Source organism: Tinamus guttatus, unplaced genomic scaffold, assembly GCF_059628265.1.
Source record: "Tinamus guttatus ecotype Peru unplaced genomic scaffold, ASM5962826v1 Tinamus_guttatus_pri_ptg000182l, whole genome shotgun sequence".
NCBI classification, from domain to species: Eukaryota; Metazoa; Chordata; class Aves; order Tinamiformes; family Tinamidae; genus Tinamus; species Tinamus guttatus.
In genome coordinates this window covers 788038-932216 of record NW_028288716.1, presented here as the reverse complement: position 1 = coordinate 932216, position 144179 = coordinate 788038, and the positions used below count along the sequence as shown (strand labels likewise).

At 41.0% G+C, this 144179-nt stretch overlaps 2 protein-coding genes and 1 pseudogene across 3 annotated transcripts; all 3 read right to left on the bottom strand.

Annotated features, from left to right (window-relative positions):
- Nucleotides 1-22928: 22928 nt before the first annotated feature.
- LOC104565636 (potassium voltage-gated channel subfamily A member 5) lies at nucleotides 22929-24806 on the bottom strand. Its single transcript, XM_010212331.2, has one exon. It carries the CDS (start codon nucleotides 24804-24806, stop codon nucleotides 22956-22958), a length of 1851 nt encoding a protein of 616 aa, XP_010210633.2. The 3' UTR covers nucleotides 22929-22955.
- Nucleotides 24807-32830: 8024 nt separating this feature from the next.
- On the bottom strand, nucleotides 32831-123446 carry LOC104565637 (very long chain fatty acid elongase 4-like; annotated as a pseudogene).
- A 10773-nt stretch (nucleotides 123447-134219) lies between these two features.
- Nucleotides 134220-135899, bottom strand: LOC104565635 (potassium voltage-gated channel subfamily A member 1). Of its 2 annotated transcripts, XM_088523353.1 has the most exons (2): nucleotides 135394-135899; nucleotides 134220-135297 (listed from the first exon to the last, which is right to left on the bottom strand). In XM_088523353.1, exons 1-2 carry the CDS (start codon nucleotides 135789-135791, stop codon nucleotides 134316-134318), a joined length of 1380 nt encoding a protein of 459 aa, XP_088379479.1. In that variant the 5' UTR covers nucleotides 135792-135899; the 3' UTR covers nucleotides 134220-134315. The 2 variants fall into 2 exon arrangements, with proteins under 2 accessions (XP_088379479.1, XP_010210631.1); XM_010212329.2 differs by having other exon boundaries at nucleotides 134220-135899.
- Between the last annotated feature and the right edge of the window lie 8280 nt (nucleotides 135900-144179).

The following is a 144179-nucleotide window of genomic DNA, read 5'->3' as shown; positions in this document are numbered from 1 at the left end:
GTTTATGCTAGCTGAGAATCTATCTGAAAGAATCCAAAGGCTCAGCTGAGCCAGATCGTGCAACACTCAATTCAAAAAGTAGCACAGAAAAAGATTGTCCTCACACAAATTTGTCAGAGACTTCTTAAAAAAGACAGTCACTCAAAAGAGTGACCTTCTTCAAAGAGTGAAGCAAAACAAACTTCATCCCTTGGGACTGATGCTTTGGTGCTCACTGGGCCTGAGCTCTGCCTCAAAAGTAGGGTCCATGAGCAAGTCAGTAGGATGCAGATTGTCACATATATTTTATGCACCCTACAGTACGTAACGGTTCGCTTCTAGTGGGAGTCATGTGCTTGGATCTCATCTACGACAAATGCTTACTCTCGGAAAGAAAACACATGGCAGGCTGTTCAGTGTAACCCAGGTCTTTGCAAGTAGTCTATCTACCAAGTTACTTTCTTCATTTTATAAAGCCTGGAGCTCCAATGGGTTATGCTGACATTCCTCAAAAAATTCTACATTCCGTGACTAAGGATATACTGCAATCGTTTATTTATCCCCAAACTGCACAGAGCAGACATGCAGGCCGATGAAATAGGTATTACTTCATTGATTCACATCATTAATACCAATTCTAAACTTTGCCCATGGTGTAAAGTATAAACATAAGTATTTAGGGAGCTGGGAAGTCTACTTTTCAAGTGCAAAATTGCCTTATGGGGACATATTCCTGAACTGATGTTTACTGGTCACTGGTCTATTTTCACCATTTTAAACACCACATCAGGAGACTTTCAGGCTGCGACAGATAGTTATAGATATACATACAGATGTAACTATAGATGTAGATTAAGACATTTATAATTATCATTGTTATTCAAAAACTTATATCGCTATTACGCACATGCAATGTTGTTCTGCAGGAAGGGGGGATTTTATTGATATATAGACAGGGCAAAAGGCATAAAGAATACAGCTAATGCACATTTTTCAAACAGCAATATAAACAGAGAAAGAAATGTTCAAGTCAAAGTCACATGAAAACTTAGACTAATCTTCAGAGGCATTCCAGACTTGTATGTACAGCATTTTTATGCTAAAAGTTGAATACTAACTCCAGAGTTGCAACACATCTCATGATACAAAATAAAGATGAGCGCCAAAAACCCCAGAAATACTTGAATTTTCTTCCAGAAGGATGAGAAATTTGAATATGAGAAATACATTTCCAAACAAAATCTCAAGTAGTAAATTCTCCTTGTGCCTGAGAGTGTATTGAAAGGAGGTTTAAAATTTTTATGGAGCCTAAGCATACTCCTTTTTGTGGTGCTGAACAATTTTCATTCAAAAGAAAACTCCAAGCAGAACAGATTTTCAACGGTTTGAATAATGAAATCAAATTCACTGAGAGTGTATTCTTGATGGAGACATCATGGTTACTTATCCAGCTGAAATTTTTTGAACGATGTCTCCCATGTAAGGATGATTTGAAACATGGAATAAACCAAATTGCTTTCAGTCTCTGCAGGAATTTCTTCCTAAGGGTCAGCATCTACAGGAGAAAAGCAGCAAGCCTTTTGTAATGTGAAAAGTTATACTCGATATCAAGAGCAAGTTGGGATCCACATCAGATATAGAATTATGGCTTGGGTCTGAATGAAAGATACACCAATATTTCGTTTCCTTTACAAGAGAGTTAATATTGTCTGTTACCAAGCACCATTAGCAAGTTTCCTGCTGGAAAACTCTCTTCACCAGTTTGTTTGTATAACCAAATATCCTACAGAAAAGCTTTATTTTTCATCTCTTAGAGTTCTTGCAAGTCAGATTTTTACAGCATTTTTTTTTTCAAAAAAAAAATAGATCAGTCTCCCTGCAGTAATACATACAAATGGAGGCCAATATTTCTGCTTGCCAGTGAATACAACCATCCTTTCAAGCTGAATATTTGCACACGATTACTGATTCAGGATATTTAAGGATTTTTTCTACTAAAAATATGGACCACAGATATCTTCTCCCAGGAAGTTAGCTGTGCAACTTTATTGGACCTAAATTTATGATCAAATGATGTCCTAATAAAAACAGTGACTACTGAATAGTAAATAAAGTGTGTTCCAGATTACGACGCCTATCATTTTATGTATAATTAAGGAAAAAAAATCTTTGTCTTTTGGAACATAAAAACACAGGAATATGTTAGGTAGATGGGAATATAAATGTAAAAAAACAAAACAAAACAAAACAAAAAAAAACAGAATATTGAGATTCATTAAAACCAATATATAAAGCAATATATATTTATGTAACATATAGATACACACACATGCATATATATAAAGATATTCCCAAAGAGCTTCCTAGGTGACCTCTTTAAGACAAAATATATTTTAAAAAAATCTATTGCTGATTTTACTCATTCTGTTTTTCCCACCTACTGATTCATGTTAGCTAGAATCAAATTCGAATATTTAGACATGTTTTCAGGGCGTTTTTATACTTTTTTTTCTTTCACCCTGTAAAGGAAAGCAGGAAGTAATACAATATGAAAGTGGGAAAAGGAGAAGTACTCTAAAAGAGAAATAATTCCAAATTCATTTCCAAATTCATTTAATTGATGTTAAATTAATTTGAACCTTTTATTTTTATATGAAATACAGAAATCCTGAATGTTGCAGAAGTAACATTTTGATACTCTAATTATATTTTTTCTGCTGTAACATCTTCTTGATTAAGAATTTTCAGACAGTTTAAAGGCACAATTATTAAAATCCCCAGCAATCTGGTAACTTGACCCATTATCTTTCAGGGCAGCATACAGAAAGATATGTTTTGGCCAGCAGACCATCCATGGTGTGTCATAGGAATATATGTAGTGCAAGCAAGGATAACACGGGGTAAGAGATTAATATTCTGCATCATACTATGCTCTGTTATTTTTATCCTGCTGTTTCCTTCTCTCACTATCCCATGACTCATACCCTACCCACATTGGAATTTCTAATTCAGTCTTGTGGCTCACTAGTACACTATGGAAGATGATGCCACAGAAAACTGTCTGAAGACATGCACAACAGAATGAGCCTCATGGCACTCTAAAAAACAAAGAGGCAACATAACTTACTGCTGTCCCATAGCTGTTTTTATCTGCAATATCTTTAGCAAGATGTATTCAGTATTTGTGGAAGTTGCTGCTTGTCTTGTATTTCTGCCTTGGTGATCTCCCTGGATAGGAAGGTAGTAGAAATGTCCAATTTACATATGTCATATGGGCAACTGACACCGTAAAAGTCTTTAGAAAGCTTACAGGACTCTGCCTGTGAGGTGATGAACCTCTTGCAAGACAGGTTAATGAAATTCAATATCAATAAATCATCAGGAATAAAAGTAAAATGCTCCTTTACACATTAACTGTGCATATTAACTCTGTCATCTCAAGACATGATCTTGAATTCCATTCTAGACAGACCATTGAGGATCTATAATTCATGACGCAACACAGTTACTTGATATAGGAAGGAAGCACTAGCTAATAAAAAAAATGTACTAATTGCATATATCGGCACCATAATCCAAAGTGTAAGGACTCCCATATACTTAATGGAGCAGCAAGCTCTCCAAGTACAATTTGGTGACATAACTGAAGTAATTCTGCTGAAATTATAAGATTGGCTTATTTAGGATCATAGAACCATTATGGTTGGAAAACAACTTTGAGATCATCGAGTCCAAACGTAAGCCCCTCAACACCATACCTGTTAAATCAGACGGGAATCACCTTACTTCTGGAGTAGGGGGAGCAGAGGGATCATTTGTGCTTCTGTGTTTTATTCCAGCTTTCAAGTGAACTTCACCTGAAGGTCTTTACTGGCTTTTCACCTCATTCTTTTAGATTGTCTGGCCTCTTGCTTTTCCATTCTCTCAAAGTTATCAGGCAACACTAAAGAAGACAAAGCATATTGTACTATTATGTCTGTTTTGTTCTGTAAATTAGCCTTGAGGCAAACATATCCTGCCGTCACCAAGTCACTCATGTGGATTTCTGATGGTAAGCCATGGAGCAATCAATTAGTCCTTTGCTGGCGAAGCGGCCCAATGCAGCAAAAACACTTGGCTGTTCAGTGTCCAGATTCCAGCTCAAACCAGTCATCACATTCTCTGCTCTCTTCTATTGTCCATTCCCAGGGTGAATGGCTATGTGGAGGGCAATGAATATATATGAGAGAGAAGGAAGACTGAAGGCTTGTACATCCTCACCACATTCAAACGTCAGATCTTCACTGAACAACAAAGGCAGAAGATTCCCTTGCTTCACCCTCAATCTAGAAATGTGACCTCAGCACATCAATCACCTCGTTTCTCCCAGACAATTTCTCCAGCTGGAGGAAACCCACAGCAAGAGCCAGAGGAGAATGGGACTAGTGGCCTGAAGTAAAACCTGAGTAAATTGCATTAGAAGCTTCAAGCAGAATCTCTTTTGCTAGACTCAGCACCTCAGGACAACAAATGCAATTTGAAAAATGATCATGAAAATGAACAACCAACCAAAAAAAATAAGGGGAGTTGGAGCACTCAGAGGAAAGCTTGATAAAGCAGCAGTGTCCTGAGGTGAGCAGCTGTGAGATTTCTGCTCCATAGTATCCCAGGCTCCTTAGTAGTACTGTTTCAAACTACAAGTTTTTGCTTGTCAAACCCATACTAGTCCTTAAGAGTTGTTTGTCCTGCATTGCAGTCTGTTCTAAGCTATGAAATAAATAGGACTTTGACAATATATTACTTTCCAGTCATGTCTTACCATCTGAGAGGCTTGGAAGGCCAGGAAAGCAATACCTCAGAACAGCTGGGGAACCACTTGCAAAGAGGAACATTCCATTCATACCAGATTTCTAGTGGGTTTCTGCACTTCCTCACCCTCATCTCTTCCAGGTAAAGAGACAAACAACAAGAAGAAAGGATGCAGAGGCACAGTCCAGGGAGCGCTTTTGTAGTCAGCTGTTATATGGAAAAAGTCATGGACAGTGACTTTTTAAATTTAATCATCTTCTTTGGATGGTGGTAGGCCCCAGAAAAAAAGCATTTTTCAGGGAAACTGTTGCAATTCAGTGTTCCCTGGGAAAGTTTTTTTTTCTCAGTTAGATAGGAACAGTGGTCCGCAGACCCAGTCATTAGCTCCTCTAATAGATCATATCTTGCAATCCCCCCAGCTTAAACTGGTCATATGACATCTCTTTGTGATACTTACTTATACCTATGTAGTTGAAAAAATTTCCCCAATGACACTTCAGGCTGAAAGACTACCTTTTCTGGACAGCAGCTTTGTGATTGCTCCTGGTCAGTCTAAACATGTTGCTAACTGAAATAGCAAAAAGAGTTGTCTCATTCAATACGACTTCATGTCACATTGTGACATATGACATTTCATGTGTCACATTTCATGTGACAGTCATGAAACCACCAAACATGCAGTAGAGAATGACAAAAGAGAAGTTTAAAGGGAGGATTTCTATGTCTTGTCACATTGCCAGATGCATTGTTCAGGTGGACAGATAAAACCTAATCTATATCCTCTTCTATGTTATGTGTCAAGCACTGGGTGGGATTTGTGTGAAAAGGAGAGCATCAAATGTATAAACCCACTCCTATAGCGGATATCTGCTTGGGATGTTAAAAAAACAGTTCAAACCTCAAGTTGTCAATATTCTGAAGAGGGACTTGAACCAGAATTTTTCACATTGACTAGATATTCTCTTCTTTCAGTTCACAAGAAATATTGAGTGGTTAAAGGTTATACAGAAAGCAAGCCAGAAATACGGGGTGGGAAGTACAGTATACCTAGTCAACTTTAAATTTGATGATTCATAAAGGGCTTCAGTCAACTGGCTGAATAGGGTTGCCCATAGTGTTTTCTCACTGCTACCAGCCTCTGCGAGGGATCATTCATCTCTGACACCTTGGAAAGCTAATATCATCCATTCGTATTCTCATCCCCTTCTCGCTCTTTCAATAGGAAGGTCATCAAAGCTCTGATTCTTTGACTCATGGTTGGTATCATTACAGGCTTCTAGCTTGGATATTTACATCCTTACCTAACAAAATATATTTCAGCATTACAGAATCACAGAATGGTTGAGGCTGGAAGGGACCTCTAGAGATCATCTACTCCAATCCCCCTGCTCAAGCAGGGACACCTAGATTATGTTGCACAGGACCACATCCAGGTAGTTTTTGGATATCTCCAGAGAAGGAAACTCCACAAACTTTCTGGGCAGCCTGTTCCAGTGCTCTGTCACAGTAACAGTAAATAAGATCTTCCTCATATGGAGTTGTTAAGTGTGGAGTCATTGGAGTCAAGCAATAAAGACACAAAAGCAACTTTTCTTGCATGCATGAATGCATCCCATTTTATGCCTACACCCAGCAAGCATCATCCTAATCTGCTAGCAAATATTCCTTATTTATTTTAAACAAGTTTTTAGTGGAGAAAAAGAAAAGGCAGGAAAAAGCAGGAAAAGAAAACTAGTATGATTTTATTTTAGTGATTCAGGAGGAGTTGTGACCTAGAAGTTCAACTAAATCCTAAATTATATACAATGACTATTTCTGGACAGCCCTGATCAAATCACCTGATGCCTGTACACTGCATTCCCTGTAATCACAGCTTCATGGTAAATGGATGCCCACCATTGGATGTAAATGTTTTGAGGCATGGAAAGCAATACAGAAACATACTAATTGCTTGCTAAGTGCATCACTGGAAAGCACTTAAAGTAACAGATGCAAGCTTAAGGATAGAACTGAATTTTTAAAGTCAAAGAACTCTGCCTCATATATGAAATATAACTCATTTTATGCAAGTATTACAGTCCTATATTTGGAAGAAAAGTTAACAGGAGAGGTATCTGAAAATAAAAATAAAAAGCAAGCATCACTACTTGATATTGCAGTAGCAGAATTGTGTTTCACCTTACAAAGAGCTCTTGTCCTAAGATGAAAGGTTCTACAGGTATATTTTGGACTTCTCACTAGTAACAGATTTATGCAACTTTTATACTTATTCTGTACATGAATGAACTAACAGCCAATCTCACTGTAATTTAAGATCTGCACCAGGTGGAGAGCAGACTTCCTTCCTTATTAAGGGATTTTATCAAAAGAATAATTCAGTACACACTTTGAAACCCAATAGTGGTACTGAAGATTGTAACAGGGTTGCCTAAGAAATTAGCTGATGGTAATTGGATTCATTATTACGTTATTGACTTCATAGAAGTTATCTCTTTCATTTCAATGTATTCAATTTAATAAAATCAGACCTGGTATGTTCAGCAATATGAGATCCATCATTCTGTGGCTTCTTTTTTCCTCTGTCCCTGTTTTGCATAGGCTTTATGAGGGCAGACTTTTTCATCTGTGAGCTGGGAAAGGAGATCAGAAACGCAGTATCTTAAGAATAAAACAGAGACTACTGAAACAACGCCATCCCTCACAATATAGAGTAATATCAGGTCATGTTTCTAGTCCTACAGCTGCCAGCTAGCTATTAAGAAGGCTAGTGAGGCAATGCTGGAAGTGACAGAACACAAATTCAGCAGGTGTTGGTAGAACCCATAGGTGGTGATGTCTCTCTAAGACTCAAAGAAGCTGTCAAAACTGGAATGATATCTTAATAAGTCACTCACCCACTTCTTTTTTTTTTATTGGTAGTTGTTCAAAGAACCAGGCCATTCACAAATTGAAAATGAGGAAAAAGATGTTTCAGTTGAGTCCAACATATCCACAGCCAAGAGAGACATAGTGAAAGTAGAACTGTCTTTCTTGTTTCTGAGGAGATAATCTTGTTTCTGAGGAGATGTTCAAGTGTTATAGTGAAATTAGAACTAACACTTGAACATCTCCTCAGAAACAAGATTGTTGACACCAGAATGGACCCAGTCAGTGCCCTACGGTTTCCTTAATCATTCATTGTCATTCCTCCTAACTTATATCACGTGCCAGCATTAGCGCAGTTTCTTATAAACTACAGACTCCCCAAATCTAATATCCCCAAATCTAAAGAACATCACAGTAGATCATAACATCCCATTCTATATTCAAATGGTGGCCTTCTTCCTGAGAAGTCTGCACCTGCTTTAAGTCAACTATCACTGACACTTCAGCTGCCTTCATTGGGGAAGACTAGCCAAAGGTCCTCAGTGGCCTTGTTTCTCTGAATATACATAATTTCTCTGGAAAGGTAGAGGTGAGTTAGAAAAGATGGAAATTGATTTACAGTTGTCAGGACAAACTGGAATATTGAAAACCCAGAGAAAGAAGAAAGAAATAGATGAATTCAAAACAAAATGGCCAATGACATTTGCAGTTATATAATTTGGAAAGGAAAAATGCTTATATGCATTACAGGGATCTAAATGCTTATATACATGTTGAAATATGTATATGAATGCATGCAAATGTATGTGAAAACAACAATACAAAAACAAAACACAGCAAAGCAGCCTAACCCTTGTCATGATGAACATCCAGAGGACTTGGCAGTAAGTCCTCTGGATTTCAGGCCTATGTTCCACTTCAGCACCTTCAGTCACAGATAGAATGAGTGTTTTTCCTCTGATAGCAAATCCCAGATACAGTCAATAGAATATATGCCACAAAATTTAAAAACAGAAAAAAAACCCCACTTTTCTACACAGCATATAGTAAAACTGTGGAACTTCGTGCCAAAACAAAAATTTTCCAGACAAGAACTTAACCAGATTTAAAAGGAATAGGACACATATGAGACATGGGAACATTCAGATTATGCTGACTTTTTTTTTCTTTTTTGAATAATCATAGAATAAATTGCTACCTTCCTAAATACTCATCCCCAGGTACCAGTCCAGCATGTTGTGAAGTTAGAGACACCCTTTCAATATCAGATTGTCCTATGTAACCCTTCAGACAAATTTTCTTGAAGGAAAGTTCAAAGTCCCATTTGCCTCAAACTCTATCTACCTTTTTTGCCCAGATTAAGAAGGTTAAGCATTATACTATGACATCCAGCTTTATATAATACTATGTGACGCCTTTCTAGGGAGCCCAGAAACAGGCTGAACCACAATTTAGGTTCAAGGTTGACAGTGCATAATTTTGTCATCCCCAAATTTTTTTCAAAATGCTTTCACTGTGATTTTGTTTTCACTAGTCCAGAGCAAAGCTCAGATACATTCCTCCTCTCTCCAGCAGTCCCTGGAAAAGTTTTCTGACAGTAGCAGGAGTAGCTCTGGATCCCACATCTGTTGAAACTTGTAGCAAAATCCCCATTCAGTTCTATATCAGAGGATGAGCACTCTGGTGTCCAAACACAACTTAAAGATTTGTGCAAGCTTTTCAGTGGCCCAAGTTCTAGCCATGGATGAGTTTTTCAGGTAAGAATGGTAATTAATTATTCATGTCTTACAAGATTAAACTACTCTCTATTCATTACCCATGAAATGTGAGGAGAGCTATGGTGTTATTTGCCCATGAGGCAACACAAGTCATTCTCAATGCTTCTTTAGGTCTCATTTTTCAAGATACTGAACTCATCCTGAGAGATACCGATTATCTTCAACATGGATAGGTAAAAAAAGCAACTCTGAACCTAAAGAATAAATTGTTCAGCATCTTAAAAAATACACTCTTTGCAGCAAATTAATGATGGCATGTCTCCCTATCAATGACTTCCAATATCTCTCCTGAGTGATCAGATGACTTCTAAAATTGGCTCTTCTTATGGAAAACCCATGTTTACTCTAGTTAGTTCAACAAAATTATCTCATTGCCTAGTCATTATATTTGAAATTATATAGTTGTAATTTCTTTTCTTAGTCCAAAGTAGGCTAAGTTATGGACTAAGTTAGACTGAGCCAGGCCTACCTTTGTTCCAGGTAAGACTATTCATAAAGGAGTTTGCTCCATTTGAGCATCATTACACTTCAAATCCAGCCTTTTGTTTATTCAAATTAAGCTGCTCCAGTGTTCCCACCTTATAGCTTTATTTTTCTTAAAAAACACCCCCAATGCCTGATCTTTCTCTACAGCAGTAAAACTGTTGTAACATCCTGATTGTAAGGTCTGAAGGGTCAGAGGAAAGTCACAGACATTGCCTTTTCCCCAAACAAATATAGTTGTCACCAAAATATACAAAACTGTGCCATATAGACTTAGAGATGATTCTTGGAACATACACATTTTGTGGCAAAGATTGAGATACATTTCTGTCCCCAAATATCCTATTTATCACCTTGCAGAAAAGCAAAACAGTAAAGCCAAATTATGCACGGATTTAGGTTTTTTTATTATTATTTCTGTAAAAGATGCTTTTCTAAGACAGTCCTGGTCTGTGGGCTTATAGTATTATTTCAAAAAACCACTAAGCTTTGTCCTCAAGTGGGAATTAATAACATGTAGGTAGTTTGGGGGGAAGCTTTCTGAAAGTTCTCATGTAAAATTATTTCACAAACTGTCTGTGTGCCATTTTGGGGATACTGTAGCAGCTACTTCAAAATGTACAAGAGAAAGTAGTAGGTTCTGCTCTACTTGGTTTGTAGCAGACTCTATTCTATTTATTCTGTAAGAAAGAAATATAAAGTGAAACAAAATAATGCACAAACTTTTACCAAAGTTTTTCTAGAAACTGGAAAAAGACAGGACATTGGACACAAAGACAGGTATTTTGGGCCTCTCCCCCTCTTCTGCAGTCCTTCTGCCGCAGTTCCTACCATTCAGAATAAGGATGTTTTTTCATCCTTTTCATCCTAGATTAGGCTGAATATTCAATAGTAATGAGTCAGACTCCAGAACATCATCTGACTAACTTAAAAATAAGATTTTAAATATGGTGATTTTTATGTTTACCTTCTGATTATTATAGACTCTGTCTTCTTTGCAAGACAAAAAGCTAGAATTGTTGCTAGTATCTGATCTGGATTCCTTTTTTAACATATATCTGAAGAAATGCTGAAGGAACTACATTTATGACAAGTTGCAGCAGCCTTCTTTTAACAATATCAGGAGATCAAACATGCCTTTTAAATCCCACACGGATTTTTTCCATATACGAAGCTGTAAAGTTTTAGGGCTCTGCTCTCAGGATGATCAGTAACTTCGGCCCAAGGTATTCAAGAAAATCAACCAGTCAGTGAACATCTTCCTCATTCACAGCAAAATCTCCTGTCATAAAAGGTCAGGAAATAGCACTTCCTCCTGGACTGGGCCAAAGTTTGGGGGATAAAGAATAAACTTCAAGATACACTTTCTGATCTGTGTTCTCAGACATCACATCATTAATATATGTGTATCTATACATCTTTGTATCTTTTAAATGTATCTTTTAAATGTATCTTTTAAATGTATCTTTTAAAAAATCTAAAATTCTGCACTCCTTACACCTCTCACTGTCAGGACAGGATTTGAAGAGATGTAAAAAAAAACAGAATTCGAAGGATGTAAAACACAAGGGAAAAATATGTGACCACATGATTCTTAAGATTAAAGTATCTTCCCAGTCAGGAAATGTGTCCTCTGTTCCACATACAGGCACTGTGTGATCCTGGGCAAGTAATTTAAGGCTGAAATGTATTTTTAGATTCAGTCTTCGGCATACCACAATAGTCTGTTCCACTTTTCTTCTCCGACGTACTCCAAGAAGGTCCTATAGCAAATGCCACAAGTGAACATTATAAATATGGATAGTTGGATAGTCAGTCAGGAGGAATCTACTAACTTTTTGTAGACTGCTTTATGCTTAGAAAAGCAAAATGCTGAAAAAAGCAAAAAGCAATAATTCAGTTACAGGAAATAAAGAATCTGCGGGTGGTACTACACTACTGTAGTATCTACCTAAATTCACCCTATTTAAAGTGCAATAGTAAAGAGTTCCCTATTTAAAGTGCAATAGTAAAGAGTTGGTCTTCCTTTAAACTATCCCCTCAATTCCTTCAACCCCTCCAATCACTCCCCTTCAGTGCAGCAGAAATGAACATGAGTCTTAAGTTGCTCACTTTACTTCAGGTTGTAAAACACTAGGATGGCATGAAATGGACTTTGATGAACATGAATCCAACCTCATTGAAGCCAAAGAGAAGGAACTCTTTATATATCTAACTATGCAAGCCATTAACTGTCATATTTCTAAACACAAGGCTACTTGTCTTTGTTATTCTGCAAACCTCATCTAATCAGTATTTGCTACACTTCAGAGAGGAAGTCTATGAATACAACCCAGTTTATAATGCATTTCATTCCTTATGTCTTAGTCCTGTAGATTGAGTTTAGAGGAGCTAATGTCATAACTTGTACATAAGAAAAGGGATATTAATTTAGGTCTTTCTTTCCACTATGCAGCTTCTACCCTTACAAAAGTTGTAAGAAATATTTTTATCAAGTCTGAATTCTTTTTTGGCAAATTAGATTGAAATTGGAGAACTAGTGCAAAAGTTATTGATGAACAAAATAGAATGATTGAAAAAAAGCCAACTTTGCCTCCCAAGGAAACCATCAAATACTTCTACCAAAAGATTCAGAGCAAAGCCAGTTCAGTTCATCACCCTGTTTTGTACAAAAACCAGCATAATTTTTCTGCAATGTCCTGCACAACAGTTACAGACCACCACCACCACCAAATAATATGCCCAATAGCTGCATCTATGCTTCCTTTTAGGGCCATCATTAAGCCACCGTGTATCCATGACATCAGTCTGCCTGGAGCTTGTCTGTCGAAGCCAGACCATGCACACCACAGCAGAGGCCAACATGCAGCACCAAAAACAGCCATGGCCACATATGCTTGTCCACATGCAAGCCTAAGTTAGGCAGAAGAGAGGTGATGCTGAAAAAGAACATTCTGGATGCAGCAAGACACTGCTTGTCAGCAGCTTATGTTGAGCACAGAGTACAGCTGGAACAGCAAGGCTGTGCTATTCACTGAGAACTGTTTGCCTTCTACCAGCTTCAGGTTCTCACTGAGATCCAAACGCAGTGGAGCCAATAGCTCAACAGGAGCTAGCCAAACTTTTTTTTCAGAGAGCATTGATATTGTTCTCATGTCCAGCAGTTTCACCCATGTGCGACTCTCTTCATTTAAGGCGGGTGCTTCACTACAATGCTGAAATGCAGGTGATGGTGCAGTGTTAATCTCTGTGACCTGCACAGCATGAAATATAACCATTTGTTAACAAGATATTTGCTCTGATGACACAGTTAAAATGAGTGCATTGCAAAGCCTATAAAAGTCATTTACTTGCATAGCATTATTAAATCAGCTATATTCATTCTCCAAACTCTACCATCTCCCTCTGAAATGGGAATCTGCAGGCTTGATTCTCGGCATGTTAGCCCAGCTCTGTGTCCTTTTTGTTGCTGTCATGTCAGCATCTAACTGGAAGGAACAGGCATGAATTAGGGAAAGAGATTTGTCTGAAGGGCTTTATTTACTTATTTATTTATTTATTTCGCTTCTATTACAGTCAAACCTTGGAAAATCCTCTTTTGCCAGGGTCTATTGCTGTAGCTGTTCCTCTGGGAAGGAGACACAAAATTGGCTGCTTATCATGTCGTCAGAATGGGGAACTGGATGCACTCCTGGATGAGTCAGAAGCTGCTGGAATTCTCTCCTGTCCTTTTCTTAAATTTAAAAGGCCTTAAGAAGACCTGAGTGGATACACATTGTGAGTAAACCTTCTTTTCAGTATATGTATCTGGCTCATGTTTCCTATTCAACAGAGACTTTAAAACTTCTTAGAACCAGCCATTGGCAGCACTCCCAGGGTATTTTTCCATTTGCACATATTTCTAAAAATGTCAATGTCAGTCTAATCGCTGTCATCTGGGAAGCCTGATGTATATTAGTTAACATGGGGAAAAAAAAGATCCAAAAAGCAAACTTCTTCTGAAAAGGAAAATAAATTCAAAGTATGTTTCACAGGCTTCTGCCTCTAGACATTATGCAAATAACATAAGGCAACTGTACACTGTGATTTAACCCCAAAACAATTGAACTAGAAAAGTCAGACAAGATAATGGTATGGGTGTGGGTGATGGATGTGGATGGTATGTGAAGTTTTCATTCAGGTGTGATTCATATATACTGGATTCAATAACAGACAAAAGAAGTCATAAGTAGGGTCTTAAGAGCCATGCTTACATTGCAATCCTGGAATTAAAACCAGACAGCTAAACAAGAGTACATCTGGCTGTGGTAGAGTTCCCACAAAGAGGAAGCATTTTGGCTTGAGCATTTTGTTTTTGTCATCAGCCTCAAATTACTTTCCTCTTACAAATTTGGACCCCTCACACACCTGTCCAGAATCACCTGTATTGCCTGGGAAACAAGTGTAGACATACAAGACGTTACCCTGCCATTCTACAAAGTGAGTTTGGTTTCAGCATTTTATCTTCGTACTCTCTTCACCTGTCTTCTGAATGCTATCACTATAAGAGAGTTCCCTATGTAATCAAGTCTGATAAGACTCAAGTGAAAAACTCAGGTGAATTCAAATGGAATTGTCGAGTCTGAGGAAGACTGTAACTACATCACTGCTTCTAGTGCTGTAGGAGGATTCCTGACTTCAGCAAGATTAATCCATAAATACAGGGTGAACAGAGAGGAGGACCAGCTCCTGTTTTTTTTTAAACATGTATTTCACTGTCCATGTCCACTGCAATAATAAGAGGACAATGCACTAATAAAAGGTTTCATCAAACTTTCCAATTTGTTCTTGTTCAGCTTGATCTAGTGATGGATCTGAGCTTTCCACATCCCAAATTCTGATTTTTTTTTTTTACTTTTAAAATTTATTTATTTTTGCTGCAGTCACATAGGACATGACTCCCATCCTAAGCAATCTTGCCAAGTCATCTGCTGGAGATAACCCTCCTCTGGAATAGAAACTTCTCAGTTAGTAAATTCCACTGCTCAGAATGTTTGTTTAATTTGCCAGCATCAAAAACGACTTCCATACTCAAAAGTCTTGTCCATACCATCCTTTCCTAGAATGATGCAAATCTCTGACAGATGAAGGAGACAAAGAACAGAACTGAGTCATTGAGAGAAGTAGATCGTATGAAAACTCTGTCTCCTCAAACCCTAAAAAATAATTAAAAAATCCCTAGATATATTTACCTTTTCTTAGTGTTTCCTTCAGATGGACTTATTTCTTGTCCACTTGTTGGGATTGCTGAGGGCATTCGATTCAGAAATTATTGCTGTTAATCTTGCTGAGATCTCTGAATTACAGTGTCAAACAGGATTTCAAGTGGGAATTTACTTCTGGACGTTTACTAACTTCTCAATCTGGCAAAACTGAAAAGAGCAACTGTTGGAAGTAGATTTCCCTTTAAATTGCAGAAAAGCTCTAGTGATGGTCCACTTTCTCCCCTTACCGTGTGGCTCACAGTTCCTTCAGCACTAGAAGCAGTGACACAGTTATATGGTCTCACAATAATTCTGCTTCCAGTATTATGTCCAAAATCCCAATGCATTGCAAGGGAAACTTAGTAATGTTTTCATTAGTCCTTACTTGACATTTCTATGTGTTTATTTCACATGATTTTAGAAAAGACCAAGTCATTTGGAAGCTAACAATGCCTTAAAAGTACATATTTGTTTTGACCCTTCTTTAGTCCCTTCTCAAGCTGCAATTAATTTAGGACCAAATCATCCTCTTAACATATAAGCAAAGGGAAACAAATCTAAGCCTTTGTGTAAACACAATAGTCTAACATAGAAAAGCTTTCCCAATATCAGGCCACACAAACATCTGCAGAAAATCACTTAGGTGTGATTGATTGACTATCTCTTTGGAAAGAAAATGGATGATGCTGGAATCTTGCCAGGTCTCATTCTGCCTGAATTTCTTTGTATGTAGGCAGGTAGGAGCGTATCCCCCTCCCTATCTCCTGCTCTCTCTCTTTTTTTTTTTTTCATCTTAATCTTCAATTATTTTCCCGTGCAACACACTTGAGAGCAAGAACAGAGGAAGTACTTGGTCATCGGGACTTTGATTATATCACAATCCACAAAATACTGTTACTGAAACACAATGTATAGCCAATGATAAGGCTGTGCAAACAGGTGGGTGACAGACCAAATCCTGCTCTCAGTGTCAGATTTGCCAGTGCCCTTCCACTTTCACTCAGAAAGTTGGGGGCTTTCTATGGTGATTTTTGGTAGAGTTGCATATATATGAGTATAGGTGGATACAGAATTTGATCATTGCTTTATTAAATCATTATTTCATTACTGGATCATTATTTTGCTACTTACTGGGATTTACTGAGGGTTGTGTGAAGATGCCCATGTCATTGCAGAAATAATTCCACTCAATCAATGAGAATCAATTATTGTGTAAGGTCAGAAGGTACCAGGACAGGTAATATATAAAGCTTCTAGAATTCCCCAATAAATTGTTCTTATCTCCGTCTTTTTCGCTAGGAGCCTGAAAGCAAGAGGCCAGGTAGCAACTGAGCAAGGCAGCCTCATTGCCAATGTACAAAGCACAATCCTCAGCCCTCGAGGAGAATAGCTATGGCTGAGAGAAACTGAAACTGGGGAGAGAAACTGAAGCTGTATCTACTCTTCTTAATTAAAAAGTTCAATGGGAACATTCCTGAGCAATTAATTATAATCATTTTAGGGCCCTGAGAATGCTTGCAGCCTATACTAGATGATAGCTCTCTACCTAGGCATAATCTGGGAATAGGCAGAGGCCAGGATCTGTGTCTATTAATCTACTTTCTTAAGGGAAAGAGTATGAACACAGGCTAGGTGCTCTCAGTACCACAGAATGGTCCTGGGGACATTTCTTTTGCCAATACGGATGTAGTCAGGATGTCTAGAAGAATTCCTGCCTCCTTCTCAGTGGAATATCCAGCTTCCTTGTTAAGAACAGGACCTACCCCCCTTTCCATTCACAGGAAGTCTGAGAAATTGTCTGAAAACAAAGGATGTTTGGTCTCTTTCAGAACAATGGGAAAAAGATCACAGACAGAACCAGTGGTTCTGAGCGCTGTTACTTTGAGTTCAGCCAGGCACAATCAAAAATAGAACTCAAGTCCTTAGGATAATGCTCTGAAAGAAAATCCCCCTGGGCATTTCTGGGAATGCAAAGCTAATAGAAAGTTGGACTAGCTATCTATCTTCATTGTGCCCTAGGAATGCGTTTTAGAGATCAAAATTGAAAACTTTTTGCGGAGTCAGGTTTGACACACTGGCAATAAGATGTAATTACCTTATAGAGGCCAGCTGAGCTGCAAATTCAAAAAAGAAGAGGAAAGTGGCACACAAGCTGGTACAAATACAGAATCAGGACTCATGCATTTCCAACAGTGGGGAATGTACAAAGATAGGGGTGTTGATACTGTGCTGAGAATCTGCAATTGGAATTACTGGTTTGAATCCACAGGGAAGTTCAAAGAAGTTACACTAACTATGCAAATATGCATACTTGCAATAAAAATTCTCTCTTTATAAAGAGAGAATATGTAAAGAAATCATCTCCAAGTCACTACTTACTAACAGCTGAGGGACTGTCCTGGTTTACTCTAGAGAATCTCTGTGTATATTTTAAAATAAGCTGACACACAAACATCAAATAGAATGACCAGGTTTCGCTGGTCCCAGATTAAGACAGTAACAACAAAAATTCAAAAAGATGACATGGAGGACCAGTGAGAGGTTAAAATATACAGTAAAAAAGGGAAGAAGAAAAACTTACTAATGGTATAATAAATAGCATGTTTTTAAAATACTTTGTGGTGCTGAGTAATATATATGTCTTTATTTTGAAGATTTTTCAGGCTATAGTATTATATATACCTTTTCTATTTTGTTTTGTAGATGTTTGTAGCTAATTTAGCTGAATTTGTAGCTAATTTAGCTGGAGGTGAAGCTGGTGGTCACACAGAAACAGCTAAAGCAGTACCAAGGCAAGAATATCCTGTTACAGATTTAGCTCACAGTTTCCCTGCTGCATCTCAGCCCCAAACACGATCAACCTTAAAATTAAAGAGAAAAGTCTTTCCAACATCTTGACTGTCATGCAACATACTGACCCCATCACTTAGACAAGCTGCAATGCTGAAGTCTTGATTAGCTCTTTAAAGCTCTCCCTTCATTACTGCTAAAATACAGCAGCAGGTCCTCGTCAGATTTCATTATTGGTCATGACATGTTTCTGAAATACCCAAGCAGTCATTCTTCACTACATTGAAGAAGCACTGCTGCAGTTTTAAATAGTTTCCATATCTTTGGAACAGACCACACCGATGTGTTTCAAAGGAATATAGCTGTTTGCATGCATACATGTGATAAGGGAGGTAGAGAAAGAGACATCATACTCCTTCCTTTACCTAATTTGAGGCAAACAGCAACACACAGAAAAGGGAAGCTTTTTCAGAGCAGTGCTCAATGTACTGCAAGACAACAGCCCCTCTTCACCACCACCACCAAGGGGACAGCCAGAGGGAGCCATGTTTACAGCACAAGGAGCCAAAGAACAGCCAGGGAAAGTGCCATTTTCCTTTGACACAGTGCAAATAAAAAGAGCACACAAAAGAAGGATTTATTCATGCAGCTTGAAGCAGCATTAACTGTCCCTCTCTGCTCAGTGACCTCACCAGATGGGTTTCCTTGCATGGGGGATGACTTACAGTCTGTGCCTGCAGAGCTGCCAAGAGTTGTACTACCAAGGGAGGGTGGCAGAAGAGCAAAAAGGAAATTAAGGGGGTACAGCTCTGCTCCCTTGCTTCCCACCTTCTCTCGTTTTGATGGCCCTTCACTTCAGATGGTCTGCCAGCTAAGCCCACTCACGGTTGTGCCTCATCCTAGCTCACTCCCCTTGAAAAATGCACAATGCTGTTTTCCACAGTGTTTCCTCTTACTTTATCTGTGTATAAAAGATTATTGTAGCATTGTTTATAAAGTACTTGGAGATGAATGGTGTTATATAACTGGTAGTTACTGTCATATCATTTTCAGAATGATGGATAACTACCCTGTGAATGTGAATGCAGTCTCCCCTTGAGGCCTGGCAGTGCAAAATAAACTCAGTGACCCAAAATAATATTCAGCTCAGTTCTCCTAAGGAGGAAGGTATCGTCCATTAGTAGATAGCTGCTAAGTTGTAAGTGCAGTTGTAAGTGTAAGTGCAGTTACATTCTTATTTAGGCCAAAGCTGCAATTCTTTGCAAGCTCCTGCAGACACTGTCGTTAACTGCTTGGAATGGGTCGTACCAAGAGGACTGTCCTCATGCAGTAATACACTCCTTTGGCTAAAAGAATCTGGTACTCTGATTCCAGTGTCCTGCAGCATCACTTATTTTTAGGCTCACAAAACATTTCAGGCACTTAATTCTTTCCACCAAAGTCCAGTGGGAACTGATGGGTCTAAGTTTTCAATAGAGCACATAGTTCATCTTTAAGCACCACTCTCAAACAACAATGCATCTAAAACACATGCTGCATAATGCTTCATTTCAGGATATGCTGAGGCTATAAGAACATGTTAAGTGCTTTGCTGAACTGTGATCTAACCATGCTTCTGGTTCTATTACTCAGTGTCTGGCAGCAAACTCTCTCATTAGGAAGAAAATCCTTTACTACCTTATAAGCCAACAGAAATTATAAATCCTTGTAAAGAAGTTGTCAGAGCTGAGTTCAAACTGCACTTGACAACTCTTAAGAAAGCCAAGCCAAACAACTGTATTTAATCATATTTGAGAATAATTTGTTTTCTTTCTACTGCAAAGCTATTTTGTGTATTATGGAACAACAAAAAAAAAGTTCAAATGGAAGGCTGAGGAATGATTTGACAAGCTTGAATGCAATCCTGTGCAGAAATATTTTGCTCTCACAGAGTTTGACCTTGATTGAGCAGAGATCTCATTTCTCCTACTCGAACAAATCTTCACCCCAGTTTCAGCTAAGTGCTAACAGGGCTGAACTTTGGAACCAAGAACTGACTTTTGCCAACTAGTTCCAGTAGAAGGTTAAGGGCCCCCAGCACCTCTCAAGACCTAGTCTTGCAGTATGTCCACAAATACAGAATAAAGTTCAACAAGCAGATATGACCATTTAACAGTTCACTGACAGTGAAAGCAGAAGATTTCTTGTCTCCACTGCTTGCTCACCTCCCTGCACCACAGACCTTTTCCCCCATCATCCTTGCACTGACACTTTCTTGCTTTCTGTGAGACAATTATTCAACCTACAAATATGATAGAAAACTCTCTACCTTGTTGTCGCTCTTGGGGTAGTTTTCTACCAGATTAGTGAGCTCAAGCCCCTCCTGAAAGGAGAGTCAGTACCTGCATACTTACACAAGGACAGACCAATCCAAGGTAAGCAACAGAAGGAAACGTAGTGGAAGGAAGAAGACCAAAAGGGAATGAGATAGACTAGACCTTCCCTCTCCATTCCCAATGGGCTTTTAAGATCAGCTCCACCCACTCTCCATAAGACCCAACTTTTCCCCTCTACATTAGTTTTACGCCAGTGTTACTCCACTGGCTGTAATAATTACTACTGCATTCCATTTTCACTGTGTTTCATCTTCAGAGGCCCTGGCCATGTGCAAGTTTCCACTGCTCTGGTTCCTGCTGTGAAGCACTGGCAGTCTAATTCAGCACACTGCACAACTGGGAGAGCAGTAGGTGATCAATGGTCGTGAAGAGGGAAAGGTAATACTTACACCACACCTAGACAAAGCTAGATCCTGCAAGCCTCATTGAATCATTTAGGACTGATTCAGCTGTTGGATGGGTTTAATCAGCTAAAGTCAATTAAACTAAATTGCCTGATTTTTTTCTAAAAAAAGTCACTCTAATTCTATCGATCTGGATTTTTAAATCTGCACATTGCACCAGTTCTTGTCTTCTTTCGACATTTATTCTCACCAAATAGCTAATTCTGCACTTCATCCTGAGGCAAAATCTCACCCTAAACCAAAGAGGAGGTTGCCTATGTCTAGAGTGCAGCAAGACTTGGACTTTAGTCCTGTTGCGGTCTTTGTTTGCTTACTTAGATAGGGACTGGTGTAGCAATATGCTGAAACCGCAACAGGACTAAAGTAGCCATGGAAATCAACATCTTCAAGTAATGTGAGGAATTCTGCACTCTGTTGTCCCTTTCTCTTCCCCCAAGCTTTAGACTGAGCTCTGTGTCGATGCATCTTTATGCATCTGCATAGATGCATAAAAAATCTATTTGTCCAGCACTTACTATGATGTTTTACTGAATAGGAAGGCAAAATATCTTTCATTCTTCCATTATTATTATTGAAAGCCATGGTAAAGAACAGGTAAGCAGGATTTGTGTCTGGGCTGTAGAACGTTACAGGAGTATTTTGCAAGGCTGATTTAAATTTATCACAGTGCATCTATAGCTCATGTTTTGTCTATATTTCATCTCATCTCTTGCATAAATTATAATTTAAATTGTAAATTATAAATTATAATTTACTTAAGGATATTAGAAAGATTGATAAAAACAAACCTTGAGTGTTGACAAACAAGACCACTTTCTAGCAGAACATTCTTGCTGTGCCACAGTACTCAGTAAAGGCAGGAAGCAACGTTTGACAATACAAAGTTTAAGGAAAACAAAAAAAATGAGAGAGATGTCCTTTGGAAAAAAAAAAAAGATAATAAAGCTTTTTTCATTTTTTAGAAGCAACTTGGTGTTACTGTTCACTTGGAAGCGGCACAGTTTTGTGTTATCATGATGAAGATGATTTGGCATTTATCTTTCTGAAACATTTTAGCTATAAAATCCACAGCAATGAAAAGGTTTTGTTTGGAAATAAAAAAAAAAAAAAAAAAAACAAGGTCATGTAACAATGAGAGGTGATGTTTTCCATCTCAGTAAAATATATAAGCCACAGCACGCCATGTTAGACTTTTAAAGTGCCATCGATTCCCAGTCTATAATAATTAAAAACTGTGAACTGTGTAAACAAATGGCATGATTTCAAAGAGGTGCCTAATACATATGCCAAAAAAATCTGAAGTGTACAACAACAACCAAAAATTGCAGATACTGCCCTCATAATTAGCTTTCAGGTTATATCTATCCACCCCCTGATTTTTTTTTAATCTGTTGTGCACTTGGATCAAAATTAGTGTTGTAAGACAAGAACCTTTTTCTTTCAGTCTCAAAATTTTACTGAAGGTATAAAACTGCAAATCTGAAAAAAAGAAAAACCTGTAATTAAAAAAGCTGCACATACTTTTCTCAGAGAGAAACTACGAGACTGAATTATTTAGAAATTTTGAAATAGTAACATGATAAAATTGTTTTAACATATGTATATTTACAATATTTAATAATTTAAGTAATAATTTAATAAGTATATTTACAATATTTAATAATTTAAGGCTCACAAGAAACTAACATCTCATTGACAACTAAGGTTTTCTACTATACAGTTAAAAGCACCAAATTCACTTCACATACTAGATAACCAGATCTCTACTGATCACAAGTGGAAAATTCTGAAAGTGCAGATAGGCTAATGCTCCTAATGTTTTAGTGAAGTCCTATTTCACAGGAATAAGAAATCCTCTTTCACACATAAATACAGTTATACAAATATCCTCCTACCCTTAAGTCCATTCACTCTCCACACATACATCCCCTCAGATCTTTAATACTAAACTTGGAGCAAATAAATTGGTTATAAATGACTCATTTAAAATTAAACATTGGCTAAAATAAGTGACTACAAATTAGGTTTGCATTGCCATAACTTACCAGCTCTAATAATGTAGATTATTATTAGTCTAATTTATAATTAGCTGACCCTTTGTGTCATTGAATAAGAATATAAAAACATTTATTCCTGGAGGTCTGCTCAGGACAGTGATCAATTTATTAAATACAGCCTGATTTAAAATACTAAGTAGTAAGGTTTGACACCAGCAAATCCTTCTGCATCTCTCAACTCACTCTCCTTTCCTTACAGCTTTGTTTCCCTATTGGTGTCCAGACAGAGAGTATAGAGAGATTTTCTGAGATTCACATTACTTTTAGCTTTGATACTGGTTTTCTCTAAAGAATTGGTACCGTTGTTGAACCCCTCACTGTTTTCCAAGTGCATAACAGATTTGTTCAATGAGTTTTTACTGGATCTTCTTTTTGCATCTCCCCCAGCTGTGCTACCCTGAGCACTGTTGTGTTCATCTTTGAGAATAGCTTGCTCTTCATGATCAGTTTCACGGTGGTAGAAGTAGTTGAAGTTGGATACAATGACAGGGACAGGCAGGGCGATGGTGAGCACGCCAGCGATGGCACACAAAGAACCTACAATCTTGCCCCCCACAGTGACAGGTCGCATGTCCCCATAGCCCACAGTGGTCATGGTCACTACTGCCCACCAAAAAGCATCAGGGATGCTGGAGAAATGAGACTCAGGGTCATCGGCCTCAGCAAAATAGACAGCGCTGGAAAACAGAATCACCCCAATGAAGAGGAAGAAGATGAGGAGGCCCAGCTCCCTCATGCTGGCTTTCAAAGTCTGTCCCAAGATCTGCAGCCCCTTGGAGTGCCTGGAGAGCTTGAAGATCCTGAAGACTCTGACAAGACGGATGACTCTGAGAATGGCCAAAGACATGGCTTGCTGCTGGCCACTGCCTCCATTGCTACTGCTAGTCCCAGGTTGCTGCTGCTCATGTGCAAGCTCAGTGCCCAGGGTGATGAAGTAGGGGATGATTGCCACAATGTCAATGATGTTCATGATATTGCGGGAAAACTCAGGCTTGCTGGGGCAGGCGAAGAAGCGAACGAGTAGTTCAAAGGTAAACCAGATCACGCAGGTAGTCTCAATGATGAAGAAGGGGTCAGAGAGACTGCTGGATGACTGCATGGGTGGAGAGTCCCTGATTGTGCCATTCAAGTCTCCGTTTTGTGGAGGCAGTGGCATGGGCATCTCCCTCTCATCTCTGAATTCAGGCAGGGTCTCCAGACAGAAGGTGATGATGGAAATGAGGATCACCAGCACAGAGACGATGGCAATGGCCCGGGCTGAGCTGGAGCTCTCAGGGTACTCAAAGATGAGCCAGACCTGGCGCTGGAACTCATTGCAGGGCAGGGGCTTCTCCTTCTCCTTGATGAAGCCCTCGTCCTCCCGAAACCGTTCCATGGCCTCCTCGCCCAGCTGGTAGAAGCGGATCTCGTCAGCAAAGACATCAATGGAGACATTGACAGGCCGTCGGAGCTTGCCCCCAGACTGGTAGAAGTAAAGGATTCCATCAAAGCTGGGCCGGTTCCGGTCAAAGAAATACTCATTGCGAAGCGGGTCAAAGTAGTGCATGCGCTTATCCGGATCACCCAGAAGCGTGTCAGGGAACTGGTTGAGGGTGCCTAGCTGTGTTTCAAAGCGCAGCCCGGAGATGTTGATCAGCACCCGCTGGTGATGCATGACACCCCTGCTCGCCGCTCCCTCTTCCTCTTGCTCGTCCTCCTCCTCCTCCTCCTCGCCAGCCACCGCCATGGCCATGCCCAGACGATGTCCACCTTCCTGCGGGCAGCCCATCTGCCGCGGAAGGGGAGGCGGTGGCGAGATACCGCGCGGTGCCCGCCTATCGGGGTCGTCTCCGCGGGGTGCGGACGGCGGTCGATGCCGCTCCTCGTCGGCCGGCGGCGGCGACGAGGCGCCCTCCTTGCTGTCGCTCAGGCGCGGTGGGGTGGCGCTGGCGATGAGGAGCAAGTCGCCCCGGCGGCGAGCCCGGGCACTGCCGGCCGCAGCATCCTCGCCGGCCGCGATGGCCGTGGCGCCGCCGTTCTCCAGACTCACCAGCGCGATTTCCATGGGCAGTGGAGGCGACAGCGGGAGATGGCGGCGGGCATGCTGCACTGCCCTGTGCTACCCGCCCCGCCGCCGCGAGCGCCTCAGGCCGGGGGGCGTCTTCCCCGCTGCGACGCGCCCCGAGCCACCTCCCCAATCGGCGCACGGCGGCGCGCGGCCGAGCGGAGCGCAGGGGAGCCATGCTGGAACCCGGATATAGACGAGCGGGCATTTATTAGCGCTTGACGTCAAGGAGGATCCCGGCTCCTCCGCGCCCCCGCTACTAGCTGGCCGAATTCCCCCTTCTCCCTCCCTCTGCCAGGCTGCGGCATCCCACCCCGCCGGAAGACCCCCGCAGGGGCTCCGCGCAAACAGTCTCTTGGCAGCGGAGCTCCCATGAGCACCGGGCAGCCCAGCCCGCCAGGGGAGCCGCGGCGCATCCTCAGAGGTGCCGCGGAGGGGCTGCACTAGGAAGGGGGGCGGCCAAGCCCCGCCGCGATGCGCGGTGACGACGCCGGATGGGCACGGGCATCACCGCAGACGCGCGCTGCCGCCACCCCTCTGCCTTCCCCAGCTTCCGCGCCGCAGCCGGGGATCACCGCGCGACCCCACACATGGTTAAAGGGAATGGGCGAGCGCAGGGAGGACTCTGGAGATAACCCCCACTTACCGGTAATGATAATGAGTCATAATCGGTGCAGTGAAAGCTCCGGGAATTCACTGGGCCTCTTCGTTCCTCCTCCCCCGCCCCGCGTAATCGGAACAAATAAAGGGTTGGGGTGAGGAGAGGAAGTTTGCTTTGCTTTGCTTTTCCTTGCATGCTTGTTGTGATTTTGTTGAAGCTCCAAAAGAAGCTTCTTAAGACAGGGAAAGACACAACCTTTCTGTCATGCTACCTGCCTGCCTAACGTTTTAGCATATCAACTCAGAAGCATGCTTTTCTTCCAGTGCGTTCTTAAACCCATATCCAAAGCTGATAAATTCAGTAGGTGTGCATTTTATTAAATAAAAGGGCTTGAACCAGCTTTGCATGATCACTTTAGTGTTCCTGTAAAGTGTTCAGTAATACAATGAATGCTAAGATTATTTTAATTTATGTTCTATATTCAGATCCTAAGTTTCTCTGTTTTGTTGAAGGTCTGCAGGGAAATATGTGTACATATACAAATACTAGATTTGTATATGAGATTAAAACCTATAGACATATGTGCTTCCTTGAAATATCTAAGTTTCTAAACAGAAACTATTGTAAAATATATTAAATTAACTGGAAAAGCATTTTTCTTTCTGGTTTGCATCACAGAAAGTGATGCAGTTGTACTCCTAGTTGCGTCAGATTGTCTAGATTCATAGGGTTCTCACCTAATGGAAAATATTAGATCTGCATGTGAATATGGTCACATATATTAAAAACACTGCCAAACTACTTCCCATAATTATATGACATATGTATTGATGGGGAAATCATCATAAGGGAGGGTTTCCCAGTGATACAGTCATATTCTGTAATTTACCTCTGAGAGCTGAGCACAGAATCACTGGCTTGTTATGTAGCTGTGCAGGTGAGTACAGGATCCATTTTACTCACATGAGCAATTCCTAGATACAAAATTGCAGGCGTATTTTCTAGAGCAGCCCTTTGAAAACAGTGATGGTGTGATTTACAAGAGCAGTTATTTATCAGGGTAACATATCATACCTGCAAAATGTAGTATAACTAGCCATTGTCATGTTTATGACAATAAACATGGACACCTATGCACTCCAAACAATAACAACTGCTCTGTTATCAGTGCATCTCAGGGATAATAACCTGAGGAAGAGCTTTCATGCTAGAAAATTAGTCTTTCTTTTTTTTTCTCCAGCTCTGTCAGCCGTTCTGAAGTAAGATGCTTTCCCTCCAAACCTTTCCTTGAATAATCATTTATTTCAAGAGGAAACTTCTCTAGGCATGTCCACAAAAAACTCCTAGAGGCCATGCCAGTCCAGAATTAACAAATTGCACCCCAGGAACCATGGTGTCCTGTCAAGCACTGTGTACACAATTAGAGCCTACTCAGTGAGCATTTCCTCTTTCTTACTTCAGACATGCAACTGTGTTCCCATTTGCGCATTAATATAGCCAATAACACAACATTAAATATGCTAACACCCGTGCCTGCTCCGTCCTGCTCCATCATCCCTCGTCTGCCCTAGCTTCTTAGCCAGCATCAAGATGCTGCCTGAATTTGATTTTTCTGAGATTCCCTGTTTTACCAACAAGTGTCTGTGAGAGGAGCACACAAGAGTAATACTTTGCAGAAGAGGAAATTCTGTCTAAATTCCATGAAGGTAGACAACACGATACAACACAAACTTACCAACCTCTCCCTCAAGAGGAAAGAACCACCATATCCTCATGTCAGAGACATGAATAATGCAGCCTCATGCTCAGAACTGTAAAATCATATGCACCACATATGAAACTTCTGCAGGTCTTTCCCTTCTTCTGCTCCCTCAGCAGCAGCCTACCTGTGATGCATTTCCAGCATTGCATGGTGGCCTCTCTCAGCACTAAGGTACTGGAACAGATGCAATTGGTTGATCCAGGCCATCATGCATAAGCATGCATGCTGCATAAGCCACAGGCCATCATGCATAAGCAGCATGCAGTGGATGGTGTTGTGCAGCAGAAGTGGTGATGGTGTGTGTGGCTGCCATTCAGTGGGGCATACTCCCACACATCAAACCATGACCTCTTACCAAATAAGTGACACATTCTATATTCAGGTCTTTGATGTCATGGAAGTCTGCAGAGACTTTGTATTCATCTACCCATACTCGTACACATTACCTGTGCTGTGGTATACCCGACTAAGGGCACCTTTGGGACAGCTCATCTTTTCACAAATACTGCCTACTGTGCCTATCCAGTCACTGAGAGCTGCTGTGGAGTTGCAGCATCACAAAAATAAATATATAATGCTGAGATGTGGAGAGACACACCAGCCTTTAGGGGCTTGCTCTACTCCTCAGTGATATTAAGACTAGAAGGTTGTGGGGACAGGGATCCCACAAATGTACATCCTGGAAGTTTATGTGTCATGCCTCTCTGTCTTCTCTACACACCGGTAAAACAGCATCCCCACTTTGGCAGAGGGTGAGAAAGCCATTTGAATACAAAAAGAACCTGAAGAGGTTAAAGGCAGATGTGTTCCCCTTCCACATTATTAATTCCCCAGCAGCCTGATCTTATATTGTGATGATTCAGACCAGAGTATGAGCATGCCACGGTCCCCCAGGGAGACCCTGGAGCAAAGACTCTTATTTCCTGTTCAGGAGGATTAAGTACAAGGCCATTGACAAATCACAGCAAACATCTGAATGCGAGCACTCCATCTATGAAGGCCTAATCCATGAAGTGATTCATTAATGAACTCAGTGAATTCACACTGTTCTATTTATACTTTAGGCTTTTCTATTTTAATGTTTGGTTTGGAGGTGTTTTAACATCTGTATCAACAGATTTTTGTTTATTTTACATAACAATTGACTGCTTTCTGTTTCTGCTTTAAATAATTGTTTAGAGTCATTCTGCCTTTTTAAAATCTGTGCCATATTTTCTGATAGTATCCAAGAAAATCCAAATAGTCAAACCCAACCATGTTCCAGTATTTGCAATTATAAGCCTAAATTCCTCTGGAATTTTCCATCAGAAACTGATGGGGAAAAAAGTAATACTTGATTTTATTTACTGTGTTTTGTTTCGGTTAAAATAAAAATCTCTTTCGTGTCTTAAAAAAGAAAGTATTTAGTCAATGTTCTGGCTTATTTAAAGTAATTCAAGCAAAACATACATAACTAACACTGACTTGAACAGTAGGAAAAATGCTGAGCACTACCAGAAATCAAGCCTATTCATTCAAATAGACTACTTATATTATGCATCACATCCTGTGAATGTAAAGTGCTCTAACAAGGCCCACATTTTATAAGGGGGAGGCTATCACACAACTTTGTCTTTAAAAGTCTTCCATTGAGCTTGACAAACACACAATTCTTCTGTCACACAAACCAAGCTATGTAGGTGATACTTTTTTTTTTTTTTTTTTGCATACAGCTGTGTCACCTTGTTGCCAGTAAAATCTGAAGGCTTTGTCATTGATATTGGTGAGATCAGCATTTGGCCCAGAGTTTTTTATAAATCCAGCTGCCACAGGGTATTTTCAATTCACCCTCAAAGCTTTGGTCTGTGCCAAATAGCATGAATCATTCGATCTCACAGTTCATCATTTCCAGTCCTTTTGACTTACAGTACATTACTGTGGGGAAATCTGTAATTGTAGGGACTTGGTCTTAAAGAGGAAATCTCATTCCTACCCTTTGCCTGTGCCTTTCCCTTTCCCTTTGCCTTTCCTTCTCAGAGCATATACCTCTAATATCCATTTTTTGCTCTTGACACATCAGGATGCCCCAGACAGACAATACCAACTCTGTAAATTAGCAAAATGAAGATAGAAGATTCAAGATATGCAGAACCACTTAGCTGTACTTGTGCAATTTTATCTTCACTGTTGATGCAAGCACTTCCGTAAATTGATTTTGTTTGCACTGGATGCTTTTGCAGTGGTTGTGCTTTATATGAATATCTATCTATGTATTTGTATACATAGCAGGATGCCTGTAGTCAAGCTTAATCCTTCCTTATCACCCAGGTGAAAATTCCCTTTCATCCTATGCAGACTGAGCTCAGAGCAAAAAGCTCCTAGCAATTCAGAAGTTCAAGATCAGGCCACTACCCCAGGCTTCAAGGAAGAGGGACAAGAATAGGATACCGAGGATTACATGACTAGGACAAATAGTAATTGTCATATGATTTAAGTGACTGATCACTTACTGTAAGTTGTGAAGTGGCAATCTGAAACTTTCATATTTCGTTACAAGTTGTGTGGCCAGTCTTGACTCAGAACTCATTGCAGTTATTTCTTTCTCATAGAGATAAAATTTAGCCAGATGAGCTGCTTAAAAAAGCTAGTCGTCATATTTAAAAATTTAAATAAAAAGATATACAAAGATAGTCAGTAATCTCAATGAAATTTCCAATTCAGTTCTGTTTTTAAGCTGTCTTGATTTATGAACAAGTTAATGACAATCAAAATGCTTGAGTATCACTCTGGTATAAAATCATTAGTGAAGTCTTTGAAATTGGTAGCTACATACTGAGAAACCTCATGTGAGGGGAAATTCAAGTCAGGAGCTGTTTAGGATCATCTCACATATGGGAAAATGAGCTGAAATCATTACATTTGTTTTTAAGCACAGATAATTTAGCCAGCTGCAGGAAGAGTTTTGATGATAAAATCAGGGTGGGAAATAAATGCATTGATGATTTAAGCATCAGAGGAGCATAAATGAATCATTAAGTGGATAGTAATAAAAGTAATAAACAGCTTTACTTGGACTATGTTTACAATGCTGGAGAGGTCTTGGGGCCTAAGTACAGTGTATTTGATACACAGCAGATTCTTTTCACACCTCACCAAACAAAGGGAAAGAATTAGGGATTCACCCAGGGGTTTATTGTTCAAAGTTCTAAAAATAGTAGCATTCTAGTATGCAAAAGCTGCACAACTTATTTAATAAGTAGGATGGAGAGATACTGTATTGGAGATGAAAATTTCTGTAATCTGTAGAGTCATAAAAATCTCCTGTGAGAAGAAGAGGCCTGACCTTGGGAAAGAAGATGTTTGTCTGCCTAGGCTGAACGATAAGGAGCAGGGATGCAGCTGCTCAGCCTGGTTGACAGGCAGCCCCCGCTGGAAACCTGTTGAAGCCGGCCGCTTGGCTGGGCTTCTAGCCAACTTAACCGCAGATGTCCTCCAAACTAGCTTTGGAGGTCACACATCCAGAAATGAGGAAGAAGAGGAGGAAGGCAGGACCCTTGAATTGAGGGCTGGGACCCCCGACTGGTGTGTGCGCCTGCACCCCCGGGGGGGAGAGTTGCGCAACTCGAGGCGGGGTTCATCTGCCCCCCGGGCTGCCTCCTGGGTTGTACTGACCCTACGTGCCAGGATGCACCGAGTATAGAGAGGACAGTGCAGAGAGAGCTGGCAGGGGAGAGGAGAAATTTCTAACTCTGAGGCCTACGTTGTCTCCATGGGAGCCAGTCAGCAACTCTCTCTCTGATCTGCCAGCTCGAGAGGGTGTTCGGGCCCAGATCGGCAGGTATCACCTTGTGAGTAGTTATCCATACTTTGCTCCTTTTATGTGCTTTCACCTGAATAAATGCTTGATGTAGTCACCTCGTTCTGGCTGATTATTGCCGAATCCCGAGCCCATCCAGAACAGATACTTGGTAAGAAGGAAAAAAAAAACAGCTAGCAAAGAGATGTAAAATTAGCTGCGTATCTCTTTTCATATTAATGAATGAAAAAAAAAGTCCTATAAATCAGTGGAATGCCATTCATAATGTATTACCGTAGTAGCATAAACAAATCCTTTCTCTATGTGTTTTGAGGGCAGGAGGGCAAGTAATGGAAGAGTTTATCTTAGTATGTAGTATCTGGCATGTAGTAACTAAAGATAGGTACAGCATATGTATTCAGTGATGCACAAGTTGCATTTATTTTGCATAGCTGTTGAATTCCAAATTGGTATAAAGCACTTTTATTTTTCAAAAACATGATTTTCTAGGTACAGGCTAATATGTCTAGTATGCAACCTTTACAGAGGAGTAAGGCCTGTTTACATTTGAGGTAAATTTGTCTTGGCAAAAAGTGTCACAAAGTTACTAATTTAAAGCTAAAATTCTTCTTCAGAGGTTTTCTGTAAAAAAAAAAAAAAACACCACTGCCTAGTGGTATTTTTTAAAACAGAATGCAGAATGATATCAATACTATTTTATGGTTCAAAATTTAAATTTAGGATTTCCAAAAGTGCTACTAGATTAAAACTAAAGTGGTATTTCAGTGATGGTAGGTGAATACAGGGTCCAGATTCTAGCTCAGTTTAGGAGTCAAAAGGTGCCAATAACTGATTTGATGAAGTCAATGCAGCTATGCAGCTTTACGCTAGTCAGGGATCTGACTCAGTTAATTTTGTACTATTATGAGTACAATTCAGTGATGAAGGTGATATTTTTACGATGATGTGAATCTTTTTTACCTTTAATGATGGATGAAAATAATAAAAGTAATTACAATTTGGAGAAAGAATGCAGAACCTCAATCCATTCTGGTTATTCAAAAATGTGACATCTCTAAAAAGTATTTACAAGATCATCATGCATAAAATTTTTCACTCTGGTGTTATAAGAGCAATCAAAGAAAAATAAGTGTTCCAAAAAATGGTTCATGATGGCTCTCACCATATGCTAACAGTGAAAATGCTTGAATAACAGACCAAAGACCAGTAATATCTCTTTAGTTTCAGACAGTGAAAGAATAAAGGCAACTTTTCATATACAATATCAAATTTCCATCTTATTTTCACTAAAGAGAAATAATGAGGCCTATATAGCTGTAACTCACTCTGGTCCTGGTGGGAGCATTTTTATTAGGAAAGACTGGGATGCAGCAAACAGGAGAGTGCAAGAGAGTGCATCCTGCAGTTTCCGTGAGTTTCTGGCTTCTCCTGTTAGCTGGCCACCAGTCTCAGGCTGGAGGAATGTGTACCTTCCTGATGAAGGAAGATAAACTGGTTTAGGATTAGGAATGAAACAATCCCTTTGCAGCCTGAGAAATGAGCCAGGGAGTCATGGCGGGATGCTAGACCTTGCAAACTGAGCTGATGGAGGGGCAGGAGTGGATCCTCTTAGGCCAGTTTCATAAAGTTTGCTTTGTTAATGATTATTTGGCTTGGATTTGCATCAGCATCAAATGCTGCTCAATATTCTAATCCCTGCTTATAGGTATTTCCTTTTCTCTCCCTAATTAGAATTACTTTAATGTACCCAAGAGTATACACATAAAACTCTCCCACACGCTCTCTAACTAAATACATTTTCTTCACAAAATCAGCAGAGAATGTGCAATTCATCTAAGAGTACTTGCTCTCCTCTTTGGTTTTCTTCAGGTTAGCTTTTTCTGCATCCCGCTAATGTAGGTTTGACAGTAGAAGCGTATCAAGAGAGTGCTAAGTCTGAGAATGTAGAGGAAGGCTGCAGTGTTGAAGCTCTTGGGGAATGGACATTCTGTGAAGACGTTGTAGGAAGAATGAGTGGAATGGCTACAAATTGGCACTGAAAGACGGGGAGGAAAGATGCAGACAGATTATGGATCCTACCTAAGTCATACCAGACCCACCATTTAACCCAAAGTACTCCTACTAATCATATCCTCAACTCAGAGTACTACCTGCATGCCTTGAAAAGCTTATATTTCAAGCCCAACAGTGTCTGGCATAATATGGAAGGATAGCACATCGAATCTTGCCTATTGCTACAAGGAGTCAATAGGAAGTTCATCCTCTCCCATTCAGGAAAAGACTTGGATCCCTTCTCTGCCACTGTCCAGTAATTCTATTTTGGGATATGGAAAATAAATGTGTGAGATTCCTCTTCTCATAATCACTATGATTTCTATCTTAGCTTATAGAAAGGAACTATAAAGGCTACTTTAGATGCCACTTCATTTGAACTTGCCTCAATCCTCTGAATTAATGAGTTCTACATACTGAGAATATGTTATATAGAAAATGATGTCCTGTACTATATTTTGTATGACAAATATCTTTTCATTTTGTGCTGCTGCTTCTTATTCTGATTTATCCTGATTTATTCTGATTTATCCAGGATAAATAAGAGCTCTGGGTCAGTCTTGTACCCATGACTATTTCACATCTACTTGCCTTTTTGAAAAAACACGGAGTGGAATCAAGATGAGGGAAAGAAGATCCAAGGGGATTCTCAATAAAGGAAGAAAAATTCACATATTTAATTTGTTTAACTCCTCTCTGTTTGCCTGCAGCTAGACATGCCCTTCATTTTTGAAGAAACAGAATGAAAGCTGCCCTGTTTTCTGCCTTATCAACAATCCCAAGCTCTACTACGTTATTGCCCAATACCTTGAAATCAAATCTCCAAAGGAGAAAAAACTAATCCATACAACAGAAGAGAGAAAAGTCTATTTTTATTTTTTCTTTCTTTTATTTCCATTATGAAAATGGAGTTCATTAGTTGAAAGTTGATATGGTCACTGAAGGCCTCTTGGTATTTTCCCGAAAGTAGCATTCAGCACACATTACTGATCCATTCACCTCTTATCACAGGATATTAGGACACCTAAGAACATGATTGTTTCCTTCAGAAACAAACAGAAAGAGGTAAGCACCCATGAAGGGGACAGAAACAGAAACAGAAAGCAAGGCCATCAAGGGCAGGAATAACCCAGACACCAGTACACATTAGGCGTTGACCTGCTGGAAAGCAGTGCCATGGAGAGGGATTTGGGAGTCCTGGTTGACAACAGTTTAACTGTGAGGCAGCAATGTGCCCTCGTGGCCAAGAAGGCCAATGGGATCCTGATCTGAATCAGGAAGAGTGTTGACAGCAGGTCAAAGGAAGTGATCCTGTCCCTCTACTCAGCTCTGGTGAGACCACACCTGGAGTATAGTTTGCAGTTCTGGGCTCCCCAGTACAAGAGGGACATGGCGCTTCTAGAGAAGGTCCAGCGTAGGGCCACAAAGATGATTAAAGGACTGCAGCATCTATCGTATGAGGAAAGAATAAGTGAGCTGGGCCTGTTTAGCCTGTAGAAGAGAAGACTGAGAGGGGATCTGATCTATTTGCACAAATACCTCAGAAGTGAATGCAGGGAGGATGGGGCCAAACTCTTCTCAGTGGTGGCCATTGATAGGACAAGGGGTAATGGGTACAAGTTGAAACACAGGATGTTCCACCTTCATGTGAGGAAGAACTGCTTTCCTGTGAGGCTGACAGAGCCCTGGAACAGACTGCCCATAGAGATTGTGGAGTCTCCTTCTCTGGAGATCTTCAAAACCCGTCAGGATGCGACCCTGTGCCACATGTTCTAGGTGCCCCTGCTTGACCGGGAGGTTGGACTAGATGATCGCTAGAGGTCCCTTCCAACCTTAACCATTCTGTGATTCTGTGATCAGTGCAGAGAGTGAAGTGAAGTGAAAGTGCAGAGAGGAATACATGGAATTCATTACCACCTGCATGATGGGTAGATAATGCTTCCATGACAAGTAACACTGCATCTGTGGTCCCAGGCTTGCCAGGGTATAATACACATGAAGATGTGTGTGAAAGAATTCAACATCCCCCTAAAAAAGGCTGAGGAGTAAAGAATTCAGGATGAACAAGACACATAAACCCTTCAAGATTACCTTGCAATGAGCTGATACGCACAGTGATAATGCAATCCAAATACATCATGTGATCCATTTATGTGAATCTTCAGTCTCTGCATTGGAAGTATTTCATTCTCTCTCTGTTCTCTCCAGTGTATGTCTATCTCATATCTTATTTTCAGAGAACTTCAAAGGCAGAGGAGAGAGTTGTTTAACTGGCCTAAGAATTTCATACCGTTCTGATGTCAAGGCCATTTAGCCAAAGTGACCAGTAATCCAGCTTTTTCTCTAAAACCTCCCTATAATGGCCTAGTACTCTGTCAACTTTGCATGCTTCTGTGCAGATGGAGCCAACAGAAGCAGCAGTCTGGGTACAGACTAGAAAGAAAAATAAGCTGGATACGCTCAGGTCAAGAAAGGTACAGTCAGGTCAAGAAACGTACAGTCAGAATCAGGCTGTTGTATCTGGCCCTGCTGACTGCTAAATAAAGGTCTGAGTCAGGTACAAACAGACCTTCTTTATGATACTGTTTTTTCTGTTTGGACAGTGAATGGTTGGCGCATTCTTGTTTTGGATGTGTCAGTGAATATGGCAGTCTAAATAGTCTTAAGGACTGAGCAGATGGTATCCAGCAAAACTCATGTTTTTCACACCTATGGAAATAGGTGAGATTCCTGTCTATCAGTCACCCTATCTACACTGTTTAGGTTATCTCCAAAGCACAGGAAAAACTGAAACACACAGTGCCCATAGAAACTTGCCTTGTTCCCCTGACACATATTTGACCCCTGGCCACCAGTTGAACAGCATTGTGCCATGGTGATATACATGTAGGAAAGTCACTTGTTCTTGTTTCTTGTTCAGAGTAAAGAAAATCTGAAAGAAAAGAAAGTTTTGAGCTGATATGTTGGGACAGCGATATTACAGAAGGTGTTAAGAATAGTTAATGGTGATTCTGGATCTCCCTAACCTCATTTTCTCTGATATTGAAAAAAAAAAAAAAGAAAAAAAGGAGGGGGAGGTGTGTTGAACCCAGTGACAATAGGTCTAGATGGGCTGCACATGCTGATTTGCTCTGCAATACGTTGTCAACTTTCCCCCCCCCAAGGAGTACTAGACCATGGAGTCCTAGACAGGCCAGAATAGAGCCTTCCTGGGCTGACTGAGTTGAGAAATGAGTTTCCCTACTTAGCTCAAGCAAGTATTTAAAATAGAACAGAGCACCTAACATGCAAGGTATATAATGGTTCTGCCTTCATGTGGACTTTTGATTTCACATGGTATACAAACCTTTAACTCACATCTTGGGAATAATCTGTGGTAGTAGAAATACCAGGACACACGTATTTTTGCAGTTCCTTTTCTGCATAACTAACCACTATCATACATCCAGATGAGCAGTGAGCTGCTGTCTGGAAGTGGATATTTCATCTGCCTTATTCAACTAGTAACAAAGAATTTGGTAGAGCTCTGGGAATAGGTAAGCTTAAAGCTTTTCCCTTGGGGACTGTGATTTAAAGGGATTGTCCACCTACAGAAAGGGTGCTGAGGAGTAAAGCATGTATAAAGTCGTGATAATTGAGGCTGTCAAATTGATTGAACATAGGTTCAGGATTTTTGTTTGTTTGCTTGGAAAAAAAAGCGTTTGAGGATGCCTATCAGTATGATATCCAGTGACAGTGTGGGATTCCTGCAGGCAGGAAGTCTCTATGTAACTACTCTGAAGCTGTGCCCTCTTTTGGCGGTGTCAGTTGTATTACCACAAACATGCAGAACAGAACACATGTAAAAAGCATTCACTGAAGAATAGCAACCAAATCAACATAGGATCAGCCCAGGATATTAGCTTTGGACACTCTGCCCTTTCCTGACAAGTGAATGATTTATTTCAGAGTGCCAGTTCTGTTATGGAGTAGAGCTCCTTCTTACCATATGCAGTAGCTCTATGACTTTGGAGAGGAACCACCAATGCACTCTTGTCATCTGCCGGGCAGCACAAAGAAACACTATTAGGCTCAGTTTTACTACCTTAGATTTTTTATCACTGTTCCATGCAGTATGTGAAAGCTGCCCACCAGGGATCAACAGCTTAAGGGGAAAAACTAAGATGGCCTTTTAAGGTTGTTTCTTTCCCCAGCGTGTGCACTTTTTGTCCTGTACAAATCAGACTTGATTTGGGAAGAGGAGAAACATACAGCTTTGGCTGGTTAGATGTTTTTTTATTAAGTTGTTTGTTCTTTAACAAGACAGACTAACTGAGCTGTTTGATAACAGTTTCTAGCCTTATGGCAAATACTTGGAGAGCTGAAAAGCTAACATCCATGGTTTAATCTGTTTGAAGTATCATTTTATCCGCAGGAAAAATAGTTCCTAATTCAGGTGGAGAGCTAAAAAAATCACAGAATGAAATTTTTTGGAAAAGTCATGTTTTGAAAAGAGTGGTGGGGCCTCAATCCCTCTGTAATGGCCAAAGTAGAAAGAGTTTTAGCCAAATCCCCCAGTTCACAGGAATTCTGAGTGAGATTTATGTCATGCAAATTGCTATTTACCAGCAAAACAATCTGCATGCCCAGAAATGGAGCAGGGTCTAAAGCAAACTTTGTACAGAACTGTGCCTTCATTCCTAGTTCACTTTGGCTGTAATCGACTGGCTGGCATACGCAGCTGTAGTTAGACTGAAGTTATCAGAAACTGAAACTGATAAAAATTATACCAAGTAACCAATATAACTGAACAACTATGTAAAAGCAATCAATTTTCACACCTATCATCAGATCTATTAGTATTGCAGTTTGGTTTAACTAAACTTAAGAATAATGCCATAAACTTAATTGACAAATTTATTAACATCAAGATGTCTATCAAACATATTCAGCCCTTCCTATTTGAAGGGTATTCAGCAGTGTATATGAAATGTCAGTGGTTCTCATCTGAGAACATTGTACAAATGATCACACATTAAAACCTAGCAGAAAGCAATGCCATCAACAGTCATGAGAGCAGGAAGCTACAGTGCTCTTGATACTCTTGGAGAGGATTGTGCAAATCTGAAAAAGAAGTTCCCTCATTTTCAAAGATAAGCCCCTGATCTGCTTGGTCTGAGGCAAAATAAGAAATGCTCTGTATGCTCTGTGACTACCTGTGAGATTCTAACTTTTAAGCTTGTTCCCGAAGCACCTTTTAACCATTATTTTTTGAATAAGGGGAACATTGAGAACTGAGGGGAAATGAAGTATGCATTTATAACAGTTCATCACTTTAGAAAAGGGTAGTACTACTGCTCTTGAGGCAAAACGAGGGTATGTCCAGGCTGGCTGTCCCTCCCGCCATTAGAGTTCATCAGCAAAGCTGTTGAAAATGCTCTGGCTTTCAAACACTTCCCATATATTTAGCTGGAAAGGGGATAATCCAGGCTGCTAACCCCATAAAACATATATATTGATAATGTCATGAAGTGAGGTTGTAAGTAAAGAGCAGGCCTTTCAGTTTCAGTGGCTGCTGCAAATGCATGAGGCATGGCCTCAGTGTCACAACAAAGAGGTGGAAGGCAAAGAGAAGGATGTCTGAAAGTGGGGCTAGAGGGCATGGGTTTGTCCTCAGATCTAAAAAGCAAAACATATAGCTGAACTTGGCATGTCTTAGATGGCAGACATATTTCATTGCTTCCCTCCCATATATCCTCTGGCAGTAAGCTGATATTTCACACATTTCATTTACAAAGGAGATCCACTACTTTTCTTCCAGCCTGAGATTCCATGTGCCAGCTGCTGCTAAAACTCATTGATACTACCCTAGGGCTGGGACTTCAGAATCTTGAAGAGTCCTCTCCTGAGTGGCAGTCTTTGGCAGAACTGTAGTTAACAGGTTTTCCTGTCACAAGCTGGGCTGCTCATGACAAGCTGCAATATTGTCCCTCACAGGAGAAAAGAAGTAGCTCAAGACAAGTTCATTAGGGAAGTATAGAACAAACAAGACAATTGGAGGGTCTGTGAGAGCTCGAGTTCAGGCTCAAGTGTGGTAATACATTGTTTCAGCCACAGAGGCTACTTCCTTTTTGTCCCATAATGTGCAGGCCATCAGAAATTCTCCATATCTTTCTTTTTATATTTACTCATATAGTTGGCTCCCTTGAAAGCATACAGTTTAATTGGAAAATGACTAAACACATGCGTGTCCCTCATAACTGCTCTTCAGCCCTTTAGGAAAAGGAAGTTCAGCTGAATTTCTATCCTGCCACATCTCCCAAATCCTCAGGGGAAAATACGTTAGTTCCCAGTCACACGTACTTCACCTACTCCCAGCGGTCATGTCTCTGTTAAATTCTCTCAACATCTCCTTTCACTTCCTGTTGTGCAATTGCAAGCCCTAGATCCCCTCTCACTATTCTGGCCTTTGGACCTCACAGAAGTTCTCTACTGAAAATCAGTCCTTGGCTCCCTGGTAAATTACACTACACTAACTAAGGCACATACATTAACTCTGCTTTTCCATACTGTGTTCTTTACACTTTTTTTTTTTTTTCAGTGAGCCTCAGGCTTCTCTAAAGATGTGATTCTTGTCCACACAACTCTGTTAATCCCCATTCCTTCTAAACTTGTAAATCCTTTACTATTCATGCTATGGACTCTCTGTCAAGAGCTCTTTGACATTCCCTTTCTGAATTTGACAGCCTGTCAAAAGTCCTTAATGCCAAGTTAGACTCTCTTCTGAAATTCAAGTCCTGAAATATTAACAACCTACACACATACCCGTATGTCCTTCCCCTATCAGGGTCACAGGCCTGCCATTTCAGCTCCATGCCCATTTGTGGTATGGCCTTATATTTAACTCTGTGGATGCCACAGGATTCTGCTAAACTGGAACTGCAGAAACTCTAGCTATCGAAGTTCTGATGTCTCCTAACTGAAAAGAGAAAAGCTCTCAGACACTGAGCAGTGACTTCTGTCAGTATTTCATCAGATATCAGATCTTACTGGCATCTTTATGAGTTTAAACCTCAAAATACTAACTCATTGTTCTAGTAAGGTTTCCCATGATGCATCAATATGCATTTAAAAATGACCTTTTATAATATTCAGATTTGACAGGTAGTCCTGAGTATGTCTTGCTGGTCAGCCAGTCAGCCTGAGACAGAAAGTTGCAAAGTGTTTCCCACTATGGACAGGAAAATCCCCCACCCCTTCAATCCTTACTGTGATCATGCTGGAATTTTGCTCATACAAGTTTCAAGACTTAAAGGAAATTCATGATCATGGGAAAGGAAAGGTGAAAATCTGCCAAGCAAAAAAATGTGCACTCATATGTGCATACAAGGATCAATTTCCTTTTAAGTTTACTCTTGGTGACCACATTATTGATGTATAAATTCCTGTTCATGGCACCTACCTTCACTTTCAAGGACCCAGTTGTAGCACTCCTGAGTTTTCTGACAGTTGAAGCCATCACAGTCCCTGGAAATAAATCAAAATGAGCATTTGTAGTCAGTGCAACTCTGTTTATCCTAGTTTTGACCGAATTCTGAGAAAGGAGCTCCTTAGATAAAAGCTCATGACTACTGCTAATGAAAAACAAACATTATGTTCTCTGTAGAAACTGAAATTCTGGACCAGGATTAGAGTCATGTTTAAAAGAGGAGAAAAACAATCCTCCTGTGATGATTAGCTTTCTTTTTGTAACTTGTATTTTTCAGAATTCAAAATCTTGTTGATGTTTCATTGCTAGGAATATTATGGCTAGCTGCACTCAAAATACCAGAGCCAGGAACTCTGTGGGAAAATCAGCTGAGTGATATCCCAGAACAGTATCAGCACAACAGTCATGCTGGGACAGATAGCAGGTGCGGTAATGGTATTTTCATGAAGTCATTCAGAGAGATTTGTAGTGCTGACAGGTAATCTGGGACTAATTCATCAATATTCAATTCCGTACATGTTAACTGAGCTATTTCAGTTGCTTGGTTTTCTGATACCCTGTTTACACATTAAATATGTTTTGTTTAGTGAATATGTATATCATAATATATTGTAATACAGTATAATAGTCTTATATACTTCGTCCTTGTCCTCCCATCTCCTTAGCAGGCATTTGGAAGGGACAAAACTCACCTAGAAAGCTCCCTAATGCAGTTGCTGACAACATCCTGTGTTATCTGTGTTGATCTTTTATTAGAAAATACACAGGGCAAGGATCCTCCCATTTTTTTCTGCACCTGATACTGACAAAAACATGTTTTCTCTTTTGACTTCCTTCTGACTGCCAAGAGGATAGGGCCCTATATCATGGCACAAGTGTATTAAAGGTGCCTTACTAGTGTAAGTAGCTTTTTAATCCACAGATCACATACTTCTGCTAGAATTACAAATGTTTAAAGACTATCTGACACTACTGTCCAAATGTTTTGCAAATCTGAAACAAAACTCTTGTAATGAACACAGTTGACTGTATCATGATTGTCTACAGATTTATTTTGTTGAAATGTAACAAAATTTGGCTATTTGGCTATACCCTTCTGCCTGCTTATCCCCCCCAGGCTGATATGTAGTTGCACACATAGCGGTTATGGTGGCACAAGCATACACACACATATTTCTCTTCTGCAGTCAAAACACTTTTTGGTCTGTTTCTCTAGTGTATGCATCGAGAACCTCACTGTAAATACCTTTCATAGACACCCTGGCACAGAGATACACAGATGTGTAATCTGGGTAGAATCTGCCAGCAGAGGAATTAGTCAACTGGCTCAGAGTCAATCCAGCCAGAATTTCAGATGGTTACGTACACTCAGACACTTCACACACATCCTACTTTAATCAACTTCCTTTGGTTCCCAAACCACAAGCTTAAACCTCAAATGAGGCAGAAAAGTCGAGGTAGAAGAAACAAACTTACCCCACAAGTATAGCTAGCTTTGCTTCTCCCTTTTTCCAGGAGCATCCACAAAAGACAACCAATCCTTCTGTCACTCTGGGTACATGCAGCAGACAGCAAGTCAAGAAGTTGCAAGAGTGTGCACTGTTAAGCACACAGTTTTCTTCACCGCAAGTGAAGCGAGCACATAATCAGCTGGATCTCACTCAGGCACGATCCATCTTCGCTCGTTTTTAGCAGGATTCAGGGTCTCTTCATGGAACCTTAAGTTACTGAAAGTTGCAGGCACCATATAGTTGAATGCAATCTCTCAACTTTTCTGGAGCTGAGGTTACATCATGCTCCCCTCTCCCACCCTCCTCTCTTTATATGATTTATCAGATTAAGGAATTGGAAAAAGAAGGAAAATGAATGCTGCCCAGGCCTGGGATTCCGCAGCAATGAGCTACTGACCTCTGGCCTTATGTATGAGAACCTAGCCAAATTCTGCAGAAACAAGGACAGCATTTCTTCTGCAGATTTCTTCAGGACGTACCAGGGCAGCTCTTCAAATGATAAAAAGATGAAGAAACATGCCTGGACAGGCCCTAGAAAACAGTCTATTTGAAACACTTCTTCAGAGGCTGTCATTTTGCCTTTGGCATGCTCAAATTTGAATAAGCCTGAGCTAGAGAATGAGAGTGGAGAATGCTGGCAACACCCACCACTCACTTAGAAAAGGTAGAGATACCCCAGCTGGAATCACCCCCTCATATCCAGTCTCCATCCCTGAAGGAATAACATTTACCATTTTTAAAAATATGGGAAAATTCTTGTAAGAATTTAACAGTGAGGCCAAGTTTCCCCCTCTGTGATCTCCAGTGGCCATATCAGGAAACTATAGAGAGACCCATCTTGCACTTGAGCACAGGCTCAAGTCAATAGTTGCAATGTATGGGATTCCATGCTGTATGGATGTACTGGCTCCGCTGCGGCATATTAGTCTCGTCACATCAAGAGACAATACAACATCAAGAATTAGAGTTCTGCTTAGGCAACTGGGCTGTACCTGCACCTTCAGTGATGTCTCATTATTTTCCCAGGGGACACTGTTTATTAGAAGAAGTCTGAAAAAGAAATTAGCATCATACCTTGTACCACTTCGTTGTGTCTGTCACCAAGCACATAACAAACCCTTCTGAAAGAGAATTAGACATTGTATGTGCTGATAGTTTTTGCTTGAAACATATTATTATTTCGATTCTCCTGGATAACTAGTATCTGTGAAACTATAGGAGAAATTAAAGAGATATTCTTGGAAAAAGTGGTTTATGGTGTGGATTTTCAGTTCAGGGGCAGGCACCAGGAGGGCAGTAGAGCAGCCAAGCTTTGGAGAAGGTTTGACTGAACTTTGGTATAATATTGCTAATTGGTTTCAGGGAGAGAATGACAAAATTCTTCTAAAAGTTTTTAATCTGCTCCTTAATTGACAGAATTCTCTTCTCAAGCTTTGATTACCTAAGTTCTTAGGGAGACTGGGCGATTTATCTTTGTGAATCACTGAAAGTAATTGGATCAGCTTTTTCTATCTGTCCATTATGTGTAGACGAGGCTGCATACTGTATTCTATTACTCCTATCTGGTAATTTTAAGTAATGTATATCGAGTTATTAATATTCACATATCAGACTCAAACACAGACACAAACTTTTTTTTTTTTTTTAACCCTAGGGGAAAAAGAAAAAAAATGAAATGAATTTTCACAAACATATTACATATAAGCAGAATATTTTATTGTTGATGTAAACTGACAGGAGTTTTTTAAAAAGATCAATAAAGTATATTTCGTTTTTTAAAACCTGCCTTATTCCTAGAGTACTCCTGATGGTACTGTTGCAGCTGTTCATCAGCATCGCTGGCTGATGGACAGATCATATCACTAACATATCACTAACTTTGTTCACTCATGAAGAGGTGTCCTCAGATGGGTTTCAGTGCAACTTGAGCGCAAAACAACATAAAGAAAAGTTCTTGAGGATTTCAGTTTCTGCAGAACCTCAGTAGAAGAGATAATACTTCCTCCCCAGAAATAGTATTTAGGATTCCCTGCATGACAAAGTTAATGCATGACTCTGCATGAGAAAGATAATTGTTTTTTATTCAGGCGTTTGTCAAGAAAAGCAGGTATTGCAGGAACATAGATTGCAGCCATAGTTGCAGCCATAAGCAATTCAAATATGCACAAAACATGACAGTGAGCTTACGTAAGTCAGTCAGGGAAAATTGGAAAGATTCCATGCTCAAAATTTATTCCAAAACCTGGATATCTTCCATGCATTACTTGGGTACTTACTATGAAATAATTATTAGTAACAAAGACCTACAATAAAATAATTTTGAGTGCTTTTTCACAATACAGTGTTTGTCATTTGGTCCTTCAACTGCTGTTCCTTCTGACCAAAACTGTCCAGGAAATACATATTACCAAAACAGACATCTTTAATACTTGGAAAGATAGAGAGCTGTGGATCATTTTAATCTAGACACTTAGCCTTCTTCCTGATGATTCTGTCAGCATCACAGTGGGAATTTATCAGAGATGATAGGCCTATGCACTTTATGTGAGCCTACTACACTTTTTATGAAATAAATATACTTCAGTACACATACAAAGTTGAAAATCTAGACAGTTCTAACTTCATCTCTTGTAGTACTTTGTAGCGGTGAGCAATTTAGCTGACTTTCTTGCAAAGTAAGGTCTAAATTATTCACCCACCTCACAACTTTATTTTATACATTTATTTGCTTAAAAAACGTTTCTTAGTATTAAGAAAGCTATAACATTAAATCTAAGTTCTTTTTTTTACTTTTCTAAACTTTAAAACATGATTATATCATAATTTCAACTATCCACTGAATCTAGATGAAGAACTACAGGGTGAGAAAGTCTCAGATGCAATATCTCATTTTAGCTCATTTCCCCAGTATTACAAAGTTCTAAGCCATTCTTTAATTTCAGACAGTGCCAATAAACAACAATAAATCTATCTGAAAAATGTGGTTGATATGATAAGTTTGCCCAACAAACAAGCTGTCCTTCAGCTCCTAGACTGCAGAGAATCAATGACTGATATAGCAAAAAAATGAAAGACTACACCAGTCCCTTCCTGATGAAGAAGTATGCATTACATGAGAACATTAAGCAGTCACAGTAGTTTTTAAGATGGTCAAATCATATCTAGCCAATTAAGGCACTCCAATGTTGACTAGAACACCCATTTAATTTATCTGAATCCTCATGTTTTTTATGTATATATTAAATACATGCAGATATTTTAAATTACTTCCAACTTATGTATGAAACTTATGCTTCCGGCCACCTGACAAGGGATGAAGTCAAAGGAGGATTTACAGCACTATTTTGTAGCATGCAATCCAAGTGGCCATGCAGCATGGCTCCTTCTTTACTGACAAGTTACATCTGGTGTGGAGGATCCTGGAGTAGGAGAGGGGCTTCGATCAGATGCTGGTGTGAGAGATACAGGTGCCGCAGTATAGGAACTAATGCCTCCCCTCTCTGCACCCCACTTCTGCTCCACTCCCTCTCTGCCCCGCCCCCCCCCACAAAAAAAAGTCCAAATCTGTCATATCTGCACTCTTGCTAGAAAAGGTCTACAGATGCTTAAGGATAACATATCTCCTAGGATGAGTGTACCAAAGTCATGAGAAGTTCATGGATGACAAGATCCATGATTATCAGCACTATTAGTGGATGAAGTTCCTGTTTCTTCCTCACTGCCACTGTTCACTGGCAAGTCTGTGCGCCAAACAAAGCTCTGAACTTCGGAAATGGCATCATAATGAGCATATCTGTGAAGGGAGTTCAATGCAATCTCATTCTACGTCACTGTGTTAATAATCACTAGCATTTCTGCTAATGACAGAAATAAATAACAGCTGCATTTCTGAGTATTCTCTCAATAATGGGTAACCTAATAATAGCATTTTTACAGCAGCAGAATTTCCTACAGAATAAAAATTGAATCATTCAGTTAATGTGCAATCACCAATTCATACAAGTCTCTGGAGAAATACAATGATGTGAAATTTTCTGAGCAGATTTAAAGTTACAATCAGCAATGATCAACAGACTCTGAAAATACAGAATCACAGAATGGTTGAGGTTAGGACCTCTAGAGAACATGAAGTCCAACCACCCCTGCTCAACAGGGGCACCTAGAGCACGTGCCCCAGGAACATATCCAGGCAGTTTTGGAATATCTCCAAGGAAGGAGACTCCCTAACCTCTCTGGGTAGTCTTTTCCAGTGCTCTGTCACCCTAGCAAGTAAAGAAGTTCTTCCTCATATGGAGATGGAAGATCCTGTTTTTGAATTTGTACCCATTACCCCTTATTCTGCCACTGGCCGCCACCAAGAAGAGTTTGGCCCCGTCTTCTTTACATTCTCCCTTTAGGTATTTGTAGATATCCCCTCCCAATTTTCTCTTCTCCAGTCTAAACAGGCCCAGGATACTTAGTCTTTCCTGATATGACAGGTGCTCCTGATATGACAGGTGCTCCATATGTTCACGGCTCTACGCTGGAGCTTCTCTATGTCTTAAAATCTTTCTCTCTAATAAAGCATGCACATCAATGATTTGTAATGGTCAACAGGCAACTGGCAAACCAGGAAGTCTCCATAACTCTAAACACTTTATTTCCTGGTCTCCTTTTGCCTACTCCTTCCTTTATTCTGCCCATGTCTATGAGGGCTTTGATCAAGTCTAGCATGAACACTGCAGGCTCTGCAGGGTCCACTGCAGAGGACACAGCATTTATTAAAGAAGTTATTGTAGTAGTAAAAACTGAAGATACAAAATTCTCTTTCTCCTTTCAATGATAATCTCATATATATACTCGCAGTATTCTGGAAGCCAGATACTGCAGATATTTGTAGGAGTCCTTAAAAGAACAGTTCAACTTTCCGATGTCGAGTGGTAAACTGCATGGCTAATAGGTAATACATAGTGTTCTGATCTCTGTCCTTTAGACGCAATCACAGTTTGGGAAACAACAGACCTCTTTCTAAAATGACCATTGAATTTTTAATTGCAAGAGGTATTTAGTTTTGTTATGACCCGTCCTTAATTTATATCTGTGCATGGCCTGTGTGAAACAGAAGGCTTTAATGTAGTCCATAATGAAAGGCATGGTGTTGTGAAACTACTTGCTAGGGCCAACACATCTTCCTTCAAGGTGAAAGTGAATATTTGCTTACTGGGAAGGACTTCAGCTGGATTTTATATACTACCATCATAAAAATGAAAGTAGGATAGAGGAAAATAAGATTAATGCACATAGATTAAGGTGTATTTACATATAAATATATAGGTGTATACATACATTTATATATTTAATTTACCTCAGAAAGAGGCTGCAGTTCTGATTCCAGTCCTGGCACACTCTCCAAGTTCATGGTGAATCTGCAGTAAGTAGCTTGGAACTTCATAGAGGTCCACTGATTTGTCTGGGACTGAACAAGGTCCTGCGCTTGCAGGTTTGCCCTGGTTGCCCTTCAGTGATTTGGAAGATACTTTTCTATATACCAGTGTAAGAAAACCACTCTTAACAATAGTGTACATTCCTAACTGGAAGTTGACACACTACTCTGGAGAGAAAAAAATGCTGAATAAAATGATTATTTTGAGTGTGCAGATCACATACCACTGTCTTGCTTGTCTGCTAAAAAAATTGGATGGTGTACAACTCGTTCCCTTAATGTCTAACATACCTAGGAAGCCTTTCAAATGACATTTTGAAAGTAATGATGTAAAGAAAACAGAAGGAGCCAGAAAGGCCTTATTTTTACCAAAGGATCTATATTGTTCTTAGGTTTGCTTAGGCTGAGAATAGCATTGACAAGACAAGAGGATACCTTAATAAAGTAGAACAGGACCAAAAGTACAATGAACTCATAAGACTTGTTCAAGGTTGCCTAGGAGCAAGATCATAGCCCTAGGTCTTTTCAGTTCTAGCTCTTTCAGTAAGTTTTCTTTGTGTACTCAATCTCAGAGAATATGCTGAGCCCCAGGTTGCCAATTTCCTCAAACAGGTAAGGCAAAGTTTAAAGCACACAAAAGCATATCCAGAACTGCATTTATGGCTCTGATAAGCAAAAGTGTGTTGCCAGACTAACTAACATCATGTAAACCTCCAGTTAAAGTTTGTTCTGTGTGAGCTACCTGGAAGGTAGCCATGGTGAGAGGCTAGCACTCACTTGTGGACTAGGGACTGATGCCAGTTATTTTATTTCATGAGCATAGCCATGAGCCTTTATTTATGCCTCAGACATTACAATCTCTCTTTCTCTACTTGGGAACATCATTAAGCAGTTGCAACTACCATAAAAAAATGAACTGTTTTAAAAGTTACTGTAGGTTGGTTTAGCAACAGTGGCAGGATGTCATGAAACCATGATTACTGTGCTAAATGAAGCAAATTTCATAGCATATCTGGGCACTATGGCAAGATTTTTCCCTCATGTATGAAATTACCTGAAAAGGAAGAGATTTTCAGTAGGCCACAGGATTCCGTCTAAATGGACAGCAACTGAATTAATTGACCTGGTCTATAAACTTCATTATAAGCAGATAAACTTCAGTGTGAGCAGGTGTGGGACTAAAAGTGACAAAAAGTAAATGAAGAATAGTGTTTTACAAATATGTGACTACAGAACTGGGAGGGTTGTGAGTAGGAATGTTTGAGAAATGTTGGTGCTCTGAGAAACTAAAATGGTATAGCTCACATATGACATGGGAAGGATACACTGTAACAAACAAAGCTAAAAGAAAGCAGTAAAAGAATATATGAACAAAAGAGCAAGTTCTTTTTTAATCTACCTGACAAACCTTACTTCTTATCTCTCTGGTGAGCAGAAGAAGGATCTTAAGTCTAAGCACAAGAGGATGGTGTACCACATTCACTTTCAAATGTGTTATTCTGACCTGAATGACCTCAACAAAAGTTTTATCTTTTTCTGCTGCCACTTGTTCCATTGTTCATACTGTTCCTAGGGTTCAAAGTCCAAATGTCACATGGGTACATGTGGCCAACCAAATAGGTGGCCACAAAACCAAAGGAATTACTACAGCTGAGTTGCAGTTGCGCTCACTAGCATTGATGGGAAAAATGGCCACAGATTTTTAGACAACCTTTAACTAAACTTGTTCTACCACTTCTACAGTTATCTATCTCTGGGTAAATAAAATATAAAATGGTATCAAATCAACTTGGCACTGTATTATGCCTCATTTCAGGAGATTAAAAGAGGGTGAGGAGGGACAACCAATCATCCAAAAACTTGCTGGGGATGATGATACCTAGCATGCAACAGTCAGGATTTGAAATGTACTGTTATGGCCTCGTACACACACAGAACTGGCAGAAAAGGGGTGATGGGACTTTAGATTTGCTACGACGTGGCATGATTGTAACCTGTTAGTCCCACAAAGAAAGTTTGACTTGTGTTTCTTTCTCCTGGCTAGTGCAAACAACCTATGAAGTTGAGTAGGACTGGAGCTATTCATGATGTACTTCCTTTTTCAAGTTAGATTACTTTTCCGTTGTATTTTACAGATCATCAGAAAAATGTTCTTGACATCTCAGGGCTCTTCAGAATTTCTATTTCTCTCAAGTGAGCAAACTAGCAATATAAATCTATAAACAGAGAGCATTTTGCATTTTTTAAGGCTAAAATAAGAGCCATTGGGCAGTGTTAGGTAGATAGCATCATTATGTATGTGTATGTTCCTTACTTCTACCACTAGAGGCCTGTGATGTGCTGCATATGTGGCAAAATCCACATTATCTGTCAATGTAGCAACACTTTGAGTACAAATCTGCTTACATTTTTAAAGGAAATCTCCACATATTTCAATTTATTTTCATAAGACAGCTCTCTTCTTATGAGATAAAAAGTCAGATAAACAACTATTTGATATTTGAGCATAAGACTGTAAGAGAGGACCATTAACAATCAAATCAAGATTTTTGCACTTTAATAACTTCACACAGATGAGGAACCCTCTTTAAAACTAATGGGTCAAACAGTTATATAATACTGCACAGACTGAAATCTACCTAACCAGTTCACAGAGTCACAGAACAGTTAAGGTTGGAAGAGACCTCTAGTGGTCTTCTAGTTTAACCCCCCTGCTCAAGCAGGGGCACCTAGAGCATATGGCACAGGGTTGCATCCAGGCGGGTTTTGAAGATCTCCAGAGGAGACTCCACAACTTCTCTGGGCAGCCTGTTCCAGGGCTCTGTCACCCTAATGGGAAAGAAGTTCTTCCTCATATGGAGATGGAACATCCTCTGTTTTAATTTATAGACATTACCCCTTGTCCTGTCACTGCCCACCACCAAGAAGACTTTAGCCCCATCATGCTTGCATTCTACCCTCAGGTATTGGCACATATTGATAAGATCTCCTCCCAGTTTTCTCTTCTCCAGTCTAAACAGACCCAATAGGCTTAGTTTTCCCTCATACAGCAGATGCTCCAGTCCTTTAATCATCTTCGTGGCTCTATGCTGGACCTTCTCTAGAAGTTCCACGTCCCTGGGAACCCTGAGGGAGCCAGGAACTGCACACAATATTCCAGATATGGCCTCACCAGAGCTGAGTAGAGGGACAAGATCAGCTCCTTCAACTTGCTGGCAACACTATTCCTAATTCACGCCAGGATCACATTGGCCTTCTTAGCCACGAGGGCACACTGCTGCCTCATGGTTAACTTTTTGTCAACCAGGACTCCCAAATCCCTCTCTGCGGAGCTGCTTTCCAGCAGGCCAACCCCTAATCTGTGCTGGTGCCTCGGGTTATTCCTCCCCATGTGCTGGACCCTGCACTTGTCCTTGTTGAACCTCATGAGGTTCCTCTCTGCCCAACTCTCCAACCTGTCTAGGTCCCTCTGAATGGCTGCACAGCCCTCTGAAGTGTCAGCCACTCCACCCAGTTTTCTATCATCTGCAGATTTGCTCAAGCTCTGTCCCCTAGTCCAAGTCATTGATAAACAAGCTGAACATCACTGGGCCCCATACTGACCTCGGGGGAACACTGATGGCCATCAACCTCCAGCTAAACTCGGCCACATTTATCACTACCCTCTGAGCTCTGCCATCCAGCCAGTTCTCAATCCATCTCACTGTCCGCTCATCCAACCCAGACTTCCTCAGCTTTCCCATGAGAATGTTATGGGAGACGGTGTCAACAGCCTTGCTGAAGTCAAGGTAGACAAGATCCTCAGCTCTGCCACTGTCTAACCAGCCAATCACCCCACTGTCAAAGGCTATCAGGTTGGTCAAACATGACTTCCCCTTGATGAATCCATGCTTACTCCTCCTGATCATCTGCTTTTCCTTCAGGTGCCTAGAATGGCCTCTAGGATGAGCTGCTCCATCACCTTTTCAGGGACGGAGATGAGGCTCACCGGTCTGTAGTTTCCCAGAACTTTTTGAAGATTGAAGTGACGTTGGCTTTCCTCCAGTTTCGGGCACCTCCGCTGCCCTCCATGACCTCTCAAAGATGAATGGAGAGTGGCTGAGCAATAACCCCCGCCAGCTGTCTCAGCACTCTTGGGCGCATCCCATCCAGGCCCATAGATTTATGGGTGTCCAGGTTGCCTAAATAATCCCTAACCCAATCCTCCTCGACCAGTGGAAGGTCTTCCTTTCTCTCAATTTTCTCTCTTGTGGCCAAGATCTGTAGTTCATGGGGACTAGCCTGAGCAGTAAAGGCAGAAGCAAAAAAGGCATTTAGTAACTGCCTCCTCTGCATCCTCCAGAGGACGTAACCACCCTGTACAGCAGTGGACCAGTGTCTTCCCTAGTCTTCCTCTTGCTGCTGATCTATTTATAGAAGCCCTCCAGTTGTCCCTGTCATCTCTTGCTAACTCTAATTCCAAATGGGCCTTGGTCTTCCTTGTTGCATCCCTGCATTCCTTGACAATATTCCTATATTGTTGCCATGTGGTCTGGCCCTTCTTCCACATTACGCATGCTCTCTTTTTCTCATTCAGTTCACCCAACAGCTCCTTGTCCAACCACACAGGTCTCTTGCCCCTGTTGCTCAACTTCTTTCTTGTAGGAATGCACCAATCCAGAGCTTGGAGAAAGTGGTGCTTGAGTATTAGCCAACTCTCCTGGACTCCTATCGGAATTCACCTGCGACAATTATACTGAATCAGTTCAAACATTTTTCAATTGGCGTGGGGCCAATTTTTGTTTTACTCAATTTAAGATCCTGAACACAAACCAGGAGTACTGAATGTTTTCTTGTGAATATTTTCTTACAAATCTACCATTAAAAGTTACAAAGCAGAAAAGACATTGGAAGGTACGTCCTGCTCTATGGGATTTTAGTGTCTCTAAATGCTAAGTTCTTCCTCACAAGGAGATGGAACTTCCTGTGTTTCAACTGACAACCCATAGAGGTTTCACAAATTCAGTCTAAAATCAAAGTCTCTTTCCAGACACATAAAAATCTCTCACTAAAGCCACAGTCATTCAGCTATTTGTGCTTCTGTGTAGCATGTTCACATCAACTAGGGTTAATCTTAGGCATAGAATTGAACACCTTGGTATATCTACCACTAAAAAGAGAAGCACAGGGAATCAAGGGGGTGGGAAAGAAGTTGAACATCCGCCTGATGAGGGTGCAGGCCGACCAGTGAAAGAAGTAAGGCTCGCATCAGCCCACAGATTCCCCAGATCAAATTATGCTTCTATTTTTTTTTCTTGCTAGAGAAGACTAAGTTAAATTCAAATTCCTTTAAAAGCTTGTGTTTTATATATGCAAGTTTCACTTAAATGCACTTTCAAGACTTTCAAGTCTTCAGTGGAAAAAAAAAAAGTTCCACCAGTGTCCAAGAAATTAGGCCAGTTTATGCTAGCTGAGAATCTATCTGAAAGAATCCAAAGGCTCAGCTGAGCCAGATCGTGCAACACTCAATTCAAAAAGTAGCACAGAAAAAGATTGTCCTCACACAAATTTGTCAGAGACTTCTTAAAAAAGACAGTCACTCAAAAGAGTGACCTTCTTCAAAGAGTGAAGCAAAACAAACTTCATCCCTTGGGACTGATGCTTTGGTGCTCACTGGGCCTGAGCTCTGCCTCAAAAGTAGGGTCCATGAGCAAGTCAGTAGGATGCAGATTGTCACATATATTTTATGCACCCTACAGTACGTAACGGTTCGCTTCTAGTGGGAGTCATGTGCTTGGATCTCATCTACGACAAATGCTTACTCTCGGAAAGAAAACACATGGCAGGCTGTTCAGTGTAACCCAGGTCTTTGCAAGTAGTCTATCTACCAAGTTACTTTCTTCATTTTATAAAGCCTGGAGCTCCAATGGGTTATGCTGACATTCCTCAAAAAATTCTACATTCCGTGACTAAGGATATACTGCAATCGTTTATTTATCCCCAAACTGCACAGAGCAGACATGCAGGCCGATGAAATAGGTATTACTTCATTGATTCACATCATTAATACCAATTCTAAACTTTGCCCATGGTGTAAAGTATAAACATAAGTATTTAGGGAGCTGGGAAGTCTACTTTTCAAGTGCAAAATTGCCTTATGGGGACATATTCCTGAACTGATGTTTACTGGTCACTGGTCTATTTTCACCATTTTAAACACCACATCAGGAGACTTTCAGGCTGCGACAGATAGTTATAGATATACATACAGATGTAACTATAGATGTAGATTAAGACATTTATAATTATCATTGTTATTCAAAAACTTATATCGCTATTACGCACATGCAATGTTGTTCTGCAGGAAGGGGGGATTTTATTGATATATAGACAGGGCAAAAGGCATAAAGAATACAGCTAATGCACATTTTTCAAACAGCAATATAAACAGAGAAAGAAATGTTCAAGTCAAAGTCACATGAAAACTTAGACTAATCTTCAGAGGCATTCCAGACTTGTATGTACAGCATTTTTATGCTAAAAGTTGAATACTAACTCCAGAGTTGCAACACATCTCATGATACAAAATAAAGATGAGCGCCAAAAACCCCAGAAATACTTGAATTTTCTTCCAGAAGGATGAGAAATTTGAATATGAGAAATACATTTCCAAACAAAATCTCAAGTAGTAAATTCTCCTTGTGCCTGAGAGTGTATTGAAAGGAGGTTTAAAATTTTTATGGAGCCTAAGCATACTCCTTTTTGTGGTGCTGAACAATTTTCATTCAAAAGAAAACTCCAAGCAGAACAGATTTTCAACGGTTTGAATAATGAAATCAAATTCACTGAGAGTGTATTCTTGATGGAGACATCATGGTTACTTATCCAGCTGAAATTTTTTGAACGATGTCTCCCATGTAAGGATGATTTGAAACATGGAATAAACCAAATTGCTTTCAGTCTCTGCAGGAATTTCTTCCTAAGGGTCAGCATCTACAGGAGAAAAGCAGCAAGCCTTTTGTAATGTGAAAAGTTATACTCGATATCAAGAGCAAGTTGGGATCCACATCAGATATAGAATTATGGCTTGGGTCTGAATGAAAGATACACCAATATTTCATTTCCTTTACAAGAGAGTTAATATTGTCTGTTACCAAGCACCATTAGCAGGTTTCCTGCTGGAAAACTCTCTTCACCAGTTTGTTTGTATAACCAAATATCCTACAGAAAAGCTTTATTTTTCATCTCTTAGAGTTCTTGCAAGTCAGATTTTTACAGCATTTTTTTTTTCCAAAAAAAAATAGATCAGTCTCCCTGCAGTAATACATACAAATGGAGGCCAATATTTCTGCTTGCCAGTGAATACAACCATCCTTTCAAGCTGCACATGATTACTGATTCAGGATATTTAAGGATTTTTTCTACTAAAAATATGGACCACAGATATCTTCTCCCAGGAAGTTAGCTGTGCAACTTTATTGGGCCTAAAGTTATGATCAAATGATGTCCTAATAAAAACAGTGACTACTGAATAGTAACTAAAGCGTGTTCCAGATTACGATGCCTATCATTTTATGTATAATTAAGGAAAAAAAATCTTTGTATTTTGGAAAATAAAAACACAGGAATACAGGAATATGTTAGGTAGATGGGAATATAAATGTAAAAAAAAAACAAAAACAAAACAAAAAAAAACAGAATATTGAGATTCATTAAAACCAATATATAAAGTAATATATATTTATGTAACATATAGATACATAGATTGATAGATATGCATCCTCCATCACCAAGGCACTCACCCCGTTCAGCAGCTGACCCATATTTTCTCTAGTCTTCCTTTTGCTGCTGATTTATTTGTAGAAGCGCTTCTTGTTCTCCATGACATCTCTTGCTAACTCTAATTCCAAATGGCCCTTGGCCTTCCTTATTGTATCTTTGGCAATGTTTTGACAATATTTTTCCCAGACAGCTTGTTTCAAATTTGGAATAAACAGGAGTTTAGAAGTAAGTCTTCACACCTAGTAGGTTTTTGCATTTGATTTAAAGATCAAAATGAAGATTAGCTGACATCCTCCCTGGTTTTGGCAGACAGTAAAATGCAGCTCTTCTGTGCATAAATGCTATATTAATGCTATTGGAGCAGTGCTTTTTTTGATCCTAAAACAGTTATAAGAGATGAACATTTCCAAACTAATAATTCTTTTTCCAACGTTCCTTCATATTGATCTTGCCATTTGATAACTCTGCTTTGCTTTGATGAGGTTAAATTTCCCCCAGCTGTAATTAATACTTCTCTGTAGATTTCAGATATCAAGGTCTGTAACTGAATCTCATTGTGCAATAACAACTGAACAGCCTGGTGGTCATCTGTGTCTGACATCCTCTCAGCTGCCACTCTGGGTCTAACAGTTACTTGCCTACTCTCAGAGTCTCCTACAAGCAGGCTTTTGGGTCTAATGTAAGCACAGCCACCAGAAAGAGAAATTAGTTTTATTAGAAAGTAAATCATGATATATGTTAGATCTGTCTTAGATTTGCATGAATCACCTCTTAACATCCTTTTCTTTTTTACTAACAAAAGAAAGAGACTAGGTGATTAACTCAGTCTTTATGCCTAAATATTAGATAGTTCAAGTCAGGTGAAATGTCCCTTTGGCTGCCTCCAGGTTTGTGTACTGGTAGCACTACCAAGGGTATGTGGGTGAGTCTCTCTGCTTAGCGCTCTGTGCTGTCTGGTTGTAAAGCAAGAGGGAATTTTGGATTTCCCTGTGCTTCCTCTCCCACTTCTGAAGGGTCAAACGTCGATATAAAACACAGGAGATTCAGACTCATCAATGACCCCTCTACTGGCTGAACATCTATCAAAAAGGCATGACTTTGAGACCTGCGTAGCAGGGATTGTGCCTTCCTGTTCTGCCCTTCCCACATGTGTTCTTTCTGAGCAGAGAGAATCCAAATTCACTACCAAATGTGAGAGCAGAGAAGCAATGACAAAGCAACTAGAAAGGAAGTTTGGAAGATGGAAACACCTTGCCACCCAAGCCAAAGCACACTCACATCTGCCCCTGGACTACTTTCAGCCCTGCTCCTACAACTTCAGTTTCATGTGAGCTTCATGTGCTATTCTTCCCATCTTCTTTTCCTAGCAAAATCTCCCTGTGAATGACTTCCCTGTTCCCTCCAAAAAACCCAATTTTTTCTGCTTTGTTGACAGGATATCCAGGTTCCATTATTTTACTTGGCGTCACATTTCTCCTTGCACCATACAAACCTTTGAGAGTTTACCACAAACAGCACAGAAAATCTAACACGCTTGGTAGAACACATTCCAAGTGAGGTTCTCAGCAATTATAAACTGGTGTAACTCCAGAGAAAAAATGAACCTCAATACAAATTTGAGGCAGTCAGTGATTAATGCTACTTTGGACATAGATTGATTTTAACTGGGTACAGCTTTGCTGATTATAAACTATGCTGCTTCTAATTCACATCAGCATGGTTATGTTTGATAAGAGCCTTATTGTGTGCTTCAGGGTGAAGCAAAACTCATCTTCCTGACACAGAAAGAGAGTTGTCTTCTAAAATCAAGCATCATTCTATTCAGTATTATAACATGCTGAATTTTCACTTTTCATGTCAAAAATGCTGATAAAAAAAAATGTTCAGGGTTAAAGCTTCAAACAGAAAAATACAGTAAAGGAGAATGATGTTTTCTTTCCCAAGCTGTAGACTAACTCTGGGAAACAAAGTCCGTCTAAGTCTCACTGACCCTAGTAGCATAGTATATTTACTTATTTTCTGGCAAAACAGAAGAATCCAGAGGACTTAATGACCCTGGGAAGCTAGTCAGCTTCTAACTCCAGGAGATTCGTGCAATAGAATATAAGAATTCCTTTTTTTTGGAGAGTCGCTAAAGAATGCATGCACCACTAGAATCATGAGGTAAGCTTGAGTTCTATCTTTATCAACACTGCATCAGCAAACTGGTGTAAACACCGGCATAAATACATGGAAAGTACAGAACCATCCATCTTCTCATTCCAGAACAAGTCCTTCACTCTGATAAAGGCCACCTTTTGAGCAAATAGCTTATCTTTGCAAAAAAGGGACTAGCTCCCTCAGTTGCTGAGGGAGCTCTGACATCAGTGGATACCAGCTGAAGCTTAGGGCAGGCCTTTCTTGTGTGCCTGTATGTTTCATAAGCCAGATTCCTGCTTCTGATTCAGTTAATAAAAAACATACCTAAACATACTGACAATGGAAATAGAACACTTGGTCATGAATTGTCATCAGTTGTTCCTCTCTCTACACTGGGAAGACCAGGGGTGAAACCTGCCACCCCAAATCTATTTTTTTACCCCCAACTTCACTTTAGCATTTACAACTTCATTTTACTATTTCTGGAAATGCCTTGCCTTCCCACAGAAAGAGGTATTCATATTAATATCTTTTAGAAAAGCAATCTCGAATCCCCACACAGAGATCCGGTACAAGTATCACCTCTGCTCCTGTCCAGCTTATTTGTGAGTGAACTCTTTATACCATGTACTTGGGATAGATTACAAGCCTAAGATAGTAGCTTAGGTATTTGTGCTCTAGAGACATCTCCTCATTCACCAGTGACTGAGCAGGATATTTAAGGTCAGTTCTCTGAATAGCTTGAGCTAGCTGACATGCTTCTCATGATATACTTTTTCTCAGCAGAATTACCTTTGCAGCCCGGACCTGCATTAATCAATATTAACAGTTTTGTATCAGAGCTAAATCATATCCCACCAAGCGTGTAGCTGCCATCAAATCTATTGGTACCTGGTTGTGCAGACATTCCCACAGATTTTTGGACTGATATGATAAGATACATTTTGATTAAAGTGACTTCTATGAGGAAAAAACAGTGATATATATAAATTTAAAAAACTTTAAAAAATCATGCTTTTTTATTTTATGTGAAAAATTAGAAATGTTCAAAATAATTAAAACAGAAGTTTCATAAGTGAAAATGCTTTCCCCCCCCTAAGTTTAGAATGTCTTTGAGCTTGGAATTTCCTTTAAAATTAATTTCAATTTAAACTAGTAAATATTTTAAAGGAGATCAAAGTTCAAACAAAATGCTTAAGATTTAACAAAATAAAATTATTCCAGCACAGTCACAGAGGTAACTCAGACTCATGAAACACTAGTCAAAATATTCTGCTTTCATATGGATTGATCAGAATTTGCAGAACAGCATTTGCAGGAAAGGAGAGGAGAGGAGAGGAGAGGAGAGGGGAGGAGGGGAGGGGAGGGGAGGGGAGGGGAGGGGAGGGGAGGGGAGAGGAGGGGAGAGGAGGGGAGAGGAGGGGAGAGGAGGGGAGAGGAGGGGAGAGGAGGGGAGAGGAGGGGAGAGGAGGGGAGAGGAGGGGAGAGGGGAGGGGAGGGAAGAGGGGAGAGGGGAGGGGAGGGAAGAGGGGAGAGGGGAGGGGAGGGAAGAGGGGAGAGGGGAGGGGAGGGGAGAGGGGAGGGGAGGGGAGGGGGGAGGGGAGAGGGGAGGGGAGGGGAGGGGAGGGGAGGGGAGGGGAGGGGAGGGGAGGGGAGGGGAGGGGAGAGGAGAGGAGAGGAGAGGAGAGGAGAGGAGAGGAGAGGAGAGGAGAGGAGAGGAGAGGAGAGGAGAGGAGAGGAGAGGAGAGGAGAGGAGAGGAGAGGAGAGGAGAGGAGAGGAGAGGAGAGGAGAGGAGAGGAGAGGAGAGGAGAGGAGAGGAGAGGAGAGGAGAGGAGAGGAGAGGAGAGGAGAAACAGGTAGACAGTGGGAAAATGTTGGAGGAGTCTCAGAGATGGAATCACTGTTGTTGGGTATTTGCAAAACTTGATTGGACTATGCCCTGAGCAGCCTGAACTTAGCTTTTATCATGAAGTTAGAAAAAAGAGCCCTTGAGATCTCTTCCAAAGCACTCTATGGTCAGGAAATATCAGTTCAAGAAAGCAGATACAGAAGGGAGATCTGAGGGATGAGCCTTTTAAATGAGAAGGATAGGGGAAACTGTCTTATTGGCAGAACACATATGGACAGGGCCTAGATAACCACAGAAAATCTACTGGAGAGCAGATGCTTACAAGAGGAAGACTCACAGACTCACAGAATGGTTGAGGTTGGAAGGGACCTCTAGAGATCTAGTCCAGCTCCTTAAGTTTAACAGCAATATTGGCACAAGAGGAAAGGTTATGAGTATATGCTTCCCGTAAATAACAAGTCACCAATGACTGGAAATTCTTTTCTAACACTGAGCAACAAGGCTCCAGAACAGCCTTCTGACTGATGCAATGAGGGCCAAAAGCTTCCTCTATTAAGCTGGAGGGAGATAGGTTTTGGAAAGGAGTAATATAACACTGTTGTCTCTATGCAGGAAAGCCTTGCTCTTCCAAGACATGCTCAGTATCCAAAGCCAAGATGTGTAATTTTCGAAAGCTTAACATGATGATGTTACAGCTTGTGTTGATAGGGAAGCATTCTTTCTTCCATCCCTTCAATATCTAGCTGTGGACAGAAAGATATAGCAGATATCTTTCACACAGTCAGCTCTGTTCCACCATGTTTACACCAGCTTTGATAGGTGACCTTTGGCAATTAAGTGCTTTTGAATTTTTAAAAATCTTATCAGCAAAATACCATAAATATATAAATCTGATAATTAGTATTAAAAATATAAATCTGATTCTTAATTGTACAAAATACTACATTGCATTGTACATCACAAAGAAGCCCAAGTCAGAGAGACAGTAGAGGTCATAGCTATTTCTCTGAATGACCTCAAAATCTTGGCAAGCACAGATTGCTCTGGCATTTGCTTCTCTTGAGATTTGCTATCTACAACTGCAATGAACATGATCCCAGAGTGCTCCCTGGGGATCTAGTTCCCTTTTCCCCCTGCTAATGATTTATCCGTATTTAGAAGGAGGATTATGACAACAAGAATTACATAGAGGAGGACATGCTGCATTCACTTGAATTGCTGAGGTAGAGAACTGAGGAAAGCATGGATAAGGGCTTGTGGAAAGTAGGGATAAAGGCTTGTTTAATGCTTCAGGAACCTCTCTCCTGAGACATAGACCTATTGACCACAGCTGTGTCTTACATAAATCTTAAATTCTGTCCTTCATGTTGAGGTTTACTGGTGTGGTCAACAGTACTAAATTAATGTAAAGATGCTGTAAATAAAGGCAGAATCAAGATCCTTTTCTTAGCACTGATGGGACTATTTTAGGGAAAGGAGAGGTATAAACAACTTTTTTTTTCCAGACCTTTTGCCAATCTGGAATTTACTCAGGTACTTGACTTACTTAGTCTAAAACCTTGAGTTTTTGGTGATCAGTGGCTGAGAGAGACCTGTGACTGATAAGAGACCTGCTGTACTTGTGACCCAAAACTAAGTCATCTTAAAAAATTGCAATTCCCCCACCACCAAAAAAAAAAAAAAAAAAAAAAGAAAAGAAAAGAAAAAAGCTAGCATACCATTTGGCATTTTTATTCACTTGAAGAGAACTTTCGTGTGGTTTCTGTTATACTGTGAAGGAATTCTGTATGCTGTTGACATCTCAAATGCATGGGAAGTATCTCATTTGTATTCCATATGGGCCCTTATGTTGCAATTCTCTATGCGTAGAAGACAGCATGACTTCCTCTATGAAAAAATGAGAGTTCTCGTATATCCCCACATGGTATATCCTGTGGGATCAACATAAGGAGGTAGCTCATGTGTTAATCTAATTTCTTCTGGATTTTAGTGTGAAAATTGTCTTTTGACCATAGCATTAAGTGACATAGACTTGATTTCCGGAGCATAAAATTAGGGATGGTTCTGAGATACTGAACAGCAGGGATGTTCAATGTGTCTGGTAAATGGTCAGGAATTTTGATCCACAAGGTGTTTTGAAGGATTTCTTTGAATGTTGTCTATATAAAATAAATAATAATAAAAAGCTGCTGTTCTTAAAATTGCATGCTGCAATAGCACTCATAGCAAAAGATTTATTAATGTTTTCTAGCTCTAACATCACTAACCAAATTCAGTGAGGTGTTCTGACCTGTACTGTCAGTGAACATGACCCCACAATTTTGCTTTTTAATTCATTTCCCCTCTCTGCTTCATGTTTCAAAAGAGCAAAGTACATTAAAGGTCAACCTGCCTCTCTCTCAGCAGCTGTCAGATATGATGACAAAGAGCAAGCTGTTTGGTTCTCCGCAAAGAGCCAACAATGATCAGGGGCAAAGGTTGAAGAGAAAATGAGGATGGAATTAGTCCATTATCCATGTCCTTTGTGGATGACCAACAGAAGATGGCTGAACCCCCATGATAAACCTCTCTCCAAGACCCAGTTCAGCAAAACAGGCAGTATGCCTATCCCACTTCTTCAGGGGTTTACTGGATGCCTCTCAATTCAACTACTTTGCAAAAAAAGATAGTTATTTGCAGGCATAGTGTCTTGCAATACAAATGAATGCTGGTTAATTCTGGAAAAGCTATCTGTTTTCACATCAGAGCTGCTATTCCTCCAAACAACTCCTATTGAAGTGTCTTGTCCTTGTCTGCCTTCACATGATTATATCATTTCTAGCAAATACAGTTGACCTTGTTATGAAACAAGTCCCCTTTGCAGTGTAAATCGTGCTTTCTAAGACAACATAGCTTTCCATACAGTGTAACAGAATTCTCCTGATGATGTCTGGATGAAGAATGGTGCCATACTGAATGGATTTTGTATCCTCACAAGTGTGCAGAACCTAGCTCAAAATCACTAACTCCTTCTTTTGACTGGTGATGTCTGGGAGAAGGATATATAAGCCACAACTACAAGCCAAACAGCTTCTGTTCTATGTTCTATTTGAATTCCATCACAGCATCATACATGCAAGGACTCTGTGGTTTGGGGAACTTGCTGTTCTTTTTTCAAATTTCCTGTACAAATCCCTCTAAATGCAAGAGAGCTACCTCATTTGCACACAGAAAGAAGAAACAGCGACAAACTAAAGCACAAAAAGTCCCACAGCAACTTAAGGAAAATATTCTTGACAGCGAGGGTGATAGAGCCCTGGAACAGTTTGCCCAGAGAGGTTGTGGAATCTCCTTCTCTGTAGATTTTCAAAGCCCATCTAGATGCAATCCTGTGTAACATGCTCTAGGTGACCCCGCGCGTACAGAGGGGTTGGACTAGATGATCTCTGGAGGTCCCTTCCAATGTTAATAATTCTCTGATTCTATGATTCTTTTGCTTGTTCTATTCCCTTCTCTTGCTTGAAGGGAAGTCTAGGCACCCCCATTGCTCTGTCTTTCTTATGTTCCTTCAAGTTCCTTCATATTAGCCATAGGTATTTAAGACATGGCTACTACCCAGTCTGCTGTCAGGGGTTACTTTCCCTTCAGCAAGAGGGGGAACAGAAGCAAACATATGTTGATGCATAGATGATCCAAAAGTGAAAATGCTAATCAAGTGAAACTTGGCTGGTGCTAGTTTTGAAACAGGATTGTTCTTAGTTTGCTGGCAAACAATTCAACCTGTGCAAACACATTGAAAGGTGGGCTGTTCCATGTAATCCAGAGAGAAGTCTGTTCTGGTGATAACTGAACTCAGTACTGAATAGTCACATTGTCACTTACTGTGAATCCAGAATGAACCTGGATCACAAAGAAAGAACTTGACGAACAAGTCCCATAGAGGTTGAAGTCTCTGAAAAGACAATGGAGAACCACCTGCTCTGTTTTGTCACTGTTTGCATACAGGTTACCTCAAGCCATTGGGTATCATGTCTGACTCACAATTTGGTTAGAGAGTACAACAGGCTTGCAGGGTCTGGTCTCTTAAACACTGAAACTAATGTACTTGGTTCAGCATCCCAAGGCAAGCAGGCTCACCCAACCAACTCTTTGTCTTCCTTTCCTTCATTGCAGTTCCCCTCTTGTAAAAACTGTCTTTCCCTAAGGGTCTATTACAGCATATTACAGAAACTCTCTGCCCTTTATTTCTATTTGTATTCAAGTGCTCCTCAGGTTCTTTGTGAGTGCCTCCCTCCTCTGCTTTGGGAATATGTTCTATTCACATCTCAAGAATTGCTTATGTAGTGCAACATATTCCAGCAGATTATAACATGAGGAGGGAACCACAGATAACAGAGCACAATGCAAGTAGGAAACAGTAGCTAGGAAAAGACCAGGAGCAGAAGAGCAGAGTCAGGAAAGAGAAGGCAGTGAACAGCACTTAGAGCAGGAGCAGATGTTCTCTGTGTGTACCACAGAGTGATGTAGCTGCCTCACATGAAATGTCAGGTGAGGTAAAAAACAACAAATGTCAGAGAAACAACAGAACAGTACCTAAAATCAATGTGTTTTTCTCTTCTGTGCTTCCTTCCATTCACAGTGGCATCTCATGGGTCTATATTTGCTACTACCTCTTCTTCTAGAAGTTCCCAGCAACAGCTCTCTCACAGTAATTTCCGTGAGTACTCCCCTGGATTTCAGAAAGAGTCCTTATGGGAAAAACCCCCTGGAATTTATTAACCTTGGTGGCCTTGAGGTGAAGCTCACCACATGTGTAATGCTGGTTGACTCTTTCATTTACAGTGAGACTTAGTTCACCTGAGGCTAAATTTACTCTCTCACGGTGTCTAATGAACTGATTCTTATCTCTAGCTCATGAGCTGATAGAAGCTTTGGAATATAGACAGCTGCTTGGAGGCATTTCTAGTGATACTCACACACAAAAGAAAACTCAGAGGGGAACAAGTAACACCAATTGGGAGCCACCTGCAGCAGCATAGTCACCATGTATGCCACTTTTTTGCCCTCTTGGAAGATCATCAAAGCAGAGAGGCTGTCACAGTTCAAGGATAGAGCAGGAAGAACAAGGCAAAGCTTATTTGCCTGGCTATTAGTAGAAGAATACCTGCAATGAAATGTCAGCTAGTCCAAGAGAAGCCCTTTGATGTGAGAAGCTAGCTGCCAGAGTTGGCAGCAGGAATCTCCATTTCACTTAGACACTTTCCCCACACCTGCTGCATACAAAGCAAGGCTATATTCAGCATTATCAGCTGGTCAGAGCTTCCCCAAACCCCTGCTTGTTGGAACAAAAGCACTCAGAGTCCTGCAAGTATTGTCAGTGCTAAGGAAAAAAAATTGTCACAAAGAGCACGGGGTTCATTTTCACTCCTATTCTTCTGTCTCCCAATACCTGTTTCTTCTTTTGTGGCTAGGGCTCGGATCCAAGAACAAAGATGTAAAGAGAGCCTTGCTTTTGGTTTGCTATGCTCTCTCTGCCTCTCTAGCCAACAGCTACCAGCACCACTCTGGCTTTGTTAAGGGAGTTAAATGCCCAAAGACTTTCTGCTGGAGCCTGCATGTAGATCAAGCTGAGAAACAAAGGGTGCTATATATGAGTGCAAAGTTAATTCTTCATTAGTAAGATACTTTCTGACTTCTCTACACAGGGGGACAAATCATGACATTTTGGTTGCCCTGAATTTAATATGTGTAATTTTATAGGGTGGAAATCGTGCTACATACTGCCAAGAAAATGACAGTGCTCTGCACAAGTTTCTCTGAAATAGACACATTTTGAGTTGGAGCTGTTACAAAATTACTCCTATCCACAAAGTAACATTCTCCTCATGGCTCACAATCTCTACTGTCTCCTTTATTTTTGACAGAGCTTGAAGGAAAACTGCCACAGAAACACATGCTCTCTTCAGCCAGTGACAATCCCAGGGCTTTTACAAAGAAAATCCTTCTTAAAGGATTCAATTTAGAAGAGAACAGGAATCAACTGCCTGGTTGTGCTTTGGATAATGTGGTCCAATTCTGCTCTGAGATCTGCAACACAACTCCTCTCAGATCATTTCATCAGCAATGTCAGCATCTACAGAGTCATTTAGATTTGGCTGCAGCTCCTTCTGCTGAACAAACCTTCCCAGCTGCAGGCACTGATGCTGGCAAGACAGCAGAGAGAGCATAGCATACAGAATAGAGGCAGTCTGATCATGACCTTATAAAGTCAGTGAGCTTGCACTGGAAAGGAGCCAGTCTTTGTCCTTCTTTCTTCTGTAAGCAACTCACTTGTATTTGGAAACAGTGAGTGGCACTTGTCATGGGCTCCATTTTCGGGTCCGCAGTGGCCTTTTCCTCATCTCTGATGTAGAACAAAATTCGTTACTAGATCACCTGATTATTTCCAGCTGTCATCATGTCTCTGACTACTCTGATTTAATTCTAGGGAGTGGACATAGCCCAGCTCCAAAAGCTAAGGTCTAAAGACCATCAAGTCTTTCCCCAAGTTCAGATCATGGGTCCCTACAGATCAGGCAGATATTTCAAGGTGGCTCAAAATGTGAGAAGATGACTTCTCTTTCTCCTAGATGATTGTCTCTTGCTCACAGGGGAAAATTTCATCCTATAGGGCTCTCCAGACAGGAACTTCTCCAAGGGACACATTATGACAGAATAATTAGCACCTCTGGAGATCATCTGGTCCAATGTGTCTACTCAAACAGGATCAGCTACAGTAGGTTTTCCAGGATCATAGTATAGTATATAGTATAGTATAGCATATAGTATAAGATATATAGTGTATACATATACATATATATATAGTATACAGTATAGTATAGTAGATATAGTAGGTTGTTTTCAGGATCAGTCAAGTTCTCATTATGCCCAAGGATGGAGACTCCACTGTCTCTGGGCAAACTGTTCCAATGTTCAACCAGTCTCACCATAAAGTTTTCTTGTGTTCAAGCTGAATTTCCAGTTTGTGCTCATTATTTCTTATCCTATCACTGAGTACCACTGATAACAGCATAGTTCCACCTTTTTTACACTCTCCCACCAGGTATCTACCCATTGATAAGGTCTCCCTGAATCTTCTTATCTTGAGGGTCAAGAATCTCAGCTCTCTGTCTCTCTTCATACACCATGTGCTCCAATCCTATAATAAGCTCAGTGGCTCTTTGCCAGACTCACTTAATTATAGATACATCACTATTGTACTGAGTAGTCAAAAGTGGACACAGCAATCCAGATGTGGGTCTCACTTGTGCTGAGGAGAGGAGAAAATCACCTCCATTGACCTGCTGGCAACATACTGCCTAATACAATCTAGAAGGCAACAGCCTATCTTCTTTGCCAGAAGGGCACATTGCTGACTCATAGTCTTTTCTGTCCACCATAATTCTGTTTTTGCAGAGCTATTCTCTAGCTAACAAGTGTCCAGCCTGTACTGGTGAGGGTTTACTCCTCCCTAAGTTCATGAGGTTCCTCTCTGCCCATCTCTCCAGCCTGTCAAGGTCCCTCTGCATGGCAGCAATGCTCTCAGACACTTCTGCCAGTTTTGTATCATCAGAAACTTGCATTTGGTCCCGTCATCCAGGTCATTGAAGATGTTAAACAGAACTGGACCAAGTAACAAAGCCTGGGAGACACCAGTAGTGTCTCCAGCTGGATTTCATGATGTTGATCAAAATGTTTGAGTCTGGCATATCAGCCCATTTTCAGTTGATCTCACTGACCACTCAGCTTGTCTATGGGAGACATTTAGTAAAATCAAGATAAAATATCCACTGCTCTCCCCTCGTCCATTAACACAGTCATCTCATGATAGAAGGGTATTAGTTTGGTCAAGCATAATTTCCCATTTAGAAATCCATGCTGACTACTCCCTTCCTTTCTCTTCCTTCACACACTGGAAATAGGACGCTGCTCCATCCAGGAGTAGCTGCTCCATCACCTTCTCAGGGATCAAAGTGAGGCTGACTAGCTTGTAATTCTCTGAATCTTCGTTCTTTCCTTTTTTTGAATGACATCCACTTTTTTTCTATTCCTTTGGAACCTCTCCCAATTGCCATAACCTTCCCAAGATAATTCAGAGTGACTCTGCAATAACACTGGCCAATTCACTACATGCTTGTGGGTGCATGCCATCAGGTCCCATGAACTCATGTATGAGCAGCTTGCTTAACTGACCCCATACTCTTCCTTGCTCCAGACTTCCCCTCTGATCTCAGGAGCTTGAGGTTTCTAAAGGCCAGAATTACCACTAAAGACTGTGGCAAATAAGGTATTAAGTATCCATGCTTTTTTTTTTTTTTTCCCCCTTTTTCCTTTGTCAGCAGGGCCCTAACCCACTTAGCAGTATCCTCCCATTTTCCCATTTTCCTAATATCTAACCTGAATCTTCCCTGGTGCAACTGGAGGCCATTTCCTCTTGTCCTGTTTTCAGTAGGTATATTAGAGAAGACATCAATCCCTGCCTCACTACAATCTCCTTTCAGATAGTTTTAGAGAGCAATAAGGTTATCTCTGAGGCTCCTGTTCTCCAGCCTAAATCACCCCAGCTCTCTCAGCTGCTCCTCATAAGGTCAATAAGGTCTGTGGTCCAGCTATTTCACCAGGTTATGGTAATCTGTAGAAGACTTTCTGGTTTGCCTAAATGTTCCTTGCCCGTTTCAACTGCAGGAGGCAAAGCTTTTCTAACACACTCTTGCATGCTTGCACAGTATTACATTCCTCCTGGGACACCTGCACCCTTTTCCACATCTTGTTCACTTTTTCATGGCTGAGTTTGGTCAGAAGTTCCTTGTTCCTCCATGCAGGTCACCTGCTAAATTTTTTTCATTCTTTGCTTGTTGGAATGACCCATTCTTGAGCGTGAAGGAGATGATCCTCAAATACCAGCCCTTGGACCTTTCTTGGACCCCCTCCCCCCGCTTCCCTCTAGGGCACTATACTATGGAGTTCTTCTAAGCAAATTTCTGAAGAGGCCAAATTCATATCTCCTGAAGTCTAGGACTGTCATCCTGCTTTCTCTTCTGCTCCTTCCTCATGGGGCCCTGAACTCCACCACCTTACGGCTACTGCAGCCAAGAATGCCCCTGGCTTTCACATCTCTGATCTTGTTTATGAGCATGAGGTTCAGCAGAGCACCTTTCTTTGAGGCTTCCCAATCACCTGTGTTAGGAAGTTGTCATCAGTGCAGCCCATCAAAACCCTGGAGTGTCTGTGCTTTGTCGCATATCCCCTCCAGCTGGGTGATTCAAATCCTCCAAAGCCTATGGATGTAAAGCTTCTTCCAATTTTCTAAAGAAGGCTTCATCCATTTCTTCCTGACCAAATGATCTATAGCAGACACCCACTACAGTGGTGTCCATTTTGCTCTCCTAGCTAATTCTGACCCACAAGCTCTCCTGTTCCTTCAGGCTCCATGCATTGCATCACTCTTACATAAAGGACAACTCCACCTCCTCACATCTCTGGACCATCTTTCCTAAGGAGGCTTTATTCTATCATCACAGCACTCCAATCCTCTCACCTATCCCACCATGTCTCCATGATCCCAATGTAATAGTAGACCTGTAACTGTATACTGCCTTCTAACTCTTCCTGTTTTCTTCCCATGCTGGATGCATGGCTATAAGCACTTAAGAGAGGTCCCCAGTAGGCTGACTTCCTAGAAAGGAGTCATAAGGACTTTCTCCATAATGCAGCCCTGTATGTTCTTCCTTATTTACATGTTTGGGTGAACCTGTTTCAGATCCATTTTGTTCATTAGTCAAAGCCAGATCACTAAAAATAATCAAACAATCCTGAAATATGGACTACTGTGGCCTTTCATATTAACAATAACAACAACAAAAAGATAAATAAGAAAACACTAATCTTTTCTGGAGTCGCTCATAATGTCACTAGTGCACTGGCAATCACACCAACTCTCTGCATTTTCAAAAGAAAATAAGTATTATACTTTATTCCCCACCTCTCCTAACCAAAATTAGTCTAAAGAGATATATAGACAGGTGTGTGAAGCCATTTCACTGAACTTTAACTTCCATAAATGCCATTTTCATAATTTCCATTTCCATTTTCTGTGTCTATAATACTTTCATGCTTGCATAAGAGAAAGAGAGGGGTAAAAATCTCTGAAGTGACAGCTGCAGCAGATTATTGCTTCCATTCTCATACAGGCACAGAATTCCTACTTGCTAAACCAGGAATAAAGCTTGCACTTGAAAGATGCTGCTTTTATAGACTAGCCAAAATTCAGAGCTGATTTTTGTTTGAGGAGGTGGCAGAAGATGTCACAGTGTGTTTCACAATTTCTTCCACTGGCAAAAGAACAAGGAGCTTGGGAAGTAATTTGCAGTATTTGACTAAATACTTGCTCATTCATTGTTACTGCTGCAGGAAATGGAACACTACAGCAAGCTTTTTATGGACGTGAGATTTAGCAAGGACAGACAAAAATGATAGTAACAGAAAATGAAACACAATTACAAATTTAACTCTCCTCCTAGTGATGCATGTACTTATCATTTGTGAACATGGCGCTGTCATCAAAGTCGACAGAAATGTATCATCAGCTATAGCAAATTGGTGGAAAACTAAACATTTCTGGTTATCATTTGGACTTTTGATGGCTTCTCCAAAAACATTCACAGGGTTTCACTGTCTTGTCACTAACTGCACTTGCGCAGCTAAAGAAATGTGATTTATTTAGGGTAGAAAATAAATCCTCTTCACTAACCTGCCCTGTCTACTCCTGCACTTCTCATACAATGCTCCTCATACAGTGCTAACACAGAGGATTTGCTGTAGGTTTAAAATGGAGGAAGAACACTGTCCCACAATTTTTGCTCTCCTACTCCTAATAGCACTTCGATAGATTTGACCTTCTGACTTGTAGTCAAGTTCTCACACTGAATCACAGAGCTGGTCCATCCACTGGTTTGTACCCAAAGGATGAGTAACTGAAGAAAGCTGTGGAGCAAAACAGTGCTATTTAAGAGAAGGAAATATGCTTTTCTTTTAAAAACAAACAAACAAAAAAGTTGCCTTGGTTGCCTCCTGGGATTAATCAGTTCTCTGAAATGTTGCTGTCTGCCAGCAACATGACATTTCAAGAATCTCACTGCAAAAATCTTACTCTCTGTAGGCATGTTTTACAATGTGTGGGTTTCACCATCAGTAGTGTATGTGACAGAAAGCACAACTTTTTCTGCACATGCTGAGGCATGCATCAGGACATAGCAATGACTCCAGTCCTGGCTCAGAGTGGGCAGATGCAAACAAATAGGATTTGACAATTCATCACTGTGTTGCTTTAGATTTGCATTGGTATAACTCCACTAAATTCCACAGATCTAAGCTGGACTAATACCTTACTGAATCCGCTGGTCCTTCTACCCACAACCCTTTACCCTCCTCACTCATGCTACATCTTTCATGAAATGGCCTTAGGATATGTAATAGTTTGTCAATTGCTTCATGGAGAAAATTATTATAAGAAGTAAGCACTGGCATAGGAAACTGCCTGGGGAATGGTTCTTTCTCAGTGAGGCTACCTATGGAGTATGTAACTAGCATATCAGAAAACAGTAGTAATAGCTCTTAATACTTGGATAGCAATTTTTATTCACATAACTCATTTTGTCTTACAGCACAGGGCAGAAATCATCTGTATTTAAGGAACTGACCAAGAAGATCAACTAACAAGATCAAAACCACATGTTTCCTGACTGATAGACTATTCCAACTCCCTATAGATACACTAAATATTTAAGAAATCAAACATAAGATGGATTAAAAGAGATGAGACTGGATATCAGGTCTTCTTGTTTTCAAACTCATACCAATATAATATGGGTGAATGATGCAAGAGATGTCAGATTTACAAATGCTACTTTTTTCTTTTTCTTTTCTTTTTTTTCTCTTAGCAACCATGACAGTTGTCAGGAAATCACAACTTACTGTTACTACAGTGGCACAGGGTACAAAAGCCACATGCCACACAACACCTACCTACAAAAGAACATGTGAAACACTCACTTTGATTTTCCTATCACTTCATATATGAAGAGGTGGGTAAGGAACTAGAGGTGCAGAAATTGTGACAATATACAACAACACCAAAGTCTCTGCCCTCTCAGGCATGAAAGGTCTTTGATTCCCTGTGCAGACAGGTTTGCTGCTACCGAGAGTCCTGGTAGCACCTAGAGGATGGCACAGTGGCTGTGGGTGACCTGACTGACTATGAGCACTGAAGAAAAGTTTTAAGTTGCCTAAGGTCTCCTAAAGGACAGCTTTGGCTAAATATAAGACAGCAGAGGTGTAGTGAGAAATAACACCACTGAACTGCACCTGACACTGATGGGAGCAGAAGCTTCATGCTTTGTCTCTTTGGATGAGAACTCAGCATATTCTGCAAGGAGCGGATGAAGCATTCTTTTCTTGGTTGCTTACTTTGCACATTTAAGTTCCTGATACACATTTCAAGCCATATAAGTAGCAAAGCATTCTGAGGGATCTGCTCTTGGACAGGAAGAACAATACCCTGCATTAGCAAAGATAGACAGTCTGCTTCAAAAGCGTTTAGCAGCTGCTGCCTAGTCCAGCATCTTGCAGTTTCCCAGTGTGCCAACATATTAGCACAGAAAATGGATTACTCCTCCTCATAAAAGAGACAGAAAGGAGGTCTGCAACATCTCCTCTAAGCTGTTGTGACTCTCCAGTACTGAGAACCCATGGCCTTATAGAGAACAGCTGTGAGATTACAGCTCTGACTTTGCAAATACGAGTACTAACTTTGATTCTTCCTGCCAGAGAAGAAACCAAGTATCAGTCCAGATAGAAGTTTCTGAAGAGCAAACCATATAGGTTTGCTAATGGGAGTTCTGAGCCTGAAAGACAACACAGATTTTTATTCCCTCTTATTAGGTGGTGAGCTTCTCCCTTACTTGCCATACAAGAAAAAGGGTCTTACATGTTTCCCTTTTTGCCTAGAATTAGTTGATTGTACCTCATGCTGCAAGGGCAAAATAGGTGAAATTGGAGATGGGTATAAGGGCAGACCCACAGACATGTCCACTCTTCCTCTTCACTAGACTGTGGGGAGACAAGCCAAGATGAAGATTGTGTCCTAACTTAATGGATGGTGCAAAAGTGGTCCTTTCAACAGAGAACACCAGGAGATACTTTGCTATTAGCTCCATGCATCTCTTTATCCATCCTATCCAGCATATGAGGTGAAAAGTTTCAAAAGAATTCAGACTGGCCGTTTTGCCACACATCATAGTCAGGAGGATTATTCTGGTAAGGGCAGATAATAATCTCTGATCATCTTGTTCAAAAAGTACAGATTACTGCAAAATGAGCTGGTGGAGCCGAGGGTAGGGAGGGAGGGAGGGAAGCAAACACAGAAGGGAGACTGGAGGAAGGACAGGGAGAAAGACTAACTGACAACAAACAGACAATACCAAAACTTTTCTCTCAAAATTGGGAATAATAAAAAAAAAAATCCCCCCTTTTTTTTCTTTTTTCTTTGTTTGTTTGTTTTTTTTTGATCAGCTCAAAAGACAGTTAGAAGCATTTCTCTCTCTCTCTCTTTTTTTTTTTTTTTTTTTTTTTTTTTTTTTTTTTTTCATCTGAGCCCAAAGGAACCGTTAGATACTTCGGTCTGATCCTGATGTCCCGTTGTCTTTAATTTCATCTATTTACCTCTTCACTGAGCACAAGAGATACTCAGATAAAGCTTCCATTTCCTGAAAGCTGTCCAGATTTGGAAACATGAAGATTATTTTATCCAGAAAATATTCTCCAGTTTCTCAACAAGCCTGATTTGCTGTGTGCTTAGCCTGCCAGTGAAAACACGAGGTCGACCATAGCCACCAGAGCCCTCTCACAGAAATGTCTACCATCCAGGCAATTACAGTAAAATTATTAAAGCATTTCTAAGACATTAATCACAGGGACCAATTATTATTTATCTTGCTCTAGAAGAATATGAGCAACCAGTTGAATCTGAACTCATCAGAGACAATCTTTTTTTCATCCTATCTGTTTTAAGAGGAAGGGAACTCCTGGCTGAGCCTGAGACTTGCCAAATATGGGACTTCCCATTCAACCTCACTTGATGGTTCAGACAATCAGTCATATTTATGAAGCCATACAGACTACCTCTGCCTTGGAGCAGCTGACCAGGAATGTGACAAGTAGGTTGGAATTACAGTAAGTTTGCTTCTGAGGTATGATACATACATACATACATACATACATATATATATATATATATATATATTTCAAGGGTGGTTATAAGAGTTCAGATTTTCTTTTCTTATGATTGAAATCAGAAAACCTCCACATTACGGTCAAACCGTTATATTTGTGAGGTATATAATGTTCCAGGTGGTCACCAGAGAAATCAAATCACGGATTTTCAAAAGGTACTAGGAATAAAGCTACAACTTAAATTTAACGAGAGTGAATTTGCTTCTTTCCTTGGGAAGTCTCAACTTGAATGGACAAACTCAGCATTTAGCATGAATCTTCAAATACCAACCAGGGGAAATGCAACTGGCATTTACACAATTACTTGAGCTATCTCTGTTATTTAAGGTAGACTTAGTAAGAAAAAGTTCTCTTGTGAGAAAAATCCTTGAACAGATTCCCTGTAATTCACTGTGTTCCATGCTCCATCTGTTTCCCTTAATATCTATGTAGCTACACATTAACCTCACATTTTAAGAATGAATTTTGAAGGCTGTAGCCAGGTTTATATTGAAGCCTCCAGTGAAAAGGATTCATACAGCTAAAATAGAAGTTAACACTTCTAAGTGGTGTCCAACAGCATAAACTTGTCAAATTCTCCCAGCAATACAACACTAACCTGTTTTAATATTCAGTAAGTTGGGTAAACTTTTGCTTTTGATGTGTTTATCAAGACCCCAGGCCTGGATTTTTCATCAGCCCTACAGTTAACAAAACTCTTCCTGGCTATAGTGTCATGAGCTATTGCCTCTTCCTATTGGATGCCGTTTGCCACTCATATACAAGACCCACTTGAAGCCGTGTCAGTTGCTGGCACCTGGAAGGTGCTGTGAAAGGAATGGTCTTCATTTCTTGAACCAGAGCACAAGAGCAAGCTTATCAAACTCAGAAATGACACTGAGGTGCTATGCAGTGCAGCAGTGCCCTCAGGAGGTGATGTACCACAGGAAAAAGCTTGCTAGAGCCATTTTTTAACATCTTCCCCTACCTCATGGAAGGGAAGTGCTTCTATCATAGCTTTGAGCAGCCAGTCTACACTGTCTTTGAGGGACTGCCCACACAAAGAAAAGTTTGTAGTTAGCCATCTAAACCAGCACTAGGATTCCCTTTAACTTTCAAAGAAAATAACCTGTCCATAATACCTTTTATTTCTCACCCACATGGTGCAATGGAGCAGAGTTTGGAGTAATGTAAAATCAGATTGTACCCTTAATTTTCAAAAGAAAAGAAAAAAAAAGTACTCAAGTACTGAGTGGAAACAGAGGGCAAAACTGCTTTCATTTACACCATCCTACTTTTGGAATACAATGAATTTATACTGACGCATCATCTGTAAACAAAACACATCTTGTGTCATTTGAGCTACTACTAAAATACACCCTCAGTTAAATTACTGCTCAAGTACACATGTTCTTATCATCATTAATATTGTTTGTGACACAGTTCATGGTGGTAAGATTCGTCTCTCAAATTCAAGAATTTAATACGACTGTCTAGGCATATAGAGATAACAAAGAGAACCAGGCACTTCTAGGACACATCACAGTGTGTACACCTTCATCAGACTAGGCAATTCATGTTTCTTGATTCTGCTAGTTATCATAGAAGTTGAGATAGTTTATTCAGAAGTAATATCTATGCTGTAGATGATAAAGTTAAGATAAATCCTGTTCTGGCTGCCTCTGAGATTATAAAGAAGTACTTTGATTAGACTTGTATCCCCAAAATTGTAATTAAATGTTAAATATATCATGGGTTAGTTTTCCTGTCTCCTTGTAGACTTTCAAACTTAAGATTCTGCCCAAGTATTCATAACCAACACCCAGCTTCAGGAAAAGTTTTCATTGTCAGCATGAACTACTTCATAACTTCTCTAGGAGAAAATATTTCTAAATATTCAGTTTATTTCACTGTCACTATTAGGCTACTGCTACTTTCCTTTAACTTGTATCAAACAAAGCAATTGCAATTGTTTTGGCAGTGTATTCCTCTAAATTTGAAACAATGAAGCTCCCAGTCCATGAAAAGAGCCTAACATCTGTCCACCATCTCATTACAGCTCCTATCACTGCATATTAATTCTTAGCTAATTAGCTAATTGACAGCCTCACAGTTTTGTTCTTTTCCAAGGTATTTATCATGAGATCATTCAGACAATCCCTGAAGGCTTTATTAGCACAGCACTAATAATTGAACATTTTAGATGAATAATAAAATACAAGACATAAGTTTCTTACCACGTACTCTTCCTATACCCACCTGGGGTGACACAGCATGGTGGATGATGCACCACAAATTTGAGTCTCTTCTTCACCAACAAACATTGTATCTAATGTTCATAAGAAAACGTTGCTAGGAATAAGATTAGAAATTAAAAGAAACACCTTTATTTCCTGATACACTGAAAGTCAGTCCTTCAGTGGCCTTGGAAGGTGTCAGTTAAAAGGGTCAACATCCTTGCAGAGCTGTTGTACAGGAATATTGTCTTTGTGGATGGTATTTGCTGAGGGTGTGTGAAATAGTCAAGTATGGTAAAAATCTCTAATCTCATTGATTCTTAAATGAATCCCCACTGAGTGACCTTGATTTACTCAGTCTGAGAAAGAGTAGGCTCATGGAGAGGTGATCTGTACAAGCTTCTCTGCATGATGAGGCACAAGAATAAAGGTATACATCTGAAACGGTGATGCTGGAATATTCAGTACTATATGTAAAAAGTCAATGTTGTTTAACTCTGTTGTAACACCTATTAGTTATTGCATAGCATCTCTTGCTCTGATAGAGTAGAACTGTATTTGCCTGCTTAAATTTGCCTGCTTGAGTTTGTGTGCTTGAATTCTGGCTCAAGTGTGGCATAAGAAGAGGTCTTTTTTGCCTCTGGAGAGGTCCTTCAACACAGAAGAGAACTGTGCCCAGTCTGAAATCAAAGAGGAGGCTAGACTAAAACATGCAAGCAATAAGGCCCAATATTATTTAGATCATAGTTCATTTTGAGTCACATCAATATATTTTCAATTCATTACCAAGAAGCCAAAAATTACCAAGAAACCAAAGATTACCATTCTCGAAAGAAAAGTTTTCAAAAAAAAAATCAGCATTTCCTCTCTGTACATATTTCAACCATGAAAGCCTTGCACCACTTTAAGTATCTTGGTAGCATCAAGACAACAAGGTACCACCTGGGTGGTATTGGTCACCCATAATCAGTGATTAAACACCCTAGAGTAATCCCATGCTTCTCTCATCATATGAACCTAATGTGAAAATGCTTGTCATGTGATCTTGTATCAGCCTGCCACTGAGGAAACTCACGGATGCTTTATACTCTTCTTTTTAACTGAGAATGTTTCTCTGTAGGAAGGACAAAAAACAAACAAAAAATCAGAACTAAGTCACAGCTTGATTTAGATAGCTGGTTCAGGCTTCCTTTTCTTCAAGGAAATAGGTTTGCATAATAAGTAAGAAACAAGATGAATTGGTAATGCTTTTATAAAAATACTTATAGGAAGACAGACAAGAAATGTAATCACATTGATGACATCCTTATTACATCCTTACCTTCATCAAGACACCTGGAAACTTGTTTTATTATTTCTTGCTACCAGAATTATATTCAGTGAGGATCAATATGCTTTACAAGCAAATAACAACTTAGAATAAAGGTCCTTGGCTAAAGTCAAGGGACTTTTAAAGTGAGATTCCTGAATATAACAAATTCTTTAAATCAAGTATCTCAAAGTAATCTTTAAGCAATCATAGGCACAAACCAAATCATCATAGAATTTAAGCAATTACTATACTCACCCAAGTGAAAGTGAAACCTTCTGATCCAACTTTTGTAGAATGAAGTCTAAATCTTTTCACCCTTTTTGGCATTAGGTTCTTCGATGCTTAAAACACTTTTCAAAATAGATAGACTTGAGGCTATTAAATATCCATGGCAACTGATCTACTGAATCTGCAGAAATATTTAATTTAGTCTTTCTGTACCACAGTTCCAACTGTAAACTTTGGGCAGAGTCAGGTTAAGACTGTTTCCACAGCCGACGTGTCCATGTGGACAATAATGATTATTACACCAAGAGTTTGTGCAAGTACCATGGGCCTGAATAAAGCAAAATGCCTCCTGATTCTTCCTGATACTTACAGGGTAGAGATGTGATGAAAAGTTTTGACAAAACCATGCAGGAACGTGGTGAAAAGCTTTGACAAAACCCTGAAAGTCAGTGGACCAGACTGACTGCTAATGATATCTAATAAACATCATTTCTCACTTCTTCCTTTTTTTTTTTTTTTTTTTTTTTAAGAAGACACAGTCCAGCAATCCTGCAGAAAGCAGCTATCTGCACAGAGCCAAGTGAAGTTAGTGGTAGCTGTAGTACTACTTCAGCACAAAAAAAGAGACTGTTTAGAAGTTGTTGCATGCAGAATGACTCACTGAGCAGGAAGGGTTTAGAGGTAAGATCCATGAGGATCTTTTGACTTATGCGGTGTAACTTGCCACTGAGGGCACTCAGATGCTTTGGAGGGAACTTTTTGGGGAACTGCTTTTTGGAGCAGTACGAACAGACTGCAGTGCATTGCTCTTTCACATCCTGGAAGGGAATGAATATAGTCCCATTCTGCAGAGATCAATGAAAGTTTAAAGGCAGGATGTCAGCTTCCCCTCCTTTATTCCTCAGCACCCTGCCCCCCCCCCCCCCCACACACACACACACCTATGGTTAAATAAACACTGAAATAAAGACCTAAAAGTTATGGAGTTTATCATATTCTGTGGGTTTTTCCTTTATACAGAATGATCTGCATACAATATTTATTTCTCTTTATCTTCTCCTCTCTAGCTAGTCTAGCGTTCTAATGGGTGATTGGTTCAGCAAAAGAAAGAAGGGAATTCCGATCTGTTTGAAAATAAGTGATGAAAAATGTAGCCTTTGTTGACAATAGCAGGACTAGGGTCACATATTGTTAGAAGTGATGAAAGGTCCCTGAAGATCTATTCAGTCTGGTGGTTGCCATGAAAGTGAAGAGATTTGCTGCTGGACATGAAGAACTGAGAGTATACAAATATTGTTTTGCTCTGTATCAGTTACAAATTCTGGCAACCTGTGCAAGGTAATACTCTCTCCACTTCTTTTGGCTCATTACAACTCTTCTTACATTACAGCTCAGGAATAATTCTGCCTCTGTTTCATACTGTCATCTGTCCCTAGCAAACAGACACATAGCTGTGAAGGACAGACTTTCTATCTTAAAATTACTTTGAATATGCATCAGCAGAGCTATCAATTCCACTCAGGTAACTCAGATTTCTCATGTGTGTGGACAAGAAAAAAGACTATCCTTCATGCATTTGTACTTCCCAGTAATCTCAGCAGTACTGCTGCCCTCTGAATGGACAGAGCTTCATTCATCTGAGCTTCATTCCTGCTTATCAGAAGATATCTTAACAAACACCACTGGTCTCAACAGGGTTCATGCTGGGTCACCTCAAGCCATGTACTACAGTATTAAAAGTCTTATATTGAAAAGAATAATGGATAAATGCAGCAGAGAACAGATATTTGATTCCTTCTATAGATAACAGGTCCTAACTGAACCAGTGAGTTTTATGATTTTGTGTCTTACCACTTCTGAAAAATGTGTTCCTGATGCAGTTGTTTAGACCTTGGCTATTGATTAATAGTAACAATGTAAGAATCACACCCTAGACCAGTGTTCCGGAAATGAATACAGTTACAACTGTGATGACAATTTTTGTGATTGCTTCATCTAAGCAAGCAACATTCCAAACTACAGCCCATGCTTTGTAATAGCAAATACCATACTAATTACTTAGTAATCAGTGGTATTAAGCAAAAGCGAAATGATAAAAATGCAAGTTCTGCCTCTCTATTCAGTGCCTGTGAGGCAACATGTGGAGTACTACATACCATTTTGAGCCCCTCCATAAAAGACAGTCACAAACTGCAGAGGGTAATAAGAATAGCAGGGGCTGAGAGCACGTGATGCATGCAGAGAGACTATGGAAACTGGGTTCTCTTAGCCTAGGGAAGATAAAGCTTAGGCCCCCGTTGATCGCTGTTCTCTACCAACTAAAGGAAGGATGGTAGGAAAGCTCTACAGAGAAGATGGAGTCAGATTCTTTTTGGAGTTTCACAGCAAAAAGACAAGAAGCAAAGATCAAGTTACAACACAAGAAATTACAATTTGACACAACTAAGAAATTCTCCCCATGAGAGTTGCGCAGTACTGAAATGAGTATCCATACTGCAAGCATCTCCCTTCACCTATGGCTCTCTATAATTTCACTAAAACCACTGAGCTGCACTGGCATAAACCACAGTAAGAGTTTTTTTTATCTTCCAATAGGTCACCCAGAACAGAGCCTCTGAGCAAAACAGCTAACTTGTCATTAGGAACTGTGAAAAGGCCATTCTGGGTATGCAGAGTATGCTTGCACTGACTATTTAATATGTTTCTGTTATGCTCCAGAGTCCTGGTCCCTCGTCCTGTATACCAGTCACCCATATATGACAGTATGTGTTTCACCCGAGGTAGGAGCAGAATAATATCCTATTTAGCAGAAAAAAAAACATAAAGGCAAGGATGTCTTACTCTGCACACCCTTGCAGTTGAATGGGTACTAATAAATTAAGTGCCACTCCCTCATCTTGATAATAATGTTTCCAGCAATTTCAGTACAACTAATATTTTGGGAGCTATATTTTCCTCTGAAAAATTACAAATTTCAATCAACCAGAAGATTTTGCCAGATTGTGACATGTGTAAAACATTGTTTTAACTAAAAATGGATAAAGGAATATATATTTCCCTTTTTATGAACAGGTGTTGAAAAGTAACAGACCAACAAACAAAATAGGTCAATTTTGCAGATTTGTTATTTCAGATCTGTTGGTGAAAATATTTTGTTTACCCAAGTTTATATTTTTTCCAGACAAAAGCCCAAAAGTTATAGGTTTTGTGTGAAGTTTTCTCCCCCCCAAAAATATTGTTTGTTTTCCTGCTATCCTCCCCAGATGACTGTTGTTTAGACATCTCTATGAGGGAGGATTAACTGCTTAAATAAGATTAAAAAGCATATTTTAAAGAATGAAAGACTAAAGTAGGATATGGAACATGTTTCCAACTAGCCTAAGACAATAAGTAGTTGAGGTTTTCTATAAGATCTTTTCTCCTCTCACACATACTTTTGAAAAAAAAGGGAAAAAAATAGTGTCTGACTATATAAAGGAAAACATGTATATATATTTTAAACCTCTTCTCAAATACTTGGTTACAAGTCAAATTATGTCCTTTCCTGAGCAGATACTATAGCACTGGTGGGAAGGGCAACAAACCTCTGTCAGCATATTACAGCACAAGTGCATACACACACAAATAGGAAGTATCTATTATTGGGTGACTCTGTAATTGATATATAAGCCCTGTAAGCTTCAAATAGGTAACAGCACATAGAATTTTACTTCACGCATTGCTCTTTTTGAAAAACAGTTTTATTCAGCACGAGTAAAAATGGTAGAATACACTCTTAGTGACAGCCATTTCTCTCCAGAAGCCCAGCTGACCTCTCAGGTTTGTTGCTTTTAAAGTCATATTTGATCCTGCAAGTGACACAGTCCATTTTCTACCAAGCATGGTTCCTCTGCTGAAGAAATTGTCTTCAGCTCTATATTGAAAGAATAGATGCCAAGGTGATTATTTATTTATTATTATTATTATATTTATATATTTATTTATTGAACTGAATTGAAACTAAATAAAACATACACACAGAAAGGCATGTGGTTTACCTATCGGCATACCATGCAATACAGTAAGGACTTGATTTCATATAGAAATTGGAAAAGGAAGCAATATCCAGAAAAAGTTTAAGGAACCCCCTCAGTAAGTGGGGCACACACATCTTCTTTGCTAGCCAGTTGGCCAGCCTGCTTAATAGGGCTTTGAATTAGGCGAGCTAGGGGAGGGGAGAGGTACAGTGACAGGGCTATGATTCGGCATGCCTCCAGTGCGTACACAGCACTTGGGAAGAACATACAGGATATGACAGTGGAGGATCCTCTTACACTCCTTTGGAGCAAGCTGCAGGCTCAATTACCTCCGTCAAACGACTGTACAATGACTGATGCAGCATGGGCAACATACTGGAGGAACTGGAGATCTGTGTCACAGGGTCATGGTATCATGCAGAGACATGGTGGGACAGTGTGCATGACTAGAATGGTGTCATGCTTTATAGGAAGGACAGGTCAGGAAAGTGAGGTGGTGGAGCTGCTCTTTATATGAGAGAGCAGCTGGAATATATTGAAGGAGGGTTGAAGACCCTTTATGTGAGAGAGCAACTGGAATGCATGGAGCTCAACCTGGGAGTCGAGGATGAGCGAGTTGAGAGCTTGTGGGTAAGGATTAGAGGGCAGGCTAATGTGGGAGACACTGTGGTGGGTGTCTGCTACCGGCCACCTGACCAAGACGAGGAGGTTGATGAGGCCTTCTATAGGCAGCTGGATGTTGCCTCACGGTCACAGGCCCTGGTTCTCATGGGGGACTTCAACTACCCCGACATCAACTGGGAGGACAACACAGCCAGGCATAAGCAGTCCTGGAGGTTCCTGCAGAGCGTCGACGATAACTTTTTGACGCAGGTTGTGGAGGAGCTGATGAGGAGAGGTGGGCTACTGGACCTCGTGCTATCAAATAGGGAGGGCCTAGTAGGAGATGTTAAGGTGGGGGGTAGCCTCGGCTGCAGTGACCATGAGTTGGTGGAGTTCAGGATTCAACGAGGAGGAGGCAGGGCTATAAGTAGCCTTGCGACGATGGACTTCAGGAGGGCCAACTTTAGCCTCTTCAGAGACCTCCTCGGTAGAATCCCATGGGCTAGTGCTCTAGAAGGCAGGGGGGCCCAAGAGAGCTGGTTAGTTTTCAAGCGGCACTTCCTCCACGTCCAGCAACAGTGCATCCCTGTGTGTAGGAAGGGAGGCAGAGGGGGCAGGCGACCTGCGTGGATGAGCCGGGAGCTTGTGGCAATGCTCAAGCAGAAGGCAGCGGTATACAGAATGTGGAAAAAAGGACAGGCCCCCTGGGAGAAATACAGGAACATAGTCAGGGAGTGCAGAGATGCGACAAGGAAAGCTAAGGCACGTCTGGAAGGCAAGCTGGCAAGGGACGTTAAAAATAACAAAAAAAATTTCTTCAAATACATTAACAGCAAAAGGAAGATCAGGGAGAACGTGGGTCCGCTGGAGGACGGGATGGGCACCTTGGTTACAAATAACACAGAAAAAGCAGAGTTGCTCAATGCCTTCTTTGCTTCGGTGTTTACCAAGGGCAGCCCTTTAGAGCCCCAGGCCCTAGAGGCAAGAGAAGAAGCTGGTGGAGAGGAAGACTTGCCCTGGGTAGAGGAAGATTGGGTCAGAGAGCACCTAAGGAACCTCGATACCCACAAATCCATGGGCCCTGATGGGATGCACCCCAGAGTGCTGCGGGAGCTGGCAGATGCCATAGCTAAGCCGCTCTCCATCATCTTTGAAAGATCCTGGAGAACGGGGGAGGTGCCGGAAGACTGGAAGAAGACCAATGTCACGCCAGTCTTCAAAAAAGGCAAGAAGGAGGACCCAGGCAACTACAGGCCAGTCAGCCTCACCTCCGTCCCCGGAAAAGTGATGGAACGGCTCATACTGGCTGTTGTCTCCAGGCACATGGAGGACAAGAAGGTGCTCAAGAGTAGTCAGCATGGATTCACCAAGGGAAAATCTTGCCTGACTAACCTGATAGCCTTCTATGATGAAATGACCGGCTGGATAGACAAGGGGAGAGCGGTGGATGTCGTCTATCTCGACTTCACCAAGGCTTTTGACACCGTCCCTCACAACATCCTCCTGGGCAAGCTCCGGAAGTGTGGGATAGATGAGTGGACAGTGAGATGGATTAGGAACTGGCTGGATGGCAGGGCCCAGAAAGTGGTGATCAGCGGTGCAGAGTCTAGTTGGAGGCCTGTGGCTAGCGGGGTCCCCCAGGGGTCAGTCCTTGGTCCAGTCCTGTTCAATTTATTCATCAATGACCTGGATGAGGGCACAGAGTACTCCCTCAGCAAGTTTGCTGATAATACCAAACTGGGAGGAGTAGCCGATACCCCAGAGGGCTGTGCTGCCATACAGAGGGACCTGGACAGACTGGACAACTGGGCGGTGAAAAACCTCATGCAATTCAACAAGGCCAAGTGCAAGGTCCTGCACCTGGGGAGGAATAACCCCAGACACCAGTACAGGCTGGGGACCGAGCTTGTGGAGAGCAGCTCTGCGGAGAAAGACCTGGGTGTCATGGTGGACGACAAGTTGACCATGAGGCAGCAGTGTGCCCTCGTGGCCAAAAAGGCCAATGGGATCCTGGGCTGCATTAAGAAGAGCATCTCCAGCAGGTCGAGGGAGGTGATCCTGCCCCTCTACTCAGCCCTGTTGAGGCCGCATCTGGAGTACTGTGTCCAGTTCTGGGCTCCACAGTACAAGAGGGATGTGGAGCTGCTGGAGAGAGTCCAGCGCAGGGCTGCAAGGATGATCAGGGGCCTGGAACATCTGCCCTATGAGGAGAGGCTGAGGGAGCTGGGCCTGTTCAGCCTGGAGAAGAGAAGGCTGAGAGGGGATCTAATCAGTGTATATAAATACCTCAAGGGAGGGAGTGCAGAGGACGGGGATGGTCTCTTTTCAGTGGGGGCCACTGATAGGACTAGAGGAAATGGCCGGAAACTGAAACATCAAAAATTCCATAGGAACTTAAGGAAAAATTTCTTAACAGTGAGGGTGACAGAGCACTGGAACAGGCTGCCCAGAGAGGTTGTGGAGTCTCCTTCTCTGGAGATCTTCAAAACCCGCTTGGATGCAGTCCTGCGCCACGTGCTTTAGGTGTCCCTGCGTATGCAGGGGGGTTGGACTAGATGATCTCTAGAGGTCCCTTCCAACCCTAAGCATTCTATGATTCTATGATTCTATGAAGGAGAGCAGGTCAAGAGCTTATGTTACAGGTTAATACAGGTGACATTGTTGTGGGTGTTTCCAGACCACCTTAACAGGAAGTCAAGGACACTCTCAACAGACAGTTGCAAGTAGCCTCATAAGCACAAAACCTGGTTCTCACAGGGCACATCGACCACCCCGTTAGCTGCTGGAAAGACAGCACAATCCAAACAATCCAGGAGGTTCTTGCAGAGCATTTATGATAACTTTTTGACAAAGATGGTGGAGGAGCCAAGGAGAGGTGTGCTGCTGGAACTGGTACTAACAAAGAAAGAAGAATTGATTGCAGATATGAAGGTTGGGGGTAGCCTCTGTTGCAGTAATCATGCAACAGTAGAATTCAGGATCCTGTCTATCTATTAGGGCGATAGTAAAACCAAAAATCCTGGACTTCATGAGGGCAATCTTTGGCCTCTTCAGTAACCTACCTGGAGAAATCCCATGGGTTGGAGCCCTAGAAGGAAGGTGAATCCATGAGACTTGTCAGTATTCAAGCATCACTTCCTCCAAGCTCAAGATTGGTGCGCTCCTAACAAAAGAAGTTGGGCAAAGGGGTCAGGATACCTGTGTGAATGAGCAAGAAGCTCCTGGAAAAACTCTGACAGAATAAGGTGCTATATAGAATGTGGAAAAGGGGACAGGCCACTTGGGAGCAATATAGAAATGCTCCCAAAATATGCAGAGATGAGATGAGAAAGGCTAAGGGCTGTTTGGAACTAAATCTGGCAAGCGACGTCAAAGACAACAAGAAGGGCTTCTTTAAATAAATCAGTAGCAAAAGAAAGACTAGCGAAAATGGGGGTCTGCTGATGAATGGCAGGGGGGCCCTGGTTACAAAAGATACAGAAAAGGCAGAGTTACTGAATATTACCTTTGCTAAGGCCAGGTCTCTGAAATGCCAGAAGAGACAACAGAGGAAGTCTGGAGAAAGGAAGACTTGTTCTTGATTGAGAAAGATCATATTAGAGACCACTTATGCAAACTGAACACCCATAGATCCATGGCTCCTAATGGGAGACACCCAAGAGTGCTGCAGCAGCTGGTATGTTATTGCTAAGCCACTCTCCATCATATTTGAAAGGTCATGGAGAACAAGAAAGGTGCTTGAGGACTGGAAGAAAGCCAATGTCCCTCCAGTCTTCAAAAAGGGCAAGGATTCAGGCAACTACAGGTCAGTTAGCCTCACCTCTATCCCTGGAAAATGGATGAGCAACTCATCTTGGATATCATCTCTAAGCAGGTGTAGGACAAGAAGGTGATTGGGAGTAGTCATCATGGATTCACCAAGGGGAAATCAAGCTTAATTAATCTGATAACTTTCTGTGATGGAATGACTGTTTGGCTAGATGAAGGGAGAAATGTTGTCTGCTTAGACTTCGGGAGAGCTTTTGACACTGTTTCCGATAACATTCTCACTGGCAAGTTGAGAAAGTGTGGGTTAAATGAGTGAACAATGAGGTGGATTGACACCTGGCTGAATGGCAGAGCTCAGAGGGTTGGGACTCATGTTGCAGAGTCTAGCTGGTAGTGTCCCCTGGATAATGCAAGCAAATGTACCCTCAACAAGTTTCTGATGATACAAAACTGGAAGGAGTGGCTGATGCATCAGACAGCAATGATGTCATTCAAAGGGACCTTGCCAGGCTGAAGATGCCAGAGAAGAACCTCATAAAATTCAACAAAGGCAAGTGCAGGAGTCCTGCACCTAGAAACAAATAACCTCATGCACCAGTGCAGGCTGGGGGTTGAAGTGCTGAAGAGCATCCCTATCCTCCAGGACCTCAGAGTTCTGGTAGACTACAGACTGACCATGAGCCAGCAACGTGGCCCTGTGGCTAAGAAGGCCAATGGCATCCTGTGGCCGATGGCATCTTAGAAAGAGTATTGCCTGCAGGCCAGCACAAATTGAAATGCAGGAAGTCCTATCTGAATTTGAAGAAAAACTTTTTGACTGGAAGGGTGGCAGATCACTGGAACAGATTGCATAGAGAGGTTGTGAAGTCTCCTTTTCTTAAGATATTCAAAACAACCTATTATGGATAGGTAGTGGGCCTGTTGATTGACAACTTATTCAATCCATGTGTTCAGTCTATATTTTCTTTCATTATCATCTCTTAGTTTTTTTTTTGGCTTTGCAAAAGACAGAAGCAAACGAACCTCTTTACTTGTTCAAATGTTTTTTGCCATGATTTTATGCACTGAAATCCTGGGGAGATAACAAGAAACCTTCACTGGCAGTAAAATACTAATGTCAGCATCAATCGGCGTCCACTGTAGAAAACAAAACCACTTCCAATGTGCCAATGCAATAAACAGGGATCAAAATGCACTTAATGCAGGCACGTTAAGATTTCCTTGTACTCCCTAGTGATTTTAATATTACAGCTACTTACATCTGCAGGAAGTGTGTTGTTCTTTTCCTAAAGACAAGAATCAAAGAACTGTGTATTCAAATAAATAATCAGGAAAAATATAATTCCCTCTCTTCTTAGGGATAAATTCAGTAACTGTATAATCTACAAAGCAGATTAATCAAAATCCATTTCTAGGGTGCTTGAATTTTAAAAATAGGTACTCAATTCCAGCAGCAAGCTCTTATTTGACTCTGGAACTCAGCACTGGAACAATGTTTTGCTGCAAGTGAAACTGGATCAATAGTTGAACTGTTTAGTAGTTCAGTTCCATCTCAAATACGTTTGTTTTGTAAATATGTTATTTGCTAATGAAAGCATGTTCCAGCAAATACACACACAATTCATTCAAGTACCGTGGTGTGAAGAAAAAAAAAGTCCACTACAATTGATAGTTATACTGATCTACAAGTGAAGAGTGGAATTCTTTTCATGATTGTCTCGTAATCTATCCATCATGATTCATTTCCTAAAATCCAGAGAGGAAGGAGGTTGATGCAACAATACCACATTTTGGGGTTAATTAAAATTCTTTAAATACAAAGACTGTATATCTTGATCTTCTATCAGATTTGCTGCTGAAATTGGGTCCTGTCTCTGAATATTCTTATTTTTAATCATTTAATTATTTTATTTATTTATTTATTTTAATTATTTAATTATTTCATTATTTTAATTACTCTTAATTTTCTATTTTGCATGTTCTGCAAGGTGCTTTCAGGATCCGGCGTATAGCAACTTTGTCTGCTTGTGTTCAAGGTCTGCTCTGGTATGTCACAGCTGTGTAACTTGGTATCACACTGCTGAGAAAAAAAAAATCTAAGCTGAGAAAAGTCTGGGGACTTCATCCATACACTTTCTGCTTGTTGGGTCCAGAGCTGCATACTGTATCTTGCTGACATTCACCTTCGTTCTGCCTCACAACTAAACTTGTTTGATAATCTGTCCTGTTGGCTAACCCTGGTTTCCATTACGGGATTTGCTCTGCTGTTCTTCGGGTGCTGTTGAACTGCATATCTTGTCAGTGAGGTCAGCCCCTGGCCTTGCTGTCACCCTCAACTCGCAATTTGCCTTCCCTTGTAACATAGTCCTCTCTCACAGCTCCCTTTTAGAGCTCAGACACAATGCATTTCTTCTGTTTATACATTAAAATCTACAAAAGCATATTAATCCAGAAATCCATGGTCCTGTCCCAAAAATGAGCAAGACCTCTCAAAGTGAATATACAGCACTGCAACAGTTTCGAAGGATTAAAATCCTATGCTAAATCAGTTTTGTATAGCTTCAAAATAGCCTGGAACTGAGAGGCAAGTGACTATTTGGTTCTACCAAAGTTTCTGAGAAATTAAATTAGATGCCAGATTTTCACAACTGAAGAGATTTGAGCCCAAAGTTCTGCTGTATCACACATAGCAGCCATAACACCTTACCTGTTCTGAGCATACTTCAAGTGCATACACTGTAAGAATCTTGTGTCCTTTTTACACTTGCTTTGAAAGGAATTTATCACACAAGAAATATCAGCAAAGGAAAAAGATTCTAAACTACCACATGTTCACAGACAGGCAGGTTTCTCTAGCATTGCTTCCATTACATCACTTTGAGATTATCATATGGAAAACACATAGTTTATCTTTTCATAACACTGTTACACTCTTCCAATGTTGTTTTCACAACCCACCCTCTGTCCACCCTCCAATCCTGTCTTTTTTAATTCATGTCCCTCTTTAGAACCAGAAACCCAGAGTCCAGTCACAGGACACTCAACAAGGGTCTTCCTAAACTAGTAAAAAAATAAAAACTAAGTAAAATCAAGTTACAGCTTTCATTCTTATAAGAGCAAGTTCTTCTGTCTGGATCTTTCTATTGCTTACTCAGACCAGCCAGAATATTAAATTCTATGGCACTTTACACAAGAGCAAATCTATCCTAGATGCCCTGATTTTATCTTTTTCTTCCTTATAATACTGCTTTGCAAGTGTTCAAGTTTCCTAACTGCACCTACAAAGTTAGAAGTTGTCTTTAAAAATGTCTTAAAAAATACAGCCTCTCACATTCGGATACCAGCACTCCCATTCCATTCCAAGTACTCTTCAACGAGTTCCTTCCATAGTTCCTTCCATACACTTCAGTATACCTCAAACATAATCCACAACACTGACTACAGAATTCACCCTGCTCCATCCAGCATTGCCATAAAATCTCCCAGAAGAGAAAGCACAGATTACTTTACTTAGTAAGGAATCTGCCTCCACTGTTCCTCAGTCCTCCCACTTGCAATACCCGAGTTCGCCCAGGTATTCCTTACACTTTCTCTCTCATTTTCCACCTGCCCTCCGCCATTTTTCTTAATTGACAAAATATCCCACTGGACTCTCCACTATATTGTTTCTAGCATTGTATTGGCCTCCCAATGTGGCCCAATGCTAGAAATGTTTCTAGCATTTCATTGGACTTTTATTGGCCATGAAGACTTCCACTAACTTTCGTACAGACACATGTGTAACTAAGTGAACCATTGGGCAATGAAGAAATAGATCTTCTCTACCAACATTCCCAACTCAATTCCAGTAATTGGAGTACCTTCCTCCTTTTCAGCTTCTCTGAAAGTTTCTCAGCTTCTCTCTGTACTAGCATAGAATGGTCACTTTTGCAGTCATAAGCCATTGTAAGTCTGAATATCCTTGCACACACTCATCTTGAAAGCATTCATGCTACTAGTCAGTGTCAATGCACACTGTATTATTTTAACGTATGGGCTTTTTTAATCATCTAAATCAGGAGGTATTTCTACAATTTATGATAGAAATATCTTGATAATAGATGCATTTAATTTACAGCAGCAGTATCAGCAAGACTATAATTACATTTCTGTGCATTTTCACCTCTGATTTTAACAATACTTTAAGATTTTCTTGTCTAAGAAAAGATTTGGTTGCTTCACGTTTAGAGAAGGAATTGTACATAGCCTGTCAAGGGGAAGAATTAGTCATACAAAGTAAAAGATCACTTGCAAGAGATCAGCATCAAAGTGCAGAGGGACCCAAAAGCATTAAAAAATAATCAGTAAAGGATCAGAGAGAACACAGTATGTTTTTCTATTAGTCACATGTGTTTATTCATGGTATTTGGAATACAAATATGATTTAAATTGTGGTGATTAACCTTATTAGGAATAAGTTAGCTGTATTCATGGTGTTACACAGACCTTGAGGAGCACTAGTCTACGGACAAAATGGGATGCCTATTTTCATCCCTACTAAGGTACATCAATGTATGGCCTGACTTTTTTTTAGGGTCAATACCCTGAGTTGGTTTAAATTTTCTGAAGACTGTACAGGCTCCTGAATATTTCCCTCTCTCACTTCAAAGGAGGGTTTTTCACCATCAATGGTAATAGAGAAAAGATTAATTAAATCCAAGATAGAAAAATGACCACACCAATTAATTAGACACGATTCCCCTCAACTCATGATCTTGTTTTCCCTAAGCATATTATTGCTAATTTGATATACAAGGAAACAGAGATGATGTTTACCAAACAAATCTCTGCCCAGGAATGATTAGACTTAGCATGCAGGTCACAAGGGCCTGAGCCATGCTGAAGAAGGAGTAACACCAATGGAGAAATGCCACATTAATTTATATTTATTAAATTGTATAGACTTTCACCCATGGAATCAGCAAAAGGAAACTTTTTAGCCTAAACATAAAAGCATAAATTGTGTGTCTACTATCCCATCCATATTTCAAGACACATCTTTTCTTTTTTCTTCTTCTTTTTTTTTTTTTAAGAGAGATGGATATTGAGTAAGATCTCAAGAAGGGAGAGCCCAGCAGCCAGAAAAGCCAATGAAGGATGAGCTGCTATAGAGTCAAAATTTCCCTTCAGCCAGATTTTGCTGGATCTCCCTGAAAAATCCTGCTTGCTTCTTTGCTTCCCATTAAAGTCAGAGCTAGAGCATGGGAAAACAGTGGTTTATTCTTACTTTTTTTATGCAGTGGTAAGTATGTGGAGCATTCAGTAGACCATCCTCAGCAGCAATAGCAGCGACAATGGCTAGGACAGGAAACACACATGTTCCTTAGAAATCTTCTTTTCTAGCACATCTGTTTTGTTCTTGTCCACTTTTACTGATATAATGTGCCCTACAAAGGAAGAAAGGCTCCAGTTGACTCCTCAGGGTCCTACGGTAGAGAATGATGTGCAAAATAAGCCTTGACCCAGGTCATACAGCAGTATGATTCCATCCAATCATCAGTATCTTGCTTCCTCACATTTCCACACTTGGACAACTCCTCTGTGCAGCAACATTTCAAAAGAACTAAAGAAACCCCCTTCATTCATTTCACCACACAGTGCCCTCCTGTATACTTGCCATATCTCTAGGGCAGAGCTACAAATGGAAAGCCAGCCATTCAGTTTTCCATCAATTATTGAGATACCTTAAGCAGTGGAATAATACAAGATTAGTGAACAAATGTTAGCTCATTTTCACCAACGTTAGAAGAAGGGAAAACACCTCAAAAGTCTGCCATGAACGAAGTTCCCATTGAAACAAGCATGTGGCAGATACTACATGATTGAGTCAGAGTCGGTGAATGTAAAAACAATATTGCTTTCCTATAGAGGAATTGAAGGGATTGGGGAAGAAATGTGTCTGCATTTACAATATTGTGTCCACTTTGAGATGGAGACTGACTGTATGTAACAATATCCTGAAAGCTCATTTTGAATAACAAAAATACCTAGCAAGCACATTGCTTGTCATATAGCGGAATGTCTCACTTTGGTTGTCATATTACGTGAAGCATTTATGCTATCTGCAACCCTGCTTGACTAGTTTTGATCAGCATAAAGAACTTGCCGGATTAACCTCACGGGCTTTGATGGTGAGTATAGACAGTACTTCCTCAAACATACCCCTATTAAGAATATCTCAATCCCTCACTTCAAGACTAGCCAAAAAAATTATTCCAGTATATTAATTTATCTACAGCAGTGCTGCTTCATGCACTGAAACTACTAGCATAACTTGCTGTTTAGCAGGATACATGCTGCAAGCAACAGTAATAAAACTAGACCTAAGATGTCCAGAATACAGATATGTTCATATATAGCTGCTATCTCATCTTCTTCTGTCAGACAATGCTTAAATACACACACAAATCCTCCATCACATCAGCTAGCCCACATGTCTACATTTAGCTGTATGCTGCCATATGTATGTAGAGACACACCAGATATACATCCTGTGGGTGCTTGTTACTACTAAATTTGACATCACTAGTGGATGCAATAATAGACAACTAAAAAAACACCTTTAACTCTTTAAAAAAAAGTGTTATTTTCCACTTGAATCTGATGTGTTTTTCATAAAGCATGGCTTAGCCTTTCATTTCTCCTTTTTTTTTATTGCGCACTTGTTTCCATAGCATACTCTGAAAATTCAGACAAATGAACTGACTTACCCATCCCTTCCACTATTCACATAGGAGTCCCCATCAGTTTATATACATTCTTCTCACCCCCTCTTTCTCTTTTTGCACTTTACCTCACTTGCATCCTGGGAGATTTCTAAAACTCAGTTGTATGATACCCTGAGCAAGAAGAGCCAGCTTTATAGTTGGCCCTGCTTTGTGCAGGAGACTGTATTAGAGACTTCCAGTCTCCTCCAGTCCCTTCTAACCAAAATTTCTCTACAGTTTTAAGAATATGATGCAAGGTTAAAGTCTTCTAAGGTAAAAATGTGTAAGCAGCACCAAACACCAAATCCCAAGTAGGACAGTGAACTGATACCTAGGGGCCTTCAGAGATTAAATTTATAAGCAAAAAAAAAAAAGATTTACACTTGCTCTGACATTTCTTCTTCTGATAGAAAAGTCAACACAACTGAATGACTTAGCTACCCTGGCAAACCCACATTCCCAAGTATTATGTATAGCATGTAGCTAATAAACAGAAGTAGTAACTTCTTACCCACCCTGCAGCTCTGATTTTTTTTAGCAGCTTAAGAAACCAGAATGCAGTGAATGTCACCAGGCGCCTCACAGATTAGTTAACAAGGACACAACTAGCTTCTGATATGTTTAAGACTTCAAAGCACAGACATTCAGTGGGAAGAAGAATGGGGATAGCACCAATATCGAAGAGCAGCCCTGAAAGCCAAAAGCAAAATAAAGCAGCCAGGTTACAGGAGGGCACCATAGTCTCTAAACAGTTCTAGAAATAGAAAATGCTGAAAGATACTGAAAGATACAACAGTCATATAAAAAAAAAAAGGGGGGAAAGCCCTAGAAGGAATAGTCCCACTGTGCCTGGGAAGTGTAACTAGCTCTTTCGAATTTCAGACTAATACTATGCTACAATTTGTGCTTCCTTCTAAGCAGCTACTAAAACACAGATGAAAAGTCGTAAGACAACATTTGATTCTTAGCTCCACCTGGCTGAAGTCCCTTGCATGTATCTGACTGAGGTAAAGCAAATATCAAGGACCCACATGAAAGGATCATGCAGATTAAGATCTTCTGAAGAAGCTGTTCTTGTACTTTTATCCCTGGTACGATTTGTATCATTCAAAATTCTACAAACTTCAAAATCAATGAAGAGACACCAGGGAGAGAAAAAATAAATAAATAAATGCCATCTTTATCCAGCTTGTTGGTCGAGGCTCATGTGTGTAGAACCTAATCTGTAAAACTATGCTCTCCTAACCCTATTTTCCTGGGATCCCTGCAGATCCCTCCTGGGCCTTTCAGAGAGGCCCTCTGCAGTGGCAAATTAAGACCCCACTTGCTCTTTATGCAGGTCTGCTCAGAGAGCATTTCGCATTCTCAAAAATCTATAGCAAGTAGTAACAGAGGAATCAAAATGCCATGTAAAAGTTGTGGTGAGTTCCTCTTCTTGCTTAAAAAGAAAAAAGGGGGGGAGATTTAAATATTTAAAAAAGACATTTGATACAGAAATAGAGATGGTGCTGTTACTTGTGAGATCACAATGCCAGCAGGGACAGTGACAGACTGAGTGATACAAGAAAACTTTCTAATTTTATTCACCGAGCTGGGCAGGTTTGAGAAATTTCAAACAAAAATAAATAAATCACACTCAGCAGAAATTTTCACTTTTGGACCTTCTCTTTCTCTCAATGCACTGGAAAGACACACTTCAGATGATTGTTTTTACTATTAATGTAGGACCATAGGGCAGACATATTCTTGAAAGCAAGGCTACAACTGTCCCGCATCTGCAATCACTTCAGAAGGAGGGAACATTAGAGCCATCTGTGCAGAGAGCAGGCACAACCGTAAGCAATGTTAAATTCCTGTTTTGAAAATTTAAAGAATATAATATGCAGACTTCACATTGAACTTCCCTGAAAGGAAAGTGCTTGTGAAGAATGAAGGGAGGAGTAATGTATACAACCTCAAAGCATATATCAGAACTCAGGAAAAAAAAAAAAAAAGAAAGTAGTTTACATGATTAGTTGATAATATGGAAGACCAGACAGATAAAACTATTTAGAATTTTAATATGATTTAAAAAAAATGCAGACCTCTCAAAGAAAGTGTCTGGTTTGACTTTGAAACCCCTGTTCCCTGTTTCTTAATTAATTTCCCTCAGAGTTTTAGGGCACAACTGACCTCCAGTAATCAAATCAGCTACCAAAATAAACATGTCCTTTTATCCTTAGACTATCTTGCTTACTGAGTTACTGCATTTTATACTAACAATCTTGGTCTTAACTTTAATATCTATTCACTAAGGAATACTAATAATTCCCTTTTTCCTTTCTGATGTTCTTTTGGTTGAATTATTGGAGATCAGACAAAAATAAATAGATAAATAGATAAATAAATAGCCTTTCTTAAGTAAAAGAATTTCTGGAACAAAATTTTGTTCTGGGGAAAAGCTTTGGATTCAAATTTAATTGTTTAAGGAAGTAAATCCAACATTAAAAAAAAGTCAAAAAACAAATGAGGATCAGTTGCATGTTTTAACTGCTCTTATTAGTAAATCAGATTTAAATTGGTAACCAGCCGTTGATTTGCTTGTAGCCCTCCTGCATAAAAATATATATGTTAAATATCTGTTCAGGAATCTGGATCAGCAAATGTATGATGAACACATCAGTTTAAATAGATGCATTTCTCTGAAATGAGTGCAAAAATAAAATTGTGACTAGAAGACACATTATTTGCAAGGTCCAGCTATTACCAATCACACAGATATTTCTGCAGGATTTTTGATCACCAAAGAGAGAGGCTTCATGGGTCAAAGAAGAATGAAGTGCTGCACTATTTTCCTTTTTTTTTCTGTTTGCAATAAACAAAAATAGACTCTGCATTAATAAACTAGCATAAGAAAGTCAGTAATATCATTTATTTATTTTAAATCTCATAAAAATGTGCTTGGAAGTGTCTAAAACAACACCCATGCAGGTTGATGGCTTCATTCATAAGGTCCTTCCTCAACATTTAGCTTTACCTTCCACAGCAGATCCGCTCTGCATGGCTTAATTAAGAGTGCTAACATTACTGTTGAATGCAGAGACTCCTAAAGCAGAAGAAATGTTTCCCATAAAACCAATGTTCAGAACTTGCATAAAGATTTGGTAATCTCAGAAGGGCTAAAATTGCTCCTGGGACTCAGTTCAGAGGGTTCTTACTTGTTCATGCATGAAAATGTGTGCTGTCATCAACCGAAAAGAAAGCAACAGTCCTTAACAAGACAAGAGATGCAGCAAAAACATACGCAGAACCCAGAATGCCTATATCGTAACACATGCAGATTAACCACAAAACAAGTCTTTCTCAAGAAAGCCCTGATTAAGTACTGGAGATCAATCAGATGATAGTAAAATGAAGCACTTCTAAAAATGAAGGTTTAAGTCATTGATTCATTTCTGTTAGCTGTTAAGTTTTTTAGAAGATATTACATTGTCACTGCACACTTAAATGCAGGAAGTAGTACTTTTGGAGTTTTGTGCCTCCACCCCAACTCTTAAGCTGCTCTCTGCAGAGTGCAGAAGAAGAAAGTGTCCTTTTGTGCATGCTGCCACCATTGTATGGGTACACTGATTCACTTTTTCCAGAAGAATGGCACATAGGTGCTGAATAATTCTGCCTGCGGAGCTTTAAGTGCTGGAAGACTTAAACTATCTGGCATCAACACATTAAAAAGAGTTGATTTTACTGGCTGCTCTGCTACATCTATTAATTTATTGAGGGGATTTTATTTCACTGCCTGCTTGCTTTTGAGCAAAGGAGAATGAAAACATTTGCTTGAGGAAAAAAAGGCACTAGGAACTGCCTCCAGAAACAGTCTATTTTCAGCCAATTCATCTTAATTTATAAATGCTAAAGATCCTGTAATAAACAAGTGCAAAATACTGAAAGTGTAAAATGACCACAATGAATCACTTATTTAATACATAGCATTCCTTTGGCAGTCACCATAGCCCTGGCTGAAGTAACAAAAGTGGCTTAGGGTAAGCTTTTACCATGTAATGGAACATAGCACTGCAGCCCTACACCACTCATGTACACATCTGCAACTCCAGGAAGACGTTACAACTCAGACATTATATCAGCAGAACTGCAGTAGTTCACTGCCAGCCTGTGAGAGTAAGTCCTGCTTTACAGGCACTGCAGCAGCATCCCTGTCCCATTCTCGGGGCTAGCACAACCTTTCTATGTATGGGAAGTTTCACCCTGGGATTCTTTGCTCTGTTATGTCCCCAATACCTGGGTATATTTTCAAGGTGAGATTTCAGTCAGTCACATTTAGCCATCTGCAACTGAGGCATAAGTCTCCCTACTTTTTGCTTTGCCTACAGCTTCATGTTTCTCATTCTTTCCCCACTCCTGTTTTGCACATGCCCCGTTAATCACCTAGCTACACAATGAATCAGAGCAGCAGGCTGATCCAGCTAAAAATGTTTCTTTTAGCTCAAAAACCTGCAGCCACAGGGATATAAAATTAGGCATTAGATTGCAGGCCTCTCTGGACTAAGGACCATGTTTTCACAGATCTTTGTACTGTTAGAACCAACAGACCTCAAATGACATGGTAAAGGCATCTCAGCTTTTTACACATTAAATAATAATTACCATCTTAGATCTGAGAAGATCATAACATGCCAGAATCCAACTTTCTCCTATCTCCGAAATGGGTATGTTTCATGAATATATTACACTCCTAAGCATACCTGCATATCTGCTGCCTCTTTGACAGATGCTTGTGTAACGGACAGATCAAGCTAAATATAACCTATCAGCTCTCCCATATGCTCCAGTCTTTCCAAATAGGAGTTTCCAAAAAAAACCTCCTATCATATGCAAGGCAAACAAAAACATCTTTCATATTGAAGTATTTTTCAGGTTCCTGATACCTCAATACAAGGACTCTGAAACTTAACAGGGTAGAGAGAGCATAATATCTGTTGGTATATCTCCTGGCTCTCCTGAGTGTTATTAGATTTAAAATGTCATATGCAAGACTCTTAACATTCCTCGCCACCTCCCCATACAAAACTCGATTCCAACAAGCAGTTAACTGTGCTAAGCACCAGAAGCATAGATATAAAGCCAGCAAGCTATTAAAGCTCACTCTCAGAGCACACTATAAACAAGATCCACTCAGCTAGAGAGGAAGTCATAGTTTCCTCTCCTATAGGCCAGGGACTCATCTTGACCATCAGGCAAAAGATGTCTTCTTTTCCAGGGCCCCAGGGAATAACATAGCAAAACCTCATCTATTCTCCTCCTTCAAAACCACAAGACTTATATGTCCTAACAAACAGTTAAATCAGCGGAAAACAATTCTTTGTCAACTGAAGTGGGCAGGTAAGTCATGAATACTCAGCACCCATAACAACCAAAGATCATGTGGAGTTTTTCACTTTGAGGTATCCCGGAGAGCTTTACATACTGTAAGCAGCTGTCATCTCATCCACCACAGAAACCCAGTTACTTAGCTGGTGAGAGGGAGCTGCTGCTTAACTAGTCAATCAAGTGAAAAAAACAAAATTACGACAGTAAAAGGAATATACCACTGAGAAATAGTATCAGGGAGCCAGGTGGGAAAAAAGATGAAATTTCACAGAATCATAGAATCCTTAAGGTTGGAAGGGACCTCCAGAGATCATCTAGTCCAACTCCCCTGAGCATGGAGGGTCACCTAGAGCATCTTGCACAGGATGGCGCCCAAGTGGGTTTTGAAGATCTCCAGAGAAGGAGATTCCAAAATCTCTCTTGCAACCTGTTCCAGTGCTCTGTCACTCTCACTGTCAAAAAAAATTTCCTTAAGTTCCTGTGGAACTTTTAGTGTTTCAGTTTGTGGTTGTTTTCTCTTGTCCTATCGCTGGCCACCACTGAAAAGAGGCTGGCCCCACTCTCCTCACTCCCTCCCTTAGGGTATTTGTATACACTGATCAGGTCCCCTCTCAGCCTTCCCTTCTTCAGGCTGAATAGGCCCAGCTCTCTCAGCCTCTCCTCATAGGGCAGATGTTCCAGGCCCCTGATCATTCTTGTAGCCCTGTGTTGGACTCTCTCCAGTAGTTCCACATCCCTCTTGTATTGGGGAGTCGAGAACTGGACACGATACTCCAGATGTGGCCTCACCAGGGCTGAGTAGAGGGGCAGGATCACCTCCCTTGACCTGCTGGAGACGCTCTTCTTAATGCACCCGAGGATCCCATTGGCCCTCTTGGCCACGAGGGCACACTGCTGCCTCACGGTCAACTTGTCATCCACCGAGGTCCTTCTCTGCAGAGCTGCTCTCCAGAAGGTCAGTCCCCAGTCTGTACTGGTGTCTGGGGTTATTCCTCCCCAGGTGCAGGACATTTCACTTGCCCTTGTTGAACTTCATGAGGTCGAAGGGAACATCCCTTAATTAAGGGAAGCTTAAAAGCGCACAGTGGACTTTAGCCAGTGGACAAAAAGTGATATGGCTACATTTGCTTAAGAAGTCTGTTAACAGCTATACAGAGCCAAATTCCTCATTTTATGTCTCACAATAATGTTACCACTACAAGAATTATATCAGCCTGTGGTAGCACTGAAGATATGGTCTTGAGTCTGAGGTAACAATAGAGCAAAAAGGAAAATGAACATCTCACTCTGTTCTTGCAATCTTGCTCATCTACAGTCCAAACTGATAGCCCCTTCCTCTGAAGCTTCATCCAAACCTCAGTAAAGATGAACAGATTGGTCTGACTTCAATGATCGTTACAGTACATCCCAAAGGATGAAAATTCTGTCTCCAAAAATGCAGAGTTTGATAAAAACTAGAAGCTGGTACTACCAACCAGAAATCATTCCCATTTCTGACTGTAGCAGACAGTAATCCAGGGTATCAAAAGACATATGTAGCTATGACATAATTTAGATAGATAAGAGCAGGGGTCCTCAAACTACGGCCCACGGGCCGGATACGGCCCCCAAGGTTCCTCAATCCGGCCCGTCTGTATTTACAGAACCCCCCCACCCGCCCCGCGCCGGGGGTTGGTGGGGGAAGCCAAGCAGCCGCAGATTACTTCCTGCCACTTAATCCGCGCGCCGGCCTCCACAACCCGCAAGCACCCGCCGCGACTGGGCTGAAACCAGCGCCTCGTCCTCGACCTGACCCCCCCAGGGGGCGCCTCTCGGCTACAAACCGCGCCGCCGACGCCCCGTTCGCCTCCTCCTCCTCCTCCTCTTCTGCGATGCGCGGCAGGCGAGAGGCGCGGGCATCTCCTCTGCCGGGCAAGCTCAGTCGGCAGCCTCTAGACTGCGAGGTCCAGCCAACTCGGGCGAATCGCCAGAGCCCCGGCCTGGCAAAGCTCCTTCGGTCCCTTCTGGCGACCCTTTCCGGACTGCGCGGCCGGGCTGAGGAGGGGGGCGGTGGCATCAGCGAGTTGGGCGGCTCCCCCGTCTCTCCCTCCCTCCCTCCAGCTCCCAGGCAGGACAAGCAAGCCAGCACCAGTGGGAAGCGCGCGCACCATCATGTCAAAAAAAGAAAAATTGACTCCGAGTGCAGGATATTCCAAGAAAAGTGGACTTCTGGTTATTTTTTCACGGAGTACAAAGAAAGAGCTGTTTGTCTGATATGCCAGAATTCAGTGTCTGTGTTCAAGGAATACAATTTGCGTCAATACTACGAAACTCAACATAAAGATAAATATGATTCTTTGGTTGGACAAATGAGAAAAGATAAAATATTAAGACTGAAACATGGATTGACAACTCAGCAAAATACTTCTGTGAAGCAAAAGCAGCTCAATGTATCATCACTTCAAGCAAGCTATCAAGTTGCCAAGCTCATGGCGCACACTTGCAGAGTATCCATAGAGGGAGAATTTGTTAAAGAATGCCTTCTTTCTGTTGCCAAAGAGATGTGTCCAGAGAAGGCGGATTTATTTAGTACAGTGAGTTTTTCAGGACCTACAATTACATGAAGGATTGAAGAAATGGGGGAAAATTTGAATCTGCAGTTGCAAAACTCCTCACAAAAACTTTGCTATTTCTCATTGGCACTCGACAAAAGCAATGATGTTCGTTATTCTGCACAACTTCTAATTTTCATTCGTGGGACAAATTATTCGAAATCACAGAGGAGCTTGTTGCACTGAAAAGCATCAAAGGAACAACTACAGGAGAGGATATCTATGAGAAAGTTTGCCAAACTATGAATGATTTGAAGCTGGACTGGGATAAACTATTTAGTGTGACAACTGATGGTGCTCCTAGCATGGTGGGGTCCATGAAAGGAGTGGTTGCATGCATTAACAAAGAGATGGACAAAGGCAACCATTCACATCCAATAGCCATATACTGCATCATCCACCAACAATTGTAGTTTCTTGTGTTAACTTCATTAGAGCTCATGCACTAAACCACAGACAGTTTCAGGAATTTCTGTCTGAGCTAACTGTTGCCTATGAAGATATTCTGTGCCACACAGAAGTCCATTGGCTGAGTCAAGGGAGAGTTTTGAAACGATTTTATTACTTACTTCCACAGGTTTATGATTTTATGCTTTCTAAAAACAAAGAAGTACCAGAGCTCAAAGATGCAGAATGGAAATGGCACCTTGAGTTTCTGACAGATGTAACAGAGCTACTCAACAATTTCAATGTCCAACTTCAAGGAAAGGGAAAGCTCATCTGTGATATGTATTCACATGTGAAAGCATTTTAAGTCAAATAGACCTGCTCATTAACCAAGTAAAGGAGGAAAACCTCTGCTATCTCCCCACAACTCAAAACCTGTCTGCAGAAAAAACAGCAGTTGCATTCCCAAACAAAACATGTATGGATGTACTAGAAATGTTGCAAAAGGGGTTTCAAATTAGATTTAAAGAGCTTCATCTCCATGAACAGGACATAAAACTTTTCCGGAACCCATTTTCTGTTGACATTGAAACCGTCGATCCGATTGACCAAATGGAATTGGCCAAACTACAGACTTGTGACTCACTGAAAGATGCATTCAAATCAAGGAGCCTTACTAATTTCTATGCATCTCTCCCCTCAGAGACATATCATAATCTCAGGAACCATGCACTCAAAATTGCAACCATCTTTGGCAGCATCTATGTCTGTGAGCAGACTTTTTCCTGAATGAAACATCTAAAATCTCCAATTAGATCCAGACTAACTGATGAACACTTGCTTCACTTGCTACGACTAACAGTGACAAATATGGAACCTAACATTGACCATCTCATTAGCCAAAAGCAGGCTCATAGTTCACATTGAAATATTTTTTGTTTTTGTTGATTACAATTGTTCTTCATTTTAAATATTGCATTCTTTTTCCTGTTTTTTTGTGCACTACTACAAATAAAATATGTGCAGTGCGCATAGGAATTCGTTGATTTTTTTCCAAACAGTGTCTGAGGACCCCTGAGAAAGAGTCTAGATGTCTAGGTCAGAAGTTTCCAGCATGCTTAAGCAGGAATGGCAATTGCTTGAAAGGGATGGGGAAAATAAATAAATAAATAAGAGTCTGAATATAAATCTAAGTCAGGAGTGACTTGGTAATAGTGAGCTCAAGAATCTGCTTGTCTGTTTTCTCCCACAGTCAGTTCAAGTCACTGATGTTAACAGCTCTGTTCCTGCTCATGTGGCCTATCTCCAGCATGGGAACCTCTAGAAAGTGACCTGTACATCCAAAAGATGGCCATTGTGAAAGACAGAATATGACCCTAGCAACAACAATCCCAACCATTATCAAAGAATTTGGGCCCCAAAAATGACTTACCAAAAATGGCTTACCAAAAGGGGACTATTCTGAAAGATGACAACAGGATCTTATTAATATATATAAATACCTGAGGGGAGAATGTTAAGAGGATGGGGCCAAACTTTTCTTGGTAGTGGCCAGTGACAGGACGAAGGTTAATGGTTGTAAATTAAAACACAGGAATTTCCTTCTCCGTATGAGGAAGAACTTCTTTCCTGTTAGGGTAACAGAGCACTGGAACAAGCTGCCCAGAGAGATTGTGGAGTCTCTTTCTCTGGAGATCTTCAAAACCCACCTGGATGCAACCCTGTGCCACATGCTCTAGGTGTCCCTGCTTGAGCTCTAGTCGGACTAGCTGATCACTAGAGGTCCCTTCCAACCTCAACCATTCTGTGATTCTGTGATTCTTTGAAAATATGAAAAGTATCATGGTCATTCTCTGTCTTAAATCAGAGGAAGAGGATGACTTAAGCCCAGTTCTGTAGAGAGTATTTGGCTGGTAAGCTGAGATAAATTATTGCTAGAGATGCTGTTACTATGATGTGACACACCACACTCACCATAGTCAGAAAGGAAGAGAACTGCAGAATAATTTGTGGTGAAAGAGACCTCTAAGGTCCAATCAACAGTCAACCTCACAACTGCATCAGATTGCTTAGACTTTCAAATATTTTCTTTTTTTCTTTTCAAACTCCTACTGACATTTTGCAAAGAAATTTCACAGTCGGGATAGACAGTTGATAGTGCTACGTTTTCAGAAATGCCACCTCTTTTTCAGTGCTTCAGTCAGCCAGCTTGAGACACAAAAAGTAGAATTTTTAAACTTGTTCAGTCTTTTGAATCTCACTCTCCTCTGGGATTTCTGCAGGTAGCAAGGGGAAGACAGCAGGTTGACAAAAGAACTGTGCTGAAAATACTGACTATTAATACTATCAGAATAAACACAACAGCAAAAAACATTGACCTCCCTTTGGAAATCTTCATAAAATGTTTATTTTTAAGCAATTAAAATCCAGAGAACACTTTAAAAAAGTCATTTTTTTCCAGACAAGCTGCTTTGCAACATTATCTGCTCATCTCCACTTGATCCCATTTTGTGTTTAAACTGAGTAATAAGTATTTGCTAGTATAGGGAAGCTACAGTATTCTGAAGAGCACCAATGTCAAATTGTACTCTGCCGCACTTCCACCAAAAGATTTAGTCTTAACACAGTCTACTCAGGAAAGTACAAACGTTTCTGCAAGTGAAACAAACTAGACAAATCATTAGTTTGCCCATTAAATGCTTCTGAGGACTTTTGCAAATGATTATGATGATAAATCTTTTCACCCAAAGAATGGATGCAGCATTGTCTTCATCTATACTCTTGTAATATACCCCCCAAAATTTCAAACTTTGGAGGTTTCAGCACCCTCTGAATGACTCATTACAGTCCACATGGTGATTTTTTTTTTCTGTAGTTACCCACCTAAACTTCAATTATATCACAGGATGCCTTGCTAGGTATCCACTACTTTACCTCAAAATGATCCCATTTGCAGAGAGTCTCCACCACTGTCTACCAACCATAGTAACATACCACTATAGCCTTGCATTTTCAAAGGCTCATACAGGATATATAGCTGTAATGTTTCTGTCAAATATTACCTAATTTGGTTCTAAGTTTAACATTATCCTAACGGATTTTATTGGTTTGTGTATGTGCTGTCATGTTTTTAAAAAACAGTATTCACATTTGATATTTTCAGCAAGATAATGAAGAACATTCCCATTTAGCTGTCTCACACTAACACAAACTGGTAATGCTGCTTAGGCCAACCTGCATCACAGAGTTCTTATGAAAATTGCTACACAACTTCCAGAAGTCAGAGTATTATTTTAAGAGCATCAGAGAAAGACAGAGCAAAAGGTCAGGAAATATGATTACCAGGTGGATAAAATGCAATACCAGTCCTTCCAAAGCCAAAAGAAGCAAGCCAGGAGAGTCCTGCCTCCACATTCTCAGTAGAATGCAATAATCAAAGAAAGCTGCAAACTGTGAGGTTACAACTTCCCTCAGTAATGCTGTATAACCTATCCTGAAGCCAGTAACTATGCAACCAAAAAGAAACTATACATCTGATATGATGCCTGGGGACTTACAGCATAGCTTTACTTACTGGAGCGGGGGCAGGGGAGGAGGAGCCTGAAAAGATCTGTTAGAAAGACATGATTGTATATTCCTACAGACAAACAAAATAAATGAGCATAAGCAGGTAGGTGATACAGTTTTCAGCAAAGCACTTACATATCTCAAAAATAATGCTTGAAGCATAACATAGACATAATCATTTGGTTGAAAAACAAGAATAATTGCATTCATGGAGAGTAAAAATGTACTAAACTATCAGACAGCACTAACAAAACCCTGAAGGTGATAAAAGCTTCTAGGTTACTTCAGTGCAAATTTCTTGATATCAATGGAAGAAAGCAGTTTCATTGGGACAGGCAGAGAAATCAGAATGCACAGAGAAATCAGAATTTGATAACAATTATGAAAAACAACATTGAAATACCACAAGTTAATCAGGAAGTCTGATTTTGCAGTGACCAGTATATCAATACTATACACACCCATTATTTTCAGAAGAAGCTGACACACATAACAAGAGGCTGAAAATTAGACTCGGAGGGGAAGAATCAGTTAAAATTTGTAATAATGGCAGCTCAGTCCTACTTTTGTTCCAGTAAATAGCAAAACTCAATCTGGATGAAATTTTTCACAACCTTTTACATTAGGGTAGCCAAGTGCCCCTTTGTATTGTAAAAATATCACCCGATCAGCACAGCCAGTGGAGTGGTTATTAAATAACAAGGCAAAATACAGTGGAACTGCAAACAGAGGCTAATGGTTTCAGGGAGAAGATAATAGGTGTATTAGAAGAAAGTATCAAGAGATCTGAGGTTAGGAATATTCACTGACATTTCATGAATTCTGTTATTTGATATGGTCAAGCTGAGAGCATCCTTCCTGAGGACTGCCTACACAGGGGAATTCAGCAGTGAACAGAGATATGCACTTAATCAAGAAGCTCCAAAATCTTATATACAGCTGCATCAGAATGGAAGTGTCCAGAAGTCAATTTAAGGCACAGCACAAGGGAGTAAGGATGCTCTAGCTGTCATTGTGTAAACGTGTTGCACAGCACAGAGAGACTCTAACTCAAATTACTGCCCTGATTTCTAGGATCATCTGTATTAAAACTTACCAGCAACTTGGAACAATTCCAATTTGCAATAAAAAGGCTTCAAGAGTACTAGGAATTATGAAGAAGGCATTTCTCCCCATTAGTCTACTTTAATTTTGTTTCTCTCCTCCTGCTGAATCAAGTTGAAGGCCTGTGGCTGGTGGTGTCCCCTGGAGATTATTATTGGGCCCAGTACTGTTCAACTTGTTCATCAATTACTTGAATGAGGGAACAGACTGCACCTTCAGTGAGTTTGCAGATGATACCAAACTGGGTGGAGTGGCCAACACTCCAGAGGGTATGTGCTGCCATTCAGAGGGACCTAGACAGGTTGGAGAGTTGGGCAGAGAGGAACCTCATGAGGTTCAACAAGGACAAGTGCAGGGTCCTGCACCTGGGGAGGAATAACCCCAGGCACCAGTACAGATTAGGGGTAGACCTGCTGGAAAGCAACTCCGCAGAGAGGGATTTGGGAGACCTGGTTGACAACAAGTTAACTGTGAGCCAGCAATGTGCCCTCGTGGCCAAGAAGAGCAGTGAGTTCCTGGCCTGCACGAGGAGGAGCGTTGCCAGCAGGCTGAGGGAGGGGAACCTGCCCCTCTGCTCAGCTCTGTTGAGGCCGCATCTGGAGTACTGTCTGCAGTTCTGGCCTCCCCAATACAAGAGGGACGTGGCAATTCTAGAGAGGGTCCAGACAGAGCGACAAAGATGATTGACTGGAGTATCTATTGTATGAGGAAAAACTAAGCGTGATGGGCCTGTTTAGACTGTAGAAGAGAAAAATGAGAGGAGATCTTATCAACATATGCAAATATCTGAGGGGAGGATGGAAAAATGATGAGGCCAAACTTTTCTCAGTGGTGGCCAGTGACAGGACAAGGATTAATGGCTGTAAATTAAAACTTAGGAAGTTCTTTCTCTGTATGAGGAAGAACTTCTTTCCTGCGTAGGATGACAGAGCACTGTAACAGGCTGCCAGAGAGGTTGTGGAGTCTCCTTCTCTGAAGATCTTCCAAATCCGTCTGGATGCAACCCTGTGCGACGTGCTCTGGGTGTCCCTGCTTGAGCAGGGGGCTTGGACTAGATGATCTGTAAAGGTTCCTTCCAAACTCAACCATTCTGTGTGATTCTGTGAATCTCCTTCCAGAGATCTATCCAGTTCTTAAGTAGAGCCCAAGTAAGAACCTAAATGCAAGTGTTAGTTATATGACAGAACCAAAGAGCAGTTTGGGAAATGAACTGTCACACAGTAGAGAGAAAATTCACAGCAAGAAGATAATAGGGGAATGGATGTTTAGGATGGCATGTTTTGTCAGGATGAACCATCTTCTATATATGTGTGAATGGCAGGAGAGGTGTTTCTTTTTGTCTCATGAAATCAATGCAAATGGAAACTCAGATGACCCATGATGAAAGAACTGGACCTAGACCCTCAAAGATATGAATCAAGGTTAATTTTTTGGGTAAGTTCTTTCCTCTAGAATGAGAAAGCAAGAATTCATTTAATTTCTTCATTTCAAAATACTATATGGATAGGATTCCCATTAGTAGACACCTAATCTGTTGTGATCACACAAGACTCCACTCTTGATCCTCCAGTAAGTTGTATTCCTATCTCTACAAGACAAAGTTCTGATCTTTGTCTGTTTGCAATGAGATAAAGATGCAACCAGAGTGGAGCTGTCAGAAAAAAAGCGTTCTCTGGAGAAGCTGTGCTTGTTCTGCAGTAGTTTTACAGTTTGTTTTCTGATAGTGAAGCAGTAAAAGGGAGTGGCAGATTTGTTAAAATCAGCTTCACAGGTAAGGACTTCACAGCTTTGCGTTTTTTTTTTTTTTTTTTTTTACTTCCCAGACTCCTTTTCCTTTAGCCCCGAAAAACACGATTGCCAAAAATTTTGAAGTGAAAATTTATTTTGCTTCAAGTCAAATGTTTTCTCTTATCAAAAATAAGATTCTGCTTTTTTCTGACATGTTTTTGGAGAAAAGAAAAGTTTCCATTTTAACTACTTTTGCAGATTTTGAAAAGCTTCTCAGATAGCTTTCCCAAGATGAGATTATACTCCTGGCAGTTAATGAATTGAGGAAAGCAAAAGCTCTTCTTTCTTCTACTTTAGCAGCTGGCTTATGAGACCATCAATATTTCAGAGCAGAAAGATTTTAATATCAACCTTTAGGCCAAAAATTCTACTTCTTCCTTTCTTTGGCCCAGTAAGTGGGGAAGCAATGGCTTACTGCAATTTCAGTGACACACTCCTGCTTCATGCCACTCCAACCAGTTTGATCGCTTCGTTGTTTACTCAGACTCTTACAATAGTACCAGAACATCTGTAACTAAGGGAAAAAAAAAAAAAAAGGCACCACATCCCTCATTTCACGACTCCTGGGAACCAAATTTCAGATGAAAAGCCTCCTCTAAATCTAAGTCTTCGCCTTTCTTCTTACACTGCTAAGTTACAGACTTCTAGTCCCAGAGGAGGACAAAATTCCCCAACTATAAACCTGCCTGTGTTCTCCGTCATGAATAACAACTGACTAAAGAAAGGCATAACTAATTTAAAATAAATAGGTATTTCATTGAAGAGCTTGGCATCATTCTCTTCCTAGATTTTCACACTGGTGGCATGTGCTTCACACCAGCCTCAAATCACAGTGAAGTTTCCACTGTGTCCTCAGGGTATGATGATAGATTCTAAGGGTAGGATGAACATATGTTTCAGAATTTGCATGAATCCCATATAGCAATTATTGAAAATTATGCTATTGAAAAATTATGCTATTGAAAAATCAGCAATTATTGAAAATAGTAAATACAGATAAGTAAGACATTGCCAGAGCATCCAAGCACAGTCAGCTTGAGAGGCATATGCTGTCTCTGAGTACAAATTTTGTCAGCACCATCCATTTGGTACCATGAGGGAAAGAGCAACTTTGGCTGCATATTTTGATTCCAACTCAAGGAAGTTGGACCAAACAGTGTGAATAAAGGCTTTGAAGTGATCTGATGTTTTCAAAGGAGGCAGGAGGCTTAGGAAGTGACATGCTCAGTTATGGTTCCACCGACTGCAATGTAAATATGGGATATCACATCCAGTAGAATAATTCTAGCTATGCAGCTTTAGTATCTGATGCCATTGTACTCACTACAGCAGATCAGCCTGCATCCTTCACTACCAATTTCTCTTAAAACCACTCCTAAGGCAAGAAATTTCAATCCTCTACCCATAATGCTACAAACATGTCTTGACATATCATCTGTGAGTCACTTGCTCCTGTTATCTTATCTGGTTTTGGTGCCCTGGTTGACCTACATTTCCCATAATGCTCAACAGTCAAGAGCTTCTAGAACGAGCCATTTGATAAACAGAGTATATTTTGCTATTTTGGAATATCTTCTCACTCTGATTCTATCAGAAAATATGTAGGCTTTTTGCATCCTTTTGCTACTGAAACGCATCTTGTTGTCTAAATGAAATTGTTGCAGAGGGATACTTCTAGCATAAAACTACATGGGTATGTTTCTGTATTTGGGTGTGCTTATCTCAAATGTCTGTAGTAACCAATAATTAGTGTACATACTGAAAGGGTGGAAATGTTTATTGAAAAATGTACACATACATCTCCCTCCTCCTCTTTCCATACTATTTCGTCCCTGAAATCACCAGATGATTTTGCATCTGCTGTAAGCTGACAAAACTCAGAGCCGATCAATGGAGGCCAGCAGTTTTCTCTACCTGAGAACCTCTTTGCATAGAATGTGTTTATGTGACCTAGCAGGTTTGATTGGTGCACTGATCCATCAGAAGTCTAAAGCTAAAAACCTCTACTCACAGAATTAGCATCTTTTCTTTTATTAATATCTCTTCATATACGTATATCTGCACAGCACAAACCTCCCTCAAGTGAACAGAATCAGTTACCTACAGGATGAGATCAGAACTGGATCAGATGGTTACAGCTTGCATGACTCATGAAAAGAAACAAGAAAGATTTTGTCTCTCTACTTTGCATTTTGGTTCTTTCTTGCCTTCTGCAATGATTAAGGAACCAACCTGTTGCATAACTTTGTATCAGCAGTAATTGAATACTAATTACCTGCCAATTGCTATATTTATGAAATCATAGAATCATTATGGTTGGAAAAGAGTTTCAGGATCATCAATTCCAGCCATCAGCCCTTCAACACCATGTCCCTAAGCCACCAGCTCCCTCAGCCACCCCTTACAAGTCTGTGCTCCAGTCTCTTCAGCAGCTTTGTTGCCCTTCTCTGGATATGCTGCAGTGCCTCAATTCTTGTAGTGAGGGGTGAAAACTGAACACAGTATTTAAGGTGTGGCCTTACCATCACCGAGTACAGGGGGATGATCACTTCCCTAGTCCTGCTTGCCACACTGCTCCTGATTCCAGGATGCCGTTGGTCTTCTCACATACCTGGGCACACTGCTGGCCCATGTTCAGCCAGCAGCATGTCAATCAACATCCCCAGATCCTTTTCTGCTGTGCAGCTCTCCAGACATGCTGCCCCAAAGCCTGTAGCATTGTATGGGGTTGTTGTGAATGAAGTGCATGACCCAGCACTTAGCCTTATTGGACCTCTTATGGCTGGCCTCAGTCCATTGATGCAGCCTATCCAAACCCCTCTGTAGAGTCTTCCAACTCTCAAGCAGATCAACTATTCCTCCCAGCTTGGTGTCATCTGCAAATTTCCCAAGGGTGCACTCAATCCCCTCATCCAGCTCTTTGATAAAGATATTAGAGAGGACTGGCCCCAACACTGACCTCTGGGGAACACTGCTCATGACAGTAGACTGTACTGGATTTAACAGCAACAGTAAACAGTTACAGTAACAGTAAACTGGATTTAATTACATTCTCTGGGCCCAGCGACCTAGCCAGCTATTTACACAGCGAAGAGTACACCTGTTTAAAGCCATAAGCTGCCAGCTTCTCCAGGAGAATGTGGTGGGAGACAGTGTCACAGGCCTTACTAAAGTCTAAGCAGAGCACATCCAAAGCCTTTCCCTCATCCACTATTTTTTTGCTCATAGGGCAAGCTGAATTTCAGAAGCCCACACTAAGCACAAGGAAACCCTCTGTGTCCTAGAGTCCTTCTATAGGGTCTCCATGGACAGCAGATCTGAAGAGAGAGCCAGAAGTTACTTGGTAGGCAGTAATTTAATTACATGTTATCAGTAGATGAGAGTGCATCTGCGCAATATTTATGAGTAGACATATGTTTATCAAATCCATTTCCTAGCAGACCCCTAAAAGGACTAGCATCCTGCTACTTCTGTTGAACATCATGTTATGTTACTCAACAGAAAAAGAAAGCAGTAAACCTATCTTCTATAAATTCCATGAGGATGATTAAACTGGAAAAGTTCAGAAAAATTTTAAACTACAAGACTTTTTCTTTTTTTTTTGACTTCTGTTTCCCTGTTAGCCTCAGCTTCCACAGAGATGTTACTCACACAGTTTATAAACAAAATAAGGTGAAGAGCTGGAGAGCTTTTCTCCCATTTATCTGTGAAATACCTACCTCATTCCAGATGCTGCTGGACAGAAACAATCAGTGTGTTTTATTTTAAACACTAATTAGCAAGTTTATGAAAATATATTATCTCTGTTTTACTTGTATATTTAGTATTTTCATACACTGGGACCAAGGAAACTGTTTTACCTGGTACTTCACACTGAAAATCCCTGTCTTAAGCAGAAAAATAACCATGCAGGTTTTATCTGAATAGAGAAACATTTGAACCTCAAAATCTACAGTTTTTCTACTTGTCATTGTTAATATGATTCCTGCTTGGTAGCATATTATGGGGTGCTGAATTTAATGGGAATCTAGGGCACTTGGAAAGATCAGCTCCGAAATGCATGGGCATTCACAGACAAATGCCCTCAATTGCTCTCTGCTGCCATAAGCTGCTTTTGTATACAATTTTGTAGCTGATGCCAGCTAGCTTACCTCACACTGGTAATCTCCCTGGGCCGCTGGCTTAACTAGAACTCAACTCATTTAGACTGGCTGAGCATCTAGTTGGCCCTATGTCTACATCCCCTGCCTGGAATCTCACTCTGTTCCCAATACTCCCATGTCACCATCTTGGAAAATGAGGAAACACAATCTCAACCAATCCTATCTAGTGGTCTCTGGCAGCTTCTGCCTTTCCCCCTACAACCTTAAAAGATTTAGAACATGGATCAAGTGGCTCAAACTGGCCATGAAATTTTGTGCAGCAAGGTATGGGGATGTTTTAAACGGATTTTGATTCTTTTGTGATTGTAAAATTATCTGAGCAGACCTAATTAGCATGGTCATTAGAACCAGCAGTAAAAAAGGTGCTTGCTCATACACATTAGTGCTTTCCTGCATCTTGGGACTGTTACAATTTCATAATACTTCTTCATTTTAAAAGTTTAATGAGCTCATTTGTAAGGCTACAGTCAGGTTCCGTGTCTCAAGACAACTAGTAAAAAAAAAATGGGATTCTCCTCCATGCCATAAACAAGCCTACCGCCTCCCCCACGCATCCTCCCCCCACCAAAAAAAGCATAAGGACAGGAGCAGACACCCTCTTAACAGATATGATAATCTGAAAAAAAAATGTAAATTTTAAATGCTTCTTCATCATCACTGCTGTGAGTCTTTCAAATCACTATGGAGTATATCTTAAAGTTGAACATGAGTTTTAGTACAGTTAGCACACTATGGAAGATTAGGTACTGATATGCTGACAAATTTTTGAGTGCATGTGACTCCTCTTTGTAACAAAAACTACTGGCATAGTTTTTACCATTGTTATGTACAATGTAAGATACACCAACAGAGTCAAAGTGTGATAGTTGAGATTTTGTGACGTGAAAAAAATAGCCTCTGTACTCAGTACTCTTTAGAGACGAGCACAACAAAAATGTCCTTCTGTACATGTATATCAGGCCTGGAGCATATTGCCCTCCACTATAGTAAATTGCATCTTTTGATACTGCTATAAAAACTTTATTAGGGAGGTAATAAAAATAATCTGCAGAAAAGTAGAACTTGACAAACTAGCTTGCTCTGTAAATGTCTCCATGAAAGTTGACTTTTCTCCTATACCTTTGATTATATCAGATTAATTTTCCATAAAATGTTCCAAATCATAATCACACCTTTGAACAGTAAAAGAGAAAAACATAAGTCTCCACTAAAAGAGCATTACAGTTATAAGGCCTATGGGCAAAACAAAGGATGTTGATGTATATATTTCCTTGACACCCATTTTACATTCTATTATCTAATACATATATTTCATGTGATCAGAGAACATGGTCCAGAGTCACAGAGCATCATTTCATGAAAAAATACTTTGATGTGCCTTTAACACATCTCTCCTGAAACAGATTTTTTTGGTTTGGTTTGGTTTGGTTTGTTTTCTGTTTGTCATCATAAGTGAAACCTCACAGGCAAGATTCTTTCCTGTTGGCCTGGCCACAGCTCTTACTTATGTAAAACCCTACCATAGATGAATGGGAAAGAAAGATTTTCAGCTGATTAGTTCAGAAGAAAAAGCTACAATGATTTGCACCAGGGAATTCTTCATTTTATGCAGTTGCAAAAAGCTGCACAAGATGCACAGCAAAATTTCATTTCCCACATTCTTCACACTCATATTTGTGCCCAGGTCTTAGGAAAAAGAAGTTAAAGGGTATTTCTAAAAAGAAACACAAAAATCAGAATATCAACCCCTCTCGAATCATGGGATTCCAGGCCATGATATTCCAGTCCATGATGTGATATTGTGTGGACATGTTCTGAAGTTGGTTTCAACAGCATTTTTAAGTTCCATAAAATGGATTAAAACACAGTTAGTTGAAGACAAGGGAAAAAACACCATAGCAATGTGAGACAGAGTGCATACTTTGAATATGCTTTAGCAATATCAGAATCATAGAGTCATAGAATCGTTAAAGCTGGAAGGAACCTCTAGAGATCATCTAGTCCAACCCCCCTGCACCCATGGGATCACCTAGAGCACGTGGCACAGGACTGTGTCCAAGCGGGTTTTGAAGATCTCCAGAGAGGGGGATTCCACCCACCTCTCCGGGCAACCTGTTCCAGTGCTCTGTCACTAAGAATTTTTTTCTTAAGTTCCTGTGGAACTTTTGGTGTTTCAGTTTGTGGTCGTTTTCTCTTGTCCTATCGCTGGCCACTGCTGAAAAGAGGCTGGCCCCCCTCTCCTCACTCCCTCCCTTAGGGTATTTGTATACACTGATCAGGTCCCCTCTCAGCCTTCCCTTCTTCAGGCTGAATAGGCCCAGCTCTCTCAGCCTTTCCTCATAGGGCAGATATTCCAGGCCCCTGATCATCCTTGTAACCCTGTGCTGGACTCTCCCCAGCAGCTCCACATCCCTCTTGTACTGTGGAGCCCAAAACTTCAAAGACAATAGTACCTTGTTAGCAGATAGTTAACCACAAGGGTGTCAGTCTTTGCAGCAGATGGGGGACAGAGCCGAGAAAGACGAGGACTGAGGAACACCTCCCCCTGCCTTGTGTGCGACGTGTCTTGCCAGAAGAAAAGAAACAAAGCCAGACAACCGCGCAGGTGGCCAGATGCTGATTGGTTGTGCGCTTTGCAACACTTGTGTTAAGAAAGTATAAAAAGAAGTCGGTTTGGAAATAAAGTTGTCTCACTCTGCACCCCAGACTGAGTCCGTTTCTTCACAAGGTGCAACAAATGGCGCCCAACGTGGGGCACGAAGACTAGCTGTCTCTCCGGTTGCACCGCCCAGCTGAACTCCCGGGAATCACGCTGAAAGGAAGCGTAAGGATCAAGCTGAAAGGAAGCTTACTTTGTGTGCACACTAAAAGCCTCTTGAAAGGAAAGAGGTAAGCGGCTGGGAACTATGGGTTCATACCTAATGAAGGAACAAAAGGACGATTTAGAAGCTTCTCCTAAAAACTTGAAACCGCAAAGAAAAAAATTAGGTGAAGAAGAGCTGCAAAAGGTTCTTGCATGGGCTTCTAAAGACGATCCTTCGGTGAATAGTAAGAATGTTTTTAATCTGGAAAGATGGGACCAAATTGGGGTCCGACTGTGGGATAGTGCCACGCGCGGTGATAAGGCTGCTGCTAACCTGTTGCCACAATGGCGAGTTGTACTCGAAATATTGAAATCTCATAGTGGGTTGCAGTCGAACATAAATGACGGGATCGGGGCCCCTGCCATCCCCTCCGCGCCTCCTTTACCTCAATCGTGTCCTGATGAGAATCAGAAAAGAAAACGTGCTGCAAAAGCCTTTGCGGTACTGCCACCTGATGAACAGGACGATGATCCTTTTGGTCCGGGTCCTATTGACCCTGGAAAGGAGCCAGACCTATACCCCCCGGATCCTCACGATAAATGGGCCTCAGTAAAACGAGGAGCAAAACAGGCGGGGGATGTGGGCATGCTGAAAGCCTTTCCCGTTATCTGTGCACCAGACCAGAATCCGCGTTGGGAAGGTTTGTCGTATAATCTTATTAAGGACGTGCGACGTACGGTGACAGATCATGGCCTTGGCGCACCATATACCACCCACCTTATACAATCTCTTTGTGATTCTTCGGTTTTTACTCCCCATGATTTTAAAACTTTGTTTCGCCTCATTATGACTGATATGCAATACACGATGTGGGAATCGAAAATGAGAGAGCTTGCTCGAGCTCAGGGGGAGGAAAACCAGCGGCTGTCGAAAAAAGGTCCTTTACGGGCTGTTACTGTGGACGTGCTAATGGGGGAGGGCGATCACAGTGCTACAACAGCACAAGCAGAAATCCCCCCTGAGGGCTTGCAACAAGTTAAGGCACTTGCTCTCCGCGCCCTTAAGGCCGTTCCGGAGAGTGGTAAACAAAGACAACCTTTTGTTAGCATAAGACAAGATGCGAATGAGCCATATATGAAGTTTTTGGATCGGCTTAATGAGGCTCTGGAGAAACAAATTGATAATGAACAAGCACGAAGCTACATTTTTAAGCAACTAGCAGTTGAGAATGCTAACCCTGATTGCCAGAGAGTTTTGCGGCCACTAAAGGATCCTACTATTGATGACATGCTAAAAGCATGTATTAATGTCGGTACCAAACAGTATGAATATTCACTGATGGCCGAAACATTTGCAACAATGTCTATGAAAAGGCCATGTTTTGCTTGTGGCCAATTTGGGCATATTCGTAAATACTGTCCGAAAACACAAGCAAACAAAGGAGCGCCTGGACTATGTCCGCGCTGCCACAAAGGACAACACTATGCTAATCAGTGTCGATCAAAATTTGATAAGGAAGGTCGACCGCTAGCCCCTTCGGGAAACTTCAAGCGGAGCGCGGCGGGGGGTCGCGCCATGACAGCAAATCACCCCTCAGAGCGGCCTCACCGGGAAGCAGCCGCCGCTTGTGCGCCAGCACAGGCGGCAGCGCCGGGGTGGACCTGGCCACCACAATAGAAGTGCTAATTACTGATACATCAGTTGTGCTAATTCCAACTGGTGTCCACGGCCCCCTGGGGCGAGGAATGGCAGCACTATTGATTGGGCGATTTTCAACAACGAGACAAGGGCTGTTTGTGTTACCTGCAGTTATCAACGCAGATTTCAAAGGAGAAATTAAGATAATGGTATGGACTCCGATACCACCCTGTACTGTGCCAGCAGGAAGCCAAATAGCACAATTAGTATACTTTTTACCACAGACACCAAACGCTGCAAACATTAACCATGGCACAGGCTCTTTTGGGTCCACAGGGCATGAAATTTTCTGGACTCAACAGATAACTATGAATCGCCCGCAGATATCCTGTACGCTACAAGCAGGACTGATAAAATTTAATGTACAAGGAATTTTAGATAGTGGAGCAGATGTTACAGTCATCGCTGCTTCACAATGGCCAAACAGTTTACCCCTAGTTAAGGCACATACATCGCTTTCAGGAATTGGTGGGCAGAGTACTCCAATGCAAAGCAAAAGATTGATAAATATTATTGGCCCAGAAGGAAGAACTGCAAACATTAGGCCATTTATATTGCCTGGATCCATCACCTTGTGGGGGAGAGACTGTTTGAGTCAATGGGGCATGCAGTTAAGCACGGATTTTTCTTAGGGGTCACTATCCAGCAGCAGGTCCCACCCATGATTTGGAAAACGGACAAGCCAGTGTGGGTAGATCAGTGGCCCCTTCCACAAAATAAACTGCTGCAATTACACAAGTTAGTAGATGAACAATTGCAAGCTGGTCATATAGTTCCTACTACAAGCCCCTGGAACACGCCAGTTTTTGTAATTCAAAAGAAAAATAATTCCTGGAGGCTGTTACATGACCTTAGAAAAATCAATGAAGTCATCGAAGATATGGGAGCCTTACAGCCTGGACTCCCTTCTCCAGCAATGTTACCTCAAACATGGACTTTGATAGTAATCGATTTGAAAGACTGTTTCTTTACCATTCCACTTGCACCGCAAGATGCACCTCGGTTTGCATTTTCTGTACCTTCCATCAATGCTATGGAACCGCATAGCAGATACCATTGGAGAGTTCTGCCACAAGGCATGAAAAATAGTCCTACATTATGTCAACAATTTGTGGCAGCAGTTTTAAGCCCAATACGCAAATATTTTGATAATGTCCTCATCTATCACTATATGGACGATATATTGATTGCTGCAGAGCAAAAGGAAACAGCAGAAGAGGCTCTGCATCAGATTACGCGAGCAGCATCAGCTGCAGGATTAAGAATTGCGGAAGATAAAGTACAGGAAAGTCCGCCTTGGCGATATTTAGGATGGAGAATTTCTGATCATCAAATTCGACCACAATCATTGACCTTAAAGACAGACATAAGGACTTTGAATGATCTTCAAAAACTTTTGGGAACTATTAATTGGATCCGTCCCTCCTTAGGAATTTCCACAGAAGAATTACATCCTCTATTTAAGCTCTTAGAAGGAGACACGAGTTTGACATCCTCAAGAAAGCTCACCCCTCCCGCGCGAGCTGCGCTTGGTAAAGTTGTGGACAAATTAACCACTCAGACTGTTCACAGACGAAAGCAGAATTATCCTGTCAGTCTTTTTGTTTTTTATTCTAGCTTCCAACCTTATGGCCTATTAGCACAATGGATACCACAGGACGCATGTCCATTAATAATCTTAGAGTGGGTGTTTCTGCCTCATAATTTTGGCAAAACTGTCACCACCGCTATTGATATGATTGCAATGGTTATTCAAAAAGGAAGAGAGCGTTTGATGTTTCTAGATGGCACAGAGCCTAATATTATTTATTTACCACTTGATACAAAACAATTAACCTTTTTGACTCACCAGTCTTTTGTTTTTCAGTGTGCCTTGGCAGATTATCCAGGACAGATAAGTATTCACTTTCTAGGACATAAAATCATACAGTCTTTCAACTCTCTTTCTCTATTACCTCTTTGCCATTTGAGCCTTACGCCAATACCTGATGCTCTTACAGTATTTACTGACGGCTCGGGTAGGACAGGTCGTGCAGTTGTAGTCTGGAGAAATGATGAAGGGCATTGGGAGAGCGACATACATGTTGTCACAGGTTCACCGCAAATAGTGGAATTATCTGCAGTCGTCCGCGTCTTTACGCGATGGCCCTCTGCAGTTAACATTATAACAGACTCTGCCTATGTTGCAGGATTAGTCTCTAGGTTAGAACATTCGTTTTTAAAAGAGGTTTCAAACGAGACCCTCTTTGCGCTTCTTTGGAAGCTTAGATGGCTATTAAACAGAAGGATTTATCCGTACTTTATCCAACATGTACGCTCGCACACCTCACTGCCTGGACCTATTAGCGAAGGTAATGCTCAAGCAGACAGCCTTGCAGGAGCTGTAGTTCTGCCAGATCGCTTTGCACAAGCACGTTTGTCGCATGACTTTTATCACCAAAATGCAAAAGCGTTACGGAGGTCGTTCCAGTTGACTCAGGAACAAGCTAGACAAATCATACAGTCATGCCCAGACTGCCAGCGCATTTTACCAGTACCATCCATCGGTGTAAACCCTCGCGGTCTTTCTGTGCTTGAAATTTGGCAATCAGATGTAACGCATATCCCTGAATTTGGCAGATTTAAATATGTACATGTTTCTGTTGATACCTTCTCATCCTGTATCTATGCTTCTGTACATACAGGTGAGAAGGCCAAGGACGTATGTCGACACTTTATTATGGCCTTTGCAATATTGGGAGTGCCAAAAACTATAAAAACTGACAATGGTCCAGCCTATATAGCGCAAAAAACACAAATATTCTTTCAACAATGGGGAATCCAACACATCACAGGTATCCCCCATTCACCCACAGGCCAAGCTATTATCGAGCGCACACATGGCACCCTTAAAAATATGTTACAAAAACAAAAAAGGGGGAGTGTAGGCTTATCCCCACAGGAACGCATAGCGAAAGCTTGCTATGTGTTGAATTTTTTAAATCGCTGGACAGAAGAGGGCCCCCCTATATACCAACATTTTGATTCACAGAGACAACACAAAGTTCAGGATAAAGCCCAGGTTATCATCAAAAACCCACAGACAAATCAGTGGGAAGGGCCTTTTTCTTTAATAACCTGGGGTAGAGGATATGCTTGTGTTTCTACAGGCTCAGGGCCAAGATGGGTACCTGCTCGATGGATTAAGCCTTTTTTAACACAGTCATCACCATCATCCACACCACCGTGACATCATCCACACAGCAGTGGATGCTGTCCCAAGCTGTAATTCTGGCCAATCAAATTTGACAGGACATGTTATACTATCTAGTCCAGTAAATCCGTTTGTAACCTGTCTAGTAGGACAGCCTGTTGATGTTTGGCATATTTCGTTTATTGTTAGTGTGCCTGCTTTGTTTCTTGTTATGTGTTTAAGGATAGATCATTTAATTAAGTCATGGCTGTTCAAACAAAAACAAATAAAGAAGGGTGAGATGTGGAGGCTTGTTCAAAGACAATAGTACCTTGTTAGCAGATAGTTAACCACAAGGGTGTCAGTCTTTGCAGCAGATGGGGGACAGAGCCGAGAAAGACGAGGACTGAGGAACACCTCCCCCTGCCTTGTGTGCGACGTGTCTTGCCAGAAGAAAAGAAACAAAGCCAGACAACCGCGCAGGTGGCCAGATGCTGATTGGTTGTGCGCTTTGCAACACTTGTGTTAAGAAAGTATAAAAAGAAGTCGGTTTGGAAATAAAGTTGTCTCACTCTGCACCCCAGACTGAGTCCGTTTCTTCACAAGGTGCAACATACACTGATCAGGTCCCCTCTCAGCCTTCCCTTCTTCAGGCTGAATAGGCCCAGCTCTCTCAGCCTTTCCTCATAGGGCAGATATTCCAGGCCCCTGATCATCCTTGTAACCCTGTGCTGGACTCTCCCCAGCAGCTCCACATCCCTCTTGTACTGTGGAGCCCAAAACTTGACACGATACTCCAGATGCGGCCTCACCAGGGCTGAGTAGAGGGGCAAGATCACCTCCCTTGGACCTGCTGGAGACGCTTTTCTTAATGCACCCCAGGATCCCATTGGCCTTCTTGGCCATAAGGGCAAACTGATGCCTCATGGTCGACTTGTCGTCCACCATGACACCCAGGTCCCTCTCTGCAGAGCTGCTCTCCAGAAGGCCAGTCCCCAGCCTGTACTGGTGTCTGTGGTTATTCCTCCCCAGGTGCAGGACCTTGCACTTAGCCTTGCTGAATTTCATAAGGTTTCTCACCACCCGGTTGTCAGTCTCTGCAGATCCCTCAGGATGGCAGTGCAGCCCTCTGGGGTAAGAGCTCTCCTCCCAGTTTTGTATCATCAGCAAACTTGCTGAGGGAGCACTCTGTGCCCTCATCCAGGTCATTGATGAATAAACTGAACAGGACTGGACTGAGGACTGACCCCTGGTGGACACTGCTCCCCACAGGCCTCCGACTAGACTGTGCACTGCTGATCACCACCCTCTGAGCTCTGCCAGCCAGCCAGTTCCTAATCCACCTCACTGTCCACTCATCTATCCCACACTTCCAGAGCTTGCCCAGGAGGATGCTGTGAGGGACAGTGTCAAAACCCTTGCTGAAGGTGAGATAGATGACATTCCACCACTCTCCCCTCATCTACCTGGCCTGTCATTCCATCATAGAAGGCTATCAATCAGATTATTCAAGCATGATTTCCCCTTGGTGAATCCATGCTGACTACTCCTGGGCACCTTCTTATCCTCCACATGTTTAGGGACAGTAGCCTGGATGAGCTGCTCCATGACTTTTCCAGGGATGGAGGTGAGGCTTACTGGTCTGTAGTTGCCTGGGTCCTACTTTCTGCCATTTTTGAAGACTGGTGTGACATTGGCTTTCTTCCAGTCTTCTGGCACCTCCCCCATTCTCCAGGACCTTTCAAAGATGACGGAGAACGGCTTATCAATAACATCCACCAGCTCCTGCAGCACTCTCGGGTGCATCCCATCAGGGCCCATGGGTTTGTGGATGTCAAGAGACCTATGCGCTCTCTGACCCAATCTTCCTCTACCCAGGGCAAGTCTTCGTCTCTCCAGGCACCGTCTCTGGTTTCTAGGGCCTGAGATTCCAGAGAACTGCCTTTGGTAAACAGTGAAGTGAAGAAGGCATTCAGTAACTCTGCATTTTCTGTGTCTTTCTTAACCAGGGCACGCGCTCCCTTCACCAGTGGGCTCACGTTTTGCCTGATCTTCCTTTTGCCACTGATATATTTGAAAAAGCTCTTATTATTTTTAACATCTCTTGCCAGATTTAATTCCAATTCTGCCTTAGCTTTCCTCATCACATCCCTGCATTCCCTGACAATATTCCTATATTCCTCCCAAGGAGCATGTCCTTTTTTACACTTTCTGTATAGTGCCTTTCTCTGTTTGAGTTTTTCCAGGAGCTCCTTGCTCATCCACACAGGTCTCCTGCCCCCTCTGCCTGACTTCTTACCCAAAAGGACACATCGCTCCTGAGTGTGAAGGAAGCGCTGCTTGAATACTGACCAGCTGTCTTGGGCCCCCCTACCTTCTAGAGCTCTAGCCCATGGGATTCTTCCAAGCAGGTCTCTGAAGAGGCCAAAGTTGGCCCTCCTGAAGTCCATGGTTACAAGGCTACTTACAGCCCTGCTTCCTTCTGGTTGGATCCTAAACTCAACAAGTTCATGATCACTGCAGCCAAGGCTACTCCCCACCTTCACATCTCTGACAAGTACCTCTCTATTTGTTAGGATGAGGTCCAGTAGCCCAGCTCTCCTGTCTGGTTCCTCCACAATCTGTGTTAAAATGATATCGTCAATGCTCTGCAGAAACCTACAGGACTCTTTGTGCCTGGCTGTGTTGTCCTTCCAGTTGATGTCAGGGTGGTTGAAGTCCCCCATGAGAACCAGGGCCGGAGACTGTGAGGCTACTTCCAGCTGTCTGTAGAAGGCCTCATCAACTTCCACATCCTGGTCACATGGCCTGTAGCTAATGCATACCAGTGTCTCCCACATTAGCCTGCCCTCTAATCCTTACCCATAAACTCTCAACTTGCTCATCATCCACCCCCAGGTTGAGTTCTATGCATGCCAGTTGCTCCCTAACATAAAGAGCAACTCCACCACCTCGCCTTTCCAGCCTGTCCTTCCTAAAGAGCACATAGACTTCCATGGCAGCATTCCAGTCATGTAAGCTATCCCACCATGTCTCTGTAATTGCAATGAGATCACTATGCCGGGACTGCACACAGACCTCCAGTTCCTCCTGTTTATTCCCCATGCTTTGCACATTGGTGTACAGGCATTTAAGGGAAGTAATCAAGCCTGCAGGTTTCCTGGGAGGCATGAAAGAGAACCCTCATAATCATCTCCTATACTCACTTCCCCACTACCATACTCCTGTTGGATACCTTCTGGCTTTGGCTGTCTACCACTGATTGCCCTGTCCGTGTAACATTCCCCATCCCCATTCATACTTAGTTTATAAACTAAGACCATCTAACCAGGCTGGCCAACCTTTTGGCAAAAACACGTGTGTCCCTCTTGCTGAGGTGGTTCTCATCATTCCCTACAAGCTGGTAGTCTTCAAACAGAGTTCCCATGGTCATAGAAACCAAAACCCTGTTGCCAAGACCCGCGACACAGCCAGTTGTAACCCTGTAATATGCACCTTTTCCTCCTCATACCCATTCCCCACATTGGCAGGTTAGAGGAGAACACAACCTGGGCACCCAGACCTTTGTTTGCCATCCCTAGGGCTCTGAAATCTTAATGTTACTCAGTTAATTAATGTTACTCTTCATGTTATTCTGTTTCCCCATGGCATCGTTAGCACCCACATGAAACACTGACAGTGGATAATAGTCAGGCACTTGGACAAGTCTTGGTAGTCTCTCTGCAACATCCTTTATCCGAGGCCCTGGCAGGCAACAGACCTCTCCGGGTGAGGGGTCGGGTCTACAGATCAGCACTTCTGTGCCCTGCAGCAGGGAGTCCCCCCACAACAATCACAGGCCGCTTCTTCTGATGCCCCTTTTCTCCTTAGTGGGGGCAGTCTTAAGGTGTGGACTTGACTGCCTTACCCTAGACAACCCCCTAGATGGGCCTTGGTCCTTGACCTCATCTGTCAGGCCCTCAAGTTCCGGGGCCTCACACCTGTTAGATATGGCTACTTGCTGGGGCGAGGTGGGCCGGGAAGGGGCCCTCCTGTCACCTCGAACAGGGATATGTTCCCAGTCTTGTTCTTGGCTTGATACTGCCAATTCTGCCCCCTCCACTCTATGGCAAGGGGGTAGTGGAATCTCAGAACGAACTGGTGGGTTCTCTGGGTGCACTACCTGGGACAACTGCAGAGAGTGGCTCCACCAGTCTGTTTCTTTCTCACACTCTCTGATGGTCCTTAGCCTTTCCACCTCCTCCTTCAGTTCCACCACCAGGCGAAGCAGGTTGTCCACCTGCTTCCACCTAATGCAGGCGTTATTTTTGTTACTCTCCGGTAACATGGAGAGGCTCAGACAATCCCCGCAGCCAGAGACCTGGACTGCCACATGTTTCTGTGGTGGTTCAGTCTGCATATCCACAGTCTTTCTGGCAGAGGTTCTCTGCCAAGTAGACGCCATGGCTTCGCCTGAATTCCCACGGATGGAAGAGGCTGTGGGGAGAGCTCTCTTCCTGAGCCAGGAGGAGACCCCTGCACCTCGCCTGCACCTCCTGCCTGCGCAAACTGCTGTGCTAACTGCCGTGCCATGCCCTGGCTGATGTGCCATGCTCTGTTTGCCCACTCTGTGCTCCATGCTGTAGTAGAAGCTGTATGCTATGTAACAATAGCCAACCTCAATTTACTAACTTTAATTAATAATTGAAAAGAATGACTACCGTCGAGTTTCAGATTGTTTTTTAATATCCTCTGATATATACATTATGATACTCTATTGTAACACAGCACATGCCATCCTTTACATTCTCAAAACTCTCTACCAATATAATAAAATAACACACAAGCTACCTTTCCATTGTGAAAACGTAGCTACATTTGAGACAAAACAAAGTTGCTTTTTTAACAGCACCCTGAAATGATACCAAATGACTAGAAGAACAAATGAAATACTTAGAGGTCAAATAAACACAAAGTCAAACTAGATCTGACCACAACTTCAGTTTGGTGCACATACCAAGGAGATACCATAGTCTTTATCAACAACCAGATATTACTGCCTTTCTCATTCCAAGTGCTGAGGGCATGTCTCTGGCTGCCATGTTGGAAAACAGTTCAACATCACTTCAAAAGGACTGAATCTGAGGTTTCAAAGTCTCATTACCAAATATTTAGATTTCTCAAAGCATTCAGCAGAAATAAACAAACAAGAAATCATCTAAATCACAACATTCCATGGTGTTTGTGACAAATTTGCTACATCGCACAAAATAGACCCTATGGCAAAGTTCTCCTTCATACCAGTTTTATGCTTTAAACTTAGGAAGATAAAGTCAAAGAGGATAAAGAAGCTAAAAGAGCTAAAAGTTAAAGTCAGAGTGATTTAAGTTACTCAATGCGGTATGAAGAACAATCTATCTTTTTCAGGGCAAACAAGGTTGTATCAGATCAGTGCCTTTGTCATCATAGGCAAAAGGATTTTTCTTCTGGCATTTGGAGACTTATGGGCAGTTCTTTCTTTTGTTGAAACATTGTCTTACTGAAGCAATGACCCAGGGTAACTTTTGGGTCTTAAGCAGGCTCTCGGCTATATGATGTCTTACTGAAGCAATGACCCAGGGTAACTTTTGGGTCTTAAGCAGGCTCTCGGCTATATGACCGTAATTACATCATTATATGCCAGTGCCCCATCATGGCTGGTAGTCCACAGCAGCACAGCCACCCCTCTGTGGAGACATTACCTCCTGAATACCAGTTACATACCTAATGGTTACTCCTGAAATATTCATATCTTAGTCACTTCAGGATTTAAATATTAAATAGAACAAGAGTTGACATTAAAATGCCATTAACGGTAAATGTCCTTCTCTTAGAAGGCCTGTCATTTTTATCACCTAAATAATCACACCAGAGGAAGGTATCCCAAGTCACAGAGATCTACGTTTCTTGTAAACTGGAATTGATTTTCCTGTGTCGAAGATGAATGCAGCCCACTGAAAACAGAAGGAAAGGGTTTAAGTCACCAGAAGAAGACAAAAATACAGCTGATCTGTGTGATCCCACCTGAAGGACAAGTGTCAGGCCTCTGTGGGCACTGCCAGGTCCCACAGTCAATTCAGAAGAGTCTATATGTCTATTCACACAGAATTTAGTGCAGAATTTCATGTCCAGTTTTGTGTTCAAAATTACCAAGGTTTATGCTCCCGTTCTTTACACTGTGTTGATAACCAGATAGGAAGGTAATGATGATCTATGAATGACATCTCCCCTCAAATCTATCCTCCTTTTAAGATCAGGCAGCCTTTTTTGCAGGTCTTGCTGTTGCACCTAGTGACAATTGCAGGTTGCCCTGCAAAGCTGCTCTCTGGTAACCCACAACTTCACCAAAACTCAGTGTCAAATATACTAGAGTTCCTACTCAGTGAGAGGAGGTTCCCAAATATATCAACTTCAATTACATTTTCATCTTCTAGCTGTAACAGCTTTCTATTCAAGAATTATTATTGTCTTCTCACTGTAATAAAATGTGAGATATTTTAGGAAACTGTTAGAGAAGCTGAGTGGATTTAAATATTGTTATGCTAATTAAAGCTTCTTTGGTTTTTGAACACTTAATTTGAGTACTCTATAAAGTGATAATTTTACAGAAAGACTAGCTACAAAATATAATGCAACTATAGCGGCACCTGTTAGAAACCTTGAGTACAGAATATTTCTTAGCAGTCTGAAAGAAAGTATAAAATCATGGTCTTCCTACAGAGTCTTCTGAAGTGAAAAGTTGCAATCCTACTTACTTCTGTGGACTCTGATTTATCTGCAGAGTACAACATCTCCCTCCACTTATTTTCAGGTCTTTACTGAGATAGTACAAAGCAGCCACTTTCAGCGGTAGCACTGAATCAGATGGGCTGATTTTCTTTGGCAGTAGGACCATCTGATTCAGAGTGCCAGCCCTGAAGGTAGCTGATCCAAATCCTTTGCAGGAAAGATTAAGATTTTAACAATGGATAACAACATTATAAATTATCTTATAGTTGCTGCATGAAAAGTAAAGTAAAGCATACTCAGACTTTAATTACATAGGTTTTAATAAATCAATTATTCTGCATCCATCAATAAAATTGCACGTGTAATTCAAGCAAATTACATTAAATCAGTGTTAAAATCATCAATGTCTATAGGGTATCATACCAAAAGGGCATCAGTTAGACTTGTGGACAAAATGGACTTTTCCTTCTCAGCTGAATTAGGGACAAAAAAAAAAAAAAAAAAAAAAAAAATTAGACTTTCCTGACCTAAAAAATCAAAGTGCTAATAAAGGGGCGTCTGTTCCAGTACGTGGTATGTGGATCATTGGCACATCTGTTTCCTAAGTCACATTTGCAGATCCGCATTTTATGCTTAGTAGATGTGTCTTCAGAGCAAATTTACTGACAAGAAATTCATGGTGTAACCACAGAAAGAATTCAACAGACAGAATTTTTGTAATCAACAAAGCACAAAAGGCAAGATAACAGAAATAACAGGATTGACATTTACAGGAAAAAAAACACATGTCTCTCTACTTTTAAGATGAACTAAGAAATGATCTGAACAGCTCAACTAATGCAGAATTCAGTGCTGGTGTTTTTATGGTGTCATTTTAGAAGGCAAAAATCATGTTTTGGAACATGGTCCTGCATGCAGTTTTGCTTGCAAAACCCCACTTAGCAATAATAAACACACTGAAGCACAAGATATACCAAAGGGCAAAGTGACTATGCAGACTGTAGAAAAGATGGGGCATGAGATATTGTAAGATAGTGGTCAGTATAACAGTGAGAGGAATCTTTTGTGAGTATTTTTCACACACAGCAAGCAAAACAGATGGAATCAGTCATGACCTTTCTTCAAAGCATGTATATTGAACTACGAAATGGCATTTCTAATCTCAGAATACAGGAGCCTTTTGAAATATACCTATGACAGATATGACTGGGGATAGTGTTTCACAAGATGGAATTACGGGGCAAAAAGGGAAAAAACTAGAAGAGGGGTACAGAAATGGCTAATAGTGTAACTGGACTGTGGATTAAAAAAAACAGGTTATGATTTATCACTACAATTTGATAATACACATTGCAACATGAACTTTTCTAAGCTCAATCCTATAGAGGTGTTTAATAAACATTTTTTAAACATAGAAATAAAGAAGCAATGAGATTTTAGACAAAAGGCAAAGTCAATGACACACCACAAAAATGTACAGTCACATATGGCTAAAGTACTTTCACTTCACCTGACCACTTGAAATTAGTGTTCTACTGTGTGTACATCTCACAGTTACAAAACACATATATCTAGTAAAAGACTTCACAGTCTTTTAACATTTCTTGTAGACCTCCAACACAGAATACCTTTGCATCAAACAATCAGGATTAATGTAATTTCCTCCTTTGTATACAACATAAAAACTGGGGAAAAGATCTCAAATTCATAACAAAGAAAAGAAGAAACCTTTAAAACTGCTGACCTATCAAAACCAAATACCTGAAAGCCATGATGTCTACTCTGAAGGCCAAGCCACAACAAGCATGACTGCATAGAAACAGTTTGTGTGAAATACACCCTAAAAAGGGCAATTTTCAGAAGAAAAAGACCAGATCAGTTTGACTTCTTTATACTCATCCTAAAAAAAAAAAAAAAAATCCAAAAGACATGAAAAACACAGTTTAAAAATCTACTTTAACGTCAGAACTTAAACACTAGTTCTATAGCCAATAGTAAAGATTAATGAATGCAATATGTTAATTGATACTGACAAGCCTTTGGAGAACACAATCAGGAAGCTGAATCTTATTTTCACAGTTTTCAGTGAAACTGAGTGCTGCCTCAGCACGGAAAGCAGCAAGACTTGGCCCTAGAACATGATTTTCTCAAGATTAGATCAAAGCATATGGAAGATGATGGAGTCAGAGATGTTGTTGTTGTTGTTGTTTTTCTCAAGCTCTTGGAATAAAGGCACTGTAAAGATGGTGGTAATGTTTACAAGCCCCTCAAAGCCCATAGCGATGACCTTTCATGCTATCTTGCCATTTCTTATTTCTGTCCCATCCTTCAATAAAGAAATCATCAATGAATTGGTCATTTACATCAGGTGGTACTGTCTGCCAGTCACAGGAGAGAAACCAGAGTCCAGAAAATAACCAGACAGAGTATTTCTGGGTAATATTCTTAAAAATTATCTTTAATTGTTGCAAGTATGAACAGATGAACAAGTACAGAACAGGTAAAATTGCATAGATTAAATCTATGCATTTCAAATAGTTCAAGAACTCATGATTTTAGAGATGAGTATTGGTAAACCAAATGATTTCACTAGTGGAAATAAAATAAGTTATTATGTGACAATGAAGTACATGATCCAAAGTGTATGCAATTTGTAAATGGCAGAAATAAGAACAGCTGAGTCAGTTTATACAGTTTGTTGCCCTGATGGTGCACTTCAGAAGGAGACTACTGAGTTTCTATGTTTAACATCAGTAATAATTATTCTTAAAATCAGAAGTATGTCTGAGAGGCCATATATGGTTCTATCGACAACTGTTATTTATTCATTTTGAACCAAAACACTGCAAAAACAATGGATTACATGTCAAGGAAAGAAAAAGAATATTTAAGTAAGTTACAGATAGCAGGGATTCTGAATTTAGTCATAAAAATATCATTTTTACTTTTTATACAAAAGTTAAATCTATATTTGATCCCAAATACATTATAGACATGTCACTGAAACAATAACATGAATCAAAGACTGATGTACCTAAAGGAAATGAATGCAACATGTTTTAATTTTATTTATCATAGAAACCAGAAACAGGAAATGATTTTTTTTAATAACTTAAAGTAATAACGTTTGCTAGAGTCTGTGAACAAGTGAAATATACAGGTTTACATAGATATTAACAAATGTTTTGAGACAAATTTCATTTAAGACCTTAGTTTCACGTTATTTCCTTTGAAAATATTGAAGTATATTATGCCTCGACAGCATCAATGGTTGACCTCATTGGTGGTGAATTCACCTGCATTAGATGAAGTAATAGAACACCCTGAAGTTTCATTGTTGCAGATAGAAATACTGACACCTTTAAGAATACTTGATGAGCATTTCAAGAAAAAAAAATGTTATGCCTGATTAAATAAAGCCAAAACAACAGAAAAATTAACTCAAACTGAAAAAAGTTCAACAAGAATGGGTTAAAGCATCTGAAAGAAGAATCTGTTTCAGGCTTGTTATATACAGACTGAAACACGCTTGCAATGTTGTGCAATTGCAAGGACAACTTTCTAATTAAATCCAGCTCTAGGGCTATGAAATGTAAATCACACTTTGGAACTGATTCTCCATTTCTGTTAGTCTAAAATTACCATAACAATCAATGGAAAAAGGCCGCTGAATGACTAGGGGATCAGATCCTTTCCCGAAGGAAAAAATAGAAGCTTTGCTACTTCCTTTTTCTTTATATTAGTTTCAGAATGTCAATCCTCTAACAGTTATCAAGTTAGCATGAGAAAAGGAATATATATATTATAGATATATATATGTATATATGTGCACAATAGATATTATTCTAAAATTTAACTTCTCATTTTCTAATGAATTTCAGATGTTCCTGTCCTTGTATTTGCTTTAATTTTATTTCAATTAGTATATGCATATAAGACACTGCACTGTCAAAGTTTGAACTACAGAAGAGTGAAATTTGCCCTCAGTTCCTCATACTTAGAATATAAGTGATTTTTTAACATTACATGTGCTTATTTGGGCCAGTGCAGTCTCTATTGAACTATACACAGTTGATTTGTAAAGGGTCTGATCCCACTATCAGCCAATATTGAAATCAATAGGGGTTTTATGGCTATTCTTGTCCAGTCTCTAGTGCATGGTACTGTGTTTCAAGTGCCTATCCACATGATTGACAGTATAACAAGTTAAGTATGTGCACAGTTTAAGAATTTGTTATTAGTGGACATTAATTTCCTTAGGTCATGATCATTGCCAGGGTAACTTCGCAGAAGGCACAGGGGCTGATTCTCTTCACATTTACAAATGTGTAAATCATGAATAAATGAAGGGAACCACTAAAATTGTGCCAAAACTCATATGTTTGTGCTCAATAAGCCAGGCTGCAATTTTCTGGTGCTCTCTATATACATGTTCTTGTTGCATACTAGGCTTTTTGTGCCATGTGGCCATGCTCCCTCCAGCCATCCTTTACAAAGAAAGGTCAGTTATATTTAGTGATTACCAAAGGCTTGTCTATCCGAATGAATTTGTGCGGCAGATGAGGTAAACTGCACTAAGCCCCATTGTGTTCAGAATTAAAGCAGCCTTAATTCAATTCAGCTTACTTTCCTGACAAAGAGAATGAAACCAAATCAGACTAAGGCTGCTTTTATACTGCAACAGAATGTCCATGCTGGGCTTGAATGCACTTTAACAAATCTACTTTAAACACACACCTTTCATTAATTCAGATTAGCTTTCCTGAAGTCCCTAGTGGACATAAAGATGATGACTTTGCATGAAGGAAGTTTGCCTGGATTTTACAGGTTGTCATGAACTCACACCCTGGCATACTGCACACTAACGTCCTCCTGAAGACAAATTAATCCAATTTATTGCCTATGCTGAAACTGCAGCACATAAGATTGAAGCTCTTTGCAGCTAAGTATAAACTGTTTGGTTCTGTTAAGGAAAGAGGTAGAGAGTCTTTCATTTCCCACTTAATGCTCTGTCTTTTGCCTAGTCCCTATACAGACAAGGGTGGTAGAACCAGGTGGGGTGTTTGAGCGATGATACCAGTTTATGGGATTCTTGCCCACTGCTGTCTTATTTCAGTCCTACCTCTGCACTGCTGCCTTGATCACACCAGATAAATTCTCTCATTTACTTCACAAAGCAGCAAAAGAAAAAAATTTCTAACGGAGGCAGCACAGTAGTGTCTGGTAAAAGGGGGTCTATATGCTGGTGTTCCTGCCTTACCTGATCAAGCAACAGCCCAGGTAAAGCTGTTGTATCTACTGATGTCTCTGATATGCAGTACAACTCGGATATCATTTCTGGGAGCTTCCTAGCAAACAAATGGCAGTCTCATCTGTCTTTCAGTCAAGCACTAAACCAGCCATCAGTTAATTTCCTTACACTGACTCCGCTGAGCTCAAGTTCTGTAGCAAAAAGAAAATTTAGGGCAAAAGAGAGAAGAAAATAAAAAAGAAAGAAAGATAGAAAGGTATGTTTGTTGGTCAGAACAGGCATGTTTTAAATGCATTTGCAAACATTTCTGCTTTTCTCTGTTAAGGAAGGGAAGATTTTTTTTCTCTGTTTTTGTGTCAAACTTGCATGAGAGACATGCCTGTGCAACATGGGGTTAATTCCTGTAGGCCATATTTATTGAAATCTTTTAAAATGAGCTATAAATAACCAAAGTAACACTCAATCACCCTAAGTCACAATCCATCCCTACCTCCTGACAAAAAAGAATTGCTATATGCAGCACTTTATTTTTACTCACAAGAATAATTATCATTCTGATCATTTAACTAAGGTATGGATATCTAACTAGGTTAGAATTTAAGTCACTGAAGTGAGGTCTTATCTCCACTTGCTACTTACTGATCATTAATCCCATATCAGTGAAGTTCTTATTGCTGTTTAGTTGTTTGTTTGATAAGCTGGATGCAGCATTCAAGTCCATTTCGACATAAGAAGTCATATCCTAAAACTCAAGAGTTTGGAAAGATCGGGACCACCAGATTTTGATGGGGAGATATGTGTACAATGTGCAGGAGTGAGTTACTGGGAAGGAGAAAAGAAGCTTTGCAACACCATCCTAGAGGATATAATGCCCTGTTTTATCTGATGCTTTGTGTTTCTTGCAGAATTCAGAGATACCTCAGTTCCTGATCACTTTCTCATGATTAAGATTCATGGAAGCCACATAGTGAGAAGTCAAGTCTTTCTGGAAATCTGTTATGTCATCCTTGTGCGTAACAGCAGAGTTAGTTTTTTTTTTAAAAAAAATCTGAGTACTTTGAGTGTGTGCATATGTGAGCATGTGTGTGCAAACGCACACCTATGCACACACACACACACATGTTTATAGACATATACATGTATATCGGATAGGAAAGATAGGGGAAGAAGAGATCTGTACAGTGGGGAAGCATTTCAAATGCAGTTGGCCACATGCTAAGTGCAGAATGAAGACCCTCAAACTTCTTCTTTAAAAAAGTAAAGATTAGTGCCCACATTAGTTGAGAACAAAGGTTGCAATCTCCCAGGGCCTAGCAATCAAGGCTGGCAAATTGCTGATGATGTGTTGTCCTAACTTTGCTTTCTGCTGAAAGTGGATAGGAGAGGCAAGGATGAGCATTGAAAACACTTTCTCACCTGCTTCTTGAGGAACCCAAGAGAAAGAAAAGCACAGCTCTCCACTCTGGTCCCTTTACTGGGTGATGCTGCATTAATTCTGGTCTTAAATTCCTCCTGTATCTTGCTGTTCTGGAAGCAGCTGCCAAGGAGCTATCTTGGGGAAATGAAGGGCAAATAAAATGATGCAGCAATGTTTCTCTAAACGATCTAGAGAAAATTGAAGTATAAAGAAGCATAAAGATAATTATGAATTATATGGCATAGGACATTGGAAGTCTTTGTCCTTCTATTCCGTGCCCCTCATACCCAAATTCTCTTTTTCTTTCCTCCTCTGTATCTTTCCATTCTGTGACAGGAGGTAGCACAGACTGCTCCTTCCTTTGTCATCTCTGATCTACTTAATTCCTGGAGGCACTTTCAGCAGTTCAGTGGATATATGATGAAGGCACTGCACAACTATCTAAATCAATCTGTTGAGTTTCTTCGGTGAGTTTTAGGGAATTTTTTTAAAAAGCCTCAAACAATGACTGAAAAAGAAACTAGCTGCTGCAGTTTGGATGCATGTAATACATAAGTTTCATTTACATTCTGAGAATGCACCAAAAGGCATGCACCTGCACCTTTAAACTGCAAAGGTAGTTTAAACTAGTTTTTAGGTGTAGCTATATATAATTTGACTTCTTAATCTTCCATATCGCTTTCCCTTCGAGGGATAGAATATGTTCCTTTCTGACAATGCCTGGACAAACACCAACACATTCCCTAAGCAATGCAGGAAAATCATCTAGTTTCTCTAGTTAGTTCATTCAGGCCCTCAGTCTAACAAGCACTTTTTTATTTTGTTTTTATTATTATTATCATTATTATTATTCGATTCATGCATTTATTAAAGTTACACTTTAATCAAATAGGCCATAATGCTGAATATTTGAACATGCTTTGATCTCCAAAAGCTCCCTTTTGACTAACATATGCACTTAAATACAGTACTTTAAATTACTAGTCAATGATTTAATAAATTAAGGAGTGCACTTTTGGTGAATGCAAATCAAAAATAAGAAAAGAGGAAAAAATGAGATAAATAATCTATTTTTAGAAGATGCAGTTCAAACGAAAGCTTATCTGCTATTGTCTGAGGTATGTTTCAGGCATGCGATTATAAAATAAGTAGTATCAAATTCAAACATGCTTATATTAAACTCCATTGTGCTATCTTGCAACAGAGGTACTACTTGTTTTCTATCCAGTCCTAGACAGGGAAAAGTATGTTTAACCATCTGCACTTAAGAAAACATAGCAGCATTGCAGATATTTTGCCTTCAGTTCTCTTTGTTTGTTTTCCTCCTTTAGAATAGTTCTAAGGATAGCAAAAAAGACCAAGCTTAGGTGAATTTTTACTAAGGTTCTGTGTGGATCTGTAGATTAGAACTATATAATTTTTCATACAGGGGATGGAGAAAAAAATTGCACTCCTTGATAAAAACAATGGCAAATGCTTGCCGCATGTTTTGCTAAACTTTTTTCTTTATTAACTGATGCAACTTCTTGCAGTTGTGCAACTTTGCAGAATATTTTTACCATAATCCATGCATATGCTTTATAGTTTTTAAAAATTTGTTACTTACAAGTTAACAAAAGAAAAAAAAAGAGAGAGGAAAAGTTTAGGTCTAGCATCATATAATTTTAAACTAAACCAATTCAAAGGATTATAATGTATCAGATGAATTTTTTAATTAAAAAAGAAATGTTTTTCATGGATCCTGGAAGCTTCTTTATCACTGAGCAAAAATTCGCAATGCAATAATGCATTTACGAAGTCAATAAAGCATTCAAAGACTATCAGTAAAGCATCTACAAAGTGTGAGTATGTCACTTAAAGTCCTCAAGCTGTGAGTGGGGATTTGTTTGTTTGTTTGTTTATACATCAGTCAGCAGCTTGCTTTTATTAATGTAGTTTTGGCTGGCTACAGTGCAGTTGCCAGTTCTGAGATTAGCCTCTCTAAAATTGTCTATGCTATTATTCATATCTTCTTCGATTTCCATGTATTCAGATTTGCTGATTGTGGAGGAGCTGCGGCGACTGAGATCACTGTCAGATGCTAAATTAGGGGAGCTAACGTGAAGTAACTGAGCCTGTTCTTCCCCTTCTGTTTCTCGGTGGTAGAAGTAGTTGAAGTTGGACACGATGACAGGTACAGGCAGGGCAATTGTCAGCACACCAGCGATGGCACACAAGGAGCCTACGATTTTGCCTCCAATTGTCACAGGGTACATGTCACCATAGCCCACAGTGGTCATGGATACCACCGCCCACCAGAAAGCATCAGGGATACTTGTGAAATGAGACTCAGGTTCTTCAGCCTCAGCAAAATATACCGCACTAGAGAACAAGATTACCCCAATGAAGAGAAAGAAGATTAGTAAGCCTAGCTCTCTCATGCTTGCTTTGAGGGTCTGTCCCAAAATCTGAAGGCCCTTAGAATGCCGGGAGAGTTTGAAGATTCGAAAGACTCTTACCAGCCTGATGACTCTCAGGATGGCCAAGGAGGTGGCCTGCTCCCCTTTCTGAGTTCCCTCCCTCTCAGCCATCTCAGTGCCCAGGGTGATGAAGTAGGGGATGATGGCCACAATGTCAATGAAGTTCATGATATTCTTGAAGAAGTCAGTCTTGCTGGGGCAGGCAAAGAAACGTACCACCAGCTCAAAGGAGAACCAGATGATACACAGGGTCTCCACAACAAAGAAGGGATCAGTAAATATGTTCGATTTGTAGACTTGGGTAGTGTTGTCAGTGCGCTGCACAGTATACTCCTTGTCCTCTTTCAGCTCAGGTAACGTCTCTAGGCAGAAGATCACGATTGAGATGAGGATCACCATAACAGAGACTATTGCAATGACCCTTGCAGGCCCAGAACTCTCTGGGTACTCAAAGAGGAGCCATACTTGGCGCTGGTATTCTTTCTCAGGTAAGGGTCTCTCCTCATCTTTGATGAACCCTTCATCCTCCCGGAACTTCTCCATGGCCTCCTCACCCAGCTCATAAAACTTGATTTCCTCAGAGAACATGTCTAGGGGTACATTGACTGGCCGACGAAGCCGCCCTCCAGACTGGTAGTAGTAGAGGATGGCATCAAAGCTGGGCCGATTCCGGTCAAAGAAGTACTCATTGCGCAAGGGGTCAAAGTACCTCATACGCTTCTTGGGGTTGCCCAGCAGTGTATTGGGGAACTGCGCTAAGGTCTTCAGCTGTGTCTCAAAGCGTAGTCCAGCAATGTTTATCACTACGCGTTCACAGCACTCATGGTCATCATGGACAGCAGGCTGGTAGCTATCCTGGGGGTGGCCGGGTAGCGCAGAAGTCTCATCAATGTTCTCTCCAGCCATCACGGTCATTGTGGCACACAGGATGGGAGACTCAGGGTCAGAGAGGACAAGGAAGGAAGAGGAGCTTGAGAGTGGGCAGGAGAAGGAAAGGGAGCAGAAATCTTCAGGGCAGTGCTGTGGAGGACAGGAGGGTAGGAGGTAGCTGAGGAGAGGCTTAGGGTCTGCAAAGAGGAATGATGAGTTTGGATGTAGCTTAAAGAAGGGATGGAAGAGGAACCTAAAAAATGGAAACAAGCAAACAGGGAAAGGAGGGGTGGGATAAGAGGAAAGGCATCAGGGATGAAGGGAAGGTAAAAGGGGGAGGGAAGAAGTAGGTTGTGGGGAGGAGGTAGAGGGGAGGTAAGGTGAAGTGTCCTATCACCCCAGGCCAGGATACAAGAGGTGTACAGGGCTCACACTGCAGCTGCGGTCCCCTCCCCAGCTGTCTCCTTTTGCCTTTAACTTGATCCAGATGCTTTTCTCTCCAACTCGACCATTGCTATGGTTGCTGTCACAGCACACGCACACACACACACACACACACACACACAAATAAATAAAATAAATAAATCACAGGGCGGCTGGGAGGTGAGTCCTTGCAATGCCAACTCAGCAAATTTCCATTACCTATTCCCCCATTCCCTCCCCCAGCTCTGCCCCCGCCCTCTTGTGCCCTGGGATAGCAGAAATGGAAATATTCTGCTTTTACAGGCATAAAGCTCACTTGCAGGGTGGAAGCTGCCAAGGAGGAGAGAAACACAATAAAGCAGTCCCTAAACCCCACTACAAACACACTCTCGGGCGCAATGGATTGGTTTCCACAACAGCAAGAAGCATCCTTCTCTGCCCACTACTGCAGCACATGTGAATCCCAATGCACTCCCACACAGGTCTGGAGGCGTGACAGGACTGCCACAGCAGGAAGAGGCCAATCCAGATCCCCAGCCTTGCCCTGCCTGAGCAACCTCAGGAGGGCTTTCCAGGGAGCTCATGGGGTCAGCTCCTTCTGTAAGTTTTTTGCCTGCCACACACCCTGCTTCACAGGCTGTGGAGACTTAGCTGACCATTGATAACTTCATCACACCAATGAGGGGCATATAAGGGATGGGGAGTGGAGCATCTCTCTTTTGCTTCACAGAAGCTAAACACAGAGAGACAAGAGGTGGGAGCTCAAGTGGAAACAAACCAAACAAACAAACAAATGAACAAAAAAACCCTGTTCAAAATAGCTAGTCCAACAGTGTGGGAGCTTTTCCTTACCTTGTCCGAGTGAGATGCAGTTGTTTGTTAGTCGTAGGAACCAGTTCTGGAATGCGTCAAGTCGTCCTGCAGCAGCATCCAAAAAACAAAGCAAAGCAAAAACTGCAGAAGCAAACTCAGCCCTCTTCCTCCTCCTCTTGCACCTCTCAATAATACAGTGATCGCTCTACCAGGCTGCCTGTGACACTGAAATATTCATACACTTGCTTAGGCTGCACCAAGGGCGAGTGGGTTTAATTAGTTTTTGTCGAGAACTGCAATAGAGGATTGGGGTGAGGTGGGGATGGGAGAGTGCAAAGTACGTTTTTCAAAACGCTTTGTTACTAAATCTGATCAAAGACCCCCTGGAGAGCTGCCGGTTTTCCTGGCCTCTGCCCTTAAGATAGCTGGAAAAGAAGCCGAGTGCTGAGCAGCAAAGGCTAGGGAGATTTCAGAGAGCTGCAGCCCTGCAGCCGCATCCCCGGAGTGGATCTTGGCTCGTCCCAGCAGCAGCAGCAGAAGCAGAAGCAGGAGGCAGGAGTTGGACGCGTGTGGAAAAAGCGAGGAGGTTGCTGCATGCATAAGAGCGAGGAGCAAACTCGAGCCATTTCTTGACGTTGCAGTATCAGCAGAAACCTGAGCGCTTTTTGGTGCAGCTTGGGGAACGGGAGCGGGGGGGCGACAGGGGGGCGGGGAAGGGGGCTGGGAGAAGCTGCGGTGGCCGCTGCACCCCGCGCCGCTCCTCGCCGCACCCCGGCAGGGCGCAGGGCCGGTTGCCTCCGCCAGCGCCGCCGACGCCGCCGCAGCTGCCGCGCTTGCTCCGCGCCGCCGCCCCCGACGCAATGCGGGCGGCTGCCCCCGGCCCGCGAGAGGCGCGGCGCGGCCCGGACCCCGCTGCGGGGCACCGACCCCCTGCTCCGTCCGCAGTGGGCGGTGGCAGCTGGGAAGCGAGTGGCAAGAGGATCCCGGGGGAAGGGGAACGGAGACGGGGGCAGAAGGGGGCAATCTGCGGCCCGCAGCCCCCTTGAAGGCTTCTAACAAGCTTTGGAGTGCCACCTGCTTTCCCATCCCCGCTTCTTTTACGTAATGATGAAGCCTCCCCTCCCCCAAGGCTGATCTGTGGGGTGAAGGTTGATGTTGCTTCCTTCTGCAGGGCAGTCGTTTTCCCCAAAAGATACCTTTGCCCCAAGCATGCAGGTACATGAAGCACCCTTCTGCTGCCTCAGCTCCCCAAGCTATGCAGAGGTGAAAAGTCTGGACTGGGGACGAAGGGAGGAGAGAGGAAATTGCTTTTTCTCTTTTCCCATGCCTACCCACTGCATCACCTGCAGCCGAGGCCGCTGGAGTGATGCAGGACTTCACCCAGGCTCTGCACAGAGAGCACTGCTGCAGCTGCGGCAGGCTGCGCCTGTGCCTGCAGAGCCTGGCAGCCCCACGACACACCACGGAGCAGGGGTCGCAGACACTGCGGTGCCACCGCTGGCCCTGGCACAGTGTGTACTCGCTGATGGATGGGACTGCACCATCCGAGCCTCCTGAGCAAATAACTGAGGATCTGGAGCATTGTGCCTTTAACTGGAAAGGAAGACTTGAGAAGCAGGAAGTGTGTTTTATGTGGAAGTTGCCCTTTCATGCAGCTTTAACTCAGTGAGTTCATTTAGTTGATGAATCATAGAACTTAGAGATGGAGAAGACCTGTTATTGGCTTCCCTCCCCCTGCCAATGTGGGATTGTTTCCTATATGCTATAATCATGTATATTATATAAAAAGTCTGCTGCTCACTTTGTCAAAGCAGAAGTTGATCAAATACAACTCGGCCTGTGTAATGTGAAGCACTCTGAACCTAAGCGACATCAAATCCATGTTTAACAGATCTGGTCTCATTAGCTTTTCACTGCATAATACATTATCTTCACTTAAGATCACCATGCTGACAGTCCAAAACAACCTAAACACCTGACCTCATGGATGCTTTCTGTCTTTTCTTTCCTTCTCATAATTTACCTCCATAGTTCCCATAGCTAGATAACAAACCACTTCTTTAAAATTTTGTGGGCCTAGCTACAATTTTGAGCCCTCAGCTACTCTGCATGCTGTATTCGTTATCCCTGTTAGAAATAAAACAGCAAAAGAACAGATTTTCTGTCTAGCCTTGTACATGCTTTGTTTTCACATATGCTACAAGTTATGTAAGAAACTTCTGAGTGAAAAGTTTTGAGTAAGAGAGAAGTTTCTCCTTAGCACTCCTAGGCACACAATAAAAACACAAAGGGGAAAAAAAAAAAAAAAGGATGACTCATCTTCCAGTGGAAATTATAATCGGTTTGCCTTTTTTAGTGGCTCAGTATCAGCACCCACATTGGAGACAGCAACCCTAAACCCTAGACTCTGTTCAAAATGAAATCAAAAATCAGAAAGGTAGCCCATTCGCCTGTTTCCAGCCTTTCAGGAAACTTGGCTACATTCTTTGACTTAATATCTTCTTACAGCAGTGAATTCCATGCTTTGATAACATGCTGTGCAGAGTTGACTGCAAAGTACTCAGAGAGCTGTGCATTCAGTGCACTTTGAGTTTCTTGCAGAAACAACTCTATGAGCAAGCATTCATCCAGAATATGTACCTGAGGTCTGCTGCAGTATTATCCAGTTCTGGTGCAATAATATATATATATTTATATTTTTTTGCTGCTGGTGTACCAACAGCTTACAACAAGGTATTTTCAAAGACAGATACTCAGGAGTGTGATGAAAATTCAGGACTGATAGTCAGAAACCTAATTTCAAGGTGCTTTTCCACCCTTGATTTCTTGCAGGGTTGCCAGTAAGTCTGTTTGTTCTGAGTTTATATTAGAAAAAAATAACAGGACTAAAAGTGCATCCTTTGCCTGTCACAACTGCTTAGACTGTTCATTCTTGAGGGATCTTGTTGGCACAGCAGATCCCAAAGCGTTGTTGGAAGCTGTGGAAAGCCTTGTTTTTCTGCTACAGAAGTAGCAGAAAAAATGTTACAAACAATGAAAAGACAAACCAGGATATTGCTGCCCCTCTCCTCATTTGAATTGCTTTGGACTCTGCTATTTCTCCATTTGTATCTAATGATATTGATAAGCAAATATGCTGGAGGTTAAATAATTTACTAAGAAAAGTGTACCATTAACTACAAGGTCACTGGAAATCTTGTTAAGGAAAATAGACTAATGAGCAGTAAAACTAGGGCTTGCAAAGAGGGCACATGTTGCACTTTACAGTGGTAAGTAGCTAGAAATAAATTAAATTTAAATTAACATGCACTTGCTGCCAAGTTTAAGTCATGCTATTTCATGCTTTCTATATTATAGAAAATGACCACTATCAATAAAAGAGGTAATTACCCCCAAGAATCAAACTGATAGTTTTGCTTCAGGAACAAAAGTTTTCATAACAAGACTACAAGTTGCAAAGTATCAAAAGCTAGAAAGAGGCATCAGGTAATATTTCAAAAACGCTTAGAACATCTGCTTTTAAAAAATTCACTATGCTCTTTTTTATTTCCATAGATGCTTAAAGATCAGTTGCTATTCCATTTATTACCCCTTGCTAATGGCCCAGATTTGCATGATGATCTGGTGTTACTATGTGAATGGCATTATGCTCCTCCTCTACACATTCTCCATATAAAACAGTGAACCCCTGAAGGGAGAGTGCCATCAGTCCTCAGTTGTAGTGCTGATGAGTTCAGGCAAATGGGGAAGCAGTAAGCATTCAGACATAAACACATTGAGAAGTTTCACTGCTACCTTTGATCATTGCTGATGTAACATTTCTTAGGTGACCAGAATTGATAGACATCTTGTGCCAAAGATGTGCTTCTACAGCAAAAGTTATAGCAGAGCTTGCATTTCTTGCCTTCTTGCACTCTGCAAGTTCAAAGTCTTTCCTTCTGGAGAAAACTGAAGGCTTCCATGATTTACTATGTTTTTTCTTTTTCTTTTCTTTTTTTTTTACAAGAAAGATCAGGGGGATTTTTTAGGCTTTTTTTTTTTTTGAGGGAGAGAATAGAGTTATTGATTCAACCTCATATTACAAAGATTTAAAAAAAATGTATTGAATGATTGTAAAACTGAAGTTGGTTTTAAAAAACAACCATTGATCCCACATTGTTTCTGAAACAGGCTCTAAACTCTGTTACCAAGAAAAACTGAAAAATACCAATCAAAGTCAACACACACACAGCAGCAGAGAAGATTTTGTAGCATATTGTAACATGACATATTCATGTGGGTTACATAAGTAAAATAGTGTACTAAATTTCCTCAGCATGAAGAGACAGGTCACATGATAGCAACCATTGTAAAGCCTGAAGTGTCAAGCAATCTCTGGGTCCTTTGAGCCTTGTGGGTTTTCATAAACAAATTTATCTAAGACTGGAAAACATTCTATTAATATTATAGTTTTATTTAGAGCTGCATAAAGCTGCAAACGAGTTGCGGAAATGTAATCGTAGGCATTATTCGATGGCCCTAGAGACATAGGGAGGCATATGGACACATGTGCCTTTAAAATAGCTTCTGCTTACCACTTTGTACATCAAAATAGCCTCTGGAAAGGAAATTCTGAACGACCCTGCAACAACTTCCTTTCTGTGGTTAAGCTAGCGTATAACAATCATCAAGTATTTAACACACGACTTCTTTTTCAATAGTACTCACTTTTGGCTTTACGTGCATGTGTTATTTAGTATGAGACCATATACAAGCACTCAAGGAAGAACTGCATTTGTAAATGCAGCTGGCCAGATGTTATAAAGATGAGAGAATGAATGTAAAGCCTTTCCCCGTGTCTCTAGGAATGAGCATCATACAAAATTCTGTCACCAGAGAAATGGAACAGGGGAATACTGGGCAGAATGATTCCAGAGTAAGTATGTTACTGAAAAAACAAGAAGTGGTGCAGGCAGTAAGTTAGCCAAGAACTCAGTTAACTTTGGGAGCACTTAAGTTTCTCCTCTGTGAAATCATTTGTGGAACATGATTCAAATTTATAGGAAAGATCCTTTAGCAAAGCTGATATGTATCTGAACAAGTTAAATATAATTTCTGATTGAAATTTCCAAGGAAAAAATCAGAAAAGTGATGGTTACTAGCGTGAAACTAGTCCAGTTAGGAAAGTGTAAACCTGAGGCTAATGAGAGCAATGGTGCAAACAAATTGTTTTATTAAGTTTTCAAAGAAAAGACAGTATAATTTGGAAAATCAGCCTCTTTCAGGGTACTCATAACACATGAGCAAACTATCAGCTTTTCCATAGCCATAATTACAGCTATTACACTGTAACAGGAGTCCTAGCTGAGCTGCAAGGTCAGCTGCTGTAGAACTCCAGGAACCTCATTAGCAGCTACATTAGAATGCAGTAATAAAACTTAAAATTTACAGTGGTGATTTACAAACAGACTATTTTGAGGCAAGTAGACAGATACAAGGTCTTAATAAGCTACTGTGAAATATGTCACATTATTATTTAATCTTATGATAGAGGACATTCAAAAAGTGTATTTATTGCTAAGTAACCCATGTCATGAGCATGATACATCACTAGAATATCTTCAGTCTGAAAAAGCAGAAGCAGAAGACCCCAAGGATGCCAATTAGCAAACCACCTTGTAATTCAAATAAATGGGCACCTAGCTAGAAAGCTCATTATCAACCTGATGCGCAATCTATCAAAACCTGGAAGTTCTTTGGCCCTCTCAGTGTTACTAGGTGGAAACTCCAGAAAGGAGAGACATTAAGATACCTACTAAAAGAATGAGAAAATGAATCAGCAACTAAGAGAGGAAAAAAAGAAAAACAAAAGGCATTTGCAAAAACTGAAGATCTTATATTAAACCAATGTATAGGGTGCTGGAAAAAAAGTCACTAAGCTTCATCAGTAGTAGAAATCAGGTTCAATTCAATAAATTAGAAGAGGATCTTGAGCTAAATTTATGACTACCTTTATTACACCAGCAGGTATCACAGGTATGAATGCCCGGAATATGATCATGATATAGTGTTCCCAACAGAAACTGAAATAACTCACAAAATGGGATAGTGACTGATGACTCTTCCACTATAAAGGAAAATGTTGAAGAAGAGGGAGTCTCTGACCACGACTCCAAATTGTTACTGACTGCAAGGGGGTTCTGTTATATGTATTAGGGTGGATTTAGAGAAGATGAAGCCAGCAGAGAACTATGACTGGAGTGTCTGTGAACTTTCAAATGACTCCAATTGTATGCCCAAAACATTGGCTTCACTGAGAAAGTGTCCAGAGCAAAAGCAGTGAAGGAAATCCTGGGATCATTCAGCTATTGCCTTGAAGTAGTTGTTAATACACAGAGACACTATTTGGCTCCATGTGATGGAGTAAAGGTAATAAAATGCAGGGAACCAGTCCCAAATTGCTATAAACCCCTGGAACAAAGAGAGACACAGAAAGCTTGGAGACATGCTGCTGCTAAGTCAGCACTTGAAACAAGAATTGATAGAGTTCTGACACAGTAGGGATTCAATCAGGTAAAAGAGGCCCTGCCCTTGTACAGAGGGGTGGAATAAACCCGTCACGTCCTCTTTGAGCATGACATGAAGGTATGGTATGAACTCCATCTGCCAGAAAGCACCTTAAAACTGTCTGTGTCATTGTCTGGAGTGGCATAGGCATAAATATAGATTATACACTGAGAATGGCTATCCTGAAAGGGAGGAAGACCACATGCAATGCCCCTCCTGTTATTAGGCAAAGGACTGAGCACTCTGTATGTGTATGTAAATGCACAACATGAAATTTTATTTAAAATGAGACAGGCCATGATCCCTGAAAAAGCCAGCGCTGGCATCAGGAAAATATCATGTTATCTTCATATTTAGAGATAGAAGGTGCTTGGTTTAAGCCAGGCATCAACGTCCATTGCAAAGCATATGATATAGTGTGAAGTGTGAGCAGAATACCCTCTTCAATAACGACCCTCTGCTACTCAAACATGCCTTTAGAAGTGACTTTTTTATGGATAGGAGAGATGGACGATCTAATTTCTGAGAGGTGACTCTTGAGGATGCTCTGGTAAGAGGTGATCAGGAGTAAAGTTGTGCTTTGCACAGGTTAACATGACTAAGATGCTGCTGTGAAAAAGCACATAGCACACTGCAGCAGAATTTAAATGA

Bases quoted from the DNA above. Each gene is read 5' to 3' on its own strand.
- LOC104565636 (XM_010212331.2), bottom strand. From the start codon at position 24,806: ATGGAAATCGCGCTGGTGAGTCTGGAGAACGGCGGCGCCACGGCCATC.
- LOC104565635 (XM_010212329.2), bottom strand. From the start codon at position 135,791: ATGACCGTGATGGCTGGAGAGAACATTGATGAGACTTCTGCGCTACCC.